At 50.8% G+C, this 137,729-nt stretch overlaps 16 protein-coding genes, 1 long non-coding RNA gene, 3 other non-coding genes and 1 pseudogene across 24 annotated transcripts; 6 read left to right on the forward strand and 15 right to left on the reverse strand.

Moving 5' to 3' along the window:
- Window positions 1-4,343: 4,343 nt before the first annotated feature.
- On the forward strand, window positions 4,344-5,168 carry LOC112885279 (neural Wiskott-Aldrich syndrome protein-like). Its single transcript, XM_025950934.1, has one exon. The coding sequence runs from the start codon at window positions 4,344-4,346 to the stop codon at window positions 5,166-5,168; it is 825 nt and encodes a 274-aa protein (XP_025806719.1).
- A 3,301-nt stretch (window positions 5,169-8,469) lies between these two features.
- LOC112885281 lies at window positions 8,470-11,070 on the reverse strand (annotated as a pseudogene).
- A 1,240-nt stretch (window positions 11,071-12,310) lies between these two features.
- On the reverse strand, window positions 12,311-15,894 carry LOC112884216 (probable LRR receptor-like serine/threonine-protein kinase IRK). The gene is made up of 2 exons (XM_025949577.1): window positions 14,465-15,894; window positions 12,311-13,932 (listed from the first exon to the last, which is right to left on the reverse strand). Exons 1-2 carry the CDS (start codon window positions 15,817-15,819, stop codon window positions 12,462-12,464), a joined length of 2,826 nt encoding a protein of 941 aa, XP_025805362.1. The 5' UTR covers window positions 15,820-15,894; the 3' UTR covers window positions 12,311-12,461.
- Window positions 15,895-20,258: 4,364 nt separating this feature from the next.
- On the reverse strand, window positions 20,259-23,753 carry LOC112887758. The gene is made up of 4 exons (XM_025954021.1): window positions 23,239-23,753; window positions 22,681-23,125; window positions 21,636-21,766; window positions 20,259-21,087 (listed from the first exon to the last, which is right to left on the reverse strand). The coding sequence occupies exons 1-4, from the start codon at window positions 23,356-23,358 to the stop codon at window positions 20,599-20,601; spliced, it is 1,185 nt and encodes a 394-aa protein (XP_025809806.1). The 5' UTR covers window positions 23,359-23,753; the 3' UTR covers window positions 20,259-20,598.
- A 343-nt stretch (window positions 23,754-24,096) lies between these two features.
- LOC112887675 lies at window positions 24,097-25,489 on the forward strand. Its single transcript, XM_025953919.1, has 2 exons — window positions 24,097-25,128; window positions 25,241-25,489. The coding sequence occupies exon 1, from the start codon at window positions 24,623-24,625 to the stop codon at window positions 25,091-25,093; it is 471 nt and encodes a 156-aa protein (XP_025809704.1). The 5' UTR covers window positions 24,097-24,622; the 3' UTR covers window positions 25,094-25,128; window positions 25,241-25,489.
- A 4,442-nt stretch (window positions 25,490-29,931) lies between these two features.
- LOC112884095 (RING-H2 finger protein ATL74-like) lies at window positions 29,932-31,757 on the reverse strand. The gene has a single exon (XM_025949421.1). The coding sequence runs from the start codon at window positions 30,891-30,893 to the stop codon at window positions 30,267-30,269; it is 627 nt and encodes a 208-aa protein (XP_025805206.1). The 5' UTR covers window positions 30,894-31,757; the 3' UTR covers window positions 29,932-30,266.
- Window positions 31,758-33,679: 1,922 nt separating this feature from the next.
- Window positions 33,680-34,492, reverse strand: LOC112886484 (non-specific lipid-transfer protein 1-like). The gene is made up of 2 exons (XM_025952393.1): window positions 34,012-34,492; window positions 33,680-33,900 (listed from the first exon to the last, which is right to left on the reverse strand). The coding sequence occupies exons 1-2, from the start codon at window positions 34,383-34,385 to the stop codon at window positions 33,891-33,893; spliced, it is 384 nt and encodes a 127-aa protein (XP_025808178.1). The 5' UTR covers window positions 34,386-34,492; the 3' UTR covers window positions 33,680-33,890.
- A 5,243-nt stretch (window positions 34,493-39,735) lies between these two features.
- On the forward strand, window positions 39,736-41,760 carry LOC112886571 (expansin-A4). Its single transcript, XM_025952516.1, has 3 exons — window positions 39,736-40,025; window positions 40,143-40,455; window positions 41,040-41,760. The coding sequence occupies exons 1-3, from the start codon at window positions 39,896-39,898 to the stop codon at window positions 41,341-41,343; spliced, it is 747 nt and encodes a 248-aa protein (XP_025808301.1). The 5' UTR covers window positions 39,736-39,895; the 3' UTR covers window positions 41,344-41,760.
- Window positions 41,761-43,577: 1,817 nt separating this feature from the next.
- LOC112884818 (40S ribosomal protein S26) lies at window positions 43,578-45,682 on the reverse strand. The gene is made up of 5 exons (XM_025950405.1): window positions 45,619-45,682; window positions 45,430-45,522; window positions 45,240-45,324; window positions 45,017-45,147; window positions 43,578-43,884 (listed from the first exon to the last, which is right to left on the reverse strand). Exons 1-5 carry the CDS (start codon window positions 45,619-45,621, stop codon window positions 43,786-43,788), a joined length of 411 nt encoding a protein of 136 aa, XP_025806190.1. The 5' UTR covers window positions 45,622-45,682; the 3' UTR covers window positions 43,578-43,785.
- LOC112888200 lies at window positions 44,021-44,122 on the reverse strand. Its single transcript, XR_003227743.1, has one exon. It is a non-coding gene; the product is annotated as a small nucleolar RNA snoR99 (small nucleolar RNA).
- On the reverse strand, window positions 44,236-44,333 carry LOC112888202. Its single transcript, XR_003227745.1, has one exon. It is a non-coding gene; the product is annotated as a small nucleolar RNA snoR99 (small nucleolar RNA).
- On the reverse strand, window positions 44,542-44,640 carry LOC112888203. The gene has a single exon (XR_003227746.1). It is a non-coding gene; the product is annotated as a small nucleolar RNA snoR99 (small nucleolar RNA).
- Window positions 45,683-45,905: 223 nt separating the features above from the next.
- LOC112884816 (zinc finger matrin-type protein 2) lies at window positions 45,906-52,676 on the forward strand. 4 transcript variants are annotated; one of them, XR_003227182.1, is made up of 12 exons: window positions 45,906-46,093; window positions 46,288-46,325; window positions 46,422-46,508; window positions 46,635-46,656; window positions 46,745-46,827; window positions 47,012-47,044; window positions 47,306-47,384; window positions 47,477-47,529; window positions 50,145-50,233; window positions 51,941-52,001; window positions 52,142-52,264; window positions 52,360-52,676. XR_003227182.1 is itself a non-coding variant. In XM_025950404.1 (11 exons), exons 2-11 carry the CDS (start codon window positions 46,314-46,316, stop codon window positions 52,401-52,403), a joined length of 597 nt encoding a protein of 198 aa, XP_025806189.1. In that variant the 5' UTR covers window positions 45,906-46,093; window positions 46,288-46,313; the 3' UTR covers window positions 52,404-52,676. The 4 variants fall into 4 exon arrangements, 3 of the variants coding, with proteins under 3 accessions (XP_025806189.1, XP_025806188.1, XP_025806187.1); XM_025950404.1 differs by lacking the exon at window positions 50,145-50,233; XM_025950403.1 differs by lacking the exon at window positions 50,145-50,233 and having other exon boundaries at window positions 45,907-46,093; window positions 46,285-46,325; window positions 52,142-52,224.
- LOC112884819 lies at window positions 47,541-50,259 on the reverse strand. Of its 2 annotated transcripts, none has more exons than XR_003227184.1 (3): window positions 50,127-50,259; window positions 49,556-49,659; window positions 47,541-49,478 (listed from the first exon to the last, which is right to left on the reverse strand). It is a non-coding gene; the product is annotated as an uncharacterized LOC112884819 (long non-coding RNA). The 2 variants fall into 2 exon arrangements; XR_003227183.1 differs by having other exon boundaries at window positions 47,541-49,164; window positions 49,267-49,659.
- A 3,992-nt stretch (window positions 52,677-56,668) lies between the features above and the next one.
- LOC112887839 (transcription repressor OFP4-like) lies at window positions 56,669-57,949 on the reverse strand. The gene has a single exon (XM_025954111.1). It carries the CDS (start codon window positions 57,852-57,854, stop codon window positions 56,754-56,756), a length of 1,101 nt encoding a protein of 366 aa, XP_025809896.1. The 5' UTR covers window positions 57,855-57,949; the 3' UTR covers window positions 56,669-56,753.
- An 11,542-nt stretch (window positions 57,950-69,491) lies between these two features.
- Window positions 69,492-72,154, reverse strand: LOC112887704 (U-box domain-containing protein 16-like). The gene has a single exon (XM_025953961.1). The coding sequence runs from the start codon at window positions 71,775-71,777 to the stop codon at window positions 69,747-69,749; it is 2,031 nt and encodes a 676-aa protein (XP_025809746.1). The 5' UTR covers window positions 71,778-72,154; the 3' UTR covers window positions 69,492-69,746.
- Window positions 72,155-88,455: 16,301 nt separating this feature from the next.
- LOC112885018 (polygalacturonase-like) lies at window positions 88,456-90,542 on the forward strand. Its single transcript, XM_025950684.1, has 3 exons — window positions 88,456-89,053; window positions 89,582-89,652; window positions 90,208-90,542. The coding sequence occupies exons 1-3, from the start codon at window positions 88,900-88,902 to the stop codon at window positions 90,412-90,414; spliced, it is 432 nt and encodes a 143-aa protein (XP_025806469.1). The 5' UTR covers window positions 88,456-88,899; the 3' UTR covers window positions 90,415-90,542.
- A 26,189-nt stretch (window positions 90,543-116,731) lies between these two features.
- On the forward strand, window positions 116,732-119,607 carry LOC112885017 (CBL-interacting protein kinase 28-like). The gene is given in 4 exon segments (XM_025950683.1): window positions 116,732-117,274; window positions 117,358-117,433; window positions 117,707-118,760; window positions 118,763-119,607. Coding segments are annotated over 2 exon segments (1,287 nt in total). The 5' UTR covers window positions 116,732-117,274; window positions 117,358-117,433; window positions 117,707-117,959; the 3' UTR covers window positions 119,249-119,607.
- Window positions 119,608-120,063: 456 nt separating this feature from the next.
- LOC112885015 (DNA replication licensing factor MCM3 homolog 2) lies at window positions 120,064-124,989 on the reverse strand. The gene is made up of 16 exons (XM_025950681.1): window positions 124,847-124,989; window positions 124,658-124,770; window positions 124,344-124,552; window positions 123,670-123,800; window positions 123,343-123,581; window positions 122,992-123,228; window positions 122,753-122,907; window positions 122,470-122,678; window positions 122,216-122,378; window positions 121,918-122,123; window positions 121,531-121,590; window positions 121,354-121,446; window positions 120,972-121,135; window positions 120,721-120,789; window positions 120,483-120,624; window positions 120,064-120,392 (listed from the first exon to the last, which is right to left on the reverse strand). The coding sequence occupies exons 1-16, from the start codon at window positions 124,910-124,912 to the stop codon at window positions 120,336-120,338; spliced, it is 2,313 nt and encodes a 770-aa protein (XP_025806466.1). The 5' UTR covers window positions 124,913-124,989; the 3' UTR covers window positions 120,064-120,335.
- Window positions 124,990-127,188: 2,199 nt separating this feature from the next.
- LOC112885016 (WEB family protein At2g38370-like) lies at window positions 127,189-130,805 on the reverse strand. The gene is made up of 2 exons (XM_025950682.1): window positions 130,578-130,805; window positions 127,189-128,891 (listed from the first exon to the last, which is right to left on the reverse strand). Exons 1-2 carry the CDS (start codon window positions 130,803-130,805, stop codon window positions 127,458-127,460), a joined length of 1,662 nt encoding a protein of 553 aa, XP_025806467.1. The 3' UTR covers window positions 127,189-127,457.
- A 2,210-nt stretch (window positions 130,806-133,015) lies between these two features.
- Window positions 133,016-134,805, reverse strand: LOC112887580 (cytochrome P450 89A2-like). Its single transcript, XM_025953777.1, has 3 exons — window positions 134,691-134,805; window positions 134,089-134,604; window positions 133,016-133,534 (listed from the first exon to the last, which is right to left on the reverse strand). Exons 1-3 carry the CDS (start codon window positions 134,757-134,759, stop codon window positions 133,217-133,219), a joined length of 903 nt encoding a protein of 300 aa, XP_025809562.1. The 5' UTR covers window positions 134,760-134,805; the 3' UTR covers window positions 133,016-133,216.
- Window positions 134,806-137,729: the final 2,924 nt, after the last annotated feature.

Genomic DNA, 137,729 nt, shown 5'->3' on the forward strand with positions numbered 1-137,729 from the left:
CCAAGCGGGTGTGCCACGTTACCTGGGACGATGCCGTAAAAGGAAGACTTGCTGGGAACCAGCATGTCCTTGAAGTCCATGCCCATTTTCTTCAGAGTGCTGACGAAAATGAGAATGAGCCCGCTCCCGCCATCGATGAGGACCTTGGTGAGCTTGACCGCCGCCACCACAAGATCCAGGACCAAGGGGAACTTACCAGGCTCCGAAAAGCTCGTCCACTGGTCGTCGCGAGAGAACGAGATGGGGACCTCCGACCAACGGAGTGGTCGTGGTACCACCGGCTCAATGGATAAAATCTCCCGGAGAAGCAACTTCTGGTCCCGCCTGGAACCAAAATCCTCATCTCCCCCGAAGATGACATTGACGACCTTCGAGGCGTCTTGAAACTTCGGGTTGCGTCCATGATCCTCTTGATCGCCATCCTCAGGTTCTTTGTCCGCAGGCTTCTTGTTTTTCTTGCCACCACCGGAGTTGCTGAACGTCCTCCAAATGTGGTAGCAGTCTATGGCGGCATGATTGGCACCTGGGTGCCATGGGCACTTCTTCTGCAAGAGCTTCTCAAACGCCTCCTGCATTGTCGACTTCTTGCCCCACGAAGGACGATCGATAGCCGCGATGACATCATCTGGCTTTCATTTCCGGGGTGGACCCGAAAAGTCCCGCTAGCCTTTATCGTTGCGGTTGTCGTTTGGGCGCCGCAGATTGCTATCTTGACGCCGCGGGAACCGCTCCCGCATCTTCTCCTCCTGTTCGAACCAATCATGCATCATATCACGAAGGCCCGCAACAGTCTTCGGCCTGTTCCGTCCGAAATCCCTGTAGATGCCCGGGTCGGTGATGCCATTGTAAAAACAATCGATGATGTCGTCCTCCGAGATGTGTGTAGGACCGTAGAAGCTCGTTACGTTCCTGCTTACACTGAGCAAGATCATGACGAGTACCTACACGAGTGATTGCTCCCTAGAAGTTATCGATGAAGACCCTCTTGAGGCGCTCCCAGGAGTCGATCGAGTTGTTGCTGAGGCTCTCCAACCAAGTGAGCGGCGCAGGTGATATTCGAACCCCCTGCGACCTCAATGGCCGTGGAGTAGCAACGGAGCCACTGCTGAGGGGCTTGCTTGCCGTCGTACTTGGTGATGCCGATCGGTTTGAAGCCCTCTGGATACTTGTAGCTGCTGAAACGTGCAGAAAAAGCAGAAAATCGGTCGCTACAGTCAGTACCCTCCGTTTCGACTTCTTCACGGACCTTGCGCCTGGAGGAGATCACGGTCCGCACGTCGCGACCTTCATTGATGTGTTGGCGTAGGTCCTCTGGAGGAAGTCGATGATTGGCCTGCCGCGGATGACCCTCTGGTGGTGGCTGCTGCCTCCCGCCAGGGGTTTGGCTTCTGCGAGCGTTGTCGTTGCTGAGCTGGTGTCGAGGATGGCCGCCAGCCGTTCAGCTGTGAGCCTGACTCCGACTCTCACCCACGCGCTCCTCCCTGATGGTAGATGCCGGGTTGTGCTGATCCAGCTGGATCCAAGCCCTCTGCGCATAAAGGAGCGCTTAACGCACTTCCGGATCATGACTGTGCTCGAGGATGGCCGTCACCCTGGCGATGTTGGCCACCAGAGTCCTGAAACCCCGTTCGCTTACGGCGGTGAACTCAGGGTCAAGCTCGCGGTTCATAGATCGCCTACGCTCATTGGCCCTCCTCCGCCGGATTGTGCGGGCCCTGTTCCTGGCCCGCCGCGCCTCACGATCGGTGTCGTTCTCGTCGCCGGCGTTGGCCGTGATCTCATCTTCAGAGATCGCTTCAAAGTCGACGATAGGAAGATCCCCATCATCCTCGCCTTCTTCCGCCATTAGCACCTAGTGGGAGGAAAGCTCATGAGAGCTTGCGTCGACTAGTTCAGTCAATCCCTCCGCCGCGGTAGCCAATGGCCTGCCCTCTTGAAAGGGCAAGGGCTCGAGGTGGGTCACAAGTCGACCCTCTGCCTCGAGTAGATCGGAGAGCACCATGCCCTTCCAATGCACGATGCGCCCCTCCGGCAAAGAGGTGATCACCAGATTGCTGGTGCCAGAACAACCCGAAGCCCCCCGACACGCGGTGGCTTCTGGCTTTCCATCCTGGAGCAAAAAGTCCAGGTCCTTCTCTAACATGGAGAGGGACCCAGAGACGTTGGCCTCCTGAAGATCAGTGGCCGGTTTGCATGAGCCGAGTTGGGACCGGCTATGCAGATCCTTGGATTGGAACGAGTCCAACTCAGGGGAAGTTGCCGCAACACTGGAAGAAGTCGAGCTTGGAGCAGGCTCCATCTCGATCCCTGTTGCAGAAGCATGGAGCGGCAAGTTGTCGAGCCCGTCGATGAACTTGTCGAGGTCATTGCAGGAATCCGCAGCGGAGATCTTTGGCCTCATGTCGACGAGGAATCGTCGAAAATTGCCTACACCATCTGTGACGCAGACCCACGAGCCAAAAACGAATATCGTTCCCTGGGAGGGAACTGACCTGATGAATTTGAAAGATGCCATCGAGCTCGCCGGTGAATCTTCGACGCGCACCCCTACCTGGCGCGCCAGCTGTCGGTGTTTAACCGGCTGCCCATCGAGGGATATACCCAAGGTGGTAAGTTTTGGGTGAGGGGACGCCGAGATCAGGAACTCGAAGGTGCAAGGAACACAAAGCTTAGACAGGTTCGGGCCGCAAAGCGCGTAACACCCTACGTCCTGTATGGTGGTTTGTATTGCCTTCGGTGTAGAATGATCTAATGATCGTCTGTTTTGAGGGGGTCCCTGTCCTCCCTTATATATCCGAGAGGCCAGGGTTACAAAGATACTAACCAACACCAACTGGGGAATCGTACCAGAACATATCTCGAGTAGATTCCATCTGTATCGGTTAGCTCTATCTCCTATTTAAACGGGATAAATAAGAGATAAACGAGGTGAATAAGAGATAAGGCGGACTTAATCTCTTAGACCTCTTTAAACTACGTTATGTACCCAGTCCCGTGGCCTCGGGTCTGACAGCGGTGGCCCTTGGGGAGGTGAGCAGGGGCGGCGGTGGCGCTAGGGGAGGGGGGCGGCGGCCCTTGTGGAGGGCAGCAGGGGCCGCGGCAGCACTAGGGGAGGGGGGCAGGGGGCGGCGGCGGCCCTTGGGGAGGGGAGCAGGGGCGGCGGTGGCGCTAGGGGAGGGAGGCGGCAGCGCTAGGGGAGGGGGGCAGGGGGCGCGGCGGCCCTTGGAGAGGGGAGCAGGGGCAGCGGTGGCGCTAGCGGAGGGGGGCGGCGGCGGCCCTTGGGGAGGGGAGCAGGGGCGGCGGCGGCGCTAGGGGAGGGGCGGCAGGGGGCGGCAGCGGCCCTTGGGGAGGGGAGCAGGGTCGGCGGCGGCGCTAGGGGAGGGGATCCATGGGGGCCGCGGCAGTGCTTGGGGAGGGGGGCAGGGCTGGATCGGGCGGCGGCGGCCCTTGGGGAGGGGAGCAGGGGCGCTGGCGGCGCTTAGGGAGGGGGTGCAGGGGCGGCGGCGCCGCTAGGGGAGGGGAGACACGGGGACGGCGGCGGCGCTTAGGGAGGGGGCAGGGCTGGATCGGGCGGCGGCGGCCGTTGGGGAGGGGAGGCAGGGGGCGGCGGCGGCGCTGTGGGAGGGGAGGCAGGGGCGGGGGCGGCGCTAGGGGAGGGGAGCAGGGGGCGGCGACGGCGCTAGGGGAGGAGCAGGAGGTTGGGCCGGCGGCGGTGGCGCTAGGGGAGGGGAGGAGCATCGGGAGGGGAGGGGGCAGGAGGCGACAGGATGAGGGAAGGAGCAGGAGATCGAACCGGTACGTTGTAACGAGTGGTATGGTGTGTAATTATCTCGCAACTTCATGAGTTGGTACGAAACTAGTGTTTTTGGAGCACAAAAAATATGGATCTGGCCCTCAACTTCACTTTTTTCTGAGCTGGAGTTGGTGGAGCTGTACATGTTTAGATGACAATTTTATAGAGTTGATGGAGTGGAGAATTTTTATGGAGTGGAGGGCTCCCAAACATACCCTAAACAACCCCAGCTGGTGCCAACCCAGCTGGCCGGCTGTGCCAGGCCATACGGCAACTGCAACCGTGAGTCTTCTTCCATAAGATTTAGGGGAGCCTCCCATTTCAAAAAAAAAGGGGGCCTCGGCCCCACACGAGCTCAAGCAGACGCAGACCTGTACGCTGGCACCTCGATGAAGGGTGGCTTCCCCACTACAAATACCACGAGTTCACCGCCTTTCGAGCGTACTCGCCGCTGCGCTCCCCACCCGGCCACCCACCCGGCTTCCCCTCCCCCCACCGGCCGCTACTCATCCGCTCCTCCTCCCACCAGCCGCTACTGTTGCGCCCAGCCATGGCGACCGGCGCCGCTCTCGTAGGTGTCGTCGCCGCTGCCCTCCTCGTCGTCGCTGATGCGTCCACCATCGCCGTCTCCGAGGCATCGACGACCATGGGGCTCTCCCGCAATGCCTCAGCGATCGTGGGGGGCAGCTGCAACGTTTCGCTCGACGCGACCCAGGCGACGCTCAGCGACTTCCACTTCCACACCCACCTCGTCGAGGACAGCCTCAGCGCGCTTGGAAGAGTCCAGATGGTCGCCCCTGGGACTTCCTGCTTGGGCTCCATGGGCAACGTCCTGACCCGAACGACCGCGCCGCTCCAGCGCCCGAAGGCGGAACCGGCCGCACCATCGACGCTGCCAGTGCTGCCCCCCGCCTCCCCGCCCGCCTGGCCCTTCGACCCGACTGGCCCGGGGCAGCGGAAGTCGCCGCCCAAGCGTCGCCAACCTGTTCCGGTGCCAACGCCCCCCTCCGCCGAGCCATCGCCATCGCCATGCGCGGGCGCTCCACCGCCCCCGCCTCCTCCACCGACGAGGAACGGCGGGGAGCCGTCAAGGTCATCAGCGCCCGCTCCTCATCCTCCTCCCCCGCCGGCTTCGCCCTCTTCATCCCCGCCGCCGCCTGTGAGATCATCCGCGGGCAGGACCCTCCGACCGCCGCCTCCCCCGCCTGGCCCAGACGGAGGTGGGGCGGTCGCCTCTGCGGATGCTCCCTTCTCGGATCTACAGAGAGTGGTGCGAGCATTCCTGAAGGCAGCGAAGGCACTGTGCAAACAGAGGGAAGCCAGGCAGCAGCAGCAGAAGAGCAGCTGCTCAAGGAAGAAAAGCCTAGATGCATAAACATCTACCAAAACTGCAATTAGAAGGTCCGAGAAAAGTTGTTGCTGTTGTGCCGTCTGCTAGAGCAAAAGGAGAGTCAGAATGTGTTTTCTGTCAGAGTATACAATTTCTGAGAAGAACATATTGATGCACACATAATTTGAGTTCAGAGTGAAAATTGTTTCACCGTCAGACGTTCAATTCCTTGGAAGATGCAGATGACTACAGGGGATGACAAGTTCTCTAGATGATCGTGTAAATAGGAAGATGCAGGCCAAGTTTTGTTTGCTCTTTTTGCCTGAAGTTTATGCAAGTTTCTTTTGCTCTTTTCGCCTGAAGTTTTAGCATTGTGTTCGTAGTAGTATCAGACAGTTTGACTGTATGAAAATCGATTGGGCGTCTGTCTAGAGTTCAGAGCTAGTGAAAATCGTTTCACCATCAGGCTTTCAATTCCTTGGAACCAAACCGACTGCTTAATTGTGCTCCAAACCAGTAAGAGTATAAGATTGAAATCGAAAATACAGTCGTTGGATGCTGTTAGCACTACTGACGATGATACATCATGTCAGCAGTCAGCAGAAGGCGTGAAGTATGATACAAAGGGGAAAGGAAATGAAACATTACAACAGCCGCGTGGCTTCTTCTTCCTCAATACAGCCGCTGCCCCTATCCCAATTCCTTTTCTCCAATCCTGTCCCCCAATACTTCCTAATCGAAGCCTAACGAAAACTGAAGTGGGCATCCCGAACTGGATCTAATCTGCCTCTGCGTCCAAACTCCAACCAAACAGACGAAGGATGGCCGCAAACCAAAATACTAACTGGCAAAATTTGGCGCCGAACGAGTCACCGCCTGCGTCCCTGCTGCTGCCGCTCCCGTCGTCGTCCTCCTCCTCCTCCTCGTCAAAGCAAGTGTTATCATCGGCGCCGGTCAAATGGTTGCGCGCCTCGTGCCCGCGCTCCCCGCCGACCACCTGTGCCTCGCCGGTGTCGCCGATGTAGACGTTGAAGACGCACGAAGGGGCGGTGGCGGCGTGGTCGTGGAGGTGGGCGGAGCCGATGCAGTCTCAGCAGCCGGCAGGGAGCTTCTCTGCGAGCGGTGACCGGGAGCCGAGGGAGCAGCCGAAGCGGCACGGTGTGGAGACGGCCCCACGCACTCGGAGGAGTCCCGCGGACAAGTCGAAGTCGCAGGAGCGGCGAGACGTGGAGACGGCAGCGCGAACTCGCACTCGGGAGGTGCGGGGACAGAGGACGTCTTCGATGGCGTGCTGTGGGGAGACAGCGCGACTCGCTCGGAGAAGCACGATGCCAACGTCGCGGGAGATGACGCCGCGCGCCCGGGTATAGCTGCTGCGGTGATGGCGCTTGAAGCGGAGAAGACGCCGCGGTCGGAGGGGTACCACACCGATGTCGGAGACGCGGCGGGTAGCGCGGGTGGCACCTCGGGACATCTCGCCGCAAGGAGTCCCTCGGTGGGAATCCGCGGCGGAGGTGCGTGCTCCGATCCCCACGGAAGCGCGGGCACTGGGTCCGGGAAGGGACGCGCCCGGAGCGTGGAGCGGAGCCAGTGCGGCGCGGTCAGCAGAGCCCCGTGCCGACGTCGGAGATGCGGCGGGAAGCGCGGGTGGACCCTCGGGACATCTCTCCGCGAGGAGTCCCCGAGAGGTGGGAGTCCGCGGCGGAGGTGCGTGCTCCGATCCCCACGGACGCGCGGGCACTGGGTCCGGGAAGGACGCGCCCGGCGCGTGGAGCGGAGCCAGTGCGGCGAGCGGTCGGCAGAGCCCCGTGCCGACGTCGGGGACGTGGTCGTGCGCGTCGGCGCAGGGAGCCGATCCACCTGAAGAACGCTGGCCGGCGGTGAGGCGATGAACCAGCAGGTGGCAAGTACGGCGAGGAAGAGGCGGCGGCGAGCCATCGCCGCTGGTGTGTTGCGTGTACTCTGGGTGTGGCCGAAGCAATGGCAGTGCGCCGAGCTATGCAGGCACGCGTGCGCGAGTGAGACCGATCCATGGGCTAAATCCACCAGGGAAGAAGCACAAAAAGTCAGCAAGCTTATTTTTCGATTTCTCCTTTCTCCTCCTTTTTTCGTGTTCTTTAATCCTTGTAACTTAGAACTACACTGTGTTTCATTTTTCAAAATACTTACAACGAGTGGTTCTTAAAAATCTATGAAGAAGTAATTTAGCAATTTTCAACAGTGAGTTTCTAAAAACTAAATGCAACAATAGGGTGAAAATCAATACAACAACTTCGAATATATAATTAACAACCTCGCAAAAAAATAATATACAATTAACAAAGCAGCGTGGAAAGATTTGTGTGCTAGTACATTTTAGCATTGTGTCAATTAAAAATAACTCAATATTGTGTAAGGGGAAATAAACTCTTTTCTCCTTCCTGTAATCATGGAAGGTGCCCAAGCCGGCTGGGCCGAAGTCGCTCATATTGGCCAAATGGAAAGGCCCGGCAGTTGCGACAGGTGGAAGCTCAGGCTCAAGAAAAGGTTTGACTCTACAGCGACGTTGCGACACTGTGCTTCGCGGCGCTGAAGGATGAAGACGAAGAGCAGTGTGCCGCTCTGATGCGCCGCCGCGGCGGCGGAACGGACATAGATTTGGAGCAGTGCTGCTGCCGGCGGGCGGATGCGTTCCCATCCAACGCGAAGCTCGATTCTGTACCCGTGGTCCGTGGAGATAGGGGACGACGGAGGAGCTGAGCTTGGTGGTGCACTGGCTGAGACCGGCAACCGGTAAACAAAAAATGCCATGTTTCCTGGCCGATCTATGACTTAGTTCCTGTTATAGAAGAATTTCAGACCTGATGTCCAAAGTCGTGCACAATATGCCATCAAATCCGCAGAATTTTTGGTTCATGATACGCACACAAAAAGTGGAAATTCTTTTTTACCTACTAGAGATGTTAGCCCTTGCCTCTCATTTTTTATTCTCCTTTGTTTGGAATAATGATCAATCCTCCAGTGAGCGTCTCGCCCGAAAAAAAATTGTTGCAGTTACCAATTAGATAGCTGGGACTTTCCTTGCCAGCAACAATTTCATGTGGTTTGCTCTGCCTGACCGACTAATAGAGCAGCGAGATTTTTTCTTTTGTAATATGCCATCAATTTCGCTGTTCTTTTGTTCATAATTGACTATAACGGCAATTCATAACCTATTAGAGATGTGGGCAGTGTTTGAAGATTATGGTTACAATTACCATAGTGAAATACTGCGTCCTCACTGTATGAGCTGGAAAGCATCCATTCCACAATAAAAATTCAAGTATAGACCCCCAAAATTGCACTATAAATTGTTTTCTTGGCGAGTCTTGGTCTCCATAATATATCACATAAAGGTTCAGAAGCTTCGCATTGAGTACAGGCTTATTTCAAACCAGATACAGTTAGCCCTTTGCCAAGGCTATGGGCATATACAACAGAAACAAGCACAAGGAAGAAAAGAGAAAGAAGAAGGCATGTATGGGTATATCCATATCTACGGTGAAATTCCTACGATAGCTTGAAGAGGTCTTGGCATTGGCGGCATGTCAATTTCTAATAAACCCTCGAGAATTTGTACTACTACACCCATTGTTGGCCGATTAGATTCATTGTCCTGAATACACCAGCAAGCCACCTTGCAGACTCTTTCAGCTTCATCCAAGTTGGCATCACCATGTAATTGACCATCCAACAAACTCGCAACATCTCCGATGACAAGTTTACTTGCAACCTCCAGAGGGAAATATCCATCTTCATCACTAGTATTTCCGTTACATGATGAGTTCCTCTTTCCCGATATCATTTCAATCAACATCATCCCGTAGCTGTAGATATCCACTTTTGTTGTAATGGCCACTCGGCTGATCCATTCAGGTGCAAGGTACCCTATGGTTCCTCTCACCGTAGTCAGAACTTTGCTAAAATCCCTTCCTAAAAACTTTGCCATCCCAAAGTCTGCAATTTTAGGTATGAATGATGCATCAAGGAGTATGTTCTCTTGCTTAATATCACAGTGTATGATGCAATCCCTGCAACTCTCGTGCAAGTATGCCAAACCTCTTCTACTCCAAGAGCTATCTGGTAACGGGTACTCCAATTTAGGACCATGAAATGGATATGAAAAAGATGTGCATCAAGAGATTGATTTGGCATATGCTCATATACAAGCAGCCTCCTATCCCTTTCACTGCAGAAGCCAATTAACTTAACCAAATTGATATGTTGGATGATTCCAATGGAACTCACTTCAGCCCTAAATTGCTTCTCTCCTTGACGGACGCCATCAAGCCTCTTGACTGCAATAGCTGTCGAGTCAGTTAAGAAGCCTTTGAACACAGATCCAAAACCACCTCCTCCTATTTTCTCTGAGAAATTTTTAGTTGCCTTTTGAAGATCCATGTATCTAAAAGCAACAATTCCATTTCCACCTTGAGCATCATCGGATATGCTGAAAGATTGTTTCATCTTATCTCTCCACATTACTAGAAACCATGCCAAAAAAGCTGTCATTACAGCCAAACCTACGAGACTTGCAGCAGTAACAACCCCAATGATCATTCCCTTTCTCTTGTTATTTATCCAGCTTTCTGCATCTTTAGCAGCGATGCAAAGGTACAGGATTTCCCCATTACTGGTGGTTCCATCGGCGTAGCGTCTGGTGTTTAGCAAGTCCTTGTACCATAGGGAGCACCTATTGCCACTGGAATAGGAATATGCAGTGCATAAGCAATTATTCAGGCATGCTTGTGCGCATTTGGTCTCCACAGCCAATTGATGCAATAACGTTGGCTTCTGCAGGCAATGAAACTCCAGGCAAGGAGTAGAACCTATTTGTTGTTGCAGTTATGCTTGTGTTCATGGTACTGCAATCTAATGGCGTATTTCTTATGCACCCAACAGCTCGGTCACTTTGCTCCCATTCCTTAGGCGATCTTACTGAGAATCCCCTCATGCAGTCACAAGGTGGCAGTGTGTTGCTGTAGCATATAGTGAATGGTCCACAAGTAGCATATACATCATACTGATCTTGAGGTTCGACGAAGATTAGTGTCCATTCTTGCGCGTCCTCAACCCAGACGAGCAGCTTGAACTCGCCAGATATGTCCAAAAGGCTAACAACAATCATATTTTCATCTAACAAGTTGTATTGGAAGTATTCCTCTTTGTCGTCGTTGATAAACTTTCCATCAAATAGATCTTTTCCTGATAATTATGGCACTAAGTTGTAGTCTTGCTTATTCCATTGCAACCTAGACCAATACACTATCACTATGGATGTGTTGCATAGTTTGTAGACAAATTGGGCAACACCGGAAGGGTCTAATTCTAGGCAATAGCGCCCAGGAGATGGGTCTATCAAGCTCCTCTTGGAAACAAGGTGGCGGTTTAAACCGGTGATCTTATCTAGGCCAAACTTCACACCAGGGGCCAAGATGTCGGTAGGGTAATCAAAGCTCTGCCATAAGACAATGGAGGAGTTGGATGTATCCCTTAATACGAGGTTCCCGTTGTCCAGGAGCACGGCCGTAGTGTTCTTGGTTGTGATACCAGCACGGGAGGACCAGACCATCGATTTGGTGGCCTCGTTGAAGATGGCAAGGTTGCCGTCTTGGGAGATGGCGAGCTTTGACATTCTGTGAGGGCCTACAATTGGGCTCTCCCTATTTGCTACCCATATCGGAATTAACTGCGAGACCTTGTTGAACCATATGCCTAGGTACCGGCGCTTGGGGGTTTCCATCTCCGGGGAAGAGGACATGCTGCCCAGCGGGTGGAAGAAGCCGAGTGCGTACCTGCCGTTGCTGGAGACGAGCTTGGCATCGCCGACGAGCGTCTCGCCGGCTGAAATGGAATCCATTGTTGCAGAATATGCAGGAACATGCAGTGCTTGGAAGAGATGCATGAGGAGGATGAAGGCAAGATGCATGGCTGACGAAGAGAACGCAGGGAATTCTGGTTTGACGCTGGCTGATGCTTAGACGTGTTGGAGCAATCGAACCCAACATTGGGGAATGGAGATGAGGCGAACTAGTTTTTTTTTCATATATTGTATATAGCACTAGTAGTAGCAGCATAATAATGATTAGGCTGATAGCCAGTTAGTCCACGTCGATGGCGACGTTATGACTTGCTCTCGAGATCGAACTGGGTCACCTGATTGATTGAAGAACCAGTCACCCAGGAGTATATATATGTTCGGTGTTGAACCCTGTTCTGTATATCTCTCTCTTTTTTGAAAGATAATCCTAACTTGGGTTCCAACTCTTACTAAATGATAGGCGAGCAGATTGCACAGTGACGCGGTCTTCCTCGCCCGTCCTACTGACATCTTCTTTCATTTTCCTTTCTTTTCACAGTGCGGCCAACGCTCAGGGAGGAGGGTACGGTGACAAGTAAACGCTTGATGGGTTGACTCAACAACGAAAAGTCTGGCGCAGAAATCTTCGCTGACATTGTCCTATTCCTGCACAGATGGCTTTGGTTTTACCTTTTGTATATTGGTGTTTGATGGCGAACTGGTGTCCCAGACAGATGCTGGCAATGCATGGATCTGAGCTTGACAGATGGCCATGGATCGATCACGATCAGAATGCGTCAGCAATTGCATGGGTGGGGAAGCGGACGACCTAACCTGGCCCAGCTCAATCTATGCCGGGTACTCGGCACGGGCCGCTTCTGCACGGAGCAAGGCGAGCAATCGAAGGCCGGGTCGTTGCCTGTTCGCTCCTGGGCTGGATGCTCTCCTGCTCCCCCCAGCGAGGCAGGAGTGGCTGGAGTGCAGCGACTTCAGAGTGCGGACGCGGTGCCATCTCTGCAATCGTTATACAGTGCGTACATACATGCCAAGCAGAGAATGCACCCAGCTCGGCTAATATGGCATGGCACTTCTGCTGAAGCAGACCGCTGCTGCTGAGGAACAGTGGTGACTGAGCTGGGCAGTGAGGCCCGGCTCGTAAGGAGCGTCAACTGTCCATGACGAGCAGATACTGAATCACTGATAAACCATACGATCACCAGGGCGAGATGTACAGCCAGGGCGTGGGCAAAAATTTCTCCTGAAAGGACTAATTTAGTCTAGCCAGCCAATAACAGTATGAACCGAGCCGATCCACCATGAACTTCTTTTGCCCACAATTTGAAGCAGCACTCGCTTGGGCCACGAGTTGTTGAGCGCAAAGGGACCAATAATTTAAGTCTGAATAGAAGCAGCAGCTTTACATCCCTAAATATTGCAAACAAGCTAAGCTGACTAGCCACGTCCTAACTTACTTTCCCATCATGTATCTACCCAAAAAACGAATGAAGAAGAAATAGGTCTCAGACCAGATCATCCTCTGGGGTACCCTGCGGGCTCCTCACCATCTCAAGCATACTGACCACCTCAGCAATGTCCGGCCGTTGGGAAGGCACCTGCGACGTGCAAACCAACCCCAGCTTGATGATCAGCGTGGCCTCATCCATCGAGAAGTCACCTGATAGCCGCGGATCCATGCAGTCCTCCAGCCTGTCTTCTTCGACCGCGCCTCTGACCAGGTCAGAAAGCACAATGACGTCGTCTTCCAAGTACTCGATGGGCCTCCTGCCTGTCAGAATCTCAAGGATCAGCACTCCAAAGCTGTACACATCGCACTTCTCTGTGACCTTGACCGTTCTGCAGGTGAACTCTGGAGCCATGTACCCCAGCGCGCTCTGGATCTTGCTGCTCAGCACGTAGCGGTCCAGCATGGGCAGCAGGTTCACAAGACCGTAGTCTCCAACCCTCGGCTCACCATTTGTGTCTAGCAGGACATTACTGGACTTCAGGTTGAAGTGGATTATACCATGGCGGTGCAAGTAAACAAGTGCGCGGGCCACACCGATGATTATGTCAAACCTCTCCATCCATGAAAGCGAGCTCTCTTCTGAGCACTCATGCAGGTGCTGGTGCAAGCTCCCAGCAGGCATGAACTCATATATAAGGAGTTGCAGTGAGGAAGTCCAGTAGAAGCCTCTGAGGGTAACAATGTTATGGTGGCGCACCTTGCCTAGAAGCTTGACATGCTGCTTGAAGTCGTCCTCTGACTTGACCAAACTTGAAACTGTCAGCTTCTTGATGGCCACTGGCTGGCCATCTCTGAGCACTGCCTTATAAACAGTACCAAAGCCTCCACGCCCAAGCTCACAATCCTTATTCAGCAACGCATGCCCATCGGCACTGAAATCTGAGCTGCCTCTGCCGAACATGACAAGCTTGCCAGACTTTGCTTCATTTTCTGGAGATTCAGCTGATTGGCTATGGTAATCATCCGACAATGCAGTGGGAAGCGCAGAGCGGGGAGCTGTTGCACGGGCACGGAGGTTGAGCACTGTGATGGTGACCACACCGATGACAATGACTGCTCCGCCCACAATGGCGATGAGTGTGGAAATGCTCAATATCATCTTCTTCTGGTGCTGGTTACTCAGGTAACTTGGGGCAGCATCCGACAAGGGGTCTGATGAGGAGTTAGGGTTGAAAACAATTGGCTTTGGCATTACACCATTGCAGGAACTGTTCTTCTGTGAACTGCAAAGGCCGGCATTGTCGGAGATGAAAGAATAAGGGATGCTGTCAAAAAAGCGGCTGATGGGGAGGCTCCCTGATAGCAAATTGTGAGAGACATTGAAGACACGAAGGCTGGCAAGGTCAGAGAGTTCTGTCGGCAGGGTCCCATTCAGCATGTTCTCTGAGAGATCAACCGTTTGAAGACTAGTCAGGTTGCCCATGGATATAGGAACTGGCCCTGTAAGTTTGTTGTGAGATAGATCCCTGCAAAGCAAAAAAAGAAAAATTAATTACATGCCCATCACCTGAATTAGTGCCTAGCAATTCACAGAAGCGGTGCAGCATGTTTTACCTTGTTTGATGTAATACTCTCTCCATTTTTTAAATATATGACGTTTAGGACAAGCCAATTGCTTGATTTCTTTTAACTAATTAGCTTGGCCTAATCATCATATATTTAAAAACGGAGAGTACAATTTTTTAATCAGCAACAAAATTCGTGAGGAATTTGACTTGTGTTTTTTAGTGTATCCAAGAAAACCATGGACCAAGACAGTGGGATACAAGCAAAGCAGCAAGACAAAGATGTCACCCATGTTTTCAGTTTAGTGCTTCCAGACAGCAAGTAAGACATACCTATCGCTTTCTAAATGGTATCTACAACCTAGGAAGCAGAGAATCAGCAAAAAATAACACGAGAACAAACAAAAGGAAGCTAGTAGTCATCTAGTCAAGCACTAAACATGTATGCACAAGCACTAGCAACAGGGTAATGTCGACGAAAAAGATCACTTACAAAGCTATCAGGGAATTGCATGTGCCGATCTGCACCGGAATGCCTCCAGTAAGTGAATTCCTCCCCATCAGCAGCTTCCGGAGCGCCACCGCACTTCCAATCTCCGGTGGTACAGCCCCGTCCAACTTGTTCGCACTCACATCCAACACCTCAAGCAGCAACATCCGTCCAATGCTTGCAGGAAGGTGCCCCGACATGGAATTCGAGGACACGTTCAGGTACTGCAATCTTGCAAAGGTGGCAATCTCAGGTGGGATCGCACCGGTGAACCCATTGCTTGACAGGTCCAGTGCTGCCAGAGCAGCGGCAGCATCACTGGGAACCTTGATCCACCCTGACAGTGCATTGCCAGCGAACGAGGCGCGCTGCAGTGCCAGCCCGAACACCCACCACGGGAGCTCTCCGGTGAGTTTGTTCCGGCTGAGGTCAACCTCAACCAGGTTCTTGCAGCCCGAAATGGCGTCCGGGGTGTCGCCGACGAAGCGGTTGCCAGACAAATCCAGCCTCTCCAGCGCCGCCATCTCCCCAATCCACGCCGGGAGCTCCCCTGATAGAGCATTGCCACCGGCGCCGAGAGAACTCAGCCCGGACAGCCCACGCAGTGACTCCGGCAGCCCGCCGGTGAGCGAGTTGTGCCCGAAGTCAAGCGACTTAAGCAGGCCGGCCTCGCCGACGTCCGCCGGTATCTCCCCTTCGAGGAGGTTGTGGCTGAGGTCCACCGCCCGCAGCGAGCTGCTCCGCGGGAACCCGCCGGGCACGCTTCCGGAGAGCAGGTTCCCGGAGAGGTCCACCGACCTGAGCGACGGCAGCGACCAGATGCCGTCGGGGATGGGGCCGGTGAGTTGGTTGCGGGAGAGGTTGAGCGACACGAGCGACTCGCAGGACGCGAGCGAGGCGGGGATGCCGCCCGAGATCGCGTTCCCCGAGAGGTCGAGCGCGCGGAGGCGCGGGGGCAGCGCGTCGGGGAGCGGGCCGGAGAGGCGGTTCCCTGGGAGCTCGAGCGAGAGGAGCGCGTCGAGGCGGAGAAGCGCGGACCGCGGGAGGCGGCCGGCGAGCGACGCCGCGGGGAGCTCGAGCGCGGCGACGCGGCCCGTGCGCGGGTCGCAGGAGACCCCCGGCCAGGTGCAGGCGCGGTCGGCGTCCTCGGACCAGGGCCCGAGGCGGCCCGCCGGGTCGGAGAGGCCCGACTTGAGGACGACCAGCGCGAGCACGTCGTCGCTCACGGTGGCGGCCGCGGCCGCCCCGGCCGCCGCGGCGAGGAGGACCAGGACGGGGAGGAGGTGGTGGCGGGAGGCGACCGCCATTGCCGCGGCGTAGGAGGAGGAGGGGGAGGAGGTGGGCGGCGGCGGGATCATGGGAGGCGTGGTTCGTCCATCGATTGGACTGGAGCGGCGGTTCGCGGCGCAGATGCACTGTTGTCTGCTGTCCTTGCTGCCGGGCTGCTGGTTTCGTAGGGGGAGTGGGAAACCGCTTGCAATTAATGCTCCCCTGGCAGTGGGGGCCACCGTTTCGCTCGAGGTTGTTTCACAGCTCACCCAAGAGAAAGGTACGGGAGCGTTTTCTTTCAAACGAAAGGATACGGGATTATTTTGCAAGGCTAGTATACGATTTTAGCATTTCAAAATGGATTCTACTGGGGTGACGACACTCACGTCTGTTTCCACAGGTGATTCTCGAGGATTTTCATGTGCATGCATTTGATTCCATAGATTATGGGACATGATCACTTCTTTGATTCGAGGAGTTGGAAATTTGCAGAGACCGGAGGGTTCGTCCTTCTAGCTGCTGCCGCGGCGGAGCAAGATCGGCGAAATCAGGTGATGTGCTCGTGCTCATCTGGATCCAATGATGGTAAAGTATCTTAAAATTTAACCTACATAATTAAAGAACTAGATTTAAAAAGAATCCAATTTATATTTTATAAAATTTTAAGCTAAAAACATATGAGCTGAGTTGAATTGTGAAGATGGTATCAAGATCATGATCCATTACCATCCTATCTAAACCACAGACAGTGCGTATATACCATGTTATGTTGCCACATCATGTAGCCCTAAGCAACGGACGCTCTGGCTTCTAACTAATTAGATTTCATATTTTATTAAGCAAGCAAGACTATGTTGATATTTTTATGTATATATAAATTGTAGCATTTTCAAACTAAATTGACTTGCATGACATAAGTCTATCTACAACCAAATATAACGTGAATTTCTAGGAACCACAGAGGGTCGATATTGCTACTGTATTTGCTACTTTCGTGAGGGAATTAAAAAACCGCTTGCAAGTAATGCTCTCCTGAGCAATTGACGGTTGCCCCTAATACTGCAAGAGGTTTTAATTTTAAGCAAGCACAGAATATATGATTCTCTTTTTTAATTATGTATAAGATGTCGGTGCTTTGGAATCAACAAACTAGCATGATGTAAGTCTATAGCTGGCATAATGTATGTCTATCTGCAGCTTAGCATGAGTCGCGTGAGCGGGAGGAGGGAGAGGATTGAGGTTGCCACTGGGTTTCATGAGGGCAATGGAAAATATCTTACAACTAATGCTCCCCCAAGTAATGCATAGTGATCTTTTATTTCGCGTGATGTTTCACGTTTTACGCAGAGAAAAAACCAAGATTCTTTTTTTTTATGGTGGATACGATTTCATTGTCTTCAAATCTATGTTGTTGCCAAATTTTGCTGGTTTCATAAGGGAAGTAAAAAAACGCTTGCCATTAATATTTCCCTAAGCAACAGGTGTGGCCCCTCATGTCTCATGAGGTTTCATATTTTAAGCAAGCACAAATACTTGATTTTTTTAAAAAAAGAAAGATCATGCATAAGATTTTAGTATCTCAAAATCTTTGATGATAGCAAGTCTTTTTTAACGAGGATGACTCGTGACTGGGAGGAGGTGGTGGGAGAGGATCCATGTTGGCACTGAGTTTGTTGGTTTCGCAAATGGAGTGAAAGCCCCGCTTGTATTATTCTCTCCTAAGACTAGGGTAGTGATCCATCAACCTCTTCAAGGTTTCACGTTTTAAGCGAGCACAATTATATTATGTGATTCCTTTTCAATGATGATTCTTAAGATTTAGTTTTTTTAATCAAATCGATTGACTAGTAGTACTGTGAGGAGAGGATCACTATTTTCATAATGACAATTGAGGAGGAAGGTGGAGATATGGGAGTGGAGGGTGCTCATTCATTGATTGGAATATAGAGGTGGTTCATGGCACAAATGTTGTTCTTGCTACCTCATTTGCGGGTTCTGCAAGGAGTCGAAAACCGACTCTATACAATAGGTAATGGGTGGTTTTATAATCTTAGCACGCACATATACGTATTAAATTTTTAAGATAAGCACAAGATATTAGCAAATCAAATTGACTAACTAGTATTACTGATATCTATTTGCTACCGAGCATCCGCTATGTGCCTATATCTGCTTCCACCGGTGGTGATTCATGAGGTTTTTCACAGGCACACGTTTAATTCAATCATTATTGAACAAATTCCTTTTCTTTAGTTAAGGAGTTGGAAATTCGTAGAAATCGAGACTTTAACTTTAGCATTGCTAAACATAACGACCACCCACTCGTTAGGCCCGGCTTTGAACGTGGGAATCATGTGAGAATTTGACTGTTTGTTGATGTGAAATTCTTGGATCCGTAACAGGCCTTGGCAGCCAAGCTTATCCTTGCGTGGCTACAAATTGCAACCATTGTTTTTTGAGTGTGCAGTCATTTATTTGATCGTGAGCGTCCTTCGCGCTTGTATGGTACAAACTGCAACTTGCTAGTACTATTTGGACGAGGAGGAGCACGCAGTAGTACACAGTTGTTGAACAGTTGCAGTACCTGGCACAGGTTTCAAAATTCAGAGACCAAACGGGTCGGATGAACCGAGGGTGCTTTTTTAAATCTAAAGTTTAAAAGTGTCACATCAAAGAGAATCTTGTTATTTAGAAGTATTAAATAAAGTCTAATTACAAAATTAATTGCAAAACCCTAGGACTAATTCGCGAGATGAATCTAACGAGGTATATTAGTTTATGATTAGCGGATGATTACTGTAGCATCACTGTGGCAAATTATGGATTGATTAGGCTCATTAAATTTAAATTTATCTCGTGAATTAGCACCCATCTGTGCAAAAAGTTTTATAAACAGATTTTATTTAATACTTCTAAATAGCAAGATTCTCTTTGATATGACGGGTCTAAACTTTAGAGAGGAGAAAACGAACACCTAGGCTGGAGATTCCGAACGAAGATTGCATGCTGGAGATTCCGAACGAAGATTGCATGAGTGCATCAAAGTTTCGAAAAGAAAGGGGTTGGTGCCGGGTGTCAAGCAATTCGAATTTCTGACGTTCTCCTTGCCCTTTCACTCGCCGCAGGCCGCCGCAGCAGCGACCAAGCGGCAGCCAAGCAAACAGCGGAGAGAAATGGATGGTGAGGTAGGGAATGAAAGAGCCGTCCATCCATGCCAGCTCTGGTGATGTCCGCGGCCTGCCACCCGGACCCCGGAGCTTCATTGACAGAAGCTGCTGTATCCCACCAGGCCACCATGCAAGTCCAGTTGGTCCTTCAGTCCTGCTGCTGCAAAAGTTGCCATCTGATCTGGACATCTGGTCTCCACTCTCCACCCTAGCGATTGCGATTTGTTTTTTTTCTCCTTTTTGTCGGCAAGTCTTTATCCAAAAATTGAAAAAAAAAGATCTACACGAATCAAAAATTTTGAGGATTCTTACCAGACCTAAAGGCATTGTTCTTAGCAGGTCGATCATTTACAGATCAATCATTAGTTGAACGATTTCAGACAAATATTTGGTACCTATGACTATGAGGTTACCAACAAGGAGCACGGATATGATATCCCTAAAACGAAAAAAAAAATGCCCAACAGAATTTTAGCAGATAAAGCAGCAAATCACAAGGGATCCAAGGCAAAGTTCTGTCACTTTAGCAGACCAACATCAACTTTGGTCAGTACTGAAGTGGTCAAGTAGAAGCAGCCAATAAGAACATAATACCAGAAAGCTCAGGTATAACAACTTTATGCCTGTCCCAGAAAAACCTAACCACAAACTTACACATGAACTGTTGCGCACCAAATCTGAAGCCAGGCCGGTACCCCTGAACTAGGCCGGTGCATAATTGTATCAATGATTGGCGCTATCAGCCACTCTGGATTTCGATACAAGAACATGCTAGGGAGTAGAGACAACTCACTAGAGCATAATGTACAGCCGCAGTTCATGGTAGTGGCTCAAAACTCAAATACAATATTTGGGAGAAGTTATGTCCAAATGGAATGGGTATAGACAGCATCAACTCAAAGACATTGATAGACCAATCAGAACCATGTTGCAAACAGACTGCGACATACACCAAGCAAATGGAATTCAGAAAAAAAAAACACCCACCAAACTGTCTCTTCCACAGATCTTATCCGTAGTGTGTCGATATAACATGAAATGGAAAGGGCGAAGATGCAAGAGAATGGGAGCAGGCATAATGCAAAAGGTAAACGAACAAACAGAGAAAGCGAAAGGAAAAGGAATGCATGTGACTATGTGGTGACCAGTGGAACTGTAGTAAGGTCCAAAGGCCACCCACTAGCCCCTGCACCTGCACAACTCTAAAAGTGACAGTACAATGTGCATAGGTACTACCACAATTCAGACACAAGCTGTATCAAACATGTGTGAGGCACATTAGGCATCTGATATGGCAGCTCAGCATGGCCTGCTTCCAACTAGTCCAAGCATGCAGCATGAATGATTATGGAACTCAGAAATGTGTGCAATAAAGAATGATTACCTCCAACGAATCAAAATGTGTGTTTTGGTCATATACTAAGAAACTGCGCTATAGTGTTACAACCAGAAAATAAAATCAGAATTGTACCGCTAATGGTTTGTGTATCAGCTCAGAGGCAAAAGTAATAATGGGATACTATTGTACAAACCGTATGAAGAGAGGCAATCCTTCACTCGTCCAGGATATGGGTCACTTTGGCAAGCATGAGAAAATTCAGTGACAGGTTTAGTTGGATCTTTCTTTCCTGCAAGTTGTTCAGATGGAAGTATATCTTCTTTCTCACTTCACAAGTACATTTGACGTTCTGTTCAAGGAGCTTAGTCATCCCAATCAACATCCCAACCATCTTTGCTATTGGTCTGTGATCTCAAAGACAGACCATTTGCTGAGACACTGCTAGTAGGTTTTTTATCTGATGGTCTTGCAGGTGCTTCTTCATCATCCCAGTCATCGTCCCAGCCGTCTTCCCAGCCATCTGTGGTGCTTGTCGTGTTGTCCACCACTGCAGAGTTTGGTGCTTGAGCTCCCATCTCAAGCTGCTGGTAAGGGACCCCATCGTTGCCTCTTCTCTTTGCAAACTTACAGCAGGCGCACACAATGCCCACCAAAACAACAGTGAACACGAAAATGTAGGCTCCATATATTGGATTCAAACGTGTTGCATAGGCTGCAAACATTTGAAACTGCTGTTGCAAATCAGAAACCGATTGCCTCTTTACCGACGGCCTGACATGTATAGAGCAGTCCTCATTTCCACCATCTAAAGTAATATTCCAACCATCTGGACTGTTATATGTTATGCTGATCTGATGATATAAATTGGACCAAAAAAATTAGTGGATAAGAAAATAAAAATAACAGCGCATATGCTAAAATTTCAAACAAGAAAACCTGGAATACTAATAAAAAATGACCATATTTATATTAAGACAATATGCAATTAATCATCTTAAAATATGATAATCATGTTGTTGTGTCAGATATGTACGGAACAAAGACTCGACTCTTATGCTCAAAGGCCTAGTGTAGTGTAGTTAGTTTGGTAGGACATATGTGAATTGTCAACTCCAAACAGAATGCACAGGATATCAACCCAGTCTCACTGACACGAAAGCGCATACCGTTATACTACAGGTCCCCACATGAACACATGAAGTAAGAATAGAGAACTATGTTTAAGCCTTAAAGTAAAACCAACATATGCCACGCCATATTTGACCCAGAAATGAGTTTGCAGGTGCCTGAGCCTGATCGGTCGCTCAGGTAACTCCACCATCTAATTGACTACAATATGTAATACCTGTGTATTCAAGGAAACCTGGAGCGGATCTTGTAAAAAGACTAAATTGCATACCTGTCCAAAGGCACCATTGGCAAGATGTAGAGGCTTCTTATCAATATCTATAATTGGCGGCTCTTTGACAGTAACGTTAATCTCATTCTGCCCTTCATTCTGGACAGTAATAGCAAATGACCCAACTGAAGCTGCAAGAATAAACAAAAGGCCCATTTTATATAATCGATACTATGATTTCTCTGTCTATTGATATATCTCAAGGCCACAGAAAGAAAAGTCAAGTTTGTATCAAATAACTTCTTTATCATCCCTCAGAGAATCTCAGCTTATGTATCAATAGTTGTTTTCAGCATTGGTTCAAATTTTTGGAGTTACTATAAATTTGAACATAGCTATTAAGTATCAACCATTTAGTGTCACCTGACTTGTCCATAATGGCATGAATAGAAAAGGTGCACCCCTAGTGTCATTGTACAGGATATTTTTATTGTCACCGCCAGTGGGGCATGTCTCCTGATCTTCTGAGGAAAGTAAGACCAGTATATGAAAAATAAGATTTCTAGTAGGATGATGCACTTAGGTGGTAAACCATGGTATGACACTTGAGAAATGCACTTTATAAACTCCATCAATGGTTGGTTGAGCATATTATGTTTACATCGGAAAACCTTTGAAATTTCTACAAGTTAGGGATATCCAAGCCTGTTAACTATCTTATGGCCTCACTGTTTTCTTGATTTAAGACAACTTGACTAGTTTTAGCTACAAAGATAATGTGAGGCATTTCCCACAAAAGATTAGCACGATCACATCTGCGACTAAGAATCTCGTGGTAAATTTAAGCACCAAATTATGTATACAACAGGGAACACTAATAAAATTATTCTAAAAACACACATGAAATGAATCCCGTGGCTTTTACCCTTGCCAAAGTTAAATAGAAGATACATCTGAGCCTTTATGAGCTACCCATTCAAGCCAACATTCTTCTTGGTTCAGCTCAAACATCACTAACATGGCAATCTGATAACACAGGAAAATTCAGAATGCAATGGCCTAATGAATTATACTACTGAATTTCCAATAGGACTCAAGGCATTACCATTATCAGAAACCAGGCAAGCAGAGAATTCCTTTCCGGAGGAGCACTTATGTGAGGCATCACACTTCTCCATCACCTCCTTCATTTTATTCATCTCCTCCTCCTTCACCTGAATTCCTGTGTCCTCTGGGTTCGTCCCACCATTCACTTCACCTTCACCATTCGATCCTGGACCTCCTGGAGGAGGACTGGCCTTATGTGAATCAGTCTCCTTTGCCGGTGGTGGTGGCGGCGGCGGTGATGCAGAGGCCTGCGCCTCACCCCCTTCCTTTCCCTTCTCTGCCGAAGGTACCTTGGTATCCTTTGGTGGTGATGGTGCCGGCGGCAGCAAATTCTGATGCCTGTGGCTCTCGCTTTTCTGCCCCGCAGCCGACGAGTGCCCAGATTCCTTCGGGGGTTCGCCCTTTGGAGATCCGCCTGCAGGACCGGTGGGTGCAGGGGCGTCCTGGAGAGATGCGATTATGCAAACAACCTCTGAATGCGAATTCTCTTTAAAATATTGATGACGAGGACGCTAATCTAGCATGCTAACTTGGATTGCATGACAAGGTTTCTCACCTCGCCGGAGCTGGGCTTCTCGCCTTCCAGAATCCTCCTATCCGAACCCGAAGCAGGGTTAGGGAGCAGTGCCGCGGCGAGGAGGAGCACGACAAGCGCGGCGAGCCCGCGGGCGCCCATGGGCACGAGCCAAACCTGGCAGCGCGGCGGGAACCGAGGTCGTTACCGCGTCGTCGACTCCGGCCGCGCCGCGGAGACGGGGTATCACACCGGCCGCAACGCGCCGGCGGGTCGGCGAGAGATCCGAGATCCCCGGCGAGGGCGGGGCGGGGTGGTCGGATCTGTAGGGGGGATCCGAGCCTGGCCGACGCGTTCTCTGCCGCCTCAGCTCGGGATTTCGTGGGGTTCTATTGGTTCGGTCCCTATCGCTGCAGGCGGGGAGGAGGAGGATCTCGGGTGCGCGAAGAGGACGAGAGGAAGATTTGGGAGAGGATGCTTTCGCGGCTGCCGGCTTCCGCTGCCCGCCCGCGCGCAAGTGTTGACGTGTTGTTCGTCGCGGTCAGACTCCTGGCGCCCGTGGACCGTGGTGGCTTGGTCTCCGTTAGTTCAGTGGAAAATCCGTTCGAAACACACAACTTGTCTTGCGGTTTGGACCAAAACTTTGCTGAATTTTGTCGTCCGATACGGGCCAGGATGTCAGCGTGTTAGAGAAGTCTGAGAATGTACGTGCAGTGAAGCTGCTGCTGCTGCTGCTGCTGCTATCAACTCAGGGAAAGAAAGAAACAAAAAAAATGGCCTTATCCATCAACATGATGTCGATGGTAAATGGGGTATAGTGTTGCAGTAGCAGGTAGTGCTATTTCAGGAATGAAAACGGGCTTCACAAAGCATCAGATTGCTTGCAGCTGCAGCCTGCAACTTTACATCATGCTTTGCAAAAAGCGCACGGAATTTCCCCTGCCGGGGAATGAGAGCGACAGATCAAGAATCTCGTACAATACTGTGACGGTGCAGCCTTAAGGTAAGGGTGTTTGATCCCTTGCGTACACGTCCCTGAATAACGCTTGCAGCCGATGAGGGAACGAGATCACGACACGTCGACACACGAACCGTTAACCGAGCTGCCCTTTTTGCGATCATGCAGAGCTGCGAGCCTGCAAGACGGATCAGAGCCGTGCGATTTCAGCTGATAATCCTGGTGACCCGTGCAGAACAAGCTCGATCGATCGGCAGTGCACCGATCCCTGCCGTCCTTCCCACGCCAAGCTCGCGCAAGCTTTCGCGCAGAATATTGGCGTGGCCGCGGCACCGGGAGGGACCACGCTGGCCGCCCACGGCAAGCGTGCCTAAATACCGCGCGCGCTCGCGCCTCGATCGTCGACGGCCGCCGTGGCATTAGCATCGGTGAAGCGAAGCAGCTAGCATTGTCCAGTGTCCACTCGCCATGGAGGAGGGGAAACCAGGCGGCGGAGCCTGTGTGGCCGAGGACGCCATGTCGCGGTTCAGCCTGGACGCGAGCGCCGGGGGCCGCCACAGCACGCTGCTCGACGAGTACGAGCGGCTGGTGTTCGAGGCGCAGCTCAACCGGGCCATCGTCCTTCGCCGGTGCTACTCCGAGCCCAGCCCCGTCCGGGTCGTGCAGCCGCAGCACAAGCCGGATGGTGGTGATGGTGCGCGCACGCCGCCGGCGTCCGATCAGGGTCAGGGCGGAGAGGCGCGACGGCGCGACGCGGGCGGTGGGAGGTTCTGGCGGCTCCACGAGACGCTGCCCCGGTGGCTGGAGGCGCTGAGGCCGGTGCTCCGCTGGCTCAGGAGCGCGTGGGAGCGCCGGAGGAGGAAGGAGCCGACGGCGGACGCGGCGCGGCGCCCGCCGCCGACGGTGCCGCGGGTGCAGCTGCTCGACTACCTTCGTTAGCTGCCTATCAGTTTGATGTTTTGCGATGTGTGAAGGTCGGTAACCGATAAGCAAAGAGTCGCTAGCAGTGTACAACTGCACATTAACTGGGTCATGTTTTGGGAAAGATTGACGTCGATTGATGCTCAAATGTCCTTTAAGTTGCAGGGTACAGTGCCCAGGTGGCGGGTTGCTGGGCTGATTCTGTCGTGAGAGGATCCGATTCGTGATGACTGTCCAGCTGGCTTGGCGTGTGATGATTGAGCATGGGCATCTCTAAGATTTCATTCATGACTGTCCAAGTATGTGGAGTACTCTGCGACACGTGCCTATGCGTTGAGAGGGTCACCCTTCAAGTTCAACTAGGATCTAGGAAAAGAAAAACGGAAAAAAGAAGACCATACTTTTATTTTTTTAAAAAAAGGAGACCGTTAGAAATTATTAGTGTGTGATCAGTTAGTTTAAGCATATGATTAACATGTAGCTTAGTCAGTTGATCCCATCATTAGCAGATGCTAATGACGGGATGCGTGTGTACAGAAACGGACGTTCCGAAGGGGCCTATCCCTTCCGAACGGGCAGGCGCGACGTGTATATATATACATATACATATATCTATAATCGTACGTAGCTACTTTTACTATCAGTATACCACCATGCATCTGTCCTCGTACTTATTTATCACTTTGAGTATGTTCATATACTAATTTAAGATACTTTAAAGGGATATTATGTACGAAAAAATCAAAAGCATCCCTATTTTTAAAATATATCATGAGTACTAGTATATAAAAATAAGTATAAAAAATGAGTATGTCTATATACTGCACGTATGGTCACATACAGATGGTCTAGTATGATCACATACACCTTATACATACCTTTCGTTGGGTCAGAGACGTCCTACATCATGAGATGCATATGCACAAGTAGCTACAAGCGCGTGTAGAATGGATTTTTTTCACATATATATATATATATATTGTTTATTCATCATTAATAAGAGAATCATTATATTTCATTTCACTGATAGTTCGCCAGAAACTCTCGCTAGTTTGGATCTCACCGAGGAAGAAGAACAGGGGGAGGCTCCTTGGCCTCCACCAACCGAAGGTGAGAAAATGGCGCCCAGGAACTCACCGTCTGCATCCATAAACGCGTTTGTCCGTGCTTTCTTTGGCATCCTTCATCAAGTTCGTCGTGGAACTTCATCGCCGAGGCCATCCTGCGCGTTGTGGCCACCGCAGCATCCACATCCAGAACATGCGCTGTTGCGACCCTCATCGCGACCTCGGACTCCTAGAGGCCGACAACCGCCTCGCGATGCCTCGTCGTGGTGGTCGCCACCTGCTCGCCATGCGCGTCGGTGGCCATCATCTGCATCTTCACCGTCGCGTCATGGATCCGGATGCCGCTGGACCGAGCCACTAGACACACGTCGCAGCACCAAGGACTCCACCACGTCGTACTACGGTCCCGGCACCGTCCGTGAAACGAAATGGATTCTGAAATCGAGAATCCGACTCCCTGTATCATTGTGATAGTCTTTGGATCAAGCGCTATCATATACAGAACTCATTTCAAATATAATATTATAGTCATACTTTGCATAAGGTCAAATATAGCTTTAATTATTACATAAATTCATAGAATTTGCAGTACGAGGTCCATTACAAGCCCCTTGGGCTAAAGCGAACAGATAGAAAACGGGAAACAGTAGCTAGGCTTCTAGCACATCCTTCATCTTCTAGAATTCCCTCCACAGGCAAACTCGAGTGTAGCACGGGCTTCAATTGTACCAACCGTCATCGTTGGATCGAGCTTCGAGTCGGATCCTGCATCGTACCAAGTTATCCCCAAGGAATGGAATAGGTCCGCGTCACCATCCATATGCAAACTTTAAGATCGACTATACTAAGGGTATAATAAAAGTTCAAGAAGATAAGCTAGGGGTTTCCTATGCATGCGCATCATCAAGTATATCATCCACCAAACTCCGAACTCGGGCCATTTCGGTATTCCGAACTACCGGTCCAACACACACCTTCCAAAACCACTAAGTCGGTGCGAGGACTCCCGCTCCTTGCACCTCATCTGCCCCAGGCAGGAAGTCATCACTAGAGGGAGATAGAAAACTTGAGTAGCACTACCTAATAAGAGCAACAGAAGAGTAGGGTTGTCCATTACCAAGGACGCGACTATACGTATATTTTTCACCCTGCAAGGATTGTACACCTGGACCCACTCGAATCGAAGCCAATCGGGGATCAGCCAGCTGGACGACGAGACACCGGTCTACTGACACAGAAACCAGTAGCCTCGGTACCATCTAGCTTTCCCGGTTCTTGGGCGCATCCTCCCGCAAGAGGTCGTCCCAGGACTGTGAAGCCTCCCTTCATCTCGGGGAACGTGAGGTCAGCACCTCCTCCCCCTACACTAATACTCGATCCTCCTACTGGCTTGGTATCGTACTTGCTAGCCCCAGACCGGGCCCACCCTCATAATGGGTAACTGGTGTGCACACTTAACATAGTCCCACAAATCATAGTTACTCCTCACCCGGTTCTCAATTGCCGAAGCGAGCATCTTCATCACATGCGTCTCCACCGCAATGGTCCGTAACTGCATCCATTACGTGTGCTCCCAACTTCTCAACCAAGTATCCAAAAAGTTGTACTCGCCACAGGTACTCCGTAGGGTGTGCGAAGATACACATCCTAAGCCCTCGATCCAATGATTGAGTTAAGTTCGCTCGCTCCCGGCTAAAAAGTCCTATGCAACAACTCCTCAGAGATGTATCTCCACTCACGCCAAGACTATCCCTCCATTCCCACACACATACATGCAAGCATAGCAAGATATTTCATACATAACAAGTGTATAGGATAGCAAGGAATTCAGGTAAATAAATAGGCTATCCAGGTTCACTCACCACAACACATTAGGGAGTAATAGCATATCTACCAAGCAATGACTAATAGGTATTTAAATCAGAGATGGGCCTGAACCTGATGGTTCTTCGTAGTCCTCCTGAGCCTCCGGATAGTCCTAGCCGTCAGTCAGCTCCGCATAGTCGGGTCCTATTTGTAAATACATATAAGGGCAAGAACCAAAGTGCAAAAGTGTACAAAAGTTACCAAATAAGACCTAAATCACAACAAAGTGGAGAAATTGATATTTTGCAAATTAAATCTTGTGATAATCTTGTTTACAAAGTCGTTACCAACATCAATTTTTCAAAAATTGGTAAGAGGAATTGGTAGATGACTACTATGAGATTTACAAGGTTTATGGGGAGAATCTTCTTAAATTAGACATGATTAAGCCTTATATTGTACTCTTTTGCTATATGAGTTTTTAATTCAATTTCTCGTAAAAGTTTTTAATAAAACAATATCAATACAAGGACATATACCTATCTCGAATTTTCCCAGGGGGTTTTAGAGGAGGTATCAAAGATATATTAATCTTTCTTATATTTTTCCCATTGAATTTTAGGAGAAGGATATTACAATCTCATATATGTCAACAATGAGATGGTAATTTATATATATATACGATATCATTTTCTCCTATTTTTTATCAGGTTTAAGGGAATTTTCATGGCATATCAATAGACAATATGATTTCTCCTCACATTTTTCCTACAATGTTTTGGAGGAGTTTTTTCCATTATTTTGGATATTCTCAAGAACAAAGAACATGGATTACATGAAGCATACTCGAAGCAAATTGATCAAGAGGGAGTGTTAGAAATAATTAGTGTATAATCAATTAGTTTAAGCATATGATTAACATGTGGCTTAGTCAGTTATTCCTATCATTAGCGAACGCTAATGACGGGACGCGTCCGTATAGAAATGGACGTTCGGAAGGCCCCTGTACCTTCCGAACAGGCGCGATGGTACCCTTTGAGCACACATATATATATATAATCACTGTTCATTCATCATTAACCAGAAAATCATTACATTCCATTTCACTGATTCCAAACAAAGACCATTCTTCCACCTTCATTTCTACCCACCCCAAAATGCTTGTTGCAATCAGCCCGTCACTCTCCGCTCCTCTCTCCCTCCCCCCACGGCCCACCGACCACCGCCGTGACGCAACGACTCACGGCCCGAGCTACAGCCCACATATCTCTTGCGGTCGGACGTGCCCTGCATTTGTCTTTGGAATTTTCCATGAACGTGTCCCAACGTAGAACCGTTGTTCTGTCCGTTCGGTGTAGTATTTGGACTTCGAGAAAATTTCGTGAGATCTGAAAATCTCATTCAAGGTTTTTAACTTCTCAGGGTGAACCTTCGAATCCCGAGATATCTTGCCACCAGTTCTTTCCACAGCAGAGGAAGCGGCGCAGGAGGGTGAAAACGGCGTAGCACTTCTCCTCCCTTTTCCCTTGGCACTTTTCCACTGCGGTACTGCACGCGCGCGCGCTGATGGGAGCGAAGCGTCTTCCGTCCCCGGTCCCTCGATGGTTCAGCCTCAGGAGTCGGTTCCTCTTCCTTCGCATGCGCGTCGCGTGAACGCCGGGTGACGACGACGGAGCGCGCGCCGGGGCAGCTAGCCGTGGCCATCGGGTTTGGCGCGACGGAGTGATCCCGGCGGTTGCGGCAGCCGCGCGGTCGTCGGCGTCGCTTCCAGGTTAAGCCATGCCGTGGTTCACGCAGCGACCCCGCGCATAATTGATTTCGCGCCGGGTGGTTGTACGTCCTGGCCGATTGCCGACCGGGGCGCGGCCACCGCTCCGGTTCCAGGCGGGCGGCCCAAACCCACAGTGCCACAGCCCCCGCCGGCGGCGAGCAGCACCGATGCACATGGCCGCATGGGCGTCTGACGGACCGTATGCCTGCTCATATGCAACAAAAAAATTTGTACGGCGCCGTCGAAGGTCGAACACTTCCGGTGAACAATTGGGCAGCTGTGATACATAGGACGGCAAGATGCTACGATGCTACTACTAGCTACTCCAAGTAGCGACACCTGACCTGACATGCAGGTGGGTCCCTCGTCGCCGGATAGTATCGGGCGATGCGGCGCTCGGCTACGGAGATATTTTTACACGACCTTATCCACGGTCCCGGAAATCCAGTACTATACCTTGCTTCGTTGCTTGGTTCATTGGTTGGCTGTGCGCCTGGCTACCACCACTAGGCCTGCTCCGATTGCTCTGCTGCTTCCGTGGAGAGGATCAAGCGATGACCACGGCGATGGTGTCGCTTTCCGGCCGCCGCCGGCTCTGGCCCGCGGCGCCGGCCTTGGCGGCCGCGGGCTTGCTGCCGTCCATCACAGGGCGGCGGCACGTCGGGCAGGAGCCGCGGGACAGCAGCCAGGCGTCGACGCAGGGGACGTGGAACCCGTGCCCGCACCGCGGGAGCACGCGCACCTTCTCGCCGTCCGCGAACTCGCCCAGGCAGATGGCGCACACCTCTTCCTCACGGGCATCATCGCCTCCCTCCACGCCGCCTCCGCCGTAAACCTCCACGGGGATGCTCCGCAGCGCGCGCTTCTTGATCCCGCGGACGCAGGACGTGCCGCCCGACGCCGACGACGCCCCCTGGCCACCGCCGCGGCCTCCGGCGTCCCCGGCCGCGCCCCGGCCCCCGCACCGGAGCGCGCACCGCGCCACCGAGTTGAGCCCGATGGCGAACAGCAGCGCGAAGAAGAGCGCCGCCAGGATGATCACCATGTTGGTGTCGAAGCTCGCGTCTCCGGGCCCCGGCGCCGCCGCCGCGGCCCCGTCGCTGCCGTTGCCGTTCGCGGCCCGCCCCGCCGCGGCCGCTGCCGGCGCGCTCGCCTCCGAGTCCCGACGGTCCATGGCACCAGCTGCTCACTCTCTCTCGACCACGCACGCACGCTCTCACGGCACGCGCGGCACGAGTGCTCCTCTCCCGGCCGTGGCGGAAGCAAGCGGCGAATAAGCCGGGGGGGCGATCGCGTGGCACGTTTCCGGGGGGTGTTGCTGCGCGGGTGTGCTTGTAAAGGGACGATCCCGAGTTGCGCCCCACCCCACCCGGCGCTAAGTTGTTGAAGGGATAGGGACACGGACGATGCGGGTGGTGCCGCCCCCCGCGCGCGCCCTTTTGGATGCCTTGGGAGGCAGAGCTAGCCACAGGAGCGGGCGCTGGCCTAATTCCTTGCGTGCCCGGGGAGGACAAGGCCCCGGATTTGGGTAGCCCGCTCGCTGGGCCGTGCGCCAGAGGACGCGCGCGCACACGCCGCCCGCCCTGGTTCGTGGTTCCGTCCCGCGCGGCGACAAGCTAGGGCGCCGGGCCTCGCTCGCGACCGTCCGTCCGCGGGTCCGTCACATCGGTCGCCCCGGTGCGGCGTCAGGTGGTGCCTGGACCAGCGGCGGTTCGGCCCCTGGTCGCTTCGTCCGCCGTCGCAGCCGGCCCAGCCGTGCCACCGGCTGTCTGGCACAAGTTGCTCTCGTGGGGATTTGCGCACGCTCTCGTGAGTGGCACGCTGACGCCTGACGGCGCCCCGACATGCGCTTCCACCACTTCAGGGATCCCTCCGGGTGTTTCCGAGCGCTCTCTCTCCCTCTCGCCTTTTGGAGTGTTTGTTAGGGTCTGTTTGGATCCACCCCCAAATAGCAAAAGGGCAAATGGCAAAATTTTTGCTCCTGTCACATCAGATGTTTGGACGCTAATTAGAAGTATTAAATATAGTTTAATTAAAAAACTAATTACATAGATGAGGACTAAATGACGAGACGAATCTATTAAGCCTAATTAATCCATAATTAGCAAAATTATGGTAGCATTTGCCCTTTTGCACTTTGGGGTGTTTGGATCCAAAAGTGTAAAAGAGCAAAAGTTTTGCACTTTCTCTTTCTCTTTCCGGATCCAAACAGGCCCTTATTGAACGCTTTTTAGCTTTGGTGAGGGAGGGGTTTGGATGTGACAAGTCTCGGCAGATACGCATTATGCATGCAAGTGCTAAAGCCTAAAGGAGATACTGATAGCACGCATCACTCGCTCACCCTGCTGTTAGCTGGTGCACGTTGTTTTGTCCAAGCTTCGATTTTTGAGATGAGATGAAAGCGCGTGTGGCGTGAGGATACCGTGTCGTGGCAGGCGCCAGGCGAGAGCTGAGCTGGTTAGGTTGTGTAGGTGTCTCCCCTGCAGATGATGCGCTCAATAACTGCATGTCTGTCTGTGGTCATACGTGTCTGGCTACTGGGCACTGCCAAGGCTACGTGTCGGCTTCCGATTAGCTCTCAGGAACGTCGAGGCGGGTGTTACCAGCTGCCACTTGCCACGTAGCATCTCTTTTTCAGAGTGTGGCGGCTGGCACGCTGGTAGCATGATCGTCATATTGGGCAATTATATGGTTTCTTTGCAACGCGCGACTACAGAATCGCTTCTATAAAGAGTCTGACGTGTCAACACTGCAACGATAATGCACCCTGGACGTATCGTGTCGACCATGAAAAGCCGATCCCGCTACGAATGGTAACATTGAGATTCGCAACCAATCATGCCCCTTTTGTAGTTTGGGTGATGTGGACAGGATCACAGGGCCAGGGGGCGTGGTACCTCAATTAATTTGATTAGGGATGATGCGCGAGACGTTGAGCTTTAAGAGCTCTCCGCGACGAGTAACAGTAACGTGTAGAAGACAACGGCTCTAAAGATGGTGACAACTTGAGAGATGCTACAATGGCGAAGATTGATGAGCATAGGTTCATGGGAGTGTCAATCCAGGCACTAAAGACTCAAATCCAGCCAAGGAACGCACAAAAAGTAATTGTGTTGGCTCGAACCTGAGCCTTGGGAGCAAGGGCAAGACTGAACTGAGACTCGGGGACCTATGGTGGCTAGGTCATGTTGGGTAGGTAAAATAGGTCTGGATTTTGATGGCAAAGAATTTGAATGATGTTTGACAAAATGTCTAAGAACGTTATAGACAGGGCCAGTATGAATGGTACTAATATAACGTCCTCCATCCGTTCGTGCTTATAGTAAGCGTAATAGGTTTTTCTTAAAAAAAAATCTTTAGAGATATACTTTGACCATCTTACAATTTATCATTAATTGCTACAAATAAATGCAAATTATTAAATGATATTCAAAATGCAAATTCATTCATATAACTATTAGTGAAAATTTATGAAGTTTGATTGCTTAAAATTCTAATACGTCTACTAAAAGCAAACAGGTGGATTGCTTTCGTCACGAATCAACGCCATATATTTTTGGTAAAAGAAAGTGCGTAGGGACTACTGATGGATGCTGATGGAAAATTTAAATGAGCCCCCGGAGCTCATTCATGGCTAGCATGCCGGTGGGCCGTGGTGGTTGCGAGATGTGCAAGAGGCCGAATTGGGGTGAGCGAAACTGAGAACGACGACCCGTCAGCAGTTTGGAGGGCAGCTGGTCTGCTAGTGACAGGGCTGAGCACCATCAGTCGCAGGCTAGTTGATTTGAGACGGTGCTATGCGCTCAAGATCCGACGGCATTGCACTGTCATGTTCACGACCTTGTCAAAGCGAGCCCTGTTGTGGTTGACAGCGTATCAGTGTGCTATGGCCATGCTGTAAAATGCTAAAAGGCAACGGCTATTTAGCGACGAATAGATATGTAATTAGGGACCAGCCCATAGAATATGTACGATACGATTGCGTCCATTTATTCATATCATTCCACAACGTATACATATATATGCTTCAAGCATATATACAGTATAGTAAGAGATTCACCGCTCTTAAATCTCACAACTTTATTAATTAAGGCCAGTAGAAGCAGCAGCTCCTACGGCCCTCCATGATCTCGTGCCGAAGACTTCACGGTTGACAGTAGATCGAGGCACCTCAGTTGATCCTGTTATTAGGGACACACGTTTGTGTCAAATGCCATGCCATCTCTGAAAATTCAAGTGCAAAAGGAGAAGAAGTAATAAAAGACTAAAGGATGGTAACAGGTTTGGCGTACGAGTTGCAGTTAATGTTGGGGCTGAGCTTGTAGGGCAGCGAGACGCCGCACCTGCCGGGCAGCCCCGCCGCGCGGCTGATGTAGGGGCCGCCGGCGGCGCCCGCCGCCACGTTCTTGAGGCAGGTGCAGATGGCGCGGCGGTCGGGGGTGGTGCGCGCCTCGGACAGGAGGCTCTGGATCCCCGAGCAGCACGCCCGGGGCACCGCACCGCCCGACTGCACGTACCCGAGGCACGGCATCAGCGTGTTGTACACCGTGGAGCACGACAGCGCCGCCCCCGCCGGGCGCGGCGCAAGCGCCAGCGCCAGCGCCAGCGCGGTGGCCACGAGGGGCAGCGCCGGCGCGCGGCGAGACGGTGCGGCCGCTGCAGCCATGGCTCCTCGATCACCTCTCAGGTCTCGCGGAGGATGTGGCTAAGGATGACGGAGAAGTGGTTGTCGGTCGGCGGTGTGTGTTCGTGCGTGCGGAAGGGAATGGCACCGGCACATCTGGATCTGCTTATATGCATCGTCAGGAGGTAGGCGTGAGGTTCGGTCCAACGACTTGGTCAATGACCAGGCACCACGATGGATACTTCCTCAGCTGTTTGCCTGTTTCACAATACTTCCTCAGCTGTTTGCCTGTTTCATAGTCTCGTAGTGCTACTGTTCGTACTGTGGGCCCGTGCACTGTGAAATATGAACGCCTGGGGCAGTTTTTTCTGCTTGTGCCGTGGAGACCGGAGAAGCTGGGAGACCTGGATCTTGGTCGCCGGTGAGGACTGACGAGAATTCAGATGGAGTCATGCAGCTTGCCCGTGTGGAGGCTCCCCGGCCCGAATCAACGTTGCGCGTCCAGCTGACTAGCTCGTTTGAGGTGACATGTGGATCATACCCAGTGCTGAGAGCTCCTATACAGGTGGGTCCTGACTCCTGAGTAAACAAATTTCTAGACAGTCTTAAAATTCAGCAAGGAGGCTGGTTCAAACCTAAGATATCCAAACTACAGTGAAGAATTTCTACCGCTGCGCCATCCGCCCTTCCAGATGGAACATCGTCCCGAGGCTGCAATAATACAAGGGTGTGTTCGTTTCCTACCCTCTAAATTTTAGACCCATCATATCAAAGAGAATCTTGTCATTTAGAAGTATTAAATAAAGTCTAATTATAAAAATTTTTGCACAGATGGGTGCTAATTCGCGAGACAAATTTAATGAGCCTAATTAATCCATAATTTGCCACAGTGATGCTACAGTAATCATCCGCTAATCATGAACTAATATACCTCATTAGATTCGTCTCGCGAATTAGCGCTGGAGTTCTGCAATTAGTTTTGTAATTAGACTTTATTTAATACTTCTAAATGACAAGATTCTCTTTGATGTGACCCCTCTAAACTTTAGACACCAGGAAACGAACACACCGAAAGTCACCGTGTGATTTGGGCAAGGTTGCTGCCGAAGCAATCCTTGTCTGCACAGGAAAACTCGTCCATCGGGTCTGCCTTTAGTCTTAGCCCTGTGGACACGCTGTGCTTGAATCTTTGATGAGACTTGGCCGCTTATGAAGGACGGTATCTGTCACCGGAGACTCGGCTTCGTTGGGCCTACGAGAGCCACAATTTGTGAGCAGGCGCCTACAGTAGTAAGGACCAGGGAGCAGGACGATGCCCTTCTTCCTTTTGTTTTCCTATATTCTGTTTTCTTTTTACCCGGATTTTTCTGTTTATATTTAGGATTTATTATGCCCTTATGCTAAACTTCTCGATTTCCCTGTCTCGCTATTGTTAATTGTCTGTGAAGTGGGCTGATTTCTTTTCTTTTTTGTTGTGATGATCTGGGTTCCCTCACACTCTCCACAGGCCTATATGTAGCCCACTTGAGAAGCAAGTGGGCTGAAATTGCGCCCGGGTCATCTTTGATTTCAAAGCTGGGCTGGTATTAGTCGGGCCTGTGAGTGTTCCGGCTGTTGCTAGTTGACCAACCTGGTCCCCCTCCGTCCGAATCCGTGTGAAGTAGACAACCTTTGTGTTTTTCCTTGTGGGGAAATGAAACAGACGGCATGGAAAGTCCTGCCCAGCCTTTTTTCACTGCGATGCTGAAATTCGCAGGTACTTCTCGATGAGATAACCTTAGGACAGCGATGCCATTTCATACACATACTGCCGAAGGCCGGTGGAAAAGTAAGATACGAAAATTGCTGTCCCTGTTGTGGAAGGAAGCAATCCTGATCAGCAAACTCCTTTTTCTTTTTGCCAAAAGTTTTTTTATATAATTTCCTAAAAATCCAACAAATGAAGCTTCAATGGTGGGCTCACTCTACTATTTTCTTTTTTTTTCTTGTTGTTGTTGCAAGTCTATCTAATACTTTAACCCACAAATCCACAATGTATTCTTGGGGACGTTTTCAGTTAGTTGGGCTTAACGAACCCATGTTACCACAGGCCATGGTCCAACGACGCTGAAAGCAAAAGACAGCAACGCGGAAATTAAAAAAACCGTATCAAAGCGCAAGACGGAAAGGATCCGCATGAACGTGCCTCTCATCATCACGCCGGGGGCAGAAAAGATCTGAGGTGGATAATGCAGAAAGGAGGCCCGCGATTATTCCACAGCTGCGACTGCGAGCGCCATCGATTCTTCAGCCAGCCGCATCGGTCGCACGTCAGAAATTTATGCCGGCGCACGGGCGATCGCTCGCGCGGCCGGGACCATGCATGTTCTTCCCACTGCCCTGCCCGGCCTGTACGTCGCCACATGCCGCTTGCCAGACAGCTTGGCAGCTTGCCGTGGAGACTGGAGAGACGAAGACCCCTTGGAGTGGAGTGGAGATCTGATCAGCAGACGCTCATCAGTCATGTAGATGTAGTCTCTCGGTGACTTGATTGATTGTACCGGATCCTAAGAAGATTTCTGGACGAATCCGATGCCCATGGCATTGCGCATTCGGAGCATCACCTCGCCGAGAGCTCAGATGTTGGTGGCATCATCGTTTTCTATCTCTATTCCGGGTTCAGGAAATGTGTCGAGAGCAAACTTGTTATTAGGATATGTAATATGTTCGACCAGATCAGATCACCCATCTTCTCGTGTCCACGCAAAGCATATTCCCAGTCCCAGCAACAATCATGGACGGCCGACCGACCATCACCAGGATCGCAACGCAGTCGTGCATGCAATGCAACCCTGGAAAGCTAACGAGCAGTATTCCCCTAACTGCACAACGAACTCATGATTGCGTCTCGCCTGTCGTCCGAGCAAATTACCCGTAAACAAGGCGCGCGCGCAGGCGTCGGCCACAGCGCGAGATTCCTTCGGCAGCACAGGCAGCGGCGGCGGCGCGCTTCGTTCCTGGAGGCCGGAGCGGGAGGGCGACGTCGCCGATCTAGCACCCCCCGGCGCGGCGAGACCCATCACGGCGAGATCGCGTGATCTGTTCCGGCGTGCAGCCCCCCCCCACATGGCGCCTGCCTGCCTTGCCGCCCCGGAAGCGTCCCTGTCATATCCGCATGTGGAGTGGAGCGGAGCGGAGCGGCGCAGTGGGGGAGAACAGCGCCGCGCTGTTCCGCCTCCTGATCGGCGCTCGCAGCGGCCGGTCGACCGCCGATAAGTCACCTGTGGCTCTACACGCCCTCGAACAAAACTGCAGGCTCCCCGTAACACTGCTTGCTGCTGCTGCTTTCGTTTCTACATAGCCTGTTAAAAAAAGAACCGACAGCTCACAGCACAGTCCAAAGGGAAAGAGTCTACTAGCACCGCAGTTTTACCGCGCCCGCCGCAGTCATGTTTCAGTAAGCTACTGAAGTGTGCCGGTATGGTAACTCGGTAAAGATTCGTTTTCTTTTGACTGAACCTGAACCTGCAACTTTGTAGCGGCGGCGCAACGCAAGTGACGCGCTACAACTTGTGGAGTGGGGGCAGACGGCAAAGGCACCGGATGGTTCAGGTAGCATGGAGACGAGACGGCTCAGCTGTTTGGGTGCAGAAGGAACGAACGGGTCAGGCGTCCGGTCCGGCTAGTGACAGGAGATTAGCCGGCCGAAGCGCCCGGGCGGCCATGTGCAATTAACATGGCATGGGGTCAGCGACGGCGAGCCTGGGGAACCGTTGCTTTCCCCTTGCTGGAGTATTGAACGGAGGCGGCAGGGCTGCTGCCCGACGCCATTGGCATGCTATCCTTTGATCGAAGACCATGGCCATGGCCGATGCGAGGGAGGAGAAATCGAAATCTGCATCGTCAACGAAGACTCGTGCATGTAAAAGACAATTTCAAACGTTAAACAACCGGCTACGACTCGAGGCGTGCAGGCATAGGCTTGACGGCAGCTTTGTTTGAAGCTGTTGGATCCATGCATGCATTGCACGCACACGGCACACAGTTCGTGTTTCGCCCTCACCTACAGGGTCTGGCCATGTTCCACGCATGTGAGGTGTGTGTGACCATGTGGCCGTGAGTCCCCCTTGCAGGGGCAGCAGGTGCAGGGGCTAGAGCGAGCCCACAGGCAGGTGGTTACGCCCATGCACACTCACGCTCTCACACACACCCTATCTACCTTAATTCCTTAAAACGTGCACGGATTATTGGAACCGGTAGGGTGTCTAAGCTTTGTTTGTTTAGTTCGCTTGATGGGTTCCCCCTCCCTCCCTCCGTGTGGGCTTGCCATTCTTTACGCGCTAGCGTCTAGCGATTCATGTGCGCTGCTGACCGACAGATCCTGTTCCATGTCCAATCAGTCGGTAGGTGCGCTGCACTCTTCTGATTCGAGCTCTCAGATGGCTAAAGCGGGGTGTGATCCGCTAGCAGCTAAGCCTGACTGTGGAGCAACTATCAGACTGTCTGACCAAGGTTTCGCAAAGCTCGTCAAAGCTGTCACTGAACTTTCCAGCTTCGTTTGTCTCAACCCTCACTGCTGTCGAATCGCGTGCTAAACGAACATACGGGCAAAAGCGGCAGGAAAAATTGTCCCGGAACCGCATCAGGTCCAGGTCGCGCAAGTTCGATCCGGTGATAAGGAAGGTTTTTTTTGAGGATTGGTGATAAGGAAGTTGGCGCGGCGGATGATGCTCTGCTACACACCCGCGGGAGGAGACAGACAGCCCATGCCAGCGGCCGCGCCGCGCGGCCGAGCGCGGCGACACCCGGAACGTGAGCGGATCTCCGCCGCCCCAGACAGGGCCATGGGCAATCCCCGTCAGGGAACCGGCCAAGCGCGCCCCCCCTCGGCCTCGGGGTCCACACAGTTAACGCGCTGCCGCCGCGGCGCGTGCGTGCCATTGCCATCGGAGTCCGATAGCACTCCGATCCTCTCTCTCTGTTTTTTTTTTGTTCAGAGCCCACGCAGCGAGCAGTCTCGCCCGACGCGAGCCATGTGGGGAGTTGGCCTCGCGGGGCCGGGACCCCGCGCCACGCCACGCCACGCCGCGCACCGGCACCCCCCCAGCCCCCACGACACGAGCAGTTGGTGGTGGCACCCTGCTACGTACGTGCGCCGTGCGCGCGGCTCGCATGTGCGCCCGACTGTGCTCTGCGTTAACTGCCGGTGGCCTCCGCTGCGCCGTCCGTGGCCGTGGCCACCGGGCACGTCACTCCCTCCGGCCTCGGCTTTCACTTCGCCTCTGCCTTTATGGCCGCCTTTCGTCGTCGCACCAGACCGCGAGGGAAATTACACGCGCGGCGCGCCCCCGGTTTTTTTTTTCCCAACCGCCACCGGCGCATTGGCTTGGCTCGGGCTATAAATAGCTGGGCCGGGAGGGCCGAGCTTCCTCACAGCCAGCGCCAGACAGCCAGACGTTCCACCCCAAGCAAGGTCGATAGCGGCTAGCTTTGGACGGTACCCTCCCGAGCTCGGAAGGTAGCTAGCTAGCTCGAAGCGGGCCGGGTCTCCTCGCTGGTGGTGGTAGTTAGCGATGGCCGGCGCCGGCGCCCTCCTCCTCGTCCTCAGCCTCCTCGCCCGGGAGGCCGCGGCCGGCGGCTACGGCGGGTGGCAGAGCGCGCACGCCACGTTCTACGGCGGCGGCGACGCGTCCGGCACAATGGGTGAGTAGTCGATCGACCAGAGCACCTTGTCATCTAGTTCCTCGCCGCCGGCGGATTTCTCGGTAACCCAGACTCACACCGTATGCTCTGCATGGACGTTCGGCGCGGGCGGAACAGGCGGCGCGTGCGGGTACGGCAACCTGTACAGCAGCGGGTACGGCACGAACACGGCGGCCCTGAGCACGGCTCTGTTCAACGACGGCGCTGCGTGCGGGTCCTGCTACGAGCTGCGGTGCCAGAACGCGGGGGGTTCGTGCCTGCCGGGCTCCATCACCGTGACGGCCACCAACTTCTGCCCGCCCAACTACGGCCTCCCCAGCGACGACGGCGGCTGGTGCAACCCGCCGCGCCCGCACTTCGACATGGCCGAGCCGGCCTTCCTCCACATCGCCCAGTACCGCGCCGGCATCGTGCCCGTCGCCTTCAGGAGGTACGCGCGCGACCCGACCCGGCTAGCCTGGCCGCCCGCCGCACATGCCGCGCAGGGCTCAGTTACTACTAGCACTCCACTCTCCACACCTGCCGTGCCGCGCTGCGCTGTTGGCACGGCTCGGTGTGGTCCCGCACGTCCGGCTGCGAGCGAGGCTCACGCGCCGCTCTGTCGTACCGCGTCCTTGGCTGGTTGGCCCGATCAGCCAAGCCAGCCCAAGCCCAACCAACCGCGCGTCGTCGGTTCGGACCTCGAAGGTCCGTGGGCCCCCGCGCCCGGTTCGGTCCATTAGTTCGGTGGGCCACCCTCCAGATTCGATACGGGGCGTGGGGATAGGCAGGCTCCTGGGCGACGCGCATGTGCCTTGCCTTTCAATGTTGTTGTTACCCCTAGCTAGTAGTACCTCCACCGCACTTCACTCTCACTCACTCCTAGTGACATTTTGACACCACCGGCCAGGCCCATCACGACCTGGTCGCCCCTCGTAAAATCTTTTTTTTTTCACCTACCGCCACGTACTGAACTGACCGTTGCTTGAGAGAGCGAGACTGACCGATGAGCTGCCTCCCGACCGACCGATGCAGGGTGCCGTGCGTGAAGAAGGGCGGGATCCGTTTCACCATCAACGGGCACTCGTACTTCAACCTGGTGCTGGTGACCAACGTGGCGGGCGCCGGCGACGTGCGGTCCGTCTCCATCCGGGGCACCCGCACGGGGTGGCAGCCCATGTCCCGGAACTGGGGCCAGAACTGGCAGAGCAACGCGTTCCTCGACGGCCAGGCGCTCTCCTTCCAGGTCACCGCCAGCGACGGCCGCACCGTCACCAGCAACAACGCGGCGCCGCGCGGGTGGCAGTTCGGGCAGACCTTCGAGGGCGCCCAGTTCTGATGCGGGGAGGCCTTCGATCTTCTTCTTCCTCTCTGAAGGCCGCCGGCGCCGGCACCGCCGTCTTCTGATCTCCTCCGACCCGATCGTCTCCGCAGCAAGCACCGGGGGCGGACGACGGAGAGGGATATATATATTAATTATAAGCTATTGATCATTGGGTAATCCTCGATTTGTTTGGGTTTTTTTGCCGTTTTGCGCGTGATGATGGGAAAGACGAGGCCTCTTCGACTATATTGAAGAAGAGAAGAGGGCCTCGCGCTATGCTGAGGCTGCTAATCTAGCACCCGCCTAGACGTTTCCTTCTCCGGACTCTGGATCATATCGGAGTGAATGAATGAAACATTACTCTCCCTAGTACTGATACTTGTACTTGAGCAAGGAATAATTGTAATTTATTTTGGAAGAACCTTCGTATCATTGCCGTACTTGTACCCGATCGCACCGGCCGCCGCCCTTGCGTCGGAATTGATGGAAACCGCGAGGCCGCCGTTGCTCTGGCTACTAGCTAGCTTGTTTTTCTTTTTCAGTAGCTTCTCGTGGTGTAATTGTGGAAGGGTACAGTGGCGGTCGTGACTTTTGGTGTCTGCAACACCGAGTACGTATCTCCTCCGGCCTCACATGGGTGGTGGGGGGCACGCGTGTCGTGTGCCGCGCTGTGCGCGATGCGCCTGCCTCTTCGCGGCCACGAGCGGTGTCGGTTGCGTCGCCGGGCGGTGTACAGTGTGCCGCCGCCGCCGCTCCCCTAGCGCTAGCTGCCCGGCGAGGCGCAGCGCGCCAGTACTACACGACTCTACTCCTCTGGCTCTGTGTGATAAGAGGAAGCTTGTGGATTGTGATCTGGCCGCCGATTTGATTGCCCGCCCACTGTTCCTTGCTCGTTTCTCTGTCGGCGTCTGCATGCAATGCCCTGGTGTGCGTCTCTCGATCGGCAGACACGCTTGCTTTGCCCTTTCCGCGCTGGCCCGGGCCCATGGGTGCTTTTGAAGGCAGCTAGCGAAGATACGCTAGTGCCACTGTCGCCTACTTGCCGGAGCTCGGGGCGTGTGCTAGGCTGCTAGCGTGCTAGTAACTTGGCGAGGTCGTTGCTTTGAACAGGCGGGCAAAAGGGCAAACACCACTTCGGAGCAGGCAGGCTATCTTGCTACGACGAGCCCTGTCGGTCGGCCTCGGCGAGTCTAACTTCGCCGAGGGACGGCGACGCCGACGCGACCCAGAGAAACCAGAAGGCGAGCGGCGAAGCTGGAGACGGGGGCGGGGCGCGGCGGATTCAGAGGGAATACGACGCGACGCGACGCGCGCCGACGGCCGGGAATGGGCCGGCAACACCGCGCCTGCTCGTTCGTGCTCGGCGCCGTCCAAGCCTGATCCGGCAACGACTTTGGCTTTGTTGCCTGCAACTCCAAGCCTCAGAGACCGAGAGACGTGATGAAGCAAGAGATGACCAGCTATCGCTGGCGGAACCATTCGCCGAGATTCGCAGCGAAAGGGATACTGTCGCAAACTGCGCTTTTGGGTTTGCTGATCTGCATACACACGCCGTGCGACACTGCTCTTCATGTTGAACACCGGCACCGGCGGAGGACCGGCGCAAGCAGACCAAAGAACATCAAGAGCTCAGTGGGCCGAATGCACAAACAGGCTGAGGCCTGCTATAAGTGGCGATCGCAACAACGACATAAAGGGCCTAGTTTCTGGCAGAGATTGGGGCCAATTCAATAACACCAATTGTGTCGACGAAACGGGCCAGGCCTCGAGGTGGCGAATTCAAAACCATAACTGAGCAACTGTTTCGTTAGTGCGCAACCTTCCCGAAAATCTAACCATAAGTTATGGCTTCAAGTGTACCAGTAAAAATGATGCCGCACCTTTGTCCAACCAAAGTTTGATAACAAAATGTACCTATAACGAGACGTACGTGGCTAAACATTAGTGAATCCAACAGCAACAAACTGAGATGCCTAACCTTCGGCGTGAAAACTTTAGGCACCAAACGGGCCGTACTAAACAAGCCGTCTCCAATCAAACGGAAAGAGTGACCATTTTGAGCATCACTTCCGGGACAAAACGATTCCATGCGCACAACGAACACAAATGATATTAGGCAACGCAAGACTATACAAACAACTTAGTAGGATCAAAACCACCTACAGAGCTTGAAACCGGAAACGTAAAAACTGAAATCAGAAACAAAAAAAAAGAACTGAAGATGAAATCAAAAGGGAGCTCACTACCAATATCATAGAACCCACTGAAGTTCAAGTGAAATTATAGCTGAGCATAAATATTCAAACGACAAGATATTATCTTAGCAAACATTCCAGACTTCAGACAAAAGTTCTACTAATATAGCAAATCCACACTCCCCTGATTGATCACACTGATACTGAATTAAGACATCCATGGCTACCAGCAGGCCAGACTTATGAGGTCGATAAGCTAAACCTATGGGCGAGGAGCATTTGGTGCAGGAGCCGCAGCAGCACCGGCAGGGCCAGGTCCACCAGGGCGGGGGCCTCCTTGCCCACCAGCAGGCCTATCCTCCTGAAATAAACACAAGGCAGCATATTAGTAATGGCAAACTCACAATGAACAAACCTAACAGGGAAAATAGAAGTCTCAAAAAAACACGCAAGGCTACGACTTCCAAGTGTCCTGACAAAGTGATTGAGATGGTGTTAAATTTTCCATTCTTAAATGATCAGCTAATAATATATGGATAATAGCTGACAAAGTGAGTGAAATGGTATTAAATTTTGGGACCTGTTTATCCCACAGGCACTGTAATCACCATAGGGGCAACGTATTAGTCCCAAACCTGATACTTCCAAGTTATGTTCAAGCTATGGCAAACAGTAATGTTCATAAGGACATATCAAAAAAGTGAACTTAATAGCATTTTCCAATCTTAATGATCAGCTAAACATGTGTCTATTAGCTGACAAAGTGAAAAAATGGAAGTAAATGTTGGGACCTGTTCATCCCACAGGCACAGTGTTAAGCCATAGGGGCAACGTAAAAGTCCCAAGTATATGCAACATAACATCAAACTGAGAACAATACTTTAGACAAACTATTTGCCGCTATGATCCGCTGAGATGAACCATAGAGTATGCATGAAAAATTCCCAATCGGCTCAATTATTTCAGAAGCAAAAACTAAATCTGGTGCATTCAATCAGAGGAATAAACTTCAGTATGAAACTTTCCCATCCTTAATCATCAGCTAAAAACATAATATCAGCTGACAAAGTGAATAAAATGGTATTGTATGTCAGGGACCTGTTCGTACCGCAGGCACTACACAAATGCCATCGGGGCAGACATAAGGTCCCAAACATAAGTTTTAAAGACATAATTCCACTTAAACTAAAAATCCTACTAACTCACCTACTAGCAAAGAGAATAAGATCACCAGCTGATATGCAAATAATGAAAGTCAACTAAATGCCAGCTCCCAATGCATCGTATAGGCAGTAAACAAGAGTCTAATAGGAACATTACAAGGGAACAAACACAGCACAATAGGACAAAAATCTGAAATAACTGAAATAAGTACGTCCGAGTGGCACTAATCAAGATTAATTCGCAAATTCGCAGTTCACAGATCTGTTCGCTAACCCTTGTTCCATTAGACTAGCATTACAATAGTAAAATAAGAAGCTTAGAACTCATACCCTGCGCCTGAAGCGTTCCGGTGGCTTGCGGTCCCTGCGCTTCTCCCGGGATCGGACGCGGACGATGTGAGCGTGGATCGCGCACGAGACGCAGTGGTGGACCTTAGCGTACAGCTTGGGAAGGACGTATCCTGAACCACCAAAACAATGAGCAACCGTCAAGCAGACAAAATCAAGAGGGGTTTTACTGATGGAACAGATCTGGAAGATGAGAGAGTTTTACCGTCATGGACGCACGCTTCCTGAACGTCCCTGATGGCCGCCTGCTCCACGATGTTCCTCACCTGAAACCTCTTGATCGCCTTGTCCTGCGAAGGACAACCACCAGGAAGGCAGGAACCACGAACGAATCAGAAACATTTCATCAAGCGAGGGTTTATGAAAGCAAGGAAGCCGTCGAGGCCTTTACTCACCTTGGGGCAGCACTTGGCGCAGTTGGAGCAACGGATGTACTTGACATGGCCGCGGCCGTGCTTGTTGCGGCCGCCGTTGCGGCGCTTGAAAGTCTGCGCATAGGGAGCAGGTAAGGAAACAGATCAGATTGGAGCTGGACGGGGCAAGGAGAGGGAGATCGAGATTGCGGACTGGGAGTTGGGACTCACCATGGCGGCGGCGCGAGAGGTCGATCCTGAAGCTCCACTAGGGTTTCTCAGGGTCAGGGAGGGAGAATTTATAGGCAGCGGGTTGGGTTGTGGGAGGCTACCTGGGCCGTTTACTATTCTGGGCTTATGGGCCAATCATAAGCGGGCTCTAGGTAACCACGTGGTGGACCTGAACATGTAGGCCTTGAAACCGGAGCCCCGTTTGGTGGGCTAGCTAGTTGGGCTGTTTGATTTTGTGCAAGTTTCCTTTCTCCCGTTCACCTTCTCGCCTCCCCTTCCTCAAAAAAAAAAAAAACACCCTTCTCGCCTCCCGTTCGGCCGTTCCCCACCTCTCTCCTCCCCCCCTCTTTGTCGGCTCGCGGCCTTCACTCCTTGCGGCGACGGCTGGGCGAGCAGCGCCGCCCTTCGGCAGGTCTTCGTCGGGTCCGTCGCTAGGTCTTCGTCGGATCCTTGGCCAGCGAGGAGGATCCACCAGGTAAGCCCTTCCCTTCTCCTATCTTCCCCTTCCCATCCTGCTGCACGAACAGAGCGCCCCAAACCCTAATATAAGCTATTTGTTGTTGGATCTGACCCAATTGCATGCATATGTATTACATCGTTGTTACATGACTCATGGCTGCATTTTTTGTGCGGTTGCTTGTTTCTTATGATGCTTCTGATGTGTAGCAGGTGGTTTGCAGAGTGAGCTGACCAAGATGTCTGGAAATGTAAGTTGCTCTTACTTGGACAAAAAGGGGAACCTCTTCTGATGTGCAAATATACTGGAGTGTGGCGCATTCCATCTGATTTCCTGTGTTGTGCAGCCAGTTGGCATTGACAACACTTCTCGGAGGAAATTTGACAAGGAAGAGTACTTGGAGCGAGCTCGACAGAGAGAACAACGGGAGAAGGTTATATGCATAATGCATCCTCTTTGCTTTCTTATATTTCACCAACACTCAAAGAAAACTATAACCATACTTCTCTTTCCCTCCATGTATTGCTAACTTCTCTGTGTTTGTCTGTTGCTGATCCAGGAGGAAGCCCGGAAAGGCAAGGGTAAGTGGTCCAATTACAGTTCAATAGAATATGTATTTGTACCAATTTGTGCTCTATTAAACTCAACTCTCTTCATGTATGTACACAGAAAGGGGCCCTCCTGTGCAAAGACAACCTTTGAAGCACAGAGATTATGAAGTTGATCTCGAGTCTCGTCTTGGCAAGACTCAGGTTTGTCTTTTGCTACCATTGAACAATTTGCAAAACTGTGTAACATTAGAGGAAGATATGGTGCTTAAGTGATGGAAATGATTTTATTTAATTTAGTACTTCACTATGAAGAACTTGCTTTTATAAAATGATCACTTTCTGTTTTTAGAAGTTAATTAACTGTGCCCATCATCTCTTTTTTCAGGTGGTGACCCCAATTGCACCATTGAATCAGCAGGTTTGTCCAGAAGTCTCATAGGACATGGCATCTAGTGTTTCTGGTGCTCTTGAATTATTTCCATCAGATCTTAATTCCTGACAAAACTTGCGAGAAGATGTTTCTTATGTAAATTTGAGTTTACCAGTTCGCAGTTGATCAGTATTCATTACAGATTTCATATCAAATTCTGCTTAGAACCTTACTATTTGGACATAAATGAACCTCTTATGTTTACGATTAATTCAAAGTTTCTTCTCAAGTTTACCTACTTGCTGACAGGCTGGATACTACTGTTCTGTATGTGAATGTGTTGTTAAAGATTCGGCCAACTATTTGGACCATATAAATGGCAAGAAGCGTATGTGTCTGAGAACTCTAGTGTAAGTCTCACTTGATGCATTATGTCTTTGTACATTCATCTTCATGTTTCGTGGTTTGAACATTTGGCAGATCAGAGAGCATTGGGCATGTCTATGCGTGTTGAAAGGGCATCACTTGAACAGGTAGAATATCTGAGCTTATGCGTTTGATACTTGGATCTTCAATTGGAAATTAAAAATTTTATTCAAATATGGTAGCAGACTCACATTCAGATCGGTTCCCTTTGGCACAACTACTGCTTATGCAGTATCCAGCTTGTGGGACAAGCTTTTAATAAGCAGCTACTGTTCTGCTTCTTAGTTCAAATGTGGCCTTACTTCCTCATAGCCCTGTAGAATCCAACCATTTGGTCGCACATTGTCTATTTTCTGTTTGCTTTGATGGTGAAGCAGAAGCTGTGCCAAAGAGGCCCATCATGTCATGGTATTATTTTGATTGGGTCATGCGATGCTACTAGTCAGCTTTCTTGTCCTACTAGGTCCATGCCCGTGTGTTGCCATGGGCGAAAAACAAAAATTCAATGCAAAAAGAAGCTAACCTGCCAATCAATGAATAATTCAAAATCATGTACATTTGTATTGAGAAAACAAAAGGTTACTCTTCCAATATTATGTACATTTGCATTGAGGAAACAAAGAGTTACTCCTCCAATATTATTTTCACTATACCTCAGATCCAAGCAAAAAGGAGATAATCATTGAAATGTTGATAGCTGATGGTGTGCTCTTTCAGTGCTCTATACACATGTGACTTGAGTTCATGTCAAGCACGGTTCAATTCTCAAAGGTTTAGAAGTAGCAAGGGTAGAAATTAGAAGAGAATGGATTATAACTCAATACATATTTATAATTCGACATAGGTTCTACAACTTAGCAATACATTGATGTATTGACATAGCAATATCTCATAAAGATACTTGTGTGATACATCAATTTTATTCTAAATAGGCAGAATAAAATTTAGAATATCTGGACAGCAATGATTTTGGAGTTCCTCTTGTCAATGATTTGCATATGGTATTCTCATGTAAATCTCTTAGAACAGATGTCTTGGAGCTCATGCATGGCATTCAGCTTGGTATATACAGCAATAAAAAGTTGAACTTAATGAATGAGAAAACACCAAAAAGAATAAACCGCATTTATATAGAGATAGCTTAGCTAAGGTCTTAGTATTTATCACTGATACACTGTATATCAATCAACCAATAGTACTAACTCTTAAACTCTGTTTCTCTCCTATGAATAACCCATGCCACGTTTAATTCAGATCAGTCTGGAAATTTTCACATCAATCAAATAATGTATTAATGGTTCATGTGTGTTCTATTGGTCGAACAAAAGTAAAAGTGCCAAAGAACATCTGGAATCTGAAAGAATCATGAGCCGGAATCCATTGCCCAAATCTGAGGGTAAATATATTAAAGCAATAGAAACTGGAGAAGGAAAAAGATCCATTAGCTCCCAATAATTTATGCTAACTTGATTCTGCGATTTACATGGCCCCAAAGTGGAAATCTCTTCTTCTTTAGCACCTCAGCTTCCTCTCCAAATCTTATTGGAATAGCAGGAAGAACAGACAGGTGATGAACTCAATGCTGACCACAACATGTTTGTTAACCCATTTATTAGCACAACTCACGGAACATGCAGTGCTCCACACGGCTGTCGCTCTTAGCAGCTTGTAGTCACGATGGCCACAGCTGAACCTGGAAGCCTCTAAAGGACTGATCAATTAGATTGTAAATGTACTGAAACCTGAAATAGCGGAACAGAAAAATATACAAATTAAATAAATCTGTAGATAGTGCTAGATCAGCACAATCCTGTGTAAATATTGATAAGACCAAAATTTACTACCTGCATTGGTTCCTAGGAGAATCAGTGTATCCAAGCAACTTGCCGATGAACATGGTTTGCTTTCAACATATCAATTACAAATGGCTATTGCAATGTGTGAATAAAGAAAAGGATCCATGTGTTCATACTTTCTCATAGTAAGCAAAGATATGGATTAGAACAGCCCCACGTCTAATGTCAAGGAATGAATGATAGCATCGTTATGCGCATATCTGAAAAAAAAATCAAATTTCTGTAAGAATATCCAGGGAAAGTGTGAATTTGCCAACAAGAAGACAATTCTGATTACCTTGACCATAGTAGTTACTGTCATCTCCTTGGACTTCCCCTTGTTCATATAACCCTATGCATGATGGAGACTGGATATATGGCTTTGCCATGGATCTTATTTGGCTACATGGATAAGATCAAATTGAATCAGATCAGGGTGATCATGGTAGCTAGGAAATTCTAAACCCTAGCGATGCAATTTCAAATAGGGAGATCATGGTGCTGTTCAAATCATGTACCCGATCAATCAATTATGAAACTCAAATGTGCACCATGGCTACGAAACCCCAAATCATATCTATGCAATTCGTGAAGAACTATGTACCTGGCACAGCAGTGAGCTGGTCTGCAAGACTGTTAGGATAAATGAGATAGGATAGCAATATCGCAAATAGTTTATTTAATGGAAAGCAAGCAGTATCTATACTATAAATGTTTTCCTTAGCTCCAATGCAGAATTGTGTGCTCCTGTGAGCAGCATACTGACAATAAATCATTTTTTGATTACAAGAGAGTAACTCGGGGTAAACACCAAATCTAGTCTATAAGAAACTATATATTCAAATGATGGAATACACTCAGTCATTCACCTCCCAACTGTGATGCAGGCAACAGCTTGTGATGTTCCCAGACCTCGTCATCCGCTGGACCGACGAATGCTCCAGCCCTATTGCCACTCAAACTGCTCGCCCTCAGTGTTGGTTACCCACATCCGTACCACTATACCATAACACTAAAACAGCGTCAGACGTTAGTCAGTAAAAATCAGTTATCATAGATGCATGCATGTTGGTCCAAAATAGTAGAATCACAAAAAATTGGATCTAACATTCAACCATTTAGCTTTATATGCAATAAACCAGAAAAGTAAAGGTGACTAGTGCAAATAACAACAAAAGCTAATGTATACTTAGTTTAGCCAAACAAATTAATGCTACTTCCATGACACACCTGTGAAAATGGGAATAAGGTGACGCGAAGACTGAACCTGGAAGATATATAGCTCTATTCACTCATGATGCAGAAAACACAGATTTTCTTGATGCCATTGACCTTTCCTGACATGAAAAAGTAAACATATCGATCTTAAGGTGCTGTTTGCCTTTTGAGCTCAAAGAAAACAAAACTTTATTCCAATAATGATGAGAAATTTTATTATCAATGCTATTGACTTTTCCTCCTCATCAGGATGCACTGATGTGAAACTAATTCTGAAAATGAATGAGAAATGTAAAGAAAAGAAATCAATGTGACTAATGAGCGAGGGATGGTATATATTCCATTGATAGGGATTGGTTTTGATCTTGGCTGCGCATAACATTCTCACTTATCTAGCTCGAAAAAACTGATACAACATATGCTGTCAAGAATGATGCAATGCATAGAACTGAAGCACTTAAATTTGACCTGCTGTCAATACTACCTTAAAAATTCGGGGCTTTCTTTCCCAGATGTCTTCCACTGCAACTCAATAAGACGCATTTGTTCTCTAAGAAATCAATACGAGCGTGCTTAAAATTATACAAGAACATAACATATCAGATCAATAAACAACGAAGCCAGTAGTCAGGATCCATTTGCATTCAAATACCTTGGCGGAGCAAAACTTGGTAAAGGCACCGGCCAGACGTCCTACGTCGCTGCGGTCACCTCCAGCCGAGCATCGCAGAACTCGACCCTACGAGAGCTCTCTCCTTCGGTTCAACCCCGATGTCAAGCTGCGCAGTGGACTTCGGCGTCTTGCTGTGATGCGGCAGCGTAGTGGAGCCCCACCCACGTCCATCGCATCCTCCACGCCACTGGTGCGTCGAGGCAGCTCCCCATCCCGAATGGGTTAGCATCGATGCGCCGCCAAGCGGATCGTGGGATGAGGGAGCCGAGCGGAACAAATTCACCGGCTGTGGCAGCGAGGAGGGGAGGGGTGGCACGGATGGATGCGGAGCCCAGGGATGGGGTCGGGGCGGCCTGAGAAGGGCTGACGTCGAGCGCCAGCGGCTGTTCACAGTCGATTCCGACAGGGGAAGGCATCGAAGCGGGCGGGGAATGACGGGCGGAGGCGGAGTAGGGGCTGATTTGCACTTGGAGTAGGGTTCTGGGTGGGGTGGGGGCCTGAGCGAGGGCGGCGGGGGCACAAATTGCGGGGAGGTTGAGGGAGGGTGCAAATGACGTGTGGGGCGAGGGGAAGCTGCAGCACAAATTGCGGGAGGCCGTGAGTTTTGCGTGAGAGGGTAATCAGACGATGCAGATTCACGGGTGGCAGAATGACGAAGGTTGACGGGAACCAGGTTGCACCAAAAAATTGTCCCCCAATTTGTTTTTTTAGGAGTAGAGATAAGAATTTTCAGCCAGTTCTCTTTTTTGGCCCATCTGTTATTTGTTTTCACAGGTAACTTTCTGGCTGCAGGTTCAGAAAAGGTTTGAGGCACTTAAGAAGAGGAAGGACCCAAGCACCTTTACTGAACAAGGTGAGAAAAGAAAATTTCTCATATAATATGGTGTCAATTTGACCCCATAGCACTCTTCGGAATGAAATCTTTCTGTGGAATAACTTTGTAAGAAATTACTAGCAAAATCATCCCCTTGCTTTTTTTTCAAATGTTTTCAGATTTGGATGAGAGAATAATGAAACAACAACAAGAGGAGGAGGAGAGGAAACGGCAACGCAAAGAAAAGAAAAAGGAGAAGAAAGTAAGTGCAGCCAGACAGCCAGATGCATGCATGCAGATAGGCATGTTGCTAATTTCTGCTTTCTTTCTGAAATGGAAATTACAATTGGGCTGTGAGAAGGATAGTTCATAATTACTTTGTATGTAATGATTTCAGAGAGAACAGGCAGCCCAACACGAGCCCGAAGATGTCGACCCTGACATTGCTGCCATGATGGGTTTCGGAGGATTCGGTTCCTCGAAGAAGTGAATTCATTCAGTTGGCAGCATCTCTTTGGTGACTTGTGCTGAAAGATGTGGGTTGAGACCACATGCGCCTGTGCAACAAAGAATTGTACTTTAGCAGATTCGTGATAAGAATCGTATGGGCTTTGATGATGCCAAGTCCAACACTGGATATTGAACTCGAAAATGCCTTTGTACCTGAGTTTATAGTCAAATGCAGCATCGAAGAGTGTTTGTTTTGAACTTGTTCATTTGTTACATGGCGGATGTTTTGCCAGAGAAAATTTGGGATTTCATTGACAGATACTTTTACGTACTTCAGAGAAAGCAACTAACCTAAAAAGGAGCATACATCTCTTGAAGAAAATTGATGAGTTCGCTTCAGAGACTATTGGGTGCAGGTGCAGTTCATCACTTATATATTCATTTCTACTTCTTTAACTATAAATTGAGTAATCGATATTCAGTGCAGTTCATCACTCATGTATAATCATCATTTATAACTACCTACTTTCAATCTATTTACTTACCATTTCATATTTTCATGTAGACAAATCGCATCGACTAAATTTGGGCTCGGGCACACTGATTTGTGCCCACACACATGGCTAGCGCTACTAAATTTCTACTTTTCTCCTGTTCATTTCTGTACGTATTTCCCTATGTTACCCGGGAACAGGATGGGAACTGGAAGTGATGAGCAATTCTCTTTTTCAGGGAGAAAAGGCACCCGTATTTTCCTGCTACGTATACACCGGAAAAGGCCCAATAAGCATTGACCCTAACGGCCTAACCCTTCGTTTCGGCCTAATAGGCCCAGGGCCACTAAGCCCACAACGATGGAAGTCCCTTTTCTTGTCCACCGTGGCCGTGCCTGGCTGTCAACTGTTACTGTGTAACCTCAACCTGCAGTGCACGCAGGCATCAGCAGCAGTGGCGGGGTCCCCTGCAGCTCTTGTACCGTTGCGCCGCCTTCCACTGTCGCGCCGGCGAGCGAAGACTTCGCCGCCAACCCGCCGAGGCGCCGAGCCCTCTCGGCTTACCAACCACCTCCGGCTGGTCACCGGTGCAAGGCGCGTGCAAGAAGACGACGGCAGAGCTACGACCTACCAGTGACGAAGCACAGGTGCGGTGGCCCCAGCCCCTCGGGCCAGAGGGGCGGAGGACGAGAGGGCGCGACGACGCGGCGTGGGGTGGGAGTGGGGCGCCCCCTCGCCGGCTCGTCGCGGAGCGCCGCCGCGAAGCCAAGCCAGCGACCGCGCGCGGCGGCGTGCGTCCCTCTCCCTCCAAAGGCCCGGGGCACGGGCCGAGGCGTCGTCGGCATGGGACCGGCGGACCGGGCCAAAGGAGGCGGGCGACGCAGGAGAACCTGGCGCCGGCGCGCTGCCACACGGGCGCCGCGGTCGCTGCTAGCTCGGGTCCCCGCCCCCCTCGTGTGCCATGCTGATCATTGCTGCTCTGCAATCATTCGCCCCATCTCTCTTTTGCCCCCATCCGGTCTTTGTTTGCTTCTTCCTTCCTTTTCCGCTGTCCAAGCAAGGAATTGACTCGGGTAGGCTAGGTCCGGGAGAGCCCTTTCCAGTTACCACTGTGCACTCACTAGTCACTGCTGAATCACCTGCTGTTTGGGTGTTTCCATCCCTCTCTCTTTCTCTCCCTGCTGGCAGCGGCCTGTTGCTTCTCAGTTCGTTGGTTTCTCGTGTCGGCTGAAGCCTCCATGTTTCCTCTGCGACCAAGCTTTTAACTTCCCTTGGCATACGCTTAACTCCTGTCATCTCCGCCAGCTCCCCCGTTCCGTTACGGAGCATGAATGCGTGCTTCACGTCAGAGTCGTCGCCGTGGACCAACCAGATAGCTAATCGCCGTTCACCCGAGCAGCCAGCAAGCCTGACGGCTGACGCCTCGCCGCTCTGCAAGAGAGACTCAAGAGAGAAACGCGCTGCTGAAAGCGAACCCGAATCCGCGACGCGACCCGGGGTTCCTGTCGCCAGGATCGGCCCGCGCGGTGGCGTCCGGCCGTATACACACACACCCACACACGCGCGCGCTCCTGCCGGCCCCACTCCAGGAGCGGATTCCATGGGCGCCGCCGCGGCCGCACGGGCGCCAGCCACCGCCTTCAGACGAGGCCCGCCTATCCGTCGCACGAGCGACATGTCACCTACCGGCGGCAACTTGCCGCGCCTTGTCACCGGCTCACCGCGCGCCGTCCCCGTCCGCGATAGGCTCTCGGTTTGACCGTCCACGAAGACCGCAATGTCAGGGAGACCGGACGCGAGCGATACTCCCGGCGACGCTAGCGGCGAGCCGGGCGATGACGGACAGGCTGCGCACCTTGTCGCTACGCCTGTGAGGCTGTGACCGCTGGCTCCATGGAAGCTTCGGCCACCGGTGTGCTGGAGTGGCCCGGCGGACACGGCGCCTGTGGCACTGCGCGGCCGTGCGCTCTGCGAGATGGGAGGACGCTGCTCGGCACTGCCGCCGCCGCATGCACGTACATGTGTGTGTTGACTTGGAGAAAGCCCCGGCCAAACGCACGGGGCAAGGCTCGAGGCTCGAGCTCAGCTTGTTCATGTACGAACACGACGGTGGTGGGCTGGTGGCTACTGCCTACTGGCTTGGTAGGCGCCACGAGGGGGACGACCCGTACGACTAGTCACTCCCGGTATCAGTGCGGCTGCTGCTGAATTTGTCCGTGCAATTGCCGCTGGTCTATCTGCGGATCGATCTGGATAATCTCCGTATGTTCCTCGTCCGTGTTCAGGGCTACAACTGGGCACTGTTTCACAGCTTCGCCTGAAGCTATGAACAGTGAAACTAAGGGAGACTCTGGCACGGCTCCAAGAGCTTCTCCACCAGCTGTACCAAACGGTCATTCTCAAAACAACATCACTACCGGAGCCGGTTTGGAGCTGGAGCCGAAAATAAACTGGTTGAAGGAGGAAAATAGAAGAAGCCATTGGAGCTGCAAATTATGGATCCTCCGGCTCCTGCCTGCTATGGTGTGGAAGCAGAAGCCGCACCGAACGGGGCTCTAACCCTTTTCCTGAGATGTTTTGGAGTGAGCAAGCACCGTGTCTGTTTACCACACGCACTTGGTCCTCATCCGGGCGGTGCTAGTACGTGGTGGAAACTGGAATCCTCAACCCATTACGCTGCGCGTGTGGATTCCTGTATGAGTTTTTTTTGTGTGTGAAAAGATCTTCCTGTGCGAGTTGAAACGCACATCAAGTACGATCGGTCGCGTCTCCATTTTGGCAGGAGCTGTTGCATTGTAGGCCTACTCCTATAGGGTCCTACCTGGGCAGGCACAGCTGTGGCCACAGTCCGCGACTTGTATGGATCAGGAGGATCCCGGTGATCACCAGCATCCCGGGATTCAACTGTCACGACCAGGACCTGGGCTGTAGCGTCGTACAGAGACATACAGTACAGTATCTGCCGGTACTCCCGTTAGCATCTCTGTAGCCGGGGTGCCCTGGTTGGCGCTGCAGCCCAAGTAGAGATCACATGGACGCGGCGTTGCCGAGCGTACAAGGACACGGAGTAAAAACCCCAAGCTGTACGCACAGATCGCGCTCGAGGCTCTCAGCGTATTTTCCAGTCTGCATGTCCTGCTCCTGCACATACACGGTTTGTGCCTCTCCGCCGGGTCCAGGCTAGGCCAGGCCAGAGGTAAGAGGCTCGAGACGTTGGTATCTTCCAGGCAGGGATGCACCAGCAGTCACCCCACAGATCTACAGGCTGCAAGCCAGCAGTTTCGTTTCCATCATTCCATGCCATGGCATCTGCAGCACAATGCAGTGCCGTGTCTCCTAGACTGACATCATAGGCTACTACATGTCTTCACGCTCAGATCAGTGCACTAAAAGATCTCACATGTAAAAAAAGTTCTCACTAGACGCTACGACTGGGCCTCGATTCACCTGGACTGAATTTGAGATCGCAGCGATCATCCAGATCAGCAGTAAGTAGTAACTGTAATAACTGGTGGTGTCCAGTGCAGCCTGCAGCCGTACTGGTGTCTGCTAGCTGGTGCTGTTCACGCGAGTGACGCTCAGGAAAGCAAGCTCGCGCCGCGCACGCGACCGAGCACGCCAGCGAGAAGAATCACGATCGCCGAGCAAGAAAAGAACCAAACCTTCCGCGGATCGAGCCAAGATTTATTTTTTTACTTCTTTCTTATTGCAGCAATTAATTAACAAGAGTCAAGAGCTAATGCTAGTTAATCCGCGGCTGGGAATGGACGCATACTGATCGAGCATGCAGCCGGAGCGCGACGGGTGACGACCTCACCCATGGCCGTCGCCTGTCGGCGTCTTTCGCTCACGGGTAGCCGCCGGCGGCGAGGCCCGCCCAGATCTGCTCGAACACCTCGACGATGAGGTCGTGGTGCTCGGCGGCGTTGAGGGCGAGGTAGCAGGCCAGGAGGTCCTCCAGGTCGGCCGCGTCGCGGATGCCCTTCTCCGCGATCATCTCCTCCATCGACTCCCGGAAGTCGCGCCTCGGGTCGGCCGACGCCTTCACCACCGCGAAGCTCTCCGCGAGCGGCGGCGGTGGTGGCGGCGGTGGCGTCTTCCGCGGCGACGCTGGCGGCGTCGCCGGCTTGCTCTTCCTGGACCTGGCGGACGCCAGCCGCGGGCTGTTGACGCGCGTCTTGAGGCGGCGCCCCGAGGAGACGGACGACCGCCTCGGCTGGCTCCTGCTGCCCTGCTCCGAGGCAGAGCTCGCTCTCGGCGTCGCCTCGCCGCCGTCGACGTGCCTGTCCTTGAGCTCGTACCGGACCACCTCCGTCCTCGCCAGCCTGGTCACGATCGGCCGGAGCACCCGCTCGGTGGTGCCCTCGGCACGGAGGTCGATGACGATATCCGTGTCCGAAGCGATCACCTTGCCGCCGCCGCTCAGGATGGCCTCCGATGGCGCGGTCGCCGCAGGCCTGCGGACCTCCCCGACGCCCTCCTCGCCGTCGTCGTCACTGCCATCGCGCCCCACGTACATGTCCCGCCGGCGCTGGGTACCGCCGTGCGCCTCGGCGCCCAAAGCCTCCAGGCCGCGTCCAACCCTGACGGGTCCCACCTGGTGGCGCCTCCTGGAGGAGCAGTAGGTCGGAGGAGATTCCGGCTGGGGGAGGAGCTCACGATCCTCCTCCGTGGCGGCCGCGGCCCTCGGCCGCGGGGCCGGGAGCTCCCGGTCCCGGGTGGGATAGTAGTACGACGTCCTGTGCGGGAGCGCCGCGGACCCGCGCCTCGGGGACGACGCGGCCCTCGCCACCCGCGGCGACGGCGGCGGCGGCGGCAGCATTGCGCCGGCGGCCCCGCCCACGGCGCCAGCGCCAGGAGGGCGGCCCCGCGCGCGGCGCATGTCGCGGAGCTTGTAGAACCAGGAGTTGGGCATCATGTCGGCGAGCCGGAACCTGCGCCGGCCCATTGCCCCGCCGCGCTGGCGGGGAAGGATCTATGCGCTGGTACGAGGAGGAGGACTGCTTGGAGGGGCGAGGTGTAGCAGAGGAGGTGCGGCGTGGTGGCCGGGGACCAGAGCGAGAGCCAAGGCGTCTCAGGGCGGAGAGGCCGGGATAAGTAGCGCGCGGCAGCGCCAGCGACCGAGCGCGGGGTGGGAAGCGTGGGACGTGAGGTTCTTTTTGTCCTTTCTCCTCTCTCTGAACTATGGGCCCCCACCCTCGCCGGGGGTCCACATTCGGCTCGCCGGAGACACCTTGTAGGGGTTACTCTTTTTTTCCCGTTTGGCAAAAAAAAAAAAGCACTGCCAAAGTATATCTACAAACTTAATGGCTACAAAAAATTGTTGATACAAGTTAGGGTGTAGAAGAAATGTTAGCCAACTGCACTGTACCAACAATGGTGACAGTTTTGCGGTTTATAAGGCAGAGATGCATAAGTGCAATGGCATATCTACGATCAGATCGCACTGTAGTAAATTTTTGTAGGGCTGTGCAAATATAATTTTTATTTTTCTATCGGATCCGGTCGTTCTTAATTTTGAATAAACTTGTACTGTTGTAATTGCTCAAGGTCTAGCTCCATAACTAATCCTATGTGTAGAATCGCTTCTAGCTTAGCTCGCTTGAGTCATGCGAGTTGCGTGACTCACTGACTCATGAAGAGCCCAAATTTTCATTATAGGCCCCTTGCGTCTGATTATCTGATCTCTCAAACTTCGTAATGAGAGACCAGCAGTTGTCATGGTTGCTGACATCCGCATCTAAGCTGCAATGTCAGTGGATGGGACCAAAACAGGCCACGTAAGGATGGGCCGGTACACAATGGTTGTTGACGCAACTTCAACGGTGGTTTTGTTGTGTCCATCCAGCTCGAACGGACAGTGGATGAACGAGACCACGCAGCGTGTAAGGGTGCTGCGTAGGCACATCGATCACGTTGTCCGTGGGCTCTTTTCAGCGTCTTTTGTTCTTTGTTCTTTCTCCCAAGGCAACACAAATGCCCTCGCTGGCTTTTTTTTTTGTGCAGAGCAAGTTAAAGACCGTGACCTTCTTTTTTTTTATCGTGGCTGAGCATGTTTTTCAATAAAAGGTAAGTAGCAGTATAAAGTTCAAAGACCATGAACCGCAGTTCATAGCAAATGAGTTCATGTGACGTCCTTACCAATAAGCATATATTGAGGCTGATGCAATATCCTGACATTTTTGTTCAGAAGAAAGACAAGACGCGTGCAGGTCAAATGCAGCCGGAGTCAAGAGACACGGGGGTCCATGGAGCCCGGATTTTATCCAGCCCCATTGCTGGTCAGGCCGTCGCTCTCAGCACCAGCAACAGCAAAGCAAAGCAAGCCAAGCGCCGGCCGCAGTCACCTCGCCGGCGGGCCTCAACGCGATCCTTCTTTCGTCTGCGCGCGCGCCTACCCTGTCCGTCCGCCTCCGTTTCCGTGCGTCGGACTCGACGGCTCGCCGCTCACGAGCCAGCAGTCGCGTTAGGGAACGGGGCCGTATCGATCGCCTGTCCATCGGTGGTCGATCCATGAGCCATGGACCAAGACCAATCGAAGGTGCCCGCCGTGGCCTCGCGGGCGGTGGTGTGGAGCGGGTGGCGCACGGCTCGGGCATCGACCTGGGACGGCAGGCAAGCAACGACGCATGGGTCCGGACCGGTCGGGTTACGTCGGACGGGACGGCGAGCGAGGCCGGGGGACGACGACGACGACGACCGCCCGGCCGCGACGCCCACGCACGCACGGCCGCCAGCAGACCCGCGTGGTTTTCCGTGTGCGAAGAAGCTCCAGGCCGCCGATCCCGTGAAATCTCCCGGCCGGATGCCGACGCCCCTGGCCGCCGGCCGGACGGCGGAGCTAAGCTAGCGCGCGCGGGTCCGGCGGGGTGGTGCATGCGAGCGCGGCGTGGCTCGTGCCTAGCGGCTTGGCACGACCTCGTTTCTCCCGCTGCTAGCTTAGCCTGTGGCCTGTGCCGTGTCGCGCCCACTTCTCGTGGCGCGACGTGGCTCCGCTGCGCCGCTAGCGTGCCAATCGCGTGACGAGGCCGACGTCTACGTACGTATACGTAGCGGCGGGTCGCGTGCGTGCGTGAGTGAGGACGAAGGCCGCTGGACCTGGACGTGCGTCAGGCTGGGTCAAGGCACGGCAGCATTTGCTCTGGTATAGAATTGCACACACAGAGAGATGGACCGATCGGTTGGATGAAGAAGGAAAGTGATAAGCGAGGTGACGTGACGTCACGTGAACAAGTATTTGTAGCGTACTTCGTAGGATGATGCAAATCCCCAGTATTTGTAGCGTACTACGCTTGCGAGGCCTAGCTAATAAGAAAAGGACTGGCAAGGACTCGTCTCTGTCTTTGGCAATCGGCGCCGATCTCTTTTTGAGGAGAGGCCGCTCCGTTTCCGGGTTCCGGCCACAGCAGTTTGGAGCCCTAGCTAGTGTAGGTTAGGCAACAACTAAGATTCTTGACCTGCACTGCCTGTTGATCTTCTCCATCGATCGTAGTAGGCGGAGGCTAGCTTCTGTTAGAAATGGACCAGACACGCGGACTCCCGGCGGCGATCCCCATCCGAGCAGTGCAAAGGTGTAGCTTGCACATGCCATGGTACAATGGAATTAGGTCGTGATCGCTGTCGGGATGATTGTGCTCGTATCGATCGTGGGCACCGGCGAAAACTCGTGACACGTACGCGTGCTTGTTGCTTCGTTTTTAGGCTGCGGTTCTGTTTGTTTTGGTAGGCACCCAAGCTCACGTTCACGGGAGCAGATCGATAGTCGTCCTACGCTCACCTGGCTGTAGGACTTTTCTCCTTTTGTTTCTTGCACTAGTTATAAGTTTCAAAGACGTGGTGCAAACTCGTTCAATGCCACTCCTGCATTACTACTGCTACAAGCGGCCGTGACCGAGCGACGAAGAAGTAGCGCACGGAGACGGAGTTGGAGTTGAACACCTCGACCCGTTTACCTCCCGTTCTGGGCTAAAAGTGTTACCCCAGGATAGTTGGGCTACAAGTCTCTCCTGATCCGTCTAGTTTTCACTCTGTGCACACATGGGCCTCCAAGAACCTACAAGGGCCTTTTGGGTTTCATAGTCAATCTCACGCCAAGGTCCTACTAAGCGCTTGTGCCTGCTCGCAAGCCCAACTACTCCCTTTCCCTCGTCCACTTCGTTGGCAGTTCGGTGGTAGTTCCTTCAGCCACTTCGTTGGCAGTTCGTTTCACGTCCAGAAGGCAAGAACTCCAGGGCGTCGTCAACGCGAGCCGGTTAACCGTTCGGTTAGCCCGTTCCGGGCATGGAACGGCCAGGAATCATTCCGACGCTACGTAAATTAATGAAGGAACAGTGTGTTTGGAAATTATTCCCACCAACGAAGCCTAACGCGATCGGTGATCCGGAGCGCGCCAGGGGCTGGCGGCGGCGGGTCGCACCGAGCGGTGCCTGGCACGCGGAAGCAGTCGATCGGGTGCCCGTTCGATCGATGATACCACCGCAGTGCTGCTGCATTGCTACCAGCTGCAGAGTGCAGTGCACCTTCCGGTATTTACAGCCTCCGTCTCTCTTATCCTATGAGTGACAAAACATGCGGCGCACGTCGATGTAGCAGTAAACCAGTAACTATGATGTAGGTTTAGTTTCAGAGTAACATCTAGTATGGACGAAACTGTTGGAAGCCGGCCAATGGTAAATGTCGGAGGAAATCTCCAGCCGGGTGGCGGAATGCACCCACCTAATTCTAGTTTAGGATGAGTTTGGAGAAGATCTAGAAACGCTTGATCAAAGGGTGGATGAATACGTAAAAGGCGCTAGGATTTAGAGCGGTTCGAGCCGCCGGAACGTAATACCCTACGTTCACTTGAGTGTTGTATTGCTTGAGAAAGTTTGGAAAATTGTTGGACCTTGTCCCGGGCCCTGTCTGTGTGTGGATCTCGTGAACCTTATGGACTTGTTGACCTATGTTCTAACGAGCGCACCCTCTCTTTTATAGACTAAGGGAGGTACATACACTGAGCGGGACCCCGACAGGTGGGCCCGGCGACTAGAGCCTGTAATATGAGAGATATGTGATCTTCTTCTCCAGCTCCTTCCTGTAGTCCTCTCGATAGGGAAATTGATGTGCGTATCTATAGCTAGGATATGATCATGTGCCGCCTTACCGGCACAGTACCTGCTGTCGGTGTTCGCACAGTGGAAGACGTGCTGTCACTGTTGGGTCAGTAACCTCTGACAGGTGAAGGGGCCGCGCTGACCGGCCGCGCCGACGCCTCCGCGCACACTGTGGCAGCGCACGCCTCGGCTCTTCTGTAGCAGATGATCATCACTCCTTGCTCACGCGCGCGACGCTGTGAGTTGACTGTACGGCGCCTGCCCGCGCACAGTGCACAGTGATGCGACGCGCAGCCTTGGAAACAGGCGAGCTTACCGTGATATTAGCACACCTGCCCAGTGTGGTAGTGGACAGGCCATGCCCTGTCTTGGGCTCGCGTAGCCCACCTACCCGTATTTAATGCGGTAGCTGGGCTGGCGTCCCACGAAAGATCTTCTACTACAGGCACGTGGCAGGGTTGGCCCCGCAGTCGCCTCCCTGGCAACTCGAGGCGGCACGTGGCGGCACCGGACCCCTTTCCCGGGGGAAAGGGAGGTCCGGGCCCCCGAGGCCAGTCCGGATGGAGAGGCCTATGGGGGTCTGGCTCCCATATGTGGCGGCGCCGGACCCCGCGGGGGGGGGGGGGGTGAGGGTCCGGGCCAGTGGAGGTCAGACCCGAGCACCCTGTCCTCATGGGCACGTGGAGGCGCCGGACCAATATGAGCACGGGGGGAAGGTCCGCAAACTATGACCCCAGCTGTCAGGTCCGGGCCGTACACCCCGTCACCCAGAGGACAAGGGCGAGGTCACGGATAACCTTGCGCCCATCTGGTTGGACACCCTGTCGGATGACTTACTGACGGACAAGGCCGCCGAAAATGCAGAAATGCTCGGAGCGGACCACCACGATCTTCTGGTCGTTGAGCAGCTCCTTGGCGATGATCGAGGAAAGCCGGCCGAGCATGTGGTGGCGCGTGTCCACCACGATGCGCTTGGCGCACACGCCGGAGCCGGATACCATTGCAGGAGGTACCACGATGCGCTTGGCGCACACGCCGGAGCCGAATACCATCGCAAGAGGTACCCCTGTCCATATGTACCGACAGTAACCATTTACCTGCATCCCCCATCTTTGATTTCTTTATGCTAGTCATGTGGATGCCGGCGATCTGAAGTTCTGAACTTGACATAGGGAAAAAAACATATGACATATATATGGATAAAGTATAATGTGCACAATTTTCACGTTTGATCCTGACGGGAATCGGCCCACTTTTCTTGTCCTTAGAGCATATTTTATTTTACTTTAAAAATTGTAGACGAAAAGAATGAACAGTTGCAGGACGCAGCATTCCAGATCCTCTTTTCTGGTAGCATGTTAGCCCACTTTAAACGACGAGGCAGAGCACGGTACTCCGGACACCTTTCCTCGTTACGTAAGGAAAAAGAAAACATGTCAGCCAGCGTATCACAGGCATACATATTGCAAAAGTAAGTTCATCTGTCACTGTGTGGTGTCTCGGGTATCCTGTGGAGTGGATAAAGAAAAAGCCTAACCAACACGTTTTACATGCATGCAGGCGTCAGCCTCATCCTGGTCAATGGAATCGATAATCCGCACCCTCTTCGTGACGTGAAGAAAGAATCCTGACATTTCTGCGTGGTGATATATTTCCGTCCCACTCACCTTTGCAAAAAAAAATAAGAGTGCCACTGTTCTCTGCTCCTTCCCCCAATATGCAGGACGAATTCATATATCGTGGCAGCAATCAACTTTTGATTTTGTTGAAGCATAAGTAAATTGTTCATCCTTCTATTAGCTTTTTTTGTGTTGAGTTGATTGACGCATCCACGCATGCAACTTAATGGATCTATTAAATTGGTCGAATAGAATATTGTAGAATCGTATCTTATATTCCCTCCGTCGTGAAATATAAGGTATCGAAGGGTTTAAAATTTAAATTTATACTTCAATGTAAAGTATTTTAGGATTTTTGATAAGTATTGAAAGAAATTATTTAATTTTTCTTTGCTCTAGCTGCATACTAATCTTTTCTAATCCTTCCTCCCATGCTTAATCTTAGAAACAACTTAATTATGGCTGATACATGAAGATCTCTCGGAGGGTAAAAAATTTTGTGCGACCCTGCCGCAAAGTCGTCGTGTGCGAACCGTCCTCGATTGAGGACGCGTGGATATCCCACGGCCCAGCGCAGCTCCGCATATGTATTGAAGACGCATGCAATCTCGTGCGTGGCTCGGCTCCCGGCTCCGTATCTCAGACCCGCGATTCGGCTCCGTGTCTCTGCGTACAAAGGAAACGAAGCCGGCTCCGTCTTCCTGCGTACGAAGAAATCGAAGCCGACGCCGCCTTGCCGCAACACAAGTCGCATCGTCGCCGCCGGACGAGACTGCCGCTGCCCGTGCGAACATCGCTGCGCTGTGACCCCTCCTGATCGGCTTTAAGCGTTCTTTTCGTGAGGACGAGCCTGCATGGGGCGTTTCACTTCAAATACAAGTTGCCGAGAAGAAACATACAACACTGTCTTAATATATCAGCTCACACTAAACTGAACCATCACATTGACAGAAATTTTAGTAGTAAATAAACGGACAATCCAATTCTCATCAATCGACAATCTAAATGATTCCATCATATTACAAATAAATAGAAGGAAAATTTAAACATGAAAATTGCATTCCTCATCTAAAATCTAGAATGTTTGATTCCTTGTAGCAAATAAAAGTCAAAGAGTACAATCATATATTTTCATTATCTGGAACTCCATCAAAATATAATTGTCTAATAGCTGACGCAACATCTTTATCAACTCCAAATAAGAGACTAGTGTATTCTCCTTGTACACCATGAGCATCCATCACAGAAGAATTCATGTGCATATTAAAGCCCGGCATTGTAGTATTAGCATAACAGCTCTGGATTGATGGAATTGCCATAGTTGAAGATTGGTCATACATATCACTAGACATACTATTAGCTTCAATTGTACTACATCAAGATCCTACATGTCACATAATAGAAAATCATACATTAACCTTACACGTAAGAAAGTACAATATAAAAAAATGATAATTGATATAAGGCACGTGTAGTCTTGCCATTGTTTGTTTTGGATCAGCACCTTTATCTTTGTTGGCACTTCTGTTTTTTCCCCCTTCTCTTTTGAAGGGATGTGATGGATCTTTTTTTTCTTAGGTCCTTTTACTACACGTGGAACTCTAAATGATATCTTGCCTGTTAATGTATCTGTAGAACAGTAAGCCAAAACTGGAGGAAGCTCATTAGCTTTTTCTTGCACCTTGATTATAGAATTATCTGCATCTAAGTTCAGTTTATCTATGGCATTATCTAAATCATCAAGAAGCTCTTTCGACAAAGAACATTTCAATGCAACAGATGTCGCCTTTCGCGAAATACGTGCAGCTTGAGTGGTCAAATTCTCCTTCTCGATCCCATGTTTCTCAACAAAAAATTCTCGTTTTGCATATTTAGTCCATCTGTTCAATATATATTCTGATGGTAAAATAAATACATCCTTTATGTTGAAGACTTTAAGGGTGTGCTTGCATAATATACCTGACATATATGAAAGGTGTTATTATCAAACTGCATAACAAAATTATACTTTAATTCAGAAATTTTATACACACCTATAGATTCATACTTTCTGCAAGAACAAGTGATGGTCATATTTTCAATGTTGAACACAACTGTTGCCTCTTGGTCTGATTGTATATGTCTAACCATATATGTCAAGATTGACCCCTCAACGTTTAACAATTGACCAGTTAATAGAAATTGATCTTTAAATTCAGCTGCCGTCTTCAACATAGGTAAATTTGGTTGTAAGGAACCGAGCTCTTTCGACGTGAATGAAAATCTGCATTCAACTCATTTTCGCGAAGACCGGCAGACACCTTCTCACATTCTACAGGAAGCTCAGAAAGACCAAGCTTTCTACGAAACCTTTTCTTGAAGACATTATTTGTACCTTCGCTCCTTTGAGTAGAGGTTATGTCTGCTGTAAAAGAATCACGGTAGATAATAGCCCATTTTGCCCTCAAGTTATAAAGGTTTGCCATCCAATCATTGTCCTCAAGGCTGTACTTCCGCAACAACTCATGCCACTTTTCATTGAAGTAATACTCTAATCTATCCTCATATACATAACTCTTGAAAGCAGGTAGAAACTTATTATGCTTATTAATTATATGTCCAAGATGTTTAGCAGCATTAAGATAGATATGCCATATACAAAGACGATAACTTGTGTTTGGAAATACATAAGCAATAGCACCTGCCATGGCTGCAGCTTGATCAGTGAAAATTATGCTTGGATGCTTTCCTGACATTGCTGTTAAGAAGATTTCAAAGAGCCAAACAAACGACGGAATAGTTTCATCAAACATCAATGCAGCCCCAAAAATTATGGTTTGCTTGTGATGATTGACACCGAGGATTGGAGCAAAATGTAATTCAAATTTATTAGTTTGAAACGTGGTGTCAAATGACACAGCATCACCAAAGCATGCATTATCCATGATCGACTGACCATCTGCCCAAAAAAATTAGATATACGGCCTTTATCAGGTCCATCTTCCTGATCTATTTCAACTGCATAGAAAAAAGTAGGATCCTCACGCTGCTTATTTTTCAAGTAGTTGCATAGTGTCTGTGCATCATTTGATTCTAAGTACTTCTTGCGCTCACGACCAATCTCATTATTGCAATCCATCCTTGAGAATGGCACTTTATCGGCTCCTCCGTAGAACTCCTTCATGAACTCGTACACTTGAGCAAGCCTCATTCCAGCTTCTCGTATATGACCAATTAGCTTTCTATCTGCTTCTGTGACACGTCGTTGGGATTTTAGATTTTTTTTCTTTTATTTGGACTAGCAAGATAGTGATTATGTTCAAGCATAACCTTTTGCACGGACCAAACCCCCTCTTTACTGACACCTAACTGAATGCGAGCACTGCATTCTGACCGTGTTGTGCCCTTTGATAACTCAGTGTTCCCGTATCCTTGGCCACTACAAACTATATATTTCTGATATACCGTACGATCTGATCGGAGCTTTGTGGTGCTCTTTCTAATGCTGAACCCAATTTTACCAGCACAATTGTTATACATCTCATATGCATGATCCTCAGATTCGAAAATCATTCCAACTTCAGGTACGATTAAAGTTTGCCCAATTTTATTTGTCACCTATTGTATAACATAATTTCGCATCATTCATTATCTACTAAATGACAAGGAAAAAAAGATCAAATAAACTAGTACGTGACTTTACCCGATTTGCTTGAGCCCCTACGTGAGTTGTTTGAATGTCTTCATCTACACGTTCCATGGTACGGGAGTGCGTGTTGAATTCAACATCCTCCTGTCCAGCGACATCATGATCTCCGGCAAGGATGTCATCCTCACCGAGTGACGAGTTAACTTGCATGGCGGCTGCTAGGTTAAAAAGAATTAATGGTGATGATTAAGAAGGATCGTGTTTTACCAAAGGGATAGCGGCCTCACCACGATGATGAAGCCGATCAGGAGGAGTCGCAATGCAGCGACGTTCGCACGAGCAACGGCAGTCTCGTCCGGCGGCGACGATGCAACTTGTGTTGCGGCAAGGCGGCGTCGGCTTCGATTTCTTCGTACACAGGAAGACGGAGCCGGGTTCGTTTCCTTCGTACGCAGAGACACGGAGCCGAATCGCGGGTCTGAGATACGGAGCTGGGAGCCAAGCCACGTACGAGATCTCACGCGTCTTCAATACAAATGCGGAGCTGCGCTGGGCCGTGGGATATCCACGCGTCCTCAATCGAGGACGGTTGGCACACGACGATTTTGCGGCAGGGTCGCACAAATTTTTTTTCCGCAAGCATATGTCTTGTTCTCTCCTTTAATATATCATAGAATTGCTAGAATGCTTTATATTATTCTGGATGAGTACAGATGGGCTAAGCATATGCAGGGGCCCTAGAAAGAAGAGCGTGGGTAATCTGCAGATGCAATAACCATGATGTGACCGCGTGTGTGCGTGAGCCCGCGCGAGATGGAGTGCATCCACCCAGGCAAGGTAGCCGGCGAGACCCATTCTGAACGGATCCATTGGGCCAGGCCGAGGACATATTTTTTACACCGGCCGTTGCAGGCAGCCTGCACCCGTTCTTCTCCTACCGCATCACACACGAATCGATCCGGCCACGGTGCCATAGATCTGGCCGGCCGGATCAAACCGACCCTATCTGGGTTCCGTCACATTCTTCCTCCAGAAATGGCTGAACCCGTCTGCGTGCTGTGCGACGAGAGCGCACGTGGCCATCCGGTTGTCCATTTCGGCACGTGCTAGATAAAAGACTGGATCACTAACAGAGCACTTGCTCTCCCAGCTCCGGAACAGGAAATACACCGTTACCTAGAGGCTAGAGCACAGGCCCGCTTGCCAACCTGCCTTGCCTGCACGGTTCAATTCACGACCGCACCGCCGTGCGACGCAACGGAAGACATCGATAGACGACAGGATACCGGGCTACCGGCGCGTGACAGTACCAATTTCCGTAAAGAAATTAAAACAGCTTGACTTCTCGATCGGGGACGGCTCTCTGGTTAAGCTACCAAGTCTTCTGAAGGAGCAGCACCGGGTACAGACGAGGTGGCGAACGTTACGTACGCCGGAGGAGGAGGCCCCGCCCCGAGAAGTCTGGACCGGAGCGCCATGTGAACATCCGGTTACGTCCGAACGGAAGCAAGCTGGCGTCGTCAACTCGACGCGTGCGCACCACCGGTTACGTGGTAGGCCGTCGAAGCACGTTCTAACCCGCGAACGCGTAAGCGTAAGCGCACGGGGAGCGCTTCCGTCGAAGGAAGCTCAGACGCGCAGGCTGACAGAGGGCACGGCGTCGCCCGGTCGCCCCCAATCACGTAGCGGCGTGGCCCAGAGCGCCTGGATCTCAAGCCGAACACGTCGCCGAACAAAAAATTCAGCAGAACTATGGGCAGCCACACCTTAGAGGCAACACAGGAGTATCTTACTATCTTTTGGTTCAAAAAAGGAGAACAAAAATTTAAGGAGGGGTATCTTTGCTTTTCTCAAAGGGGACGGCAAGGATGGCGTCGAGCCACGCAACGCGGCGAAGATATGAGTAGGAGGAAGATGCATGCTGGCTGGCAGGGACTCAAAGCGGCGGCCTTTCCGCCCGAAAGCCGGTGAACGCGAGCTGGGCCTGCGCCCGTAGCCTCCCTCGCCAAGCGTTTCCAGCCGGGCAACGGATTCCGTTCGGTACTGTGCACTCCCCCCTTCGTTCTTTTCCCCACCCGAACGGACGGCTGGCAGTTCTGTCCCCGGCACCGGCAGCGCAGCCGCGGAGAACCTGGCAGCCTGGCTGCAATCATCATCTACGCAATGATTGGGGAGGAAGTTGTCTTGCCTTTGTCCAATGTTGCAGCACAAATGACAGGGGCGCTGAAGTCACAGAACAAGCTGGATTACACAGTGATTTGTTTGTCTGTATTTCTCGAGACGAGAACATGTGTAACAATGTTTGCTGGGGAAAAAAAAGAGAGAAGAAGAACGTCTTGTATTTACAGTTGATCAGTTACTCACTGCCCGCACTACAGACCAAAGAATCGTGAAGGCCTTTATCGGCCAGGAACAAATTTTGTACAAGAATCGTGGTTACTAAAAAATTTGTTTGTTTTTTTTCCTTTTTGGAGTTTCTGCTAAGAATCGTGTAGTGGAATTCACGACACCGTCGTGAGCGCCGGCGCGGCATCGGAGGTGGGGCACTCGGTGGTGCTCTGCTCCGCGCCCGCGGCGTTGGCGGCGGCCGCCCACCGCCGGCACGCCCTGCCGAGCGACGCGGCCTTGCGGCGGGCGCGGTCAGTGCCGGTGCCCAGCAGCTCCCAGATGGCCCACTCCACGCCGGGTACCGCCATCACCTGCGCCGCCGCCGTGGCGCCCGCGCGCCGGCACAGCAGCACCAGCGCGGCCGCCGCGCACTCCCGCGACCACTCCGTGCCGCGCCGCATCTCGGCCACCAGCCGCGCCACGGCGCCGTCGAGCGCGACGATCGCCTCCGCGCCGCCGCGCTTCGCCAGCGACGCCAGCACCGCCGCGGCGGCCTCCGCCTCGCCGACCGCCGACACCGCCACCTCCGCGGCGCCGGCCTCCACGAGCCTCCCGACGTTCTCCCGCTCCCCGGACAGGGACAGCAGCGCCGCGAGCGCGTCCTTCTTGGTGCTGGAGGGGCCCGTGCGCGCAAGCTGCACGACGCTCTCGACGACGCGCGGGTTCCGGCCCAGCCGGCGGCGGTACGCGGGGACGGCCGCCAGGCTCAGCACGGTGGCCGCGGCGTTCTCCTTGGCGCGCCACGACGCGCCGGAGCCCATCACGTGGCACAGCGCGTCTACGGCGCCCTCCGCGTGCATGATGCGCTTCTTGTTGGCCTCCAGGATGGAGAGGTTGAGCATCGCCGTCACGGCGTTGAGCTGGAGCGCCGAGTCCTCGGAGCGGAGCAGCGGCACGAGGAGCGCGGCGGCGCCTGCCTCCCCGATGAACGCGCGGTTGTCGGACCCGGACTTGGCCAGCTGCCGGATCTCGTGCACCACGCGCTTGGTCGGCTCAAGGGAGAAGGATGCCGACAGCTTCTTCACGAGAAACGACGCGGTCATGCGCGCCGCCTCCAGCGCGGCCTTGTTCGCGGCCACCACCGGCGCCGGCTCGGCCTTCCCAGCCTCGGCGACCTCCACGGCGACGCCGTTCTCCCGGCACCACCGCACGATCAAGTTCTTGAGCGCCTTGTTGGGCACAAGCTCCAGATCCGCCAGCACCTGCCCGGTCTTTGGGCACGTGGGCTTGCCGGAGCCGAACCACCGCGTGATGGACTCGCGGTCGTACGTCTGGCCGCTGGAAGCCACGACGGGATCGCGCATCAGCTCGAGGGAGATGGGGCACCGGAAGTCCAGCGGCGGCGACGGGGGCTCGGCGCCGTCGTCGTCGAGATCCACCTTGGAGTCCACGGTCCGCGGCGTGGCGGCGCTGAAGAGGACGCACTTGGCGTACCGGAGTAGGCCGACGAGCGCGATCATCGACGACGTCCACCTCTCGGCGGCACGGTCGCCGATCTCCCGCTCCAGTGTCTCGATCTCGTCGCTGCAGCTGGCCGGGTCGTTGATGCCCACCTCCTCGAGGATGCCCTCGAGCCGCTCCCGCTCGGGCACGATCTCCCGCTCCACCTCGTGGATGAGCGCGAGCACGGCCGCCCTGAGCCCCAGCTCCGCGGCCGCCGCGCGGCGGCACTGGCGCGACGCGAGCGCGAGCAGGTCCGCCACGTCGTCGGCGAGCCCGAGGTCCGCGACGGGGAGCAGGTCGAGCAGCGTGGCGAGGTCGTGCTGCAGCTCCCCGGCGCGCGCGGCCACCTCGTCCGACTGCAGCAGCAGCCGCGTGCGGCTGCGCGCGGCGCAGTCCGCCACCAGCGCCTTGAACCGCTGCAGCACGAGCAGGACCTCCCGCAGGCACAGCGACGCCGAGCGCGGCAGCAGCAGCAGCGGCCCCGCGCCCGCGCCGCACAGCAGCAGGTCGTCGAAGACGGCGGCGAGCAGCCGCGCCCGCCTGGCCACCGCCGCGAAGACCGGCCGCAGGAACGGCGCCGGCGCCTCCGCCGCCGACAGGTCCCGCGCCAGGCGGTGCAGGGAGCGCAGCACCTCCCCGTCGGGCGCCGACGAGGAGTAGGGGGACGACGGCCACTCGTCGATCGCCGCGCCGTTAGCCATTGCTGTCGTTGTCGCTGTAAGTCTGTGACGATCCAATCCAATTCCAATCGCAATCCGAAGAGAAGGCGGTTACCAAACACGAATGGATGAACGAGCTGGGATGAGGTGAATTGAGCTGGGATGAGAAGAGAAGAGAATGGACTCGGAGCGGGAGGCGTGGTGGTGGGGCGGCATATATACGGGTGGCCGGCGTGGAGGCCGTGAGGCGCGTTGAGTTGTGCGCGAGCTGGGGTTGAAGGGGCCGGAAATCGGGCGGAATCCTCCTGACTTTTGTGGCCCGTGATGTGATGGTCCCACCCTTGCCGTGGCATGTGCGTTTTTCCAATTGCTGCCGCTCGATTTGTTTTTTGAGCCGGAACGGTTTGAAGGAGATGTTGTCAACCGCTGACCACTCGGCCTTTCCAAAGGAGGGAAAAAAACGCTACCGCTGATCGTGGTCGATGGACGGCCGGATCCGGATGGGCTGGTGCCTTGGTGACCCGGCTTGGGTCTGGCCGTTGAGGAGAAGTAGCGAAAGGGGTTGGTGGTAACCGGTAACTGGTTTGATCGGATCGCGTCCATGGTCTCGTTGCAGGCCGGGATAAGAAATGGAAAGCTTCCAAGCTTGTGTTGCGCTTGCATTTGCCTGCATGCTGCGCAGTGGAGAAGGACACAGTCCATATCCTCTCGATCGTGCGAGGACAGCTTCCTGATGGTTTTTCGTCTTCAGCACACGCACACTGCACACCCAGTCCTCGCCGCCGCTCATGCGGTCATTCCCCTATATGGAAACCGAAGATGCCAGGACCAGCTCTTGGAAGGGGGAGGTTTACGCACATGTTCTTTCCCTCTTCATCTGCAACCACGTCGTCGCCCCGAATGGCTAGACATAACTCATGCCATCCATCCTCCGCCCGCTGGATGGCACATGGCGGCGTGCGATGGTCTGATGGAGAACGAACACCCAACAACAACTGTGGCAGCAGGACGGAAACCAATGCCGAACCAAGCAAACAAGCACTGGTACGGGCTACGGCGCTACCCAGCTGACGTCCACTGTAGCTGCCCCAAACGGAAATACTACGAGGCAGCACGCGAGACGACAGAGCGAGGCAGGAGCCGCCGCATGTGCATCCACGTTCACGTCGCAAGAGATCGCTGGCCAAAATTTAACAGCTGCCCGTGCCGGATCCTCCAGGAGACATTCAGGACTGCCCGCAGCACGTACGTGCGCCGGACGCTGCAGCTGCCCGTGCGACTCCGGCGATAATAAAGTAAGCGACCTGCCGGTGCAGCGGCGCCGGATCCCGAGCAGTGCGCGGTCACCGGTCAAACCTTGGGCGGTAAAAGAAGCATTTGACAGGCCGAAAGTTACAGCACCGGACGAGTAGCTAGCTAGCTAGGCTGGTTTAGCAAGTTACCGGCGGGGCGGCCGGTGACGCCGGTCCGGCTAGACAGGCAACAGAATACTGATCAGCCTTTCCATTCTCGTAAGATAAGAAAATGCGCGATTAGGCGCCGGTGTCCGTTCCCGGAGCCACATACAGGTCCCCGATTAACAAATCCACGTTGCGTTTGACCCGATCCCCGTCCCGATCGGACGCCACGTGGCAGCCGCGGGGATTTTCGACTGGCCGTTGACTCCAGGGCGGCCGGCCGGCGCCCGGCGGGCGGGTGAGTGGCCGAGTGGTGGCCGGCGAATCTCCAGCTAGCGCGAGTTCGCGTCGCGTGGACGGCCGGGCAAAGACAGCGGGAAAAGCAGCCGGGCGGCCGCGCGCCCTCGGCACGACAGGCGCGCCGGCCCGTCGACGTGGAGGCCGCGCCGTCCAGAGCCTCCTCCCATCCCCGACGCTCCAGGTAAAAGCGACGGCCGCGTGCGCCTGCGAGGCGGCGACCTCGCCCTTGCCTCGGCGTGCCCGCGCGTGGGCCGACGGCCGTGACGGCGCGCCGCCGCAATCGGGACAGTTATAGCGCGGGAAAAATCCCGTGGCGCGGGCGCACGTTGCGTGACGCCCAGGATGATTTCATTGGGGTTCGTTTTCTTCTAGTTCTAGAATACTCCTACAAGCTAGTGAGGAGAGGAGTGCGGCCGCCCGCCGGGTGGGTTTCATGGAGTTCCCTGTAGCCAGAGATCGACTCGTCGTCCGTGAGCAGTCGCTGCGGGGCGAGAGCGACGGCGAAGCGTTTGGCCGGTGCGTGTGGGGGGCGAGGGCCGGCGTTGACGAACGCGGCGGCCGGGGCCGGGGAGCCTCCGCGTCCACGCGTCCCGCCGGATGATGGTAACACGGAGGACCGTACCGTGTGGTGTGACGATGATCCGAGGACCGTAGGTAGTAGCAAAGGTGGAGTTGTGGACCCCGGTTGGGGCCGTGCGTGTGACTAGCGAGAGCGACGTCCCATGGCTGCACCTTGGAGCATTAGTAGCTTACGAGAGTAGTAACATTCATACTAATACATACTGGACCCACATGCTTGATGCGAGTGTGACACTGACGTTGATACGGTCCATTTTGGCATTGTGTTTTGTGGTCCAAAATTAGGGCAATAATAAGCCAATAAGGACAATCCACTACACACTGGCTTCTCTTTGAACCTTGTGTTCTTCACATGTTAGGCTTAGTGCATCCTCTAGGAGTAGATCAAGCGGGTCTTTTCATTAACTTGTGAATAAGAACATGGTTTACATCATGGTTTATATCCGAGAGATGAAATAGAGAGAGAGAGAGAGAGGAGAGGGAGGAGTAGAGGACCGTCGGTCTTCGTGGTAGAGGATCTGGTCATATCGATGTTGTAGACGACGGCGTGACCGGAGACGAGTCGGTGTCGGTGTAGGCGATGCAGTGGCGTGGTGTAGGGGCAACGAAGACGAAGATGACGACGCAGTGGAGCCTTCCCTTCGCTTTTGCGCATGCTAGATCGGGTCGCTAGGGTTGTGTGGGGGACACTGTGGCACGGCCATCGTTGGATGGCGTGCCCCGGCATGCCGCCTTGCCTCGGCGAGTGCGTCCCCGATCAGGGCACGTTCTAGGCGTGAGACTCGGTCCCTGACCGAGCAGAAGATCGTGTCTAACATTCTCTCCTTCGATCTCCGCCTCTCATACTTTTTACTTATACTTCACATCTACTCCTCAACGGATCGATATATAGAGCACGTTGCGTCATGATAGTCGCTTCGGTACCATCTAATGCAACAACTACAACACACATTTCCATCTCGGAATAGACACTAGGCCCCTTTGTAATCCAGAAATCATAGGCTCTACCATACACCCATGTCGACTGAGTGTTCTCTGATCATATTGGGAGGTAAACCTTTGGTGAGCGGATCCACAAGCACTTGCTTGGTCCTTATACGTTCAATACTTTCAATGTGATTTTGGATTTTCTCCTTGAAAATGTATCTCTTAATATCAATATGTTTGGCAGCACACTTGACTTGTTGTCATAGGAGTGAAATTCTCAATTCCAGATATGACTTTATCAACTTTAAGCGTCTGCTCAGTGGCCTCATATCATATGTTATACTATAGGTATGCACAACTGATGATACCACAACTATCTGTTTGTGTTTGTTTGGAGCTTTTCCGCAATAAAACTCCAAAACTACGAATGTTAGTAACTACTGTATATTTTACTACACATCTCGCAGAAGTTCTATCTTTGGACTCACAACTATTTGAGAGTAATTGCTCTTCTTAACTTAGCATGAGGCTTGAAATACTTTGCAAAATTGCAAGACATTCCGAACTCCATTCCAGTGATCTATATCTGGACTGGACTTTTCCCAAAATATTTCCGGATACGTGAGCTATGTCAGGGTGAATTCTTACTTTAACACTCTTTAAGCTTCGACAGCTGAAGTACATGGAACCAATTTCATTTGATAGATCATTTCTTGGTTCCTGGGATTTTGTAATTTCCCAAAATATCACCCTTGACCAGGCCCAGCCCAGGGTGGGGGGGGAGGGTCGAGCAGTGCGGCCGCACTCGGCCCAAAAAAGGGAGGGGCCTCTCCCCATGTATGTACATAGTGTATGTATATAGATAGATATAGGGCAGCAACAGGCCGTAACTTTAGTTGGGCCAGGCAGGGCCCAAAACAAGCAAAGCAATTAGCTCAGCCTGGAGGAAAAAACTAGCGCAACATCAATTCTCCTGAACCCACGGTGACGACCCGCATCCCCTACTTGGCTCCACCGAAATGCCGGCTCCTCGTCTCTCATGATCCAATCTTCGCAGTCTGCATGGCACGCCGTGACTGGCCTCTAACGCCGACGCCGAGGAACGCCAAAGATTGGAGACGATAACACATACTCGCCTCCTCAATTGAGCGCTGAAGTTCAAAATTCCAAAATTCATCTGTATGCGGTATGCCTATTGCCTCTTTACTTTGTCTCATGTCTGATACATAATTTTCCCTCTATGGCTCTATGCAATCTTCAGAGTTGAGACTTGAGAATTCGTAGTCCATCAGGTCATCCGGGGCAATTAGCTAGGGCATTAATTTAGGCCACCAGAAGTACTGTAACTTGGTAAGTTACTAATTTTCTTGAGTCAATCTAGTATGATAGTACGTTTAGTTGATTGTCTTGTTAAAAATTTCAGAGCCCTCATGTCATCTAGAAAGCATTTGTCAGGCAGTGAGAAAAGGAAAAGGAAGAAACGTGAAGAAGAGTTGATAGAATCTCAAAGAGGATCCATTAATAAATATTTTAAAAGTAGTACAAGCACTTCAACTTCAAGAAATCCAGATGAGTGGGCGATAGTTGCTGTGGAGGACCAAACTAATACTAATCCAGAAGATCATGAGCCTTCTGCTAGTGCAGATGAAGAACCGATTTTTACTACAGATATGTATGATCCAGTCAATTGGGGCAATCTTGATAACAAAGCAAGGGACATATTGGTAGAGAAGGGGCCTATAAGAGAAGAAAATATTATCTTTCCTTTGGATGCCAACTCAAGATATTTTTCTTACACCCATTACTCTAAAAAAATGAGTAATGGAGAGATACGTGATAGAAAATGGCTAGTATATTCAAAATAAGTTGACAAAGTGTTTTGCTTTTGTTGTAAGCTTTTCGGTTCCAGCAACCGCAAGAGTGCATTGGAGCATGATGGATTTAGATATTGGAGGCATACAAGTGAGAGGTTGAAAGAGCATGAAGCTAGTGTTGATCATATTACCAATATGATCTCTTGGAATAAATTGAGAGTTAGAATCAGCAAAAGAAAACGATTGACAAGGAAGTACAAGAGCAAATTGCAAAGGAGAAAGAACGCATAAGGCAAGTTCTCTTACGAATCATTGCCATTATGAAATTTATTGGTAAACGCAGTTTAGCTTTTAGAGGATCTAATGAGCAACTTTATAATGACCTTAATGATAATTTCTTAGCTGCTTGTGATATGGTCGCAAAATTTGACTTGGTAATGTAAGACCATCTTAGACATATTCAAAACAAAGAGCTTCAATATTATTATCTTAGTCATAAAATTCAGAATGAGCTTATTTGTCTTATGGCTGCTGATATTACAAGTTCTATCATAAAGATTGTTAAAGATGCTAAATATTTCTCAATTATCCTTGATTGGACCCCAGATGTGAGTCACCAAGAACAGATGAGTTTGTTGGTTCAATGTGTTGATATGTCCAATGAAAAAAATAAAAGTTGAGGAGTACTTTCTTGGTTTTTTTGAAGGTGGATGACACATCTGGTGAAGGGCTTTTCAATGTATTACTTGCTGCCATCAAGTCATTTGGTTGTAATATTAATGATATTAGGGATCAAGGTTATGATAATGGCTCTAACATAAAAGAAAAAAATAAAGGAGTGAAAAGGAGGTTGCTTGATATAAATCCAAGAGCTTTGTATATGCCATGCGCATGCCACAGCCTTAATCTTACCCTTTGTGATATGGCTAAATCTTGTACTAAGGCTATTTCCTTCTTTGGAGTTATGCAGCGGATTTATGTGTTATTTTCTAGTTCTACCAAGAGATGGAAGGGTTTGCTTGAGCATGTCAAAGGTTTAACTGTGAAATCATTGAGCAATACTCGTTGGGAGAGTCGAATCAAAAGTGTCAAAGCAATTAGATATCAAGCTCCTCAACTAAGGTCAGCTTTGAAATCATTAAGTGAAGATAGTGATACTGATGCCAAGGATAAGAGTGATGCAAAAAATTTATACGATATTCTTGGAAGTTATGAGTTTATACTTGGTATGGTTATTTGGTATGACGTTTTATTTGCTGTAAATACTGTGAGCAAGAAGTTACAATCTCCATCCATGTCTATTGATTCTACCTTACAACGAATAGAAGGTATGGTGAGTTATTTTCACACGTACAGAAAATGAAGGGTTTGCTTCTAGTGTGATCATTGCCACAAAAATTGCATCAGACCTAGGTGTCGATCCCATATTTCCCATAAAGCGTCGTGCTTCTAGGAAGAAACAGTTTGATGAAACTGATTACAATGAAGCAATTTTACAAGCTGAGAAGGACTTTGACGTTAATTACTTTTTAGTTATGGTTGATAATGCAATCACATTATTAGAAAAAAAGATTGAGGAACTCCAATTATTCAAATGTATATTTAGATTTTTAATGAGTTCCACAGCCTTGAAGTCACTGGATAGAGTTGAATTTAAAGACCGTTGCACCAAATTTGCTGAAACATTTACTCTAAATGGTTCATCTGATGTAGAGGTAAATGATCTAATATCTGAGTTAAGTGTTCTGCAGTTCACTTTGCCAGATAGACCAATGTCTGCTATGGAGATTTTTGAGTTTGTCAGAGAAGCATATTGTTATCCTAATATTTCTATTAAATATCGGATCTTATTTACTATGCCTGTGACTGTGGCATCAACTGAAAGAAGCTTTTCGAAGTTGAAATTGTTGAAAAATTATCTAAGGTCCGTAATGTCTCAAGAAAGGCTAAATGGTTTGGCCATCTTATGCATTGAGAAGAAATTGTTGGATCTGATCGACATTGACGCCATCATCAGTGACTTCACATCTAGAAATGCTAGAAGAAATTTTTAAGGTAATATGTGTACATTGCTTGAAATGGATTTTTAAAATATTTTTCCACTACTACTTTCATTATTATTACTATAGTAGGGCCTCTTAATTTTGATTCGATCAGGGCCACCAAAATCACAGTATCGGGGCTGCCCTTGACTATAAAAGTATGCATAGATTTACTCGCATGCATACTATATTTTTAGAACCTCTTCTGAGTATGCCTTTTGCGATATTCCTAATACCCCTTTTTCTTCTATCTCGGTGAACTTCAATTCCTAAAATGAATGACGCTTCACCGAGACCGTTGATATCAAAACTTGAGGACAAAACCTTCTTTCGTCTCCAATAGCAGATCAACATCACTACTAGCAAGTAGGATGTCATCTACAAACAGGATGCGGAAATTAAATTTTCCATTCTCGAACTTTGCATAAACGCAATTATACTTCTCATTCTCTTTAAACCCAATGTCCTTATTGTCATCAAACTTGAAATTCCACGGTCTGGAGGCTTGTTTTAATCGATAAATGGATTTCTTTAGGCGGCATCTCGTACGTTCTTTTCCTTCCATGATAAAATCTTTGGGTTGTGCCATGTAAACTTTTTATACAAATCCCCATTGAGGAATGTCATCTTTACATCCATTTGATGCAACTCTAAATCTTAATGCGCCACTAACGCCATTATGATTCTAAAAGAATCCTTACATGAGATTAGAGAAAAAGTCTCATTATCATCTATTCCTTCTCTTTGAGTGAAGCCTTTCACCACATGATCCTCCACATTCCCTTTGAAGTTATATTTTGTTTTGTAGACCTATTTGCAACCTACTGTCTTGGCTTCTTTAGGAATATCTTCTAAGTCCCAAACTTTGTTGGTACTCATGGATCACATTTCATCTCGCATGGCTTTAAGCCATTTATGCAAGTGAGTCCTTCTCACGCCTTCTTCAAATTGAGGTGGGATCACCCTCCATTTGAATTTCCTTACTAATATAGACTTCGTAGTCACCAGGGATGGCTGATTTTCTAACTCTTTGAGACCTTTTGGGGCCTCAAGATTTGGTGCATCTTTCATATGGGGCTGTTGCATCTCTTTCTTTTGTGCGACAATAGTTTCTGTCTGCTTCTAAAGTACATGTTCCTCATTTTCATTCGTTGTTGCCTCAGGAGAACTAACAACAGGTGCTATTACCTTTGTGTCACTGTCGGTGCAGCAGCAATAAGTATCGAGAAAAAAGACAGTGTCTCGTCTCTACAATGATAAAACAATAACCTTTCGACTTATCCATTGATGTATGGTTACATCTTTCGGCTACTCTATTCTGCTGAGACTCTTCCAGTGTGAATACTGACCAACTACGCTATCTTCCTATTGGGACTGTGAAAGGTCCAGGAATGTAGCTACTTCTTTGCATAGGGGTATCAATTTATGACCATTGTATTCCCCCGATGGTCATAGTCATTGTTAATAGATCATTCTTGCCTTCAATGCATACTATACATTGCATTTAATCTAAGGTACAGGGAAAGGAGAGTGTCTTTCTTAACTAATCTTACAATGAAGAGTATCTTTCTTAACCAATCTCACAATCCTCCCCCTCAAAATATGGCATAAACTTGAAATATAGCATAAACTTTACTGCCATAATTTCAAAAAACTATTCAGCATTCTCGTGAACGAGGATACATTTATCACTCACTTCATTCACACTCTCTCCTCATTCTTCTTCAAGAATTTGACTAAGTTCTTTATTAGCGGTACTTCTACAAGTCATGCGTGCATGTTTTATCTTTTGCTTTTGTAAACAACTTTCTTTTATCCTAAAACTCATTTCAGGTCAATATGATACTACAAGAAAGGATTTGAATTATTATTCAAATAATTCATTTTCTTATTGATGTGCTTAGCTCGGTTGAGAGATTCAACATGTCAAGCCTTAATTTTTCCCTTTCCTTTCTATCCATGTCTAATGACTCCATCGTAGTGGCCATATTGTACATTCAAAACGTGCATTCTACCACTACTAGATTTCTTCGCAATGAGCTACTCAATCAGCGTGGCCACTTACGCTTGTAAAGAGTCAATTAATTGACTCTCTACCTTTCTTAAGATTTAGCAATGGTGCAATTTGGGATTGCTCCCCTTATGGCCTTAATCCATTGGGTGCTTGATGACCATGACACAATACAAGTGCACGGTCGATTCTTAGATAGTATAAGAGCTACCCCTAACTTCTCTCTCTGTGCAAAATACACAAACAGCACATGAGTCATCATGAACTCCTACATGCAGGGTACGAATAGCATAAGAACAATGCCAAACTTCTCCCGCCATGCGGAATAATTCCCCTTAAGATATGTCAATACTAGAATTAGCTCGCAGAACGCATGAAGTGTTTGAACATCTAAGACATCGGTTCAGAACTAAATACGAATATTTTGTAACACACATGTGTAATTCAACGTTGGTCAAATTAGACATGCATCTGACTTATTGTAACAAACTCGGTCATAATGACAAAAAAACATTCACTTATACTTCATTTTCCGATTAAATTTTCCTATTGGTTCCAACTTAATCAGAAATTAATAAACTGACAATAGCGGAAGCTAATGTGAGAATTACTAAACTCATTTGTGCCCAAAGCCTTTCCCTTCACGTACCCCAGCAAAACAGGCGGCTTGTAGCCGAGTAATCTCAAGCGTTGATGGAAATCAACGGTTGTCCATCTTTTCTTCTTCTACATTAATTCTACATCACCGTTGGGCAGAAATAAAACTAATGCATGGAAAACCCATAAAATAAAATTATAATATTGCTATTATCAACTTTGGTAAGAAAAATAACAATATCACTATTAACTTTGCAAATAATAACTACTCTTCCAATTAAATTGCCCCATTGGTTCTAGTTTAATTAGAAAATAAACTTAAACTTAGCAGAGGAAACATGACAAAATCATGAAATAAACTTGTTCAGAGACATCATTAACTCATCTATTCTCTAAATAATTTATTCTGTTGGTTCAAAATTAAATAGAGATCATAAACTAATCAACATTAAAAGAAAATCTTCTAAAATTAAAGAAAACTAAATTCTTTCTTTCTACTTCATGCGGCCCAGTAGCTGTTTGGGCCCACGGCCTGCTCGGGCTCCCGCCTGGGCTCGGCCTGCTCGCGGCTCACTTGGCATGCTTGCTCGGCTCACTTGCGTGGCGCGGCCCAGCATGTCAACTCGGCTCGTTTGACCGCTGGCACGCTGCGCGCCCTAGCGTCCCAAAGTCCCAGGCCGCAACTTGGGTGTGGGCCGGGAAAGCTTTGACCAACCTGGGCTGAATCTTGGCCCAACCGCACCCGGCTCCGCCTGGCCGTCCATCTCAATCGGATGGTCATCCGACGTTTTCGCCGGATCAAAAACGACGGCGGTTGCCCGAGGCAGACCAGATGAGATGGCGGCGCCACTGCTGGTCCCCTCGCCGATGCGCGCGCTCGCCCATGCGTGAGCGCGCTGCCGTCGAGCAGCCTTGCGGCAATGCCCTGGCCCCCGCGCGCGGCGCAACGGAGTGCTTCGAGCCGGCGGCTCGGGAGCCTTCTTCCCGCGCGACGGTGGTAGAGTGCTGGCAAGCCGGCGGTTGTGGTAGCCTTCGCGCGCGGCGGTGGCCGGCGATGGTGGGCGCAGGTGGGTGCGCCTTGACTCCCCTAGTGTTAGGGTTAGGGCTTCGGTTTGCTTCTTCAATTTGAGATCGAATCTTTATTCTTTCTTTTCTTCCCCATCTCTGATCTATTCACTAGTAGGATCTGATATCAATGTTAGACTTAGTGGATCGTCTAGTTGTAGATCAAGCGGGTCTTTATTAACTTGTGAATAAGAATATGGTTTACATTGAGAGATGAAACCAAGAGAGAGAGGGGGGGGGGGAGGAGAGGGAGGAGTAGAGGACCGTCGGTCTTCGCGGTAGAGAATCTGGTCATATCGATGTTGTAGACGACGGCGTGGCTGGAGATGAGTCGGTGTAGGTATAGGCGATGTAGTGGCGCGGCGTAGAGCGACAGAGACGAAGACGACAGCGTAGTGGAGCCTTCCCTTTGCTTTTGCACATGCTAGATCGGGTCGCTAAGGTTGCGTGGGAGCACTGTGGCATAACCATTGTTGGATGGCGTGCCCCGGCGTGCCACCTTACCTTCTGTTGTTGCACAGCGCGAAGGGGGGCCCACTGCCAGCGAGGCGACCCCCCCCCCCCCCCCCCCAATCAAGGCACATTCTAAGCGTGAGACTCAGTCCCTAACCGAGCAGGAGATCGTGTCTAACACACATACCATATCTCCCCAAGAATATTTGCAAACACCTGGGCGCAGCCAGGTCTCACTCCCACCTAATTCGTCACTAGCTAGCCTCCTCGCTTCAGCCTTGTTCATCGTACGCCCACTGCCCACACCACGCCAACTGGTGCACACCCGCATTATTATTCTTCCATTATTGTTTCTCCATTCCCCAACACCATCGTTCAGATTTATGATCACCGAACTAAAATCCAGAAACCAGTATCAGGGTGCAGGATTCTCGCGGGGCCAGTTGCGCACTTGCACGCTAAACTAACGCCGCCTCGTCATTTCCAGACCAAAAGGAGCCTGGGGCTTGGCCCCTCGACATGGCGAACTGCGTATGTGTTGGCTTTCAGCACAGCACAGGCCGCGAACGCAAACGGATGGCACCGTCCACCGCGGCGCTGAACGAAACCCACGACTGCTTACGAAGCAAACAAAAATCATCGGGTGCTTCGTGGTGGCAACGGCAGGCGCGTCCAGGTGATCGGATAGGGGTGCGTAATCATTCATTCGAGCATGTCGGAAGCTGACCCCGCGCGGTGAGCGTTGCAAGGCGCAAGCTTGCCAGCCGCTATCCCAGTGTGAACAGCCGGCGGAGGAGGTCCAGTTCCTTCCTAGGCGAGCACCGGCACCGCAGGTGGTTGCGAACTTGCAATCATGCACGCAGCGCACGGCCCCACCCCCAAGATGACTTGACTGTTCGTCGCTCCCCCAAGTGCTTGGCCGCAGAACTCGCCGGCTTCTGCGTGGGAGTGCTGCCGCATCGTGCGGACACGCGCGCACCGGAGCGGGCAGGGATCGCACTACGAATAGGCCCCTCTGCTGCAGAATTGAATTCCCCGTGCTGCTTCTGAACATTGTCAACTCGACGTTTTAATTAATTAACTGAACCTCTTTTTCGCTTTCCTTCTCCTGAAAGCAAAGTGCGTCGACGGGACGATCGGACGACGGCGCGCTTTCCCGGAGCGGTGCATCACTGCTGCTGCTGCGTCATCCACGGCACATGCTACGGGATCCTATACTCGTCGTATAAAGCTCCGTCGCGGGGGATTCAAATGCGGCGCCACCGTTTACCCCGAACATGCTGACGACAGCGTTACTGTGAACCCCATGGTCAAAGCGTCTTTTCTTCTTCTCTTTTTTCTGAAAGGCATGGTCCAATATTTCAGTCTTTCAGACTCGTATTCTGTTTAGGGAGAAAAAGAAAACGAAAAGGAAAAGGAAAAAGGAAAAGGTACTCGTTTTCAGTTTGAGTAGGACGGCCTTATATGAATTAAGTATGGGCCTGAAAACTAGGGCCCGTATAATCAAGAGGAGCGGAGCAGTCAGGGGAAACAAGGCCTTTGTAGCGTCTGGGATGGTTTGAGGCCCAAACCAGGCAGACACCCGACGTACGTTCTCCTTTACATCATCCACCAGAAGTTCAGAATGACGCGGGCATTTTGCTGGGTCATTTTCGGTTGGCGTCTTGCGCTTGAAGTTGCAGGAGCCAGAAACAAAAGTCCAAAGACATCTTCTGATCATGCCAGTAACAGGATCAATGAGCACGGGGGCCCTGAATGAGCCTTGCCATTACCACACTGTTTCCGCAGCTGTTCAGGCCACATTTTCCCCCCACTCCAGATGAGCACGCCAAGTTCTGCTCCCGACGGACAAAACCCTCGATCACGTTGGCTCGAACAGTACCAGCAAGTGTCACTGTTGCGATGACAAGATGGGTAAGAAGTAGGTGGCCCGGCCAGACGGGTCCGGAGTCCGGACCCCTTTAGCTCGCCGTGCTAGTGCTCTACCGTGACCTCTCCTCGCCTGCGTCGTCGCTATACACGACGCCAGTGCGATCGCCGGCCATCACTGTGAGACGCTGCTGTGCGTGTACAGACCACGCTACAGTAGGAGCTATCGAAAGGCTCATTCGGCACCGCCGGATTTTGATCTACAGCCTGCTGTTCTTGCAGCGCACCAGCGGTCCAGTGTTCCTTTCGAAGAAAGAACGGGAAAAAAAATCTGTTTGTATATTGTGGTCATACTACCAAGTACCAACGCTCTACACAAGTACTTTCTCTCTTCGACTGAATGTTCAGCCAAACTTTCTGAACCCTGAATCGGCGAGACAGCACAGCATGTGGTGGTCTCTCCTGCAACAGTTGGCTAGGAGATATGTTACCTGCATACGACATGCGCAGATGCAGAGTTTGAATTGCTCAAAAAAAATTACTGGAAAGATGCAGATGAGTTTGAGCAGCTCTAATCGCAAGTTCACATGGAGTAGTGGGTAGCTAGTGCGTCGCCAGAAAAGCTGCTGAAGAATACAGAAGAATTAGGGGAAGATAAGTAGTGGTCGCGGGCCCCGGCCCTGCGCCCATCCCGGAAAATCTGTCTGCCTGGATACTGCAGCGTGCGCGCGATTACTACCGATGCCACGAGACGTCCATGTCACTGCTCTACGTCTGCTTCGTTCTACAGCACCGGCCGGCGTACGCCGCGTAGTGCGGGCACTATACGCGCACTCAAGACGAACAGTACGCGGAGAAGCCAGTGGCGAGCGGTTTCATTTCCGGTATAAATTCGCACCGGATTGGGGATCGCAGGGCTCCGGAGGAACGAAAGCTAACAGAATTACTACCCAAAATTCACCTACGCAATCCGCTCGCTTGAAATTTAACATGGCTATATATCTTCCAAAAAAAAAAGAAGAATCTGTGCCTGTTGTTCAAATACTGTTTTTTCACTTTCACAGCCCCAGCAGCAGTAGCTAGACTGGTAGTCAAGCTAGTAACGCAAACACTACTACCAGTGTGCCTACTACCACGCCGTGACTGACACCAGTACACCATCGGCGTTGCGCCGGAGAAGCTAGAGAAGCAGTGGAGGAGCAGCAAACATGTGCCACTGTTGCGGCACATGACCCCGGCCTGGCCGTGGCCGATGCGTCCAGGGAACGGGAAGAGCAGCTGGAAAGAGACGGATGGATCGACGGCCAGACAGACGCCTTTCCAGTTTCCAATCTCATCATCTCTGAACCCCCAAACGACCCCGACTCGGCGATAGATGTGACCCAACCTGGGGGAATACCTTGCCCCAGCCTTTACTTTTCACTGTTACTCGCCACAAATTTACCGGGACGAGGCCTGCCCGTGCCCGGCCCGCTGCCGGCCGGGATGGGACGTACAAGACTACAAGGCAGGCCGCAGCTGCAGATCCAGCGCGCCTACGGCCGGCCAAATGCTCAGCGTCTGCACGCGCAGGTGCCGTGGATGGATTGGATGCGGATGACGACGCGCGATCGAAATCGCCTCGGATGGCAAGATGCCCGACAGGCGCGGCGAGGGCGACTACGAGTCCATCGCCGCTGCGGCGCTGCCACCCCCTAGCCCTAGGACGTAGCGTGCATGGGGCTTGGCTAGCCGGCTGCTACTGGCTAGGGCAAACCCTACCGGATCGACGTTACTACGTACGTGACTGGCGCAGTCACTCGCCGAAGCGTCCCGCATTCATTTCCTCATGATGCGTTTCTTCTTCGCACTGGGAGTTCGTTGTTGTTCGCGCACTTGCGCGCTGCTCAAAAGTTGAGAGGCCGGCAGAGTGGGAGCTGGAAGAAGAAGAAGAAGGCCAGTGCGCGCGCGCGCAGAGGCCGGCCGCAGGGCATGGCCGGTGAAGGGACAGAACGGCACGCGTCCAGGGCTCCAAGCGGCAAGCAGGCAAAGCGTTCTGCGCAAACGTGTGCCGGGCGCTTTCCGCTTCGCGCCCCATGCCGGGCGGTGCGGCCCGGCCTAGCTGGACCCCGGCGGCCCTTCTCCGCGGAGCTGGCCAATGGAGTGTACGGCCGCGTTGGTCCTCGGCTGCAGATACCTGCCATCCATGGCCGGCGCCGGTCGCCGGTCAGACCCGGAAGGTCGGTCGGCCCGAGAGCTTCGAGCCGCGAGCGGCGGTTAGCTGATGAAGCAGATCACATGATGCGATCGGTAGTGCTACTACTACCACCACCACGCTTTGCCGGCATCCTACGGTTGCCAGGTGTCTGATTCGGCGTCCCAGGCCAGAATCTCATCCCGATCATGGGCGCCTTTGCGCTCCCTGTTCGGCTGTTCCCCATTCACGGCGCGTTTCTCTTCTGGTAGTACCAAACCACAGACGGTTAAGAACGACCGCATTCATCGATACCGTCTCGATCGGGTGCCGTGCGCCGCGCCCCGGAGCCATGATGCTAGCTGCTGTCAGCCGAACGCACGGCACGATCGACGATCAGAATCTTCTCGCCGCTATTTAGCGAGCAGATATTCCACACACGGCCCCCATCCATCGCTCTCTGCATCGTCGTCAGATCTGTCAAGGAGAAGCATCCACCCGAACAGGGCCTCTGCATGACAAGGAGAGAACTAACCCACCATGATTAGCGACGAGCTCGCCTTGACCGTCATTATTAGCACGGCGAGGAAAGTGACACGAGAGCTACTCCTGAATCCATCGCACACCATTATCCCTTGCAGAATGGCACAGTATTGATTGAAGCGCGCCACATCAGGGCCAGAAATTAAACACCCCAACCACCTGGTTTCTTCAGTACTCCTGCATCAGTAGTCAGTACGAAGATGCACGAGCTATCAGTTATGCACAATACACGCAGAGGGGCAGGATGAAGTCCTCCGTGCCTTCATTCCGATCCCGTTCCGTTCCACGTCGGCCCCCGGCCGACGCCGATCTTTGTCGAATCCAACAGCTGCGGAACAATGGCCAGCAGCCACGCCCACCCCCAAGGCCCCAAACCCCACGACGACGACCGCCCCGTCGGTTTGTCGCGGTCGGCTGCCACTGCCACCACCCTCGCGGCGAGCTCCGTGGACCACATGCGGCAGGCCGCCATTAACACGCATGGCGCAAGCCCGGTGAGTACCACAGTGCCTAGTTCTGCGCACACATCAGCCGGGGCATGGTCCAAGGCAGCGTGATGCCCCTGTTCGCCCCGTGTGCAGCAGGACCGAAACGATCGCCGTCTCAAATCCCAACCGAAAACGAAACTAAACAAACGATTAGCGGTGGCTAATAATAATGCGCCCTTCATGATGATCAGTTACAGTGTCTCTTTTCTCTCCTTTTTTTGAAGAAGAGAAGATCATTTGCAATGTCTGAAACGTGTGCAGTCCCTGTAGCAGTTTATTAGTTATTCATGGTATATTAATATATGTTAGTATATACAGGTGCATTGCAGGTGAAATTAAAATGCTAGAGGCGGGAAGGATTACAGGTGCATTACGGGTAGGGGCAGCGCGTCCCGTTATAGAAGAAAACAGCTCGAGCCCACGATCCACGGAGCGCACGCAAAGCGGGCCGTACAAAGCGGCTTAGGTGCGGTGGCGGGGCGGCAGCGTCCCGGAGCGCGCCGTGCTAGTATTACGCAGCGTACGCCTGCTGCTTTGCGTGCGCGCCCATGATGTTAATAAATCCCCGCCGTGCGTGCCGGAGCTAGCCGCTATATCAGCTGCCCGGGGGGAGCTGGAGTGCGACGCCGATGTGACGCGGCTACAGTGCTGGCGACACCGGCCGGGCAAGCAGGCGGGCAGAGCCTCCTCGCGTTCGCGTCCGCTCATCACCGCCACCATCATCAACATCTATCCCCTCAGCGCCCCCCGTGTCCCGCTCGCGCCCCGGCCCCCGGCCGCTTCCGGTTCCGCATTTGGCTGCTGGCTACTTGCTTCCTTCGCCATTCGTTGCAGCGAGCTCCGATCCGCGCTAGCTGGAGAGCTAGCTAGCTGAGGTTGAGGCAAGAGATCGAGGTGGTTCGGGTGATGATGCCACCGTTGCTCATGGGGAGGGGGAGGCCGGGGCGGTGGCGGTGGCAGGGGAGGTCCGCCCGGAGCCTCGGCGTCGTCGCCTGGGCCTTCGCGGTGGCCGCGGCCCTCGTCGTCTCCCTCTGCTTCGTCGGCGGCGCGCTCGCTTCGGGTAAGCCGAGCTACCTCCTTTGTTCTCTCTCTCTCTCTCTCTCTCTCTCTCTCTCTCTCTCTCTCTCTCTCTCTCTCTCTCTCTCTCTCTCTCTCTCTCCTCGTTCGCGCGCGCGCGCGCGCGCGCGTGTAAAGATAGCTAGCTAGTTAGCTCGCTTTGGTCATCTTTTGCACAGAAAATAATGTTCAAGATATGTTCTTCGGAAGGTATTTCGGAAAAATGTTCTTCGGAAGAAGAAAAAAAAAACTTCATCTTTCTTGTGAGTTCGTTGGTGGAAGTACGGAGACTCTCGACTTCTTGCTGCATTTCCTCGGTTTTCTTTACAGATATTCTCGACCTCTTGTTGCATCTTACAGAACTGGCTGCAGGACTACGCACAGATGCAGTTTGCTGAGATGCTTGAGAGGAAATCCCGCACTGGATATAGAGAGCTGAGAGCATGCATGTTCTGCTAGCTGCAGCTTCCCTGTTCTAGCGCAATGCTGTACTTGGTGACCACTCATTTCAGTCCCCTCCTCCGTGAAACAGATCTCCGGAGGAAGACGGAGGAAGCGGCGGCGGCAGGAGCCCACCCCGGTGATCAGGCGGTGGTAACCGAGGTACGCGCGTCGATGCTCGTCCCGTTCCGTTCACGCAGAACACGGCACCGCACTGCTGCATCTGGGCCTCCGTACGTGGAAGGAGCTCGGAGGAAGACCGACCACCGTGTCCACAGCCCGGCTGTACCGTACTGCTCCGGGCACCGCCGCGCTGGCCTCAGCTCATGCGGCGGCAGATGGCATGTCAAAATCGCACGCACGTACGTACGGTCCCAAATGGCCGCGCGGACAAGCATCGATCTCCCATGCAGAGGTCGTGATCCGCTCGCGAAATGCCCCTCCCTCCAGTCCGCCGGTCACGATCACCACTGCGGCGTGCGCCTGGCAGCCTCACGGCGGCGTGCGTTCCCTCCCGACAGACCTTCCACAGCGGCGGGGCGCCGCCGGGCGAGTAGTGACCAGGCCATACCTCGCTGCCCGTACATCGCGTCATTGCTGATTATTGGGGCAATCAGCACCGGTGTACTAGCTTGTAGGGCAGGGACCATGCTTGGGCTGAAGCTTGATAGAACTGCTGCTGCTGATATGGTTCTTCGTGCGTGCCTGTGGGTGCAGGTGCGGGAGGCGGTGTACTCCTACGCCGGCCGGCGGCTGCTGTCGGGTGGTCCGGGGTCACACCCGCCGCGGTGCACGTCCAAGTGCGGCAGCTGCAGCCCCTGCTACCCGGTGCACGTGTCCGTGCCGCCGGGGGTGCTCGTCACCACCGAGTACTACCCGGAGGCGTGGCGGTGCAAGTGCCGGAACCAGCTCTACATGCCGTGACTGAGCGCGCGGCTCGCCGTCACAAGCCCGTCCGGCGCGTGAACAACCACCCCAACAAGCGCGCGCGGGAGGCGAGGACCAGCCTGAACCACGGCGCCTGCCCACACGGCGATCGTGGCGCCGGCCGCCGGCTTACGCGCTGCGCAGCGCCGGCCGCGCGCGTGCGCACGCGTGGGCCACAGCATGAGTCTCGTGGCACGAGCGGGTTCGTGCGTGCGCGCGCGCGCCTTCGACCGGCGCCGGCGGGGCGCGCGATCGAGGCCGCTCGTGGTGGTGTGCCCTACCGTGGCCGGCCGGCGGGGCAGGGGGGATCGGGACAGGCCTGCTGCGGCGCTTGTCCGCGAGCCACGCTGCCGTGTAGGTGTAGCGCTTGCGTCGCCATGCCCCGCATCGCTGCGGCTCGGGCAGCCCGCCGCGGCCCTACCACGAGGCGCGCACGCCGCGCCGGCAGGCAGGCAGAGAGGCAGGGCGCCCGCCCGTGGTAAAGAAAGCTGCGGCTGTTTTCTCTCCGCCCCCCGGCGGCACTGTTCATATGATTTTGTCTACGCCTTTCTTGGGTAGTTAAAAAAAAAATCCCTACTCTGTGGTTCCATGATCTTGTTACTTGCTGAGCTGCTGTTGCATTCTCACGTTACGGAAATTCCTGGCAGAAAAGCCGGCAACTCCCGCACCCCGCGCGACACGAGCCGTAGCCGTGCTTGCATGGCGCGTCTGAGACTGAGAGCGGCGCAGGGCGGCCAATCCGGCGCGTTTGCTGGTGGATCTTACCGGTCGGCAACCGCTTGCATGGCATTGGCAATGGCACACAGCGCAACCTGCAGGTGTACAACGCGTGCGGCAGTTTTCAGGCCCCGTCTCGTCAGCAGCCGGCGCCGCTCTCGGCGTGCGTTTGATGTGAGTGAGATGGTAAAAAACTCGGCAAAGTCACGGCCAGGTTGCACCTGCCAGGGCCCATGGTAAGGCCAGACCACCCCACCCCCGTGCGTTCTCTGCAGCTGATCTGGTACAGGTGGGGTGGTGTCCGCGGGGAAGACGACACGCATCGGCAGTACCGTCGCCACAGTGTCTCGCACCTAATTTAATGTCCGCGCGGTCGAGATCGATCTAGTAGATCGACGAGCCGCGACAAACCCAGGTCGGATAACATTCGGCCCAACAAGATCGCCGCTCGCACCGTATTCGAGAGCCCTAACTGGTAAGACCACGACAAATGAGGGGCCGTACCGCAAACTGAAACCAACGTGGTGCGGATTTTTGCTGTTTCATGGGATAACAAGATCAAGTGGCTTAAGGAAAGGACATAATCGGATGCAAAGAATCGCATAGTTTTGGACTCTAGAAACTGGCATATGTGAGAACCGCCCAATTTAATATCATTTTAAGCGAAACCGTCGGTTCTTATCATGAAGATGAGAGTTAACTCACGCTCGCACCAATAGCGCGCCACGGCTTAACCCACATCTAAACTCCCAAGAACCAACTTAACTTTTAGCCAAAAATAATATTAAACCCGGTAGTCCCGGTATGTGCTCCAACATATGCCCAATATCACGCACATGCACATACCGTCACAAGCTCATACATCACCATTGATCCATAAAGAGCAAATTTTAATACAAAGTTAAGCCATTAACCATTACAACATTGACATAAGGGAAGGTTCCAAATCTGAATTTTAAGGTTCAATAAAGGATATAAGCCTCAGGCTCACAATAACATAGAAGAGATAAGAACCATAAGGTTTAATGTTTATCATGATAACCCCAAGTACGACACGCAGCGGAAAATATAATGATAGATAATATTAATGGCGTCTTGCTCAAGGACACCATTGACCATATTGGCCTATTCCTCGCCCACGCCGGGTTCGGCGGGGTAGAAATGGCCAAACACCACTTCCGGCTCACCTGCAACTTAGTGTAACAAAGCAACATGAGTACAAAGGTACTCGCAAGACTTACGCGAATAAATAAATCAAGAAAAATGCATATGAAGGCTCACAAAAAGGCTTTAGGGTTAAGTAAATTAAATAAGCATGAGCTCCTTAACTCCACCATCTAGCCTCCTAGCATTTTAATTAGCTTGCCCAACCCACCTCAAGTTTTAGTTAATTAGATAACTCAAATCCTAAGCATCAACAAGAGGGAACGTAACATGCAACCAACCATTTGACCAAAACTTCTACGAAGATTTCGTAGGATAAAGAGCTTGCTCATAACCGAGAGCGCGGCAATTCGAATTGATTCATTAACCTTGCAAGGGTCTACATCTTTACCCACACGACACAAGGACCATGCGACTCACCCAACCGATCACGTGAGGTGAGGGGGTACTCGCATCAACCTTTCCCGACAAGTTGTAATCGTTGAACATCACGCCTAACTTGCGCGGAGAGTTACCTAGGTCCACCGGGGACACCCCTAAGCCTCTCTACAAATCCCTACGGCCACGCATCTACGACCGTGCATCAACGATTAGAACTAGAGGGTATTCGGTTTATCCACCCCATGAATGGATATGTGGTAGTACGATAAGTGCTCAATTTCCAAGGTCATCCACGGACGGTCCTTAATCGGTTCAAGCAGACTAAACCTCCGAGACTCCTTTCTCTAGGCCCTACCTTCCGCTCAAACCTTAAAACTACACTTCCAAATCGACCGATCCAAACCAACAACCCGACACCGGACATCATGATTAAGATAATAAAAAGTGGGTGAGACAAGTGATCCTATTCCAATTTTTCCTAAAAGATATCTACCAACTCTAGGCACGGCTAAGCATTTAGTTAATTAGGTCGCAACTAGCTACATGTGCCAAGGGCATGGATATACAAAATCAAGAGAGGACATTGCATGAAAATAGGACCAGCGATGCAATAGATAAATATTTAACATAAACATAGATACCCCAAGTGAAATAACTAATTTTAAGCAAGTTAAGTAGGTCAAGGAATCATACTTAGCTGCTTGTCTTGGTTCTCTTCTTATTCAACAACACACTCGGCTCCCGGCTCGGTCTCAACGAACTCGGTGGGCTCAACGGGTGCGTCCTCCGGCGTCTCGGTCACTAAAATGCATGAATGATATGTATGCATTAGGATGATGCTAATGATATGAAAAGAGATGGCATGATATGGAATGGAAATGAAGTAACACTTAACACAAGGAGGCACGCAAGCAACGTACATGAAGCTCGATCAATCAATTAAATTCTAAGCCCGAAGGCGAACTTGCTCATGCAACAAAATAGCAAGAATAAATCATGATGTAATTTCTGCACACAGGGGATCTCAAGAGAAAATAATGAGAGATGAGTTTGCATCAAAAACATATTTGTGGAATTACTTAGGTTATTTGTAAGTTTTAGCTACTAGAATCAAGTTAAATCTAAAAAGCCATGCAAAGCATTTTCCAAAAATCCTAATAAAATTACCAGGGGTACAAGACATGATAAAAAAGATAACAGAAGTAGTTTTATCATTTTATCACTTTTCCATCCAAAGTTACACAATAAACAATTTTGCAGGCAGCAAAACCAAAAATGCATTAAAACCCTACCAAAAAGCCTAGGATCATTTACACAAGCTGCACCATGAGATAAAGCATTTCATCAGAAATTTAACAAGATTTAGCTTAGCATTTTTAAAGCATCACACAACAAGATTAACAATTAACTTGGTTTAGCAAGAAAAAACTATAACTCAAGGTACAGGACTCTAACATGCATAAATTTAATTTATCTAAGTAGACCTATTACAGAGGATTCAAACAAAACAAATTTCATAATTTTTGGAGATCTACAACAATTTATATGCAATTTACAAGAAACAGCATGAAATAACGGGGTGAAACGTAGGGAAAAAGGCTAGAGCCACCTGGATCCGGCACTCCCGGGCGCCGACAGGTGGGCCCAGGCTGCCAGCCCCGGGCCGGGCGAAGTCAAGGCCGGCTGCGGCCTTGACCCGCCACGAGGGGCGCCAGCACGCGCCCACGACGCGGCCCGCGCGCGCGGTCCGCGCGGGCGCACGACGTCACGGCGGCGACCGACGGAGCGCGGCCACGAGGGGCGAACGGAGCGGGGCAACGCGCGCACGAGGGGCGCGGCGCGACGGGGAAACTCACCCGCAGCGCCGGCGGGCGGAGCGAGGCGGCGAGCGGTGGCGCGACGGAGTGCGGCGGCGGCGGGAAGAGGCGGGCGTGGGGGAGGCGATTGAGCCGGGGAGAGAGGCGGCGAAGGGCTGGGGCCGGGTGCGGAGGAGGAGGGGGTGGTGCACGTGCGCGGAATCGGGCGGAGGTGAAGCGGCGGCGGCGGATTGCGGCGGGGAGAGGAAGAGGCGTTCGGTGAGCTAGGGTTGGAGGGGAGAAGGAGAACGGCGCGATTTGAAGTGGGGAAGGGAAGAGAGAGCGGCGAGCGCAGGAAACGAGGAGGCGGCGGCCACGCTGGACAGGCCAGCAGCCGCCGGCGTGCGCCACTGTGCGGGCGCCCAACGGGCGGGCGCAGAGGTGCGGGAGGCGCGGAGGGGGAGGCTGACGCGCGGGACCGAGCGCGCGGGAGAGAGAGGAGGCAGACAAGTGGGGCCGGGAGAAGGGGAAAAAGAAAAGACAACGCTTCAACTTGCAAATTCAAAACCATGCATTTCCCGGGCTCCAAAATTCACCAAATTTTATCTGAAGCAAGAACACACTACAAAGAATATAATGCGACAACAAACACTCAAAAATACATCAAGAATTGCCCACAATAAATCATCCAAATTTGCAGTTTTCAAACTTTCCAAGAATTTTATGGCTCGGTAGAGACATCCAAAAATTTAGTAAAAATATCTAAAAATCATAATTTGAAATCTAGTATTTGAATAAATTGTTTGGGCACACAGCCACATAGCAATTTTTAAACTTTCTTCACAAGCTACACTCAACAATAACAAGAAAATTTGGGTAACTCAAGTCAAAACGTGCACATGATGCTTGATGATGCTTGGATGATGTTTTAAATTTTAACCATGTGGTTTTAATTTTTGGGTCGTGACAATTCTCCGCCCCTTAAGAAAATCTCGTCCCGAGATTTGGTAGATAGAGAACGATAAGGCTTCGAGTGTAGGAAGGCCATATTCACCTAGACAAGATAAACATCGAAGAAAGGATGCACAAGGCATGGGTGGTGTGGCGTGGTAGGACATCCCTAATTTGTTTTTGATGGTGATTGTGTACACATATAAGGTATCTAGAAGGATGAACTTCTTAAAGAAAGTTGGGTGCGGTGGGAGAAGCTTGAGGACTAACTCATGAAAGATGAAGTCGGGGTAGTCTTGACGCAAACGATCCTCGCGTTCCCATGTGGCTTCGTCTTCGGAGTGGTTGCTCCATTGAACTTTCACAAACTTCACCATACTTCATTTTACTTTCCTTTCAACATGATCTAGGATGGCAATAGGATGCTCTTCGTAGGTAAGACCCGCTTGAAGATTGAGTGATTCAAGGTCAATGGCGTCGGTAGGAACACGAAGGCATTTCTTCAATTGCGAGATATGAAATACATTGTGAACGGTGGAAAGTGATTGGGGAAGATCCAATTGATAAGCCACCATTCCAATCCTTTTAGTGATTAGGAAAGGTCCGACAAAATGAGGTGCCAATTTACCCTTAACTCGGAAGCGACGAGTACCCTTGAAAGGAGAGACTTTAAGATAAACGTAATCACCAACCTTGAAATGGAGTTCACGGCGGCGACGATCGGCATATAGCTTTTGACGGGATTGAGTAATGCGAAGATTTTCACGAATGATCTTAACTTGGACTTCGGCATCTTTCACCAAATCCGGGCCAAAGAAAGGCCTTTCCCTGGATTCGGACCAATTGATAGGCGTTCTACAACGCCGTCCATAAAGAGCTTCAAAAGGAGACATCTTGATACTTGCTTGATAGCTATTATTATAAGAAAATTCCGCAAATGGCAAACAAGTGGCCCACTTCTTGTCATACACTAGAACACAAGCCCGTAACATATCTTCAAGGATTTGATTCACTCTCTCGGTTTGGCCATCGGTTTGAGGGTGGTAAGCGGTACTATAGGTAAGGTCGGTTCCCATGGCTTCATGAAGACTTCTCCAAAAGTGGCCAACAAATTGAGGACCACGATCGGAGACAATTGTTTTAGGAACACCATGAAGACATACAATGCGAGTAAGATACAACTCCGCATATTGCTTGGCTCGATAGGTAGTCTTGACCGGAAGAAAATGAGCCAATTTGGTTAAACGGTCAACAATTACCCAAATGGAATCATACCCATGAATAGTCTTCGACAACCCGGTGATAAAGTCCATTCCAATATTTTCCCACTTCCATGATGGAATAGGCAAAGGTTGAAGAGTACCGGCCGGTTTGAGATGCACGGCCTTGACCCTTTGGCAAACATCATACTCGGCGACATATCGAGCGATTTCCCGCTTCATGCGAGTCCACCAAAATCTTTGCTTAAGATCTTGAAACATTTTAGTGCTACCCGGATGAATAGAGAATTGAGAATTATGGGCTTCATCAAGAATTAAGCGCCTCAAGTTGTGATCCTTAGGCACGACAATACGTTTCCCAAAGAATAGGACCCCTTGATCATCACAAGAAAAACATTGAGCTTTACCCTCCTTCATTAGTGTACGAATTCGGGCCATACCTTTGTTATTTCTTTGAGCTTCCTTAATTTGATCATAGAGATTGGACTTGATTATAAGAGCACCAAGATGACCTTCCATGACCATTCCCATTTTAAGTTTCCGGAATTCATCACAAAGAGTATGAAGAGGAGGTCCCATGGTCAAACAATTGCATTGGGCCTTGCGGCTTAGTGCATCAGCAACAACATTCGCCTTGCCGGGATGATAGTGAACTTCAAGATCATAATCTTTGATTAATTCAAGCCATCGACGTTGCCTCATGTTGAGATCGGATTGGGTGAAGATATATTTAAGGCTCTTGTGATCGGTGTAGATATTACAATGATTACCAAGAAGATAGTGACGCCAAATCTTTAGAGCATGGACCACGGCCGCAAGCTCCAAATCATGGGTCGGATAATTTTCTTCATGTCGCTTGAGTTGACGAGAGGCATAGGCCACCACTTGGCCTTCTTGCATAAGAACACAACCAAGACCGACGCGAGAGGCGTCACAATAGACATCGAAGTTCTTGTGAATATTTGGTTGAGCTAGAACGGGAGCGGTAGTAAGACGATCTTTAAGAGTTTGAAAGGCTTCTTCGCAAGCTTGAGACCATTCGAACTTGACCCCATTTTTCAACAATTCGGTCATAGGCTTGGCAATTTTTGAGAAATTTTCTATGAACCGGCGATAATATCCCGCAAGCCCAAGAAAACTCCGAATATCGGTGATGCTTCGAGGTTGCTTCCAATCAAGAACATCTTGCACCTTGCTAGGATCGACGGCGACGCCATCCTTGGAGAGAATGTGACCAAGAAAGGATACTTTCTTGAGCCAAAACTCGCACTTGCTAAACTTGGCATAAAGACGATGCTTCCAAAGTTTTTGTAACACAATGTGGATATGGTGAGCATGATCTTCCCGAGTCTTTGAATAGATAAGAATGTCATCAATAAAGATAACCACGAAGATATCGAGTTCCTCCATGAAGATACTATTCATCAAGTACATGAAATACGCCGGGGCGTTGGTGAGGCCAAAGGACATGACGGTGTACTCATAGAGACCATATCTAGTAGAGAAAGCTGTTTTTGGAATATCTTCTTGACGAATTTTAATTTGATGATAACCTAACCTTAGATCAATCTTGGAGAAATAGCAAGCTCCCGATAATTGGTCAAACAAGATATCGATTCGAGGAAGGGGGTACTTATTTTTGACGGTGACCTCATTCAACGGACGGTAGTCGACGCACATCCGTAGACTATCATCCTTCTTCTTTACAAAGAGAGCCGGGCATCCCCAAGGAGAGGAGCTCGGACGAATAAAACCCTTATCCAAAAGGACCTTGAGTTGCTCTTTCAATTCTTTTAATTCATTAGGAGGCATACGGTAGGGACGCTTGGAAATGGGAGCCGTCCCGGGCATTAATTCAATAACGAACTCCACCTCACGATCGGGAGGCATGCCCGGTAATTCTTCCGGAAAGACATCCGGATACTCGCAAACCACGGGAATATCTTCCAACGCCGTGGTTTCGGTACCCGTCAAAGAATAGAGACAAGCTTTCTTGGTGGCGAGAGAGAGAAGAACTGAAGCGTCCCCCCATCAGGGAAGACTTAAAAGTGTTGATTTATCAGTCCCAGGAGGCTGATAACACTTTTATTACATCAGATGGTACATCACCGTACAACTCTACGCGGTAATGGGCAGTGAAGCGCCACTATCGCGAGGATTACAACCAGAACCCACACAACTACACTAGCCACGAACAAAGGATCATCAGAGTCTTGCGCCATGCGGGATCCAACGGTGGCCTCAACCACAGGCAAGACTGGGTGCAGGACGAAACCCTACTCGTTGTCTTCGGGGATGTAGTCTGGGTCTTCCACTGTAAAAGTAAGAGAGGGGTGAGTACAAACGTACTCAGCAAGTCCAATCACACCCACGGAGGGGGGGGTATAACAGTAATCATATGCACGGGACAATCCAAGGATAGGTTATGGTTCATTTGGGAAAAACTCAACTGTATGCAAGGGTGCGTTTAAAAACGATTTCCAAAACGAGTTTTCTAATACCAAGGAGCACACGATTTTGATCCACACAGGATCCAAGTTTTAAGCCGCTTCCGGACTCCCCGTCCGTTGTAGCACACGGCACCATTACCGGATACTTTCCAAACAACTCACACGGGTTCAACCCTTCCCAGAGAGAAACACTAGTTATGTGACCACACCGTAACTTGCCCAATACCGTGGGCACGGCTATTCGAATAGATTTTAACTCTGCAGAGGTGTGCAACTTTACCCACAGGCGGGGTACCACAGCACGAACACCTTAGTGCCGGTGCAGATCCCATCGAAGCCCTTACCCACCTTAGCTAGACCTGACTAGCCACCTCGGGATCTATCAAGGGGTCATTCGACCTATCACCGAGGTTTAACCGGGGCATAAGTCACACAGAGCTTATCCCGTCTCCTTGATCACCCGTTGCTCCCAGCTCTCCTGATGGCTATCAGACTAACTAGTGGGGTTAGGCCAAGCCGTTGCCCATACAACGGTCAAGTGGTTCGCACTACGAGAAGCTAGGTGAGATGTCACATCAACTCGGTCCTTAAGGGTGACAAGATGGATATCTCCCATCCACGCTCAACCACACAGGTACGAGCACACCAACGGCAATTCACACAGAAATGCCATCCATCTCATCTAACTCGCTTTTCAAAACCACTTTTTATCCCTTCCCGCACACACACATTTTCTTTATAAATCAGGCAGTCAAAGTACGGTTATTTCAAACAAGGGTGGCTATCCTACCGGGTTTCCAGCACGCAAAACAATGCAATTTTATAAAACAGGCCATTGGGTCGTGTTTATAAAAACTAGGACAGAAATATGCATCAAAGGGCGGAATTGAACTTGCCATCGTCAAACCCTTGCGGGAAGTCCTGATCGAAGCACTGTCCTTCGGGTTCGGGGTCGCAGTACTGGTCCTCAGTTGCTTGGTCGCGGTCGGGAACCTCGTCGTTTACTCCGTGTCCTACGACGCAAACAAGCAGACACACAATCAAGCGAAAGAACTAAAAGCTTTTACCGATAGGCTTGAATCGGAAATAATTTGGTTATGGAGTTAGGGGCAATATCTCTAGGTGATTTCTTATTGGCATGGCTAAAACTATACTAGAAAGGGCGTGGTAAAGTTTTGGGTCAATCGGAGGTCATTTCGCACATAAAATGACGCGCTAAAGCGGGTTTTAGGGCTTAAACGGGGCTCCAGGGGTTTATTCGTAAGTATCTGGAGGGAACAAGGGCCTATTTGCAATTTCTAAAAATACGCAGGACACGTTAAAAGATGTCGAGTGTAATTAGGTTTACGTGGTGGAGGGACTTGGTTTGGAATAATAAAAAGAGTGAGGTTTTATTAGCAAAAGGAGTAGTTAAAGGAGGGGGGGGGGGTCCTTTGGATAAAACAAGAAAGGGGAGGGGGCTATGGGTAAAGATCACCCCTTCTTCTCCCTCCCCTCACCCGTGAAACAGAGGAGGGAGGGGGGGGAGCTCGGGCCGGCCCCTAATCCCGGCGTCCGGGGCTCGGGACGGCACGGGGCTGAGGGGGAAAAGGGGAAGGGGGAGGAGGGGAGCCGATTCCCCCACGCACCTTGGGCCGGGATGGCGTGTGCGGGCGGGGCGACGGAGGCCGGTGGGCGGCGGCCGTGCGAGGCGTGGCGGCGGCGCTAGGCTCGGGGAGGCGAGGGTTGGGTGGCGGTGGAAGGTTGTGGGGGAGGTGGGCTGCGCGAAGGGCCACTTTATAGCCGGGAGGAGGCGGTGGAGGGGTGGTCGCGGCGGCGGCCGGTGCGGGGCGCCATTAATGGCGCCTCGGCCGCTTGCCGTCGTCGCGACGCGGCGGGGTGCAGGTGCCGAGGGCACGTGGGGGGGCGCTGTGCTAGCACAGGGCGGCGCGCGCGCGGGGTGCGGCAGAGGGCAGCGGCGGGCGGCGCGGCCGACGACGGGCGGCGCGCGCGCGTGCGCGGGCGGCGCGGCGTGGCGCGGGCCAGGGGCGAGGGCGCGGGCGACGGGCGCCGCGGCGCGCGGCGCGTGGGCACGCGGGGCACGCGGGGCGCGCGGGCGGGCGCGTGCGCGTGCACGCGGCACGGCCAGGGGTAGCGCGGGCGCGGCGCACAAGGCCGGCGCACGGCTGTGCCGTGCTCGGGAGCAGGGGGGGGAAACAGGAAGGAAGGGAGGAGAAAGAAAAGGGAGGAAAGGGAGAAAAGAAAGAAAAGAAAAGGGGAGAAAAGGAAAAAGGAAAGGGGAAAAGAGAGAAAAGAAAAAGAGGGAGGGAGAAGGGCCGGCGCCGGTCGCGGCGGTGACCGCGGCCGGTCGGCCACGCGGGGAAGCGCGCGGTGCGAGGGGAAACAGCGAGGGAAAAGAAAGACGCGTCGGCGCCAATCGCGGCGGCGGCCGCGGCTGGTCGGCCACGCGTGTGCGGCATTCGTGCGCCGAATCGTGCCGGCGCTAACCGAGGAAAGCGGTCGCGCACGTCGACAAGCTACCGAGCGGTGGAGGACCTGGTTAGGGTTAGGGTTTCGACGTCGGGTGGTCTCTGAACGAAGCACCCTAGTGCGTGTTTTAATTTGGTGGATTTTCAGGGCGTTACAAACCTACCCCACTTAAATGAATCTCGTCCTCGAGATTCGGCTGGCTTCTAAACAAATGGGGAAATTCCTTCTTCAGAGCCTCCTCGCGTTCCCAGGTTGCTTCCTCTTCTCCATGTCTGCTCCATTGAACCCTGCATATCCGTACTTCGGAGTTTCTTGTCCTTCTTGTGACAGTGTCTAGAATCTTGACCGGTACTTCTTGGTATCGCAAATCCGGCTGCAGATCTATTGTTTCCGCCAGCACGTGTTCTCCCTCGGGCACTCTCAAACACCTTCGTAATTGCGATACATGGAATACTGGGTGTATATCTGACATTTCTCTTGGCAACTCCAGTTGGTATGCTACGGCTCCGACTTTCTTCCGAATTTGATACGGTCCAATGTATCGGGGGGCCAATTTTCCTTGTACTTGAAACCTTCGCGTTCCTCGAATGGGTGAGACTTTGAGATAAACAAAATCTCCTGGGTGGAAACTTATCTCTCGCCTCTTTCTGTCTGCGTAACTCTTTTGTCGAGACTGAGCTGCTTTCAATTTCTCGCGGATCTCCGCTACTTTTTCTTCTGCCTCTTTTATAAAGTCGGGTCCCTCTAGGGCACGTTCTCCGACTTCCGACCACATTAAGGGAGTTTTGCACTTTCTTCCGTAGAGGGCTTCGAATGGCGACATACCCAGGCTGGCTTGGTAACTATTATTGTACGAGAATTCCGCGTAGGGCAGACTCTGTTCCCAATCATTCCCATAGGTTAGTACACATGCTCTCAGCATATCTTCCATGATCTGATTTACCCTTTCGGTCTGACCATCCGTCTGTGGGTGGTATGCGGAGCTAAAATCTAACTTCGTGCCCAAGGTTTTGTGCAGGCTTTTCCAAAACCTAGATGTAAATTGGGTCCCTCTATCCGAGACAATTCTGCTGGGCACTCCATGTAACTTTACGATATTTTCCACGTAAAGTTTTGCCAGCTTTTCTCCACCATAAGTGGTTCTTACGGGTATGAAATGTGCCGATTTAGTGAGTCGATCCACTATTACCCATATGGAATCGTGTCCTTTCTGTGTTCTGGGCAGTCCCACTACAAAGTCCATGCCTATCTCATCCCATTTCCATACCGGAATAGGCAAGGGTTGCAATAATCCCGCCGGTTTCTGATGCTCGGCCTTGATCCTTTGGCAAGTATCACAATGAGCCACAAATCGTGCAATATCCGCTTTCAACCCATTCCACCAATATTTTTGCTTTATGTCCATATACATTTTGGTGGATCCTGGGTGGATAGAGTAGGCCGAGTTATGGGCTTCGTCCATGATCAATTGCCGGAAATCTCCATTCTGGGGTACACAAATTCTATCCTCGTACCATAATGTTCCCTTATCGTCCACTCTGAAGCCTGGTGCTTTGTTTTCTCCGGTTTGTTTGCGAATTTTTACTAATTCTTGATCCGAGCTTTGGGCTTCTCTAATCTTATCCTCTAATGTGGATTGGACGTTTAGCACTTGGCTGGAACCTCGAGGTATAATGTGCACATTTAATCGTGCCATTTCCTCTCGCAGATGGTCATTCGTGGGCCCATAGGATTTCCGACTTAAGGCATCGGCTACCACGTTCGCCTTTCCGGGGTGATACTGAATTTCCAGATTATAGTCCTTGACCAACTCCAACCATCTTCTCTGCCTTAAATTTAGATCTGGCTGAGTAAAGATGTACTTTAGACTCTTGTGGTCGGTGTAAACCTCACACTTATTTCCGATCAGGTAATGTCTCCAAATCTTAAGGGCATGTACTACGGCTGCTAATTCCAAATCATGGGTCGGATAGTTCTGCTCATGAGTCTTGAGTTGGCGGGAGGCATATGCAACGACTTTTCCGTCTTGCATCAGTACGCACCCTAATCCTTGCCGGGATGCGTCACAATAAATGACAAAGTCCCGATGAATGTCTGGTAGAGTCAGCACTGGGGCGGTCGTCAACCTTCTTTTCAACTCTTGAAAGCTTCTTTCACAACTTTCCGACCAGGCGAACTTCTTCTCCTTCTTAAGAAGTTCCGTCATGGGTCGGGCTATCCTGGAGAATCCCTCGATAAATCTCCGGTAGTACCCAGCTAGTCCAAGAAAACTCCTGATTTCACTAACATTAGTCGGTTGCTGCCAATTGGATACTGCCTCGACCTTTTCTGGGTCCACTGCTACTCCTTCCGCGGTTAGAATGTGACCAAGAAAAGCTACTCTCTCCAGCCAGAATTCGCACTTGCTGAACTTGGCATATAACCTATGTGCCCTCAGCTTTTCTAATACTACCCGCAGATGTTGCTCATGTTCCTGAATACTCTTAGAGTAGATAAGTATGTCGTCGATAAAGACTACGACAAACTTATCCAGCTCGTCCATAAACACCTTGTTCATGAGGTTCATAAAGTAAGCAGGTGCATTGGTTAGCCCGAAGGACATTACGGTGAACTCAAACTGCCCGTAGCGGGTGACAAAAGCTGTTTTAGGGATGTCACTTTCTCTAATCTTGAGCTGGAAGTATCCTGACCTTAGATCGATCTTGGAAAAGTACTTGGCTCCCTTTAGCTGATCGAACAGGTCATCAATCCTGGGAAGAGGGTACTTGTTCTTAATGGTAACCTCATTCAGTGCTCGGTAGTCCACGCACAACCTCATACTCCCATCTTTCTTCTTGACGAACAGCACTGGGGCTCCCCATGGCGACGAGCTTGGTCTGATGAAGCCAATCCTCTGCAGTTCCTCTAGTTGCTTCTTTAATTCTGTCAATTCAGAGGCTGCCATCCTATAGGGTCTCTTGGCTATCGGAGATGTTCCGGGGATAAGGTCTATGACGAATTCTATATCCCTATCTGGCGGCATACCGGGAAGCCCTTCGGGGAACACATCTGGGTATTCATTTACTACCGGGACTCCTTCTAAAGGTTTGGCTTCCACGCTAAATACCATTGGATCAAACTTACTATCTCGGGTTCGGCAGATTACTTGTACCCCTTCGTGGTTTGTTAGGTGTACCACTTTGTCGGTGCAGCCTATGAGACCATTGTGTCGGCTTAACCAATCCATCCCAAGGATCACGTCTATTCCCCCAGGCTTAAGTACTACCAAATCTGCTAGAAAGTCTACCCCACTTAAGTTGATCCTTACCCGTGAACAACCTAATTGGCAATTGATGTCGCCTCCAGGCGTCCGGGTTAATAGGGGTGTCTTTAGTAGTACTGTAGGTATTTTGTGTTTCTCCACATAGCTCGAGGATATAAACGAGTGTGATGCTCCAGAATCAAATAATACTGTCGCCAGAGCTGAGTTGACTAGGTACTCACCGAGCACTACGCCTTGGGCTTCTTGAGCCTCCTGCGCGTCGATGTGGTTGACGCGGGCTCGTCCAAATGACTGCTGCTTCCCCTGCTGGCTGCCGTCGTTGTTGCGGACGGGCACTCGGTTGGCACCGGTCAGGGCTGGTCTGGGCCCATTCACTGTGTTGGAGAAGGCTGACGTGGCCGGCTTATTCTTGGCGTAGGGGCAATTGGCGATGAAGTGCCCCGTCTCTCGGCAGTTGAAACAGGCCCTGACATTGTTGTTGTCGGGGGTGGTCTGACTTGCATTGCTTTGTGGGGCCCTCGAGGTATTCTGGCTTCTAGGCGGGGCCTGTGATCCTGTCACCTGGGACTGAGTTCTATACTGCATCGGGGCCTGAGTTCCTGGTGCAGTATAGCTGGAATTTCTCGGCTTCTGGAAACGGTCTTGTTGGCGAGCCTTACTTTCCAAGAACTTGCGTTTGTTGTCCTTTCTTTCTTCGGCCTTGGCCCTTTCCGTGAGGATGGCCTTGTTCATTAGGGTATTGAAGTCCGGATAGATCTGGGGAGTAAGCAAGGTCCGTAGCTCCGGGCTTAACCCCTTCTTGAACATGTCCTGCTTCTTATCGTCGTCGTTCACTTCTTCCGGCGCGTACCGGGCCAATTCTATGAACCGGTGGGTGTATTCTTCCACCGACATGTTTCCTTGTTGTAGTGCGCGGAATTCATCCGCCTTGCGCTTCATAGTGGCCGAAGGGATATGGTAGCGGCGGAACTCCCTTACGAATTCTCCCCAGGTGATGGTAGAGGCATCTTCGACTGCAGCACAATAGTTTTCCCACCAGGATAATGCCGTTCCGGTGAGCTGGTGGGCTGCCAGTAGGACTTTATCCCGGTCCTGGCATTCGAATGGTTCGAGCTTCCTCTGAATTACTCGCAACCAGTCGTCAGCATCCAACGGGTTGCAGGATCCGGCGAAGGTAGGTGGCTTGGTCCTTAAGAAGGCCGTCAGCTTGCCGTTCATAGTCTGCCCTCGTGGCTGCCGGTTAATGAGGGCATTCGCCAGGGTCTCCAGTATGAGGGTCTGGTTATGGATGATCTGCGCCAGGTCTCCGAGGGGTGGGGGTGGTGGTAGTTGTTCTCCTTCTTGACTTCCCCCTCGGTTCTGGCTTACTTCTTGTTCTCCTTGGGGAAGATCTTGTTCAACGGGGTGTGCTCCGACACTAGCGGCTACGGGGTTCCGGCCACGGGAGGCCCTCGCAACGTTCCGGGGGGTCACCTGTTGATCAGGGTTATGATTATGTGATGTTTAAGTTGTTTAATTCGTATATAGGGCAGAATCTACCTTCTGCCTGTATTCGTATAAATAATCAGCACACAACAAACCAGTACACAACATCACAAACAACAAGTACGGACCATTTTATTACTGCGAGGGGGGGTACAACTTAGGGTAAGGCTAGGCCTCGTGCTACTCATCCAGGGTCTTGTCTTAAGGGTACGGCGTCAACAGAAAGGCTGGGGAGGGCATCACCGTGATGGCGTCGGTCACTCTACTTGCGTGGTGTGTCTTCTTCCGGGGCGGGCAGGGTGAGAGGTTCTCGCTCGCCGTCTTTTGGGTCCCCATCGGTCAGGGGCTGTATTGCAGTATTCCCTCCGTCGGCGGCAGCAGAACTTTCAGGATTCTCGGGTGGGGCTCGTGCGCTCCCGAAGAGTGATCCCCACCCTATGACGGGCGTCCCGAGTAAGACGTGGTCTTCCCCTATCGCTGGGACTGGTGTTCCACTTTGGGTCCAATCTTGCATACGCCGGTCTCGGGCCTGTCTAAGGCTTTCTTGGGCGACAGCTTCGCTACTGACCGCGGCTGCTGCTCTCGCCTCGGCATGGGCGGCTCGGATCTGCTGTATCCTCACCGCGAGCTCTGCTTGCTCGGCTCGATGGGTCTGCTCCCTTAGAAGATTGGCTTGCTCATCGAAAAGTTGGTCCAGGGCGGCTAGGTAAGTCGCTACTTGGTACAGGGGGCCTTCTTCGTGGCGACGTCGCTCCAGGTTTCTCATGCGTGCTTCCCAGACTGGGGTTCTGATGGCCGGCGGGAAGAACTTCGCTGGCGTAGGGGCGAGGTGTTCTTCAAAAATCCGGCACAAGTAACGGAGTGCTTTTCTGGTGGCCAAGGGGTAGGTGTCTTGGTGCCTAAACCCTGTGGCGGTCGCGCGCCAGGGCTGGATGTCGGGGTAGCGGTTGCTCCTGGCGATGACCAGGATCACCCTGCAGCGGAGGGTACCATGGTGCTCGTACTCTCGGCTGTAGTACCTTGGGCGCTCCGTAACGCCAAGGTCCTCCAGGGTGTTGATCAAGAGGCTGGGGAATCCAGGTGCAGCTTGGCAATCGCCCTGGGTCCATCCTTCCTCAGCCATCTGAAACAGAAGTAGAGTAAACAACATGGTACAGGTGCAAAAGCGAGTAGATGATATTTATTATTACAACAAGGGTGGTACAGTTTTCATGGATACGTGGTCATTAGGGTAGAGTTTTTGCTAGGGGTGCTAATCCTATCATGGGGATTCTTCCTCGGTCCTGATAGAGCGCTTCTTTATCGGAAGGAACCGATCCATCTCGTTTTCGGTCTGTGTACCCTTATCCCAATGGGTCTCCATGGGTTCTTCTTCTTCTTCTTCCTCTATCCATCCACCTATTCCGTTGCGGGTCTCGTATTCTTGCATCTGGGCTTGGAGGGCGGCTAAGGAGTACTCGGCGGTTGCAGCTCTTGTCCGTTGTTCCTCCAGCTCCTGGGTTAACTTTTCAACCCCATGGATTAGCTTCTTTAGCTGTGCCGACTGTTCGCGGCAGAGTGCATCCAAGCCAGTAAGGTAGATGGATAGGTGGGAGACCGCATCTTCTAAGTCTTCTTCTTCTCGTCCAAGTCTACTCATCCTGGCAATCCAAGTGCGTCCACTCCTTTCAGCGGGTGGGAAAAACCCCATAGGAGTCCGCTGAAGGTGGTGCCTGTAGAGCACACGTAATCGGCGCAGGGCTTTACGGGCGGCTTTTCGGTAGGTGTCGGGGAATCGGAAGCCCTTTGTGGAGATGAACCAAGGGTCCACCTCAGGGTAGCGGGGGCTTCTCTCCACAAAGATCATCGTGTCGCACCGAAGGGTGCCACCGGAGATGTATTCTCGGTAGGCGTACTCCGGCGTTTCCATAACCCCAACGCGTTCCAGGCTGAGCAACAATAACTTAGGAAGGCCAGGCTCTGCGTAGCAGACTCCGTTGACCCATCCGTTGTCAGCCATCTGGAACAGGGTAAAAAAAAAAACAGTGGTGAGTGTTCGTGCAGAAAAAATATCGAAGTCAGAACAAGTCCTAGGGTTTAAAAAGGGGTTTCGCTTCTGGGGTCACGTCCTACGGCCAGCCTACGGCTCTGATACCACCTGAAGCGTCCCCCCATCAGGGAAGACTTAAAAGTGTTGATTTATCAGTCCCAGGAGGCTGATAACACTTTTATTACATCAGATGGTACATCACCGTACAACTCTACGCGGTAATGGGCAGTGAAGCGCCACTATCGCGAGGATTACAACCAGAACCCACACAACTACACTAGCCACGAACAAAGGATCATCAGAGTCTTGCGCCATGCGGGATCCAACGGTGGCCTCAACCACAGGCAAGACTGGGTGCAGGACGAAACCCTACTCGTTGTCTTCGGGGATGTAGTCTGGGTCTTCCACTGTAAAAGTAAGAGAGGGGTGAGTACAAACGTACTCAGCAAGTCCAATCACACCCACGGAGGGGGGGGTATAACAGTAATCATATGCACGGGACAATCCAAGGATAGGTTATGGTTCATTTGGGAAAAACTCAACTGTATGCAAGGGTGCGTTTAAAAACGATTTCCAAAACGAGTTTTCTAATACCAAGGAGCACACGATTTTGATCCACACAGGATCCAAGTTTTAAGCCGCTTCCGGACTCCCCGTCCGTTGTAGCACACGGCACCATTACCGGATACTTTCCAAACAACTCACACGGGTTCAACCCTTCCCAGAGAGAAACACTAGTTATGTGACCACACCGTAACTTGCCCAATACCGTGGGCACGGCTATTCGAATAGATTGCAGAGTTAAAATCTATTCGAATAGCCGTGCCCACGGTATTGGGCAAGTTACGGTGTGGTCACATAACTAGTGTTTCTCTCTGGGAAGGGTTGAACCCGTGTGAGTTGTTTGGAAAGTATCCGGTAATGGTGCCGTGTGCTACAACGGACGGGGAGTCCGGAAGCGGCTTAAAACTTGGATCCTGTGTGGATCAAAATCGTGTGCTCCTTGGTATTAGAAAACTCGTTTTGGAAATCGTTTTTAAACGCACCCTTGCATACAGTTGAGTTTTTCCCAAATGAACCATAACCTATCCTTGGATTGTCCCGTGCATATGATTACTGTTATACCCCCCCCCTCCGTGGGTGTGATTGGACTTGCTGAGTACGTTTGTACTCACCCCTCTCTTACTTTTACAGTGGAAGACCCAGACTACATCCCCGAAGACAACGAGTAGGGTTTCGTCCTGCACCCAGTCTTGCCTGTGGTTGAGGCCACCGTTGGATCCCGCATGGCGCAAGACTCTGATGATCCTTTGTTCGTGGCTAGTGTAGTTGTGTGGGTTCTGGTTGTAATCCTCGCGATAGTGGCGCTTCACTGCCCATTACCGCGTAGAGTTGTACGGTGATGTACCATCTGATGTAATAAAAGTGTTATCAGCCTCCTGGGACTGATAAATCAACACTTTTAAGTCTTCCCTGATGGGGGGACGCTTCAAGAACCCTATCCCCGGAGGGGTGCAAGAGATCGATGGTGCGTGGCCCACATTTGATAACCCCATCATGCTTTCCCAACCAATTCATCCCAAGAATTACATCTAAGCCTAGCTTATCTAGGATGAGAAGATTTGCTCGAAAGGTGGCTCCCTCAATAAGAATTGGGACTTTATCTACAAAGTGCTTAGAGATGATTTCCCCACCCGGTGATTCTATGTGGTAAGGTTGTGGTAGGGTTTGCATTTGGAGTTTGCTATGCATCATGAACTTCTTGTTAATGAAAGAAAGGGTTGCCCCGGAATCGAAAAGAACGAGGGCGGGATGGGAGTTTATGAGAAGCGTACCCATGAGCACTTCGGCATCATCCGGAACCTCTTCCGCGGTGGTGTAGTTGAGACGGCCACGCTTAGGAGCTTGCGATGGCTTGGCTCCTTGGCGTGGGGCTTGCGGTGGAGGGTTGTTAGGTCTTGGTGCATTGGAGGTGCCGCCTTGCCTTGGAGAAGGACAATATTTGGAGATGTGGCCCGTGCCACCACAATTGTAGCACGAACCCCTTGAGGCGCCGCTTGGGTTGTTCCAAAAGGCATTGGCCGGCCTTGGGGGTTGTCCTTGAGGTGGTTGAGGATGACGTACAACCCACATCGGGCGCGGTGATTGCGCATCCGGTGCATGAGGTGGGGGAGGTTGAGGCCCCACACGTGGGCGAGATGAGCTACCACCCGCCGAGGTAGGAGCGGGACGCTTATGCTTGGCCTCGAGTCTCTTCATCTTGTGCTCGGCACGGATAACAATGTTCACCAAGTCATTGAAATTATCAAACTTGGTGGTGGATAGCTTGTCTTGTAGCTCTTCCGAGAGGCCATCATAGAACCTCTCCCGCTTCTTGGCATCGGAGGACACTTCATCGGGTGCATATTGAGATAGAGTATTGAAGGCATTGACATAAGCCATTACATCCTGATGGCCTTGGGTGAGGTTGAGAAATTCCTTTTTCTTGATGTCGATGATACCCTTGGGAATATGGAAAGAGCGAAAAGCCGTCCGGAATCCTTCCCATGTGAAACGGTTATTGGCGGGTTAAGAAGCCTTCCAATTCCGCCACCAAGCCCCCGGAGCATCATGGAGTTGGTGAGCGGCGAATAAGACCTTATCATGCTCATCACATTGGATGAGATTGAGCTTCTCTTCAATGACATGAAGCCAAAAATCCGCGTCAAGAGGATCCTTGGAGCCACGGAAGATAGGTGGGTTGGTGCGGAAGAAATCCCCAAACTTGTTCACTTGCGGCTCCTCCCTAGGAGCTTGAATTCCAATGTTGCCCAAGTTGCCAATGTGATTGACCAATTGCCCAAGTAGTTGAGTTTGTTGGGCAAGCACATCCGCGAAAGTGGGGTGGACGGGAGGTTCGGGAAGGTTGTTGTTGTTGTTGTTGTTATTGTTATTCCCACCCGAACCGTTCCCGCGGTTCGCGCCGGTTCCCGAACGCAAATTCATCCTAGCAAGAGTTTAAGATAAGTTAGCGACCAAGGAGATAAGTAATAATCTTAAGGAGAACGATGGAATGATAAGGCGTAGATTATGATTTGACTCAAGATCGAAACTCAAACGATAACTTATCAAAGAAAAAAATATACATGTGACGAGTGCCAAAGATTTGAACATCACCATTCAAGGTCGCTAGGGCAGATTTAGATAGCAAGATAGACGGAAAACGGTCACCCACATACTTTATAATCGTTATATGCGTATGCGTGCATGCATGCAACATATGAGTGCAATATGTCGTTACCTCACATCGTTTCCACATGATAATGTAGGGCTCATAATTAACTCTTAAGGAAGCACGCATGAAAAGTACACAAATAACTCGCATAAATAATCTACTAATAACACATCGAGGCATAACCATAATCATGAGACCAACTTGACTTTAGTTCACAATCATCCAATAGAGTTTAACCAACACAAAATGAGCGCGTCTTAACGTCCTAGCGCTTAATTCCGCCTTACAACCGCATTACCCCAAGTCCCACGTCCCTCCTACTAGCACTTGGACTAATGGGTGACTTTCCCTCTCACTAGACGATAAGCAAATCATGGGTCAAAAGGCTCCAGGAACCCCAAAAGATTTGCGCGGGTGGCGGGCACCATGTGGAACCGACGCACGGGCAACCCCATTGAAATGGGATTGTATGTTCCCCGCGTCTCGGCCCAAGTACCCACCACATGCGGAAAGCGGTGCGACGGAGGCGCTTCCTCATGCGGCGTGTTCCGCGTCCAATCATCCATGATCTTCCTTGGCAACTTCTTCGACCGAAGAGAAGGCTCCACTTGGTATTGGAGGTGGACGAGACGACTCCTTGTCTCCTCCAACTCCCATACCAAACTCCGGTGCGCCATCTCGTAGGCGGAAATGGTGTCCGCCATGCACGTCTCCAAGGTGTACGGCCCCATCGGAGGCGAGACAACGTGAGCAATGGGATCCTCAGGTCCCCGCACCGGAAGGTAGGTGAACGGAGTCTCCCAAAGCTCACGGTGCTCATAGCAAAGACGGGCGATGGCTTCACGTGCCACCTCTTGAATGGCCATCTGCATAGAGGTACCACAGGCGCGGAAGTTGTACTTCACAGCTCCCACCACCCACCTTGGCTCAAGGTGGAGGCTCGCCATGTAGTCCACCAAACCAACACCATAGCCGCGAGCATAGACCTCGTACTCGGGCTGGAAAAAGTAGTGCGAGCTCCTCAACATCTCGTTGAGGATCGCCGGGAACCCGATTGTCTCCTGAGCGCGAGTCGCCATGATCAAAGTGGCCATCTATCCAATAAGACATAAGAGATTAAGCATATTTAATTGACAGGTGAAGCATTAGAGAGAATAATAGCTCTAAGACAAAGGGAGGAAGTTAGCAATCAATCCTTAAGTTCAAATTTTAGAAAAATAAATATTAATGCAAGTATTCAATTTTATTTCGCTCTCAACCCCCTTTAAGCAACTTTTAGGTTCACTTCATGGAACCTTGGCTCTGATACCCGCTGTGAGAACCGCCCAATTTAATATCATTTTTAGCGAAACCGTCGGTCCTTATCATGAAGATGAGAGTTAACTCGCGCTCGCACCAATGGCGCGCCACGGGTTAACCCACATCTAAACCCCCAAGAACCAACTTAACTTTTCGCCGAAAATAATATTAAACCCGGTAGTTCCGGTATGTGCTCCAACATATGCCCAAGATCACGCACATGCACATACCGTCACAAGCTCATACATCACCATTGATCCACAAAGAGCAAATTTTAATACAAAGTTATGCCATTAGCCATTACAACATTGACATAAGGGAAGGTTCCAAATCTGAATTTTAAGGTTCAATAAAGGATACAAGCCTCGGACTCACAATAACATAGAAGAGATAAGAACCATAAGGTTTAATATTTATCATGATAACCCCAAGTACGACACGCAGCGGAAAATATAACGATAGATAATATTAATGGCGTCTTGCTCAAGGACACCATTGACCATATTGGTCTATTCCTCGCCCGCGCCGGGTTCGGCGGGGTAGAAATGGCCAAACACCACTTCCGGCTCACCTGCAACTTAGTGTAACAAAGCAACATGAGTACAAAGGTACTCGCAAGACTTACGCGAATAAATAGATCAAGAAAAATGCATATGAAGGCTCACAAAAAGGCTTTAGGGTTAAGTAAATTAAATAAGCATGAGCTCCTTAACTCCACCATCTAGCCTCCTAGCATTTTAATTAGCTTGCCCAACCCACCTCAAGTTTTAGTTAATTAGATAACTCAAATCCTAAGCATCAACAAGAGGGAACGTAACATGCAACCAACCATTTGACCAAAACTTCTACGAAGATTTCGTAGGATAAAGAGCTTGCTCATAACCGAGAGCGCGGCAATTCGAATTGATTCATTAACCTTGCAAGGGTCTACATCTTTACCCACACGACACAAGGACCATGCGACTCACCCAACCGATCACGTGGGGTGAGGGGGTACTCGCATCAACCTTTCCCGACAAGTTGTAATCGTTGAACATCACGCCTAACTTGCGCGGAGAGTTACCTAGGTCCACCGGGGACACCCCTAAGCCTCTCTACAAAGCCCTACGGCCACGCATCTAGGACCGTGCATCAACGATTAGAACTAGAGGGTATTCGGTTTATCCACCCCATGAATGGATATGTGGTAGTACGATAAGTGCTCAATTTCCAAGGTCATCCACAGACGGTCCTTAATCGGTTCAAGCAGACTAAACCTTCGAGACTCCTTTCTCTAGGCCCTACCTTCCGCTCAAACCTTAAAACCACACTTCCAACTCGACCGATCCAAACCAACAACCCGACACCGGACATCATGATTAAGATAATAAAAAGTGGGTGAGACAAGTGATCCTATTCCAATTTTTTCTACAAGATATCTATCAACTCTAGGCACGGCTAAGCATTTAGTTAATTAGGTCGCAACTAGCTACGTGTGCCAAGGGCATGGATATACAAAATCAAGAGAGGACATTGCATGAAAATAGGACCAGCGATGCAATAGATAAATATTTAACATAAACATAGATACCCCAAGTGAAATAACTAATTTTAAGCAAGTTAAGTAGGTCAAGGAATCATGCTTAGCTGCTTGCCTTGGTTCTCTTCTTGTTCAACAACACACTCGGCTCCCGGCTCGGTCTCAACGAACTCGGTGGGCTCAACGGGTGCGTCCTCCGGCGTCTCGGTCACTAAAATGCATGAATGATATGTATGCATTAGGATGATGCTAATAATATGAAAAGAGATGGCATGATATGGAATGGAAATGAAGTAACACTTAACACAAGGAGGCACGCAAGCAACGTACATGAAGCTCGATCAATCAGTTAAATTCTAAGCCCGAAGGCGAACTTGCTCATCTAACAAAATAGCAAGAATAAATCATGATGTAATTTCTGCACACAGGGGATCTCAAGAGAAAATAATGAGAGATGAGTTTGCATCAAAAACATATTTGTGGAATTACTTAGGTTATTTGTAAGTTTTAGCTACTAGAATCAAGTTAAATCTAAAAAGCCATGCAAAGCATTTTCCAAAAATCCTAATAAAATTACCAGGGGTACAAGACATGATAACAAAGATAACAGAAGTACTTTTATCATTTTATCACTTTTCTATCCAAAGTTACACAATAAACAATTTTGCAGGAAGCAAAACAAAAAATGCATTAAAACCCTATCAAAAAGCCTAGGATCATTTACACAAGCTGCACCATGAGATAAAGCATTTCATTAGAAATTTAACAAGATTTAGCTTAGCATTTTTAAAGCATCACACAACAAGATTAACAATTAACTTGGTTTAGCAAGAAAAAACTATAAATCAAGGTACAGGACTCTAACATGCATAAAATTAATTTATCTAAGTAGATCTATTACAGAGGATTCAAACAAAACAAATTTCATAATTTTTGGAGATCTACAACAATTTCTATGCAATTTACAAGAATCAGCATGAAATAACGAGGTGAAACGTGGGGAAAAAGGCTAGAGCCACCCGGATCCGGCACTCCCGGGCGCCGACAGGTGGGCCCAGGCTGCCAGCCCCGGGCCGGGCGAAGTCAAGGCCGGCCGCGGCCTTGACCCGCCACGAGGGGCGCCAGCACGCGCCCACGACGCGGCCCGCGCGCGTGCACGACGTCGCGGCGGCGACCGACGGAGCGCGGCCACGAGGGGCGAACAGAGCGGGGCAACGCGCGCACGAGGGGCGCGGCGCGACGGGGAAACTCACCCGCAGCGCCGGCGGGCGGAGCGAGGCGGCGAGCGGCGGCGCGACGGAGTGCGGCGGCGGCGGGAAGAGGCGGGCGTGGGGGAGGCGATTGAGCCGGGGAGAGAGGCGGCGAAGGGCTGGGGCCGGGTACGGAGGAGGAGGGGGTGGTGCACGCGCGCGGAATCGGGCGGAGGTGAAGCGGCGGCGGCGGATTGCGGCGGCGGGTGGCGGAGGGGAGAGGAAGAGGCGTTCGGTGAGCTAGGGTTGGAGGGGAGAAGGAGAACGGCGCGATTTGAAGTGGGGAGGGGAAGAGAGAGCGGCGAGCGCAGGAAACGAGGAGGCGGCGGCCACGCTGGACGGGCCAGCGGCCGCCGGCGTGCGCCACCGCGCGGGCGCCCATCGGGCGGGCGCAGAGGCGCGGGAGGCGCGGAGGGGGAGGCTGACGCGCGGGCCCGAGTGCGCGGGAGAGAGAGAGGAGGCAGACAAGTGGGGCCGGGAGAAGGGGAAAAGGAAAAGACAATGCTTCAACTTGCAAATTCAAAACCATGCATTTTCCGGGCTCCAAAATTCACCAAATTTTAACTGAAGCAAGAACACACTACAAAGAATATAATTCAACAACAAACACTCAAAAATACATCAAGAATTGCCCACAATAAATCATCCAAAACTGCAGTTTTTAAACTTTCCAAGAATTTTATGGCTCGGCAGAGACATCCAAAAATTGAGTAAAAATATCTAAAAATCATCATTTTAAATCTAGTATTTGAATAAATTGTTTGGGCACACAGCCACATAGCAATTTTTAAACTTTCTTCACAAGCTACACTCACCAATAACAATAAAATTTGGGTAACTCAAGTCAAAACGTGCACATGATGCTTGATGATGCTTGAATGATGTTTTAAATTTTTAACCATGTGGTTTTAATTTTTGGGTCGTGACAGCATCAATTTGTTGCAACAGAGCCCAGAATCGAAGCTACTGTGTCCTTCTGAAAATCACCTGCAAAAAGAGTCAAATTGCCGAGCAGTCCTTGCTGAGCCTCCCAAAGTGAAGACGTTGCGTGAAGAAAGGAAATGCGTAGGATGACACGAAACAACAAACCACACTCCCAGCTAAGCAGTCCACTACCCCTAAGACATGGCTTTTTTATGTGCCTGCTTATACTTCCAAAAGAGTTTGGATGGAAGCAACAAATAATGTTTGCTGGAAAACAATCTCCGGATCAAGTGGCTTTTATTAATAACAAACTTTTTTTCTTTTTACAAAAAAAAAGCCCTGGCGCCTTTGGCAGTTCAAAACTGGACAGCATGGCCCGTTGGGCCAGTGGAGCCCGAGGATCCAATAAAAATCCCACGCGACGCGAGCACGAAGAGCACCGAGCCGAGCTCCCATCCGCAGAGGGACCCGCCGCGTAAAAGATCACCCGCACGGCCGCACCGTCCCCAGATCGCCGCGGCCCCGCCGCCGCTTCGCGTGGACTGCAAGCCGGCGTCCGGCGTCCGGCGACGGGCACGAGACGGACGCGCCAAGCGAGAAAGCCGGCCCTGCTCCTTTGCCGCCGCGGCGAAATGCGGAAGGCCCGGGAATGCCATGGGTTGCCACGGGCGAGCTGAATTTGAGTCGGCCTCTTCCCCCTCTTCGTTTAGCCGCGACTCCCCATCAGGTGCGTTTTTTTCCCCAGGCCTGTGATGTTGTGCCGATGTGCCACCCGTGAGATTGAACCTGATGCGCATTAGGATTTCTTAGGCTTGGAGGAGCTGTTGGTTTCATCACCTGGCGAGGCGAAACATTTTTGAATCGTCGGTGACCTCAGGGGCTCAGGGTCAGTTTATCTTCGTGCTGCCTGTAGGATTTGGTCGTGTCATATGCAGTATATAGATAGATAGTACTTCTTGCTACTTCCTCGAATACTAATATGATGCAATCGTGCAAACAACATTCTCGAAAAGAAATGAGGAGAAATATACTTTTGTTTTTTTTTCCCTGTGGAATTATATCGTCAGCTGCTGAATCATATCTCCCTGCTTGTTCTGTAGCATTTGTTTTCTCCAATTGCCTTATGCATGAGCTGTGAACTTATGTACTGATTTTGCAGGTACCATTTTGCTGGTGGCAGCTCAAGGCAGTTCACCTAGGAATGCAGAATCATATTGTGTTGCAAGAAAGGGCCATCTAAGTTCAACAGATAACTTCCCTTTCGCCCGAATCAATCTTGCTGGGCTTTGATGAGGGCGTGGGGCTCATGTCATATTTGACCGTAGCTTGGTGATGGTGGTTAGTTTTTCTCTCCGTGTCACCAGCAAATTGTAGGAGGGTGAGGGTGTGGATTTTGTGCGGGTGCTTGCATAATGGAAGAGAGGAGTGTCTTAATGGGACGATATGAAATTGGGAGATTGTTAGGACAAGGGACCTTTGCGAAAGTATATTATTCCCGCAATCTTGCTACTGGTCAGACTGTTGCCATAAAAGTGATAGACAAGGACAAGATTGTGAAGACTGGTCTCATGGATCAGATAAAGAGGGAGATCTCGATAATGAGATTGGTCAGGCATCCAAACATTCTGCAGCTTTTTGAGGTAATGGCTACCAAGAACAAAATCTATTTTGTTCTCGAGTATGCTAAAGGCGGTGAGCTTTTCAACAAAATAGCAAAGGGGAAGCTCACAGAGGAGGCTGCAAGGAAGTATTTTCAACAGTTGATTGGTGCTGTGGACTATTGCCACAGCCGAGGTGTTTATCATCGTGACTTGAAGCCTGAGAACCTGCTTCTGGATGAGAATGAAACCCTCAAGGTATCCGATTTTGGTTTAAGTGCCTTAGCGGAGTCAAAGAGACAAGATGGCCTGCTCCACACTGCATGTGGTACTCCGGCTTATGTTGCTCCTGAAGTGCTCAGCAGGAAAGGTTACAACGGCGCACAGGCAGATGTCTGGTCTTGTGGTGTGATTCTGTTTGTGCTTGCGGCCAGTTATCTCCCTTTCCATGAAAGAAATCTCATAGAGATGTATAAGAAAATTTCAAAAGCTCAGTACAGATGCCCTCGTTCTTTTTCTGCGGAACTGAAGGAGCTCCTTTATGGAATCCTTAATCCAGATCCTAATACTAGGATGCCCATCTCAAGGATAAAGAGAAGTGCTTGGTACAGGAAACCCTTGGGTTGGCAGTGCTGAAAACTGAAATTGTCAACAAGACTTGCACAGAAGCTACCACCTCTGGCTTGATCGACTGCGTTGGTTCTGAGAGGAATCAAGGATCATTGGCGCTGGCGAACTTGAATGCATTCGACATCATTTCCCTCTCCACAGGATTTGATCTCTCCCGTCTGTTTGATGAAAAGTACAGCCAAAGGGGGGCACGATTTACTTCCAACCAGTCAGCAGAAGCTATCTTTGAGAAGCTGAAGGAGTTGGCCAGGAGTTTGAAGCTCAAAGTTACAAAGAAGGACGATGGCGTGTTGAAATTGGCCACAACCAAGGAAGGAAGGAAGGGTATTCTTGAGCTCAATGCGGAGATATTTGAGATTGCTCCTTCTTTTGTATTAGTCGAGTTGAAGAAGACCAATGGTGACACATTGGAGTACCAGAAGCTGATGACAGATGGCATTAGGCCATCACTTGAGGATATTGTGTGGGCATGACAGGGTAATCAGCTGCAGTCACGTATACTTAGACATGCAGGGCAGCAGAAACTGCCGCCATTTCCACTACAGCAGCAATAGACTCAGTACGTTCTCACCACTGCCACCATCATATAAAAAGGCGATAGCCAAGTTTGCTACTGTGTCTTGACATATTAATATGCTTTTTTAGACTAGTATTAACCGCAAAACTTGCAAAGGTTTGCTCTGTTAGTGTAAATGTGGGCCCTACGGTTACCCATTTTTCTTCCTTTATTCATTTTCTTTAACACTGTAAAGCCTGCATGAACAGAAGTGCTGTCTGGTATTTTCAGATATGAACGCTGTGAAAGAAAAAAAAAGGCTAATCAGAGCAATAATATGGTTTATGCTTTTCATGTCTGTAATAGTCCAAGTGGCCAGTTATTAACTTACTATGACTGGGAAGTCCTAATCTCCCTCTCTCTTAAACTAATCCCAACTCTAGCTGATAAGCATCTCTAGTCACTGCTCATTACTCCATCCATGCTTGTAGCATAGCAAACTAGCAAAAAAGAAAGCCGTCCTGAAGATTGCATGCAGCTAATGGGCTAACTCAGTGGAAACAGCTGGAACAAGCAAGATCATGGTTGATAGCACCCTATTTGCCTTTTACAGTAAATGGATTCACGAATTTGCCAACCTATTTGTTGAATCAGGATTCCCAATTTACTACTCACTGCTGACAATGCACTGCAATCTAACATTTCCAACCCAGTACAGAATCTGAGCTAGTAGCTGTTTTCTGCATCCAACAAACCAGAAGCAGCTGCGTTCAGATAAATGGAAATTGCAAGTTAACCCCAAAGATAACTAACTAATCATGATCCGGTACCAAATATCACTAGGGTCAGAAATGGTACATTACATTACATGAACTACGAGTACGAAGGGAACCAATGATCATCTCAATCCTTGGTGATTAACATTAAGAAACAAATACTTCAACTAATAGCTGGTTACAGATGCAGAGCATCGTCTGGATCCAGACAATCTGGATAAGTTTTACACGACTCGGTCACCATGACACAGCTTGATCATTGGGTTCACTGTTAAACAATCTTGGTGGTTATATGATCCGAACTATGCCATCTCGTATCATTATCCTGTTTGCATCTTGCATCCTCTGAAAGCACAAGGAAAATAAGTTTTAATACAACCCTACCACACTTGCTATTATATGGCAAGCCTTAAACAGGATAGGGTTTTTTCATACCTCCAAGATAAATTCTACTTGGCGTCTGGTGTAAGGTGCAGCTGACTCTCTATTAACTGTCTGCTCGATATCATCAATCGACATTTGATCTACATGGTTTGCCAACACATGCTGACCTAGAATTGCTTCAAATGCTTCAATTCTGCAGATTATGCAAAAACAAGGGAAGCAAATGACCAGCCATAAACATAAAACAAAAACAAAGCAGAGCAATCTGATTTCAAGATTATGTAGTAACCTCTCTGCAGGAACATCCTGATCATTTGATGTGTTTCCTACATCCACATCCATTGGATCGTTTCCAGAACTGCGAAGAATAGAGATATTTTTAGATGAAAAATTGAGCTTTATATAGGAACCTGAACGGAGAGAAGATAAAAGCTAAAAAGGGAACAAAGGCACAAATGGGAAATAAACCCATGAGGAGCTACATAGTTCTTAAAAAACCAAGACAAATGGACGCTATATGTATAAAGCTGGTAAAATCACCTTCCATTCCCGTCTGCAGCGCCATCATTTGCACCTGCATCATGATCAGCTTGCTGTTTCATCTCCATTTCCCTTTGTTCACGCTCTTCCATCTCAGTCAATTCCTTATGGTATATTGCAAAATTTAGAACTTGCAATGCAGCCTCAACATCAGATTTCAGAACCTGTAACACAAGATATGGTTGTCACAATCAGATTTTCACAAGGATAAATGGCTTAGCTATCCTTCTAAAAAAGTCAATCCATCTGTAGAATGGATAAATTTCTCGATTTCTTGGTCAAAATTCAGGAAAATTGTGAGCAAAGAAATAGGAACTGTGGTTTATCAAGAGAGTTATTGATGTAGGTAGGCTGCTTGGATAACATGGTACAAACGAACTACCTCATGTCTCAATTTCATCTTGGCATGAGCAGTAGACAGACGAATTATGGTTTCCAATGTCCTCGCCGTGATTGGAAGTGTACCACCACCAGACTGTAAAACTCATGGGTGAGCAAATGACAACTATAAACATATATAGCATTAAAATGACAGCAGGCAGACATGCTTGAATCAAACCTTTGCATTTGCGTTACCATCCCTGAGCTCAGCATATGAAGTAGCAATATGATCAGATGCCTGCAGTAGTGGAAGAATGTCAATGATAGACCTGAAGTGAGAGCTTCTATTATGTAAGAGGAAGAAAAGGTAGCAGCCCCAACAAGGCCACATTGTAATGGAAACTTTATGCTCATGGCACTTTTTCACCCAAAGGTGGGGCACATATGAGCAGTGTCATTACGTGTGCAGTTGTGCATTGAGATCCATGTTGTACATGAGTCTGGTCTCATGGTGCGCAAATCTCTGCACGTCCAACGACAACGCGTGCAGCAGTCCCATGAGGTGAGAAAACCATCTAATGTTAATGCACATCTATGGCGCCGTATCCAGTATTGGAAACATTACCTCATCAGTGAGCTTCGGTTGAATAAGGTTCTTCGCATAATGAATATATTTCTTCAGAAATTTGACAGTTAGTCTGTCTTGCTTCGCTTTCTTGCCTCTTCTTCTATCCTGACCATGGAGCATTCTATCATATTTAACAAAAATAGCTGCATTAGCATCACCATCATCCTCTTCAGCATATCCCGCTTTATCAAGAGACCTTGCTCCTGCAGTTTACAAGTTTTTTCTTTTATTGAGCAAATGAAATGAATTGAAGACCTGAGAAAAATCTGTTGTGACTGTACAACAACAAAGTTACCTCCATCATCAGTGCAATATCTATGCATTCGCGCAACATGTTCTGAAATTTGCCGATCAATCTCAGGATCCATTTGATCAAGAACAATAAAAAGCAAATCAAAACGGGAAAGCAGTGAGTCTGGAAGCCCAATGTTCTTTGTTGGCGTCAACGAACGATCGTACTGTCATACAGCCAGAAATCTTTGTCAGGAACAACAATCAAACAGGTGGAACATGCTTATGGAATAAGGAAAAGAAATGTTAAGAGCTTACAGTTCCATATATTGGATTTGCTGCAGCAATTACACTACATCTCGCATTCAGTGAGGCATGTATTCCTGCCTTTGCAATGGTTACTGTTTGCTGCTCCATAACTTCATGAATAGCAACTCGGTCTTGATCATTCATTTTATCAAACTCATCAATGCAGACAACACCACGATCAGCAAGAACCATGGCACCAGCCTCAAGCCTTCTCTCCCCTGAAATAGGAATTTAGTCCCTACCTTTCAAGGGATCTGAGCAGAAACACAATAAGTAGAGTCAAACAATTTACCAGTCTCTTGATCAGAAGTCACTGCAGCAGTCAAACCAACACCAGATGAACCCCTACCAGTTGTTGAGATAGCCAAAGGGGCAATGTTCATGACAGCTCTTAGGAGCTGAGACTTTGCAACAGAAGGATCTCCCACCATCATCATGTTTATATCTCTGCATGCCAAAGAAACATAGATAAAATAAACAAATTGCACTCAGTGAAATCATATATCAACAATGATCTGAAATGTCACTAACCCTCTTAAGTGAGTTCCATTTTTCAGATTCTTCTCAACACCACCAAGCATCAGTAGTACTACTGCCTTCTTTATCCATAGATGACCATATATGGATGGAGCAAGTGAGCTTCCCAGCAGGTCAAAGGTGTCATTTCTCCTTGATATTTCTTTCATCCGCTTCAGATCTTCACGAGTATAGACAGGTGCATTTGCCTCTTTGTTAAGAAGTGACACATTATTTGCGATAAGGACAGTTCTACAGGCAAAGTAATACAAAACCACATCATTCTTCAAAAATAGGTTAAAAAAATCAAGCAATAGAAATAGGTAAAATGAAACCAGGATTGATGAGGGTAGTAGCTGAACTAACCTGAACACACCACTAACACTTCCCTTGCTTTTCCCTGGAAGAGCCTTGTATACACCAACAATTGAGACACGATCACCTGGTTTGCAACAATCTACAAGATCATCTTCCACAATAACATCAACAGTTCTTGGGAGCTGTCCGGGTGCAGAATTTTCTGGCACCTCTTGCATGGACAATGTCTGGTGATCCTTGTATTCACACATTCCATACTCGGTGACCAACAAGTTACCGTTGTCATCCTAAGGATCCCAAATTTAGCAGCATTCCAACAAAATAACAATCGGGGTTCATTGAATGGAAGTGCAAAAGCAAATAGTAAGATCATACCCTTGTTGGATAAACTGAGCCAGTAGGCAAGCCTACAAAAGTAGTGATGTCCCTGTATTCACGTGAGAGAAAGGCCCCAGTCACAGGGCAGAAGTGAACACTCTTAACAACTTTTGGCCTTACCAGCGAACCTGTTTTTAAGGAGAAAAGGATAATATTAGCAATCAAGGTGCATAGGTTCTTCACTAGAACCCTCGTGTATCTATCTACGTTATGCATTAGCAAATTTATGGCAGAGTAACAATTTAATAGGACAGTAGATAGCATCGAATTGGTGCGTGGTATATGCACAACATAAGTGATGAACTAACGTAAATCCAATGCTAAAGCTGAATAACAAAATCAAGCACGTCAGACCATTCTGACATTGCCATTCATGTTCAGTTCTTACTGCAACTGAGCTAACAAGGACAACTCCTACCCATTCTGTTTTGTAGTTTTCCTTTACCAAAAAGCTACTAATTGAATTAACACAGAATTTCTCTCCGCCGCCAGAAGAAATGCTAGAGTTCAGTTGGAACTTGTTCAAGAGGTCTTGACCGCAATTTAGTACCACGAGAACCAAATGTACCCAACAAGCAGTATGATTCGAACTGGAGCCATGACAACGGAAATGCAATTGGTTTTCCCCTCCAATGGAGAGAGAGGGAGAGAGAGAGAGAGAGAGTCATTACATTTGGTGACGATGCCCTCGACGCAGACCATGGTCCCGATGAAAGAGGACATGAGATCCCTGGGCGTGACCCGGTGGAAGCCGAACGGCCCCGAGAAGCCCACCATGACGCGCTCCCCTTCCTTCAAGAACTTGGGATCCAGATTCCTGGCCACCTCCGACACCGCGTCCGACGCCGGCTGCATGTACTCCCCGGGGCTCCTTATCACCCTATTCACACGTAAGGGTAGGCCGCATCAGCCAGGAACAGACCCAAAAGGAGATCAGGACTCGGGACGAACGAGCGGGGAAGAAAGGCAAGGCGGCGGCGGGCACCTGCGGGCGAGGTCGAGATTATGGTTGCGGAGGTCGTCCATGCCGATGATGAGGCGGTGGCGCTTGTTCTGGACCATGTCGCGCACGGCCTGCATGTACACCCCCTTCCCGACCTGCGGAGGAGAGCGACAACGTCAGCCGAGAACCCGGCGAACCGGCGGCGGCGCTAGGGATGGCGAGGGGGCTTACGTCTTGGTCGAGGAAGTCGAGGAAGGCGCGCTTGTGCGCCGCCATGGCCTCCTCGTTGACGTCCATGGCCGCCTGCCGCTTCGGAGACGGGGCGCGAGGCCGGAAGAGGTAGAGAGAGAGGGAGGAGGGGGAGGAGGCGCGGGAATGGGGGCGACGGCGGGGCGGGTGGGTTTGGATTTGGGGGTAAAGCTGGGGACGAAGGGGGCGCGTTTCGGCGGGAGTTTGCCCGCAGTGTGGCGGGAAGAGGTGGTTTTCGCGCGCTCCGCTACGCGGGCAGTGGACTAGTTGGGCCCTGGATAACGCGTGGGCTAAACAAACAAAAATAGAAGCCTGTTCTTTGGGCTTGGGTATGACATGCGGGCCTGTTGGAGGAGAACGAGCGACGAGATAATAAATAAAAGGAAAAAGTCATTTTTCACCTCCGTGAACTTTACCTCCCCGCATTTGGGACGAATCCGCATTTTCTTCCTAGATAATAAAATCATCACCTAGATTTCTTGAATTTACGATACCGAACATATGACCTAACTAGCCGGTTTCTCTCAATAATTTTCTATTTTTTCTTTTATATTTATTTTGGCTGAATCTTTGAAAAATTATAGTAAATAAAAAAATATAAAATTAAAAATTTAATTTTATTGGACTTCACATGTGAACATATGATATGATAAAAATTATTTAAAATATTTGTTGTACTTTTAGATATATATACTTTTCTGTAATTAATTCATATCTATAGTTTCCGTGGTCCAATTATGATAAAATTTTATGGTGGGCTAACTATTATATGTCTGAGCTATAGTAAAATTTTTATACTCATTGAATCATATATGCTTGAGCAATTAAATTTCAAGTTATATCAGAGATTCTTTAGTTTCTCAAGCATACATGATCCAATGAGCATAAAATTTTTACTACAGCTTACACATATAACGATTAGCCCACCATAAAAATTTTATTATAGTTGGATCACGGAACTGTAGCTATGGAATAATTATAGAAAAGTATATATCTAAAAGTACAATAAATTCTTTTACTAAATTATATCATATCATATGTTCACTGCATAGATCTACTCGTGTCGAGTCCAACAAAATTAGATTTTCCATTTTATAATTTATTTATGATTTACTATGATTTCTCAAAAATTCGGTCAAAATAAACATAAAAGAAAAAGAGGAAAACCACTGAGAGAAACTGGCCAGAAAGATCATGTGTCTGGTATAGCAAGTTTGATGAGTATAGACAGATGGTTTCATTATATAGGAAGAAAATATGAATTCGTCTCAAAGTTTAGCGAGGTAAAAAGGACTTTTTAAAAAGGACGACACGCGAGCCCATCGACGAGTGCTGGTAGCATTTGGCCCACAAGTGACTGTGGCCTAATTGCGGTTCCATCTCTCTACTTAACAACACCTCCGCCTGCATTCTTCAGTAGTTCGTAACAGGCACGGGACAATCAGAATTGAGAAAAAGAGGTGTGCAGAGAGCGTTGCGGCATTAGACTATGGCCTACCATTGCTTTAACGGTCGTGGGACACCATCATGCTCGCTGCTGATCAGGTCCCCTGTGTCGCGGTGTAGGCTGCAGCGAAAGCCAACAGCAGCAAGGCAGCAAACCCGCACCCCCGCAGGGCCGCAGCCAACCATACCCATGGACAAGGATCAAGCAAGCTCCATGGAAGCACACACCCGTCACCGACAGTTGACACGCTGGGATTAAAGATGGCAACGGGTACAAAATATCCGTGTACCCGCGGATGCCAAATCTGGTGGGCGCGGATTCTGAGTGTGTGCCCGTGGGCACGAGCGTGAGTACAACTCTAAACTCAACGGATATTATGTAACGAGTTTGAAAAAATGATACCTGAACCCGCAAACCCGCTAACATGTGGGCTTAAATACCTCTGTGTATAAAACGTCTTTAGAGTTTTACCTCATTTCTCTCTCATTGCGGCCGCCACCCCACCCCACCCAGCCGCCATCCCACACCTCGGCCCTCCTCCTCGGGCCCATGTGCGGCGCTAGCGCCGCACCACCCACCCGCACCCCTCCTCGCCTGCAGCGTCCAAGCGCTCAGCCCCCCGCGCCGGCCGAGCCTAGTCCCCGCGCCGCGGCGCCCAACGCCTGAGCCGGTAGCACCCACGCCACTAGCCGATCCCCCTCCTCGCCGGAAGCGCCCGGGCGCTCAGGCCCCCGCGCCGGCAGTGCCCGACGCCGCGCCCACGTGCTCTTCTTCTTGCTCCTGCACGCGCTTCCGACACGTGATGGATTGCGGACGCTGATGCGGGCACGAATTTTAGCATATAGGTACGGGTTTACAAAGTTAATATCCACGCGGATTTTATCCGTTACCATCTTTAGTTGGGATTGAGCCGACATGGCGGCAAATCTGCTCGCAGTTCTAAAACACACCACAGGTATGCAATGTACTTGTACTCTCCTATAACACTATGAAACATTTTACACTGGAGTTGCGGCCGGAACAGGGCGCAGCTGCTAAAAATACCAACTTTGTTCATACATCTAGCTAATTACACAGGCGACAATTATTCCGAGCTCTTAAAAGTATGTAAACTACTAGGGTGCTACTGAGTACTGACGAACAAAACTAGCTGAAGCCGCCATGAGTGCAGGCGGCAGCCTGCCTCTTCCTGTGCCTCTTCTTCGCGAGGAGCAGCGCGTACACGACGAAGCCCATCCTCTTCCGCCTGGGCTGGAACTGCTTGCGGGACGCGCCGTCGTGGTCGATCCTCAGCGGGGAGAACACCTCGTACTTCTGGCTCAGGATCTGCCCCAGCGAGACCTTCTTCCTCGCGTTCGTGGCCTTCGCGGCCTCAAGCTCGCGGTCCAGCTTCATGCTCAGGATCTCTCCGATGGACACCGTCCTCATGCTCTTCGGTCCGGCGGTCACCAGGCTCAGGCCGTTCACGTCGTATATCCCGGAGCCCGCGCGCCGGGGCGTCACCGCCGTGTTCTTGAATTTTGTGGAGTTGTTGTTGATCGGGCGCCAGTTCTGGATTATTTGATCCGACCGCAGTTTCCGGAGCGTCTCTTCAGCTGCTACCTTTGCCTTGTTTGCAGATTCTTCCCTCTTCTGGGCCTCCTCCAGAGCCTTCCGGCTCGTCTCAACAGCTGACCTTGCTTCCTCGACTCTTTCCAAGAGTTCCAGCTTACACTGGTTTGCCTGATCTAGCTCTTGCATAGCTGCGTCGATTCTCTTCCTAGCCGCGCCGTCCGCTTCTTGTGCTTTGAGCACAAACATTGAGTGCTCCTCAGCGGAGAGCGTGACATCGGAAGTAGTAGCGTTCGGGTCCTGCCCGTTGCTCAGGTTTTTCATCTCTGCAAGAGCAATAGCTTCTCCACGTTGCGAAGCTTCCTTCAATTTCTCGGCCATGACGATCCTGAACTGCAGGGTCTTTGTCTTAGACCTTGTGTGCTCGATTGCAGCTGTTAATTCATAAATCTCGTTCTTCAAATCCTCTGACACCTTCCTATGCTTCGCTTTCTCAGAATTCAAGTGCTTCATCTGCAACCAGATTTCAGAAGGCTCAAGGACAGGCTGTGGAGCTTTTGCTGCTTGCAGCTGTGTAACCATTTTGGTCAAATCTGCTTCTAATGATGAAGCCTTCCCTAGGTTCAACTGTAACCTTTCACGGGTTTTCTCAAGTGATGCTTTCTCCTTCTCTATTTCGCTCTTTAATATGTTGACAGTATCCGTGTTAAGGAATGCTTTTGCCTGATTCAGCTTGATCAATGTGGTTAGTGGGGACTGTTTACCTTTTGCACTCTGGATTGGTGGCTCGGTGTGGCTACTGGATTTTTGCTCGATAGCAGGAAGTGGATGTACCTTCCCCATATCAGCATGACCTTTCGAAGCATTTTTGGTCTCAGTTACTACCTTCTCTATTTGTACGTTCAAGCCATCAATAACCTGCTTTGTTTCCTGCAATTCTTTCAAGACCTTAAATGTTTCCTTTTCCTTAACAAAAAGTTCCATCTCCAGCTTCACTGTTTGTTCCTCAACTTTCATAAGTTCTTCTTCCTGAAAGAAATGGTGTCCGAACAGAGTAAGAATACAGATTTTATTTATGAAGAACAGAAAAATGCATAGAGAGAACACTTTCTTTGAAGAATATGCTAAAAAAATCTCCTTATATATTATGAAGGATGTGGCAATCAATAGCCAACCAAACAGAAAAGGGGCAAGATAATAAACTTGCAACAATGACAACCAGTAATTCCAACTTAAATTTCATAGTTTAATTCATCGCTCCTCGGTCCTCAATGTGCAATTTGTAAGAAAGCATACTTGTGACAAAAAAACTGAAAAGCATTCAAGCACAGACTGAAAGACTTTGAAAAAAACACTAAAAGAGGACAATTCAATCGCCTTCTGATTCTTACATCACATCTACAGAGACCAGCTTGTAATGCAGCAGCGCCCCCCATGTCCTATCTAAGATTATTATCATTGGGATGCCTCATGTGTTCGGCTAATGCCAAATTGTTGTCGGCATCACCTCCTGTACTCTGGTTTAAGCACTTCCACTCTAGTGCCCGTATCAGATGATACATTAATAGTAGTATTCACAGACCTTGAAATAGTGCCCAATAGTTTACTGGTGTTTTCTCCTCGACTCAGGCGTCAAAATCATAGCTTCCTCCAAGTTCTATAAGACAAACCAATGGAGAGGTAATCTTTTTGCTATCTCTTATATGAGGTGGATAAGCTTAGAGCTAGTGAGCTAGCTCAACCATTGGAGGCGGCCTGACAAATCAGGACCCCAGGCAAATTAGCCCTGTGTTGAGGGCAAGTCTATGGGAAATGTAACTGATAAGAGTATATCGGACAACACTAACCAGCTTGTGTCTTCCAAAAATGTTAGTAAAAACATAGACATCATTTTTAGGAGAATTAAAAAAAAAAGGTGATGGATTGCAATTGGAAACACCAGCAAGTTATTTCCGCTGACCGAAATATTTCAACTGTAATGATCTCTAGTAATTCATCTTTCCTAGTCAGTTATCCCTTTACATCCTGTTCTGCTCCGCCTATCTCATTTGTTCCAGTTCTAGGATGCAAGCAATTTTTGCAGCAGGTTGGGGACAGGCAAGGTGAGAAGCTGATGAATTGCGGACTGCTCATAATTCATAACCCAACAGCATCAAGATCCAACAGTGCCACAGTGGACCATTATTCCTCGCCATGCCGGGCCGAAGAGGCCATCCAGCTTACTAGCAGCTAGCAGTAAATGCCATGACGCATTTGGTTTCTTTCGGCTCCAGACTGATCCCAAGTCCCCACGAGGTCACGTCACGATCGCCCACACACCATGACACCAACCAACTTCGCCGAAAGGGATGATGCCCTCCCCCCAAATTTAAAGTAAAAAAAAAGGACTAACATCACTACATCAGCAGCCGGAACAACATCGGAACGCTGCAAATTGGAAGACACGAATTGCTGCTCCCTTCAAATCCGTAGAGCCACGGCCAATCTCAAATAAAATTGATCAGGAAATGTGAAAGCTCTTTGAAAACAAAAGGAGTGGAGATTGGGGGGGGGGGGGGGGAAGCAGTGGAGGAAGCAGTGCGTTAGCACCCGAGCACGCCGCCGCACCAGCGGCTGCGCTTTGTAAAGCGAAAGTCCACTTCGTCGCTTTTCATAAACTAAAACCGGTAGCAGAAAGGTACGGGGGGGACGCGCTACGAAGTCCGGTGGACTGACCTCCGGGCGGAGCTGGACGGGCGGCGGCGCCTGCGGGTGCCGCCACTGGGCGACGGCGGCGGCCCCGCCGCCGAACAGGTCGACGGCCTGGCGCACGGACTGGAACGGCGACGACGTGTCCACCTCCCCGCGCCCCCGCATTGCCGCCGATGCCGCCAGGTCCGCCTCCTCGCCGCCCCCCGCTGGGACGCCGGCGGCGACGGCGCGCTGCGCCGCCACCTCCGCCATTGCGGCCGCCCGAGGGGAGAGTAATGCACTGCAGCCGGCAGCAGCGGGGAGCAGGGAGCGGTGCGGGGGGGCGCGGGCGGGGAGAGTGTGTCCTGGTGGGCGCTCGTGAGCGCCCCGGGGTTTTGGGCCTCGGTTGTCCGTAAGCGGGGGCGTGCTGGTGCTCCCCGCTTTAGCGCGGCGTGGGACGCCGTAAACAACTGCTCGCCTTGCCTGCCGGCTTGGTGCGGCGTGGGGTGTGGTCAGTGTTTGGTGAGCCCTGGCCCCTTGGAGGTGTGCGGGACGGACGAAGAGAGGGGGCGCGGGGCGCGGCCGTGAAAAACTCGAAAAAACAGCCGTTTCACCCGTGCCCGTGGGCCGTGGCCTGTGCCGCTGCTGAGACTGACGACGGGGTGGGTGGGTGGGGTGGCGCGGCAGTGGACTGGTCGGCGTCTTTCTTTGGGTCGGTGGCTGTCTCGCCGTGCCGGCCGTGGGCGTACTACGTACGTAGCCTGTAGCTGGGGGACCTGGACTGCCGGCCGGACTGGGGTTGATGGGCTGCTGACGGTAAAATCGCGAGAGCTCCCATGCGCCTAATAAGGAAGATTAAGGATCACTCCGCTCAGAGCCTGAGACCACGGCCTCGAATTAAAGAATCCTGCAGGTGCCGGACCTATGCTCACATGCCCAGTGTCCAAGTTTTTGTTTCGAGTCATCGAGTGTTTTGAACATTTGTTTCCCTGAGATTTGTTTAAGGCTTCTCGTCAAGAAAACTACATTCGTTTCCGGTGGACCGACATGGCGCCTGTTAGTGCTGTCCAAAGGCTGGTCGCGGGGTCCCAGCAGCGGCAAACGTTGCTGTATGATTGGTTCTTCGTCCTCCTGTGCCACACCGCCGCCCATGCTGCCGCCCATCTCGTGCACCATGAAATGTTCTCTCCGCGCTCGGACAAGTCGCGGACCCGGCGGGCGAATCGTTCCCGGTTTCCAAAAGATTCATTCATGGTACGTACCCGGGCGCAGAGACAAGACGCTGCGCGATCCACGGTGCATATTATCCCCCCTCCCCCTGCACGGCGGCACGCGAGCTCCCGTGGCCTCGACGTGTCCGTCTCGTCCTCCCGCGCCCCCCTTGTTCTACGCTAGTCTGGTCCAGAAGTGGCACTGCGCTGCGGGGCCAGGGCGGCCCAGATAAAGGAGCCGGGCCCGCCTGCCAGGCCGCGTCACGTGGGAGGGGTCAAACCGTCAGAGGCCCCGGTTCTTCTTGCCTCGTTGGAATCTAGTAGTAGCTAAGGTAGAGCGCGCCCTTGAATCTGTGCGGGCATGTCGGTGGCCGGCCAGGCCGGATGCTGTTACCCCAGTGATTCCTGAATCATGACCATGACGCCAGTTAATTACATTTTTGTAGCAGTAACTTGAGCATCGTGTCAGCTCCATTAACACTGCCAGTAAATCTCCAAGATACTTACTACTAGTTACTCACTTGTCTAAACGAGATGGAAAGCAGTATAGCTCCGTGATGGGCCGGGTAAAGTACCCGCATGCAGCCTTGCCAGAGTTCCGGAGCAAAATGCAAATGCTGTCTGGAACTCTGGATCTCCCCGAGAACATCCAAGGGAACGCCGCTGTTGCCTCGGAAACTCTTCGACTGCTGGCTAATCCTCCAGGCTCGATCGTTCCCATTCGTTTCCATCACATCTCCAGGCTCACCGCCGTGCTCCCGCAGGCGGACAGGGAATAGACATGGTCTGCCTTCTCTGACGACGCTGATGGCTCTGGCGCCCTGCTTGCCCGCGACCGACGTGTGATGCCGTTCGAGGGAGTGCGGTCGCTGAACGGAGAGGGTCAGGAACCTTGGATCCGCCGTCCTCGCCTCTGTCTCGAGATTCTGCGAATAGGAATACGTTTGTGTCTGTGGAGTATACAGGGCAGTAGAGTCGTGACTGGTATCATGGCCAGTACGTGCTGCTGCTGGATGCACCACGGACGGGCAATCATAAATGCGGGTACGAGAGCGCACTCATGCTGTCCCTGCTTCGTGTTTTGCTCTCGCGCTCTTTGTGCGGACATGTGAACGGCGTTTCCACTAATTCTGTCACGAGGATGATGCCAGCCGCGGCTCCCGCGCGGTCACGCCGTGGCTTCCGTTTCGCTTTCCAGCAATGAATGGGCCTCGTGGACCACGGCCTAAACAGCTAGCTAAAAATCCTCGGTTCTTACTGGGCTGGGCCATAACTGTGTAGTCTGTCCGACCACACGACAACGTTCTCATTTCTTATCCAGTCAGGTGGGCGGGCCCATCAACCTCCAACCCTTTGTCTTTTCCCTTTTTCCCCTGAATTCCGCACCGCTATTTTTGGAGGAAGAATGCATCTGAGGCTGGGGAGACGAAGAAAGACATCTTTCAAAAAAAAGAAGAAATACAGTAAGCGATGTCACGCTTGTTTAACCCTCGGCACAGCCCGCGCACGGAGCGGACGAAGCATGGTGGTGAAGAACCCATGCTCCGCTCTCAGATCCACCGCTTCCCCTTCGACCGGATGCCACTCGAAGGCCGTGATCAGGTTGGCGAGGAAGTACTCTATGTGAAGCATCGCGTACCCCATCCCGGGGCATATCCTCCGCCCGGCCCCGAACGGCATCATCATCACCTTCGCTGCCTCCTTGCTGCCGCCGACGGTCAGCCGCACGCCTTCTCCTTCCCCGCCGGGCATGAACCGGTCCGGAATGAACTCTTCAGGAGACGTCCATATCTAAATTTTAGAAGAATTTGTTATTTCAGTAGATGAAACATCATTATAAACCCACAGAAGAATCTGTTATCTTTTTGGTTTCTGTTATCAGGATCAATTTGGTTGGGTTTGTTGGAGCCGGCGAACTATATATTCAGTTTCTGTACGGAAGTCCATGTCAAGTCCTTCAAACCATGTAGTCTAGTTGGCTGAGCCCCTCTGGTTGTTGATTATGTTACCAGTTCTTTCAGACAAAGAGTATGTTAAGTTAAGCCTATTAACTTCTAAAATTCCTATACCTGCCCTCCTTGCCATTTGCCAATAAACATGTGTGGGCATGTATACTTAAACCCTACTCATTTTTGATGCTCGAATAGGATGACTCTTATCCTAGCCTCTGCATTCCTGGGTGTTCCTCGATGCTATTCAGAAAGAGGGACCGCAAATTAAAATGTGATTGCGTAGAGATGCTCACATCATCAGCAGATTAAATTTGATTTTACGAACTGGAACGGGATAGTTTGACTTTGGGGAGCTTACGCATGTTTTCCATGCGATGGCGCTATTCCGCGTACCTTGCCATCTCTGCCGATGTCCTCCAGGGAGAAGTTGACCAAGGTGCCCCGCGTGACCGGCGTGCTGCCGACCACCACGTCGCGGCTCATGTGCCGCTGCACAGAAGGCACCGGCGGGTGCCGCCGCAGCGACTCCATCACCACCGCCCGCAGGTACGCGCACGCCCCGCCGCTGGCCGCCCCGAGCTCGCGCCGCAGCCGGCTCTGGATGCCCGGCCGCAGCACGAGGTTCACCAGCGTCCACTCCAGCAGGGCGAGGACCGTCCCCGTCGCGGCGCCGAGGTACTCCGACACGAGGCCCACCATCTCGCCGTCGGAGAGCTTCCGCCGCTCGCGCGGGTCGCCTTCGTCCGGGACCTCGAGGTCTAGGAGAGTGTCCACGTACGACGTCGTCGTCGCCGTCGCCGTGCCTCGCCGCTCCTGGCGTGCTCTGATCAGCGGGAGATACATCTCTTCCTGCCTCCGGCGAGAATGGACCAGCTGCTTCCATCTATCATGGTACAGCAGCCTCGCGACCTGCGCGCGCAAATTACAGCATGATGAAGAACTAGACGAGCAAGATGTAGCCACGTGGACGTGCAATAATGGGCTGGACGAGAGACCTTCCGGAACGTGGCGAACACGCGGAAGCTGGGGAGGATTCGGAGGAACTCCTGTTGCGCGGCGCGCATGGCCTCGACGAGCTCGAAGTCCACGCCGTCGCCGAAGCACGTGGCCGCGTTCAGCGCGAACAGCGCGGCGTACAGGCACTCGCGGACGGGCACGGCGCCGCCGCCGCCGCCTGCGGAGCGCGCTGCGATGTCATCGACGAGCGCGGCGAGCGCCCGCGCGCGGTGGGGCGCCGCGCGAGCGAGCCCTCGGACGGGGTGGAACGCCTCGGAGCTGAGGTTCCGGCGGAGCGCGACCCAGTGCGGGCCGTACGGCACGGTGGTGATGATCTGCAGCCGGCCGTTGGAGATGATGGTGGTGGCGCCGCCGCCGGCGGGGCGGTCGGAGAAGGCGTCGGCGCGGCGGACGAGCGCGTCCACCGCGGCGGCGCTGTCCAGGATGACGGTCGTCGGTATGTCGCCTAGGCGGATGCCCAGGAGGCGAAGGACGGACTCCTTGGTGATCACCGGCCACTTACTTGCGTTGAGATGCCTAACGAGATTGCAAAGCACCGCAATGATCAGGGCTGCAACGGAAAGAACGAGGGATGAATTGACATGCAGAAAGCTGCCTTCCATGCTGAATTTCTGAGCGCATGCATTTCACAGATTAATCACACGCGATAGACGAGCTACTTGCTTAGTGCGCGCGTACCAACATATTTATATAGGTGATGTGATGCTGTACTGTAAAAAAAAAATCGGTTACGAGGAGCCATTAAGTCTTACTTATGCCACTTGTAATTTCTTATAAGTTTAGCAATAATGGGCATCCACGATTGAAGGAAGAATATTCAATTATAAAGGGAAAAATCGAAATTACTCCTCCAATTATGGACGAAGTTCAAAAAACCACTAAACCATAAAATTGTTTATCTACCTCCTAGTTTCTAAAACCAGCTCACTTTACACCTTTGACATTCGACTAAAACCGGTTTCACCACGTGGATTTGAAGTTGCTTGTTTTGATGACCAGAATGGCCACATTATTAATCATTCTCCACATGTGCTGCTTGTTATGTGGACTTAACCCATAGTTGAAGTGAGTATTTCAGATTTTTCCCCAATTATATATTCCATTGATTGATCCCCCACCCCCCCCTTCCTCTCAAAATTTAAGCTCAACTATGGCCCTCTAGAGAAAAGACATGGAAGAGAACAAGAAACATGGAAGACTAGGAGGGGTCGCCTAGTCGGTTCGTTATTCCGACAAATGAACTACAGATCGATTTATGATAAAAAAAATTATAGAGAAAACCTGATATAAAGATGATAGAGGAAAACTATAGATGATGGTGATCTATGACTCAGCGACCCAGAACTATACTATGGGTATGCAGCCCCATGATGAAGCGTCCCCCATCAGGGAAGACTTAAAAGTGTTAATTTATCAGTCCCAGGAGGCTGATAATACTTTTATTACAACAGATGGTACATCACCGTACAACTCTTCGCGGTAATGGGCAGTGAAGCGCCACTATCGCGAGGATTACAACTAAAATCCACACCACTACACTAGTTACGAAAAGAGGATCATCAGAGTCTTACGCCATGCGGAATCCAACGGTGGCCTCAACCACAGGCAAGACTGGGTGCAGGACGGAACCCTACTCGTTGTCTTCGGGGACGTAGTCTGGGTCTTCCACTGTAAAAGTAGGAAAGGGGTGAGTACAAACGTACTCAGCAAGTCCAATCACACCCACGGAGGGGGTATAACAGTAATCAAATGCACAGGACGATCTAAGGGTGAGGCTATGGTTCATTTACGGAAAACTCAATTGTATGCAAGGGTTCGTTTAAAAACAATTTCCAAAACGAGTTTTCTAGCACCAAAGAACACACGAAGTTGATCCACACAGGATCTGAGTTTTAAACTGCTACCGGACTCCCCGTCCGCCGTAGCACACGGCACAACTGCCGGACACTTTCCAAACAACTCACACAGCCCAATCATTCCCGAGAGAAACACTAGTTATGTGACCACACCATAACTTGCCCAATACCGTGGGCACGGCTATTCGAATAGATTTTCAACTCTGCAGAGGTGTGCAACTTTACCCACAGGTGGGGTACCACAGTACGAACACCTTAGTGCCGGTGCAGATCCCATCGAAGCCCTTACCCACCTTAGCTAGACCTGACTAGCCACCACGGGATTTATCAAGGGGTCATTCGACCTACCACCGAGGTTTAACCGGGGCATAAGTCACACAGAGCTTATCCCGTCTCCTTGATCACCCGTTGCTCCCAGCTCTCCTGATGGCTATCAGACTAACTAGTGGGGTTAGGCCAAGCCGTTGCCCATCCAACGGTCAAGTGGTTTGCACGACAGGAAGCTAGGTGAGACGACACATCAACTCGGTCCTTAGGGGTGACAAGATGGATATCTCCCTTCCACGCTCAACCACACAGGTACGAGCACACCAACGGCAATTCACACAGAAATGCCATCCATCCCGTCTAACTCACTTTTCAAAACCACACTTTATCCCTTCCCACACGCACACACACTTTCTTTGCAAAACCAGGTGGTCAAGGTATGGTTGTCACAGCAAGGGTGGCTATCCTACCATGGTTACGGCACGCAAAACCATGCAATTTTTATAAAACAGGCCATCGGGTTGTGTTTATAAAAACTAGGACAAAAACATGCATCAAGGGGCAGAATTGAACTTGCCATCGTCAAACTCTTGCGGAAGGTCCTGATCGTAGCACTGCCCCTCGTGCTCGGAGTCGCGGAACTGGTCCTCGTTCGCTTGGTCGCAGTCGGGACCTTCCTCGTTTACTCCGTGTCCTACGTCACAAACAAACAGACACACACTCAAGCGCAGGAACTAAAAGCCTTTATCGTTAAGCGTGAATCGGAAATAATTTAGTTACAGAGATAGGGTTAATATTTTTGGGTGGTTTCTTAATGGCATGGCTAAAACTATACTAGAAAGGGCGTGGTAAAGTTTCGGGTCGATCGAAGGTCGTTTTGCACATAAAATGACG

The sequence above is a fragment of the Panicum hallii genome, chromosome 3 (assembly GCF_002211085.1).
Source record: "Panicum hallii strain FIL2 chromosome 3, PHallii_v3.1, whole genome shotgun sequence".
Lineage (NCBI taxonomy): Eukaryota > Viridiplantae > Streptophyta > Magnoliopsida > Poales > Poaceae > Panicum > Panicum hallii.

Coding starts and splice junctions, on each gene's coding strand:
- LOC112885018 (XM_025950684.1), top strand. CDS start 88,900: ATGATGCCACCGTTGCTCATGGGGAGGGGGAGGCCGGGGCGGTGGCGG. Junction 89,054..89,581: donor CGGCGGCGCGCTCGCTTCGG/GTAAGCCGAGCT, acceptor TCCGTGAAACAG/ATCTCCGGAGGAAGACGGAG. Junction 89,653..90,207: donor ATCAGGCGGTGGTAACCGAG/GTACGCGCGTCG, acceptor CTGTGGGTGCAG/GTGCGGGAGGCGGTGTACTC.
- LOC112887704 (XM_025953961.1), bottom strand. CDS start 71,777: ATGGCTAACGGCGCGGCGATCGACGAGTGGCCGTCGTCCCCCTACTCC.
- LOC112884816 (XM_025950403.1), top strand. Junction 46,657..46,744: donor GGAAGCCCGGAAAGGCAAGG/GTAAGTGGTCCA, acceptor GTATGTACACAG/AAAGGGGCCCTCCTGTGCAA. Junction 47,045..47,305: donor TTGCACCATTGAATCAGCAG/GTTTGTCCAGAA, acceptor ACTTGCTGACAG/GCTGGATACTACTGTTCTGT.
- LOC112886484 (XM_025952393.1), bottom strand. CDS start 34,385: ATGGCTGCAGCGGCCGCACCGTCTCGCCGCGCGCCGGCGCTGCCCCTC.
- LOC112884095 (XM_025949421.1), bottom strand. CDS start 30,893: ATGGACCGTCGGGACTCGGAGGCGAGCGCGCCGGCAGCGGCCGCGGCG.
- LOC112885016 (XM_025950682.1), bottom strand. CDS start 130,805: ATGGCGGAGGTGGCGGCGCAGCGCGCCGTCGCCGCCGGCGTCCCAGCG. Junction 128,892..130,577: donor CCGTCCAGCTCCGCCCGGAG/GTCAGTCCACCG, acceptor CATTTCTTTCAG/GAAGAAGAACTTATGAAAGT.
- LOC112884216 (XM_025949577.1), bottom strand. CDS start 15,819: ATGATCCCGCCGCCGCCCACCTCCTCCCCCTCCTCCTCCTACGCCGCG. Junction 13,933..14,464: donor TGCAATTCCCTGATAGCTTT/GTAAGTGATCTT, acceptor TTTGCTTTGCAG/GGATCTATCTCACAACAAAC.
- LOC112884818 (XM_025950405.1), bottom strand. Junction 45,325..45,429: donor GCGCCAAGTGCTGCCCCAAG/GTGAGTAAAGGC, acceptor TGTCCTTCGCAG/GACAAGGCGATCAAGAGGTT. Junction 43,885..45,016: donor CGGAACGCTTCAGGCGCAGG/GTATGAGTTCTA, acceptor TGTTTATTTCAG/GAGGATAGGCCTGCTGGTGG.
- LOC112887758 (XM_025954021.1), bottom strand. CDS start 23,358: ATGGGCGCCCGCGGGCTCGCCGCGCTTGTCGTGCTCCTCCTCGCCGCG. Junction 23,126..23,238: donor AGAAGCCCAGCTCCGGCGAG/GTGAGAAACCTT, acceptor GCATCTCTCCAG/GACGCCCCTGCACCCACCGG. Junction 21,088..21,635: donor CCAATGGTGCCTTTGGACAG/GTATGCAATTTA, acceptor TTATATCATCAG/ATCAGCATAACATATAACAG.
- LOC112887839 (XM_025954111.1), bottom strand. CDS start 57,854: ATGGGCCGGCGCAGGTTCCGGCTCGCCGACATGATGCCCAACTCCTGG.
- LOC112886571 (XM_025952516.1), top strand. CDS start 39,896: ATGGCCGGCGCCGGCGCCCTCCTCCTCGTCCTCAGCCTCCTCGCCCGG. Junction 40,026..40,142: donor CGACGCGTCCGGCACAATGG/GTGAGTAGTCGA, acceptor CGGGCGGAACAG/GCGGCGCGTGCGGGTACGGC. Junction 40,456..41,039: donor GTGCCCGTCGCCTTCAGGAG/GTACGCGCGCGA, acceptor CGACCGATGCAG/GGTGCCGTGCGTGAAGAAGG.
- LOC112885015 (XM_025950681.1), bottom strand. CDS start 124,912: ATGGACGTCAACGAGGAGGCCATGGCGGCGCACAAGCGCGCCTTCCTC. Junction 120,790..120,971: donor GCTGCAGACGGGAATGGAAG/GTGATTTTACCA, acceptor TATTCTTCGCAG/TTCTGGAAACGATCCAATGG. Junction 120,393..120,482: donor AAGTAGAATTTATCTTGGAG/GTATGAAAAAAC, acceptor TTGTGCTTTCAG/AGGATGCAAGATGCAAACAG.
- LOC112885279 (XM_025950934.1), top strand. CDS start 4,344: ATGGCGACCGGCGCCGCTCTCGTAGGTGTCGTCGCCGCTGCCCTCCTC.
- LOC112887580 (XM_025953777.1), bottom strand. CDS start 134,759: ATGCGCGCCGCGCAACAGGAGTTCCTCCGAATCCTCCCCAGCTTCCGC. Junction 134,605..134,690: donor TGTTCGCCACGTTCCGGAAG/GTCTCTCGTCCA, acceptor TTGCGCGCGCAG/GTCGCGAGGCTGCTGTACCA. Junction 133,535..134,088: donor ACATCGGCAGAGATGGCAAG/GTACGCGGAATA, acceptor TCTAAAATTTAG/ATATGGACGTCTCCTGAAGA.
- LOC112887675 (XM_025953919.1), top strand. CDS start 24,623: ATGGAGGAGGGGAAACCAGGCGGCGGAGCCTGTGTGGCCGAGGACGCC.